The following is a 144,179-nucleotide window of genomic DNA, read 5'->3' on the forward strand; positions in this document are numbered from 1 at the left end:
CTCATCAATATTTTGTGAAGTCTAAATAAGAAAAAGCATTAAATATTTAGGTCAAAGCCTAGAGATAGATACCAAAGCATAAATACTTGCAATTCATTATTATTATTATTATTAATCCTTACTTTTAGTACCTGTATCATTGCGAGGTAGATGACATTATTATATATCATGGTTAAGTCCAAACTCTTCATAAGTATAATATCCAGGAAAAAGGCATTCTATGGCTCTGATATATGATTTCACTAATTTAAAAAACAAATGTTTTCTAGGACAAAAAAAAATAAGAAAAATGCACCACCAGTTTTTTCTGCCTATCTGCATATATTATTAAAACTCATTGTTCCTGTGGATATTTATCACAAGCCCAAAATAATGTAAATATTTCACCACTACAAACACATGATTATTTCTTTACTCTAGAATGTATTTAATGACATGGTGGCTTAGTCTTATTGACTAATAATAAGTTTTCCTTTCAGTGTTTTTCATAGACCTAAACAAAATACAAATGCTTTCCTTCTAATAAATATTTTTGATTAGTAAATTTTAGCAAAGACAAAGAAGTTACTGAACCACTCTACAGAGTAATTGTCTTAATTTTCTTATTTATGCTTTCACAGATTACTTAGTGCTTTCCTTGATTGCTAATTTTATATTACATAAAGTGAAAGATAATGCCTCAAACAAAACATTTCAGTGTAATTGGCACTAACCATGGCAAAAATATAGTCTGTGATGATAGCCAGGATCATGTCAAGAGAGATTGTAATTTTATTTTATTTTTAAGATTTTATTTATTTATTTGACAGAAAGAAGGAGAGCACCTGAGCCTGCACACAAGCAGTGGGGGGAGTGGGGGAGGAAAGGCAGAAGGAATGGGAGAAGCAGGCTCCCTGCTGAGCAGGGAGCCTGGGGTCATGACCTAGCCAAAGGCCATGCTTAACCAACTGATCGTCCAGATGCCCGAGAGATTCTAATTTTAAAGACAAAATTGAATGAGTTCAGAACCAAAAAGCTTGTGAGCTTTTTTGTTTCTTTAAATCTATAAAGTACTTGTGTCCCAAAATACTGAGATGATTAAAACAACTAAAAGTCGTACTAAATTAGTAATTTCTTCTATGAACTACTATTTATAAAATTGAATGTTTGAATTGAAGATAATTTGTTGATTGAGGAAACATTTTTATGTTGAGCAATATAATATGTGTTATACAAACAAGCAAACTGGACTTGAAATTTAACCTGTGTCAAATACCAACAACCTCTCCATGGAGGTGATATCCTGGACCGTCCTATGAGCCGAGCAAAACATTTTTTTTTTTTTTTTTTGAGAGAGGACTTTGGAATACTTGAGTTTTGATGATTAATTATTTGAGACTGAATCATGAAACGTTGAAGAGATAATTTTTGCTCTAGAAATTTTAAGACTATTTGCCTTGTACTATTTGTCATGTACCTTTCTGGAAGGATTATGGCACTTGGAAGGAAAGACTATGGGCAGACATAATGAGCAAATTCCTGTTACATCTGTAACTTCAGCAGAAATAATATTTAAGACTAAAAGGCAATCAAGGAAATGAACAACCAAATGAAACTCAGCATGTTGTGTTAGTTGAGGGGAAAGCATTCTTGCTACTATTTCTGCATAACAAATTACACCAAAGAGGGGCACCTGGGTGACTCAGTGTGTTGAGCTTCTGCCTTTGGCTCAGGTCGTGATCTCAGGGTCCTGGAATCAAGCCCCACCTCGGGCTCTCTGCTCAGGAGGGAGCCTGCTTCCTCCTCTCTCTCTGCCTACTTGTGATCTCTCTCTCTCTGTCAAATAAATAAATAAAATCTTAAAAAAAAACCCAAATTATGCCAAAAAGAAGTGATGTATGGTAGTCATCGTTTATTTGTCCCAGATTCTGTGAATCAGGAATTTGGATAGGGCACAATGGGGATAGTTTGTTTCTTCTCTTTAATGCCTGGGGTCTCAACGTTTAGAGGCTGGGATCACCCAAAGGCTTATTCACTCGCCTGGGCAGTTCCAAGTTTAGGATGATCAGAAGAGTAAGACTGCAAACCTGCAAGTCTACACGTGGCCTTTCCATGTGTCTTGGCTTCCTTATAGTATGGCGCTCTAGGTAGTCACACTTTTTACGTGGTGGCTTGGAGCATCCGGTATGAGTATTCCAGGGAACAAAACAAAAACCACAACACATGTTTTGACACATATTGGAGGTCACACTGTCGTTTCCTCTGTGCTTGTGATTGATCAAAGCAGTCACAAACCTTCCTAGATTCAAGTAGAGGGGGACACAAGCAGCACTTCCAATAAGAGGCATGGCAAAGGTGTATAGAAGAGGATGTGGGCTGGGAGATATTGCTGGGCATCTATATATTCATTCATTCATTTATTTAAGATTTTATTTAATTTCAGGTTTTTTGTGTTTTAAAGATTTTTTTTTTTTAAATTCAAGCTAGTTAGCATATAATGAATGTATTATTAGTGTCCAGGTAGAGTTCAGTGATTCATCAGTTGCATATAACACCTAGTGCTCATTATATCATGTGCCCTCCTTAGTGCCCATCGCCCAGTTACGCAAACCCCTACCCACTTCCCCTCCAGCGACCCTCAATTTGTTCCCTATAGTTAAGATAAAAACAAACCAGCAGAGACTTATTTTTTCTTTCCCTTCCCCTGTGTTCATCAGTTTTGTTTCTTAAATTCCACATACGTTGTGAAATCAAATGGTACTTGTCTTTCTCTGGTTGACCTATTTCACTCAGCATACTATCCTCAGGTTCCATCCACGTTGTTGCAAATGGCAAGATTTCATTTTTTGATGGTCTGAATAGTATTCCACTCTATGTATATACCACATCTTTATCCATTCATCTGTCAGCAGACATCTGGGCTTTCTCCATATTTTGGTTGTTGTGGACATTGCTGCTGTAAACATTAGGGTGCATGTGCCCCTTTAACTCAGCATTTTTGCATCCTTTGGATAAACACCTAGTTGTACAATTGAAGGGTCATAGGGTAGTTCTCCTTTTAACTTTTTGAGGACTCTCCAGGCAGACTATTTTCAGGAGTGGCTACACCAGCTTGCATTCCCACCAATAGTGCCAAAAGATTCCCCTTTCACCACATCCTTGTCCACAACTGTTATTTCCTGAGTTGTTAATTTTAGCCCTTTGGACCAGTGTGAGGTGGTATCTCATTGTGGTTTTGACTTGTATTTCCCTGATGATGTTGAATATTTTTTCATAGGTCTTTTAGCTATCTGTATGTCTTTGGAGAAATGTATATTCATGTCTTCTGCCCTTTTTTTAAATTTTTAAAATATATTTATTTGACAGAGAGAGAGAGAGATCACAAGGCAGAAAGGCAGGCAGAGAGGGGGGAAAAGCAGGCGCCCCACTGAGAAGGGAGCCCCATGTGGGGCTTGATCCCAGGACTCTGAGATCATGACCTGAGCTGAAAGCAGAGGCTTAACCCACTGAGCCACCCAGGTGCCCCCTGTCCCTTTCTTGACTGGATTTTTTGGTTTTTTTTCTCAGTGTTGAGTTTGATAAGTACTTTATAGATTTTGGATACTAGCCCTTTACCTGATACACAATTTGCAAATATCTTCTGCCATTTTGTGGTTGGATTTTAGTTGTGTTGAATGCTTCCTTTGCTGTGCAGAAGCTTTTTATCTTGACGAAGTCCCAATAGTTCATTTTTGCTTTTCTTTCTCTTGCCTTTGGAGACGTGTCTAGCCAGACGTTGCTACAGCCGAGGTCAAAGAGGTTGCTGCCTATGTTTGCCTCTAGGATTTTGATGGATTCCTGTCTCACGTTTAGGTCGTTTATCCATTTTGAGTTTATTTTTGTGTATGGTGTAAGAAAGTGATCCAGTTTCATTCTTCTGCCTGCTGCTGTCCAAGTTTTATTGTTGGGGCATCTTTAAAATACCTTTATGTTTTAGAAAGCTTTATACAATCAAAACTACTGAATTTTTGTTCTTGGTCCTAGAACAAAAGATTTCAGTCACATTTAGCTTAAACAGAACATTATAATAAATTAAATTATCTATATACATACACATATCTTACTATATTACTATATAATTAATATGTATTAATATTAAATATATATTCCTATATATTATATATAAAGTTATATGTTATTATATTAGTATATGTTAAATATTATATACTCAAGTGTAAATAACAGAAAGGACCTATAATGCTTTCACACATAGTTTTGGCAGTGTTCTTAATCTAAATATAAATGAATATACACTGTTGCTCTTTATCTATTAGGAGTGAAGATGTTTAGTTCAGTCAGGATGATGCTGAGTTCATGCTTTGATGCATTCCCTTTGCTACAAATATATAACAATGATAGATAAAATATAAAAAAGATAATAGCCATAAATTGACTCATTTGCAAAAGCAAATCATCTTGGCACATCAGTTTAATATTTCAAATACTTAAAGACTATGGGAAATTTCTCAACTTTCAGGGAGGAAAAAGTAGAAAAAATACTTTTCACTTCATCTTATTAAATTCTTTGTTTGTTTTGGAGGGGGATGAATAGTAGACATTCATATTTTAACCTTTTTTATCTTTTTAGGGGTTTTTAAGATGTTAACTGAATGAGAATTTACCCTCTCACTAGCATGTATTTAGGATCCCAGAAACAAAATGAAAGAATAGGCCATAATATTCTCAGGTATTTTCAGAAAATCTCCTTAGCAAAGTTGTGTGGTTTGTTCTTTTCGACAAAGATAGACCCTGCTGTAAATTTTGTTGCTTTTCCTAAATTGTTTTACTCATAGCACTTAATATAGAGATTAAGACTTTCTTTCTCTATCCCTGAACCCAAGAGACATTTTAATTTTAATTGAAACTCTTAAAGCTCAATATTCTATTACATACTTTTAAATTCATCTTTACCCAGACTTTTGAAAATTGAAAATAATAGGGATGAATTTCAATAGGAGATTAGCAGAGTGGTATTTTTTCTTGTAGTAAGAAAATATTTTGGGCAAATTCAGATTATTAGTATTTAATGCTTTTTGGTCTCATTTGTCCCAGTATAATTTTCTTGGTAAGAATATATCTCAACACCTTGAATGTAAAACTGTTAACTTTATGGTTTTACTTAAGTTTTTGACATTTTAAAATAGTTTATTTCAGTTAGGATGGTGCTGTAAGTTCATGCTTTGATGTATCTTTCTTTGCTACAAAGATATAACAATGATAGATAAAATACAAGAGAGAAACAACTATAAATGGAGTAATTTGCAAAAGCAAATCATCTCGGTCTAAACTATCCAAGGCACAGCGATTTGAAAATTTAAGCACTCCAGACTATGTTTCTCAACTTCCAGGGAGGAAATAAAGTAGACTACATACAGAGGAACATGAATCAGAGTAACTTTGTCCTTCCCAATAGCAACACCAGATCAGATGTGTTCAGGGTGGTGTGGCCTTAGACAAGAAGGTATCTAGGTAGTGTAGGTTTCAAAGTTCTGTGGGAAATTTCTCACTACAATTATATACCTAGTCAAAATGTCAATGAAATCTACAGGCAGAATGAAGCCATGAAGTTTCTAGAAGACATTATTCACCAAAAAAGGGAAAGAGGGATACATACAGTTTAGGAAACAGCATCTACCATGTGGGAAAGAAGTCAGAGACTCCCCAAGATGATCAGAAAGGGTGGGAATAGCATGATCACCATGTGTTCAGATTAGAGGAACTAATTATAATTGAATCAAGTGAAAAAACTTCTGGAATAGACCCCAGCCAGTGAAACTGATAGAATACTTAATAACTTTCAGTCTCTCGACGGGAAGAGACCTTGATGGGAGCCACCTGGGTGGCTTAATTGGTTAAGTGACTGCCTTCGGCTCAGGTCATAATCCTAGAGTCCCAGGACTGAATCCCACTTCGGGCTCCCTCCTCAGCAAGGAGTCTGCTTCTTCCTCTGCCACTCTCCGTTCTCGTGTTCTCTCTCTCTCTGTCTCTCTCAAATAAATAAATAAAATCTTAAAAAAAAAAAAAAGAAGGGAAAGTAAGATAACTAAAAAATATCACAACAAAGAAAAGGGGGGTAGGAGCAGTGATTAATTTTTCTGCAGGGAGGAAAAGTAGCCATAGTTCACTAAGTTACAAAAAGCACTCGCATGTCATAATCATATAAACACTCAAAACTGATGAGACTGAAACTCTATATGGGAAGTTAACAAGGAAAGGAGAACCAATTCTCTATTGCTATAATAAAGTAGCACAAATGTAGTGGCTTCAAACAATACCTCACATTAATTTATTACCTCGCATTTTCGGTGGGTCAGGAGTGCCAGCAGAGGCCGGCTGGATCCTTTGATTGGGGTTTCACAAAGCTCCTTAAAGGTGCTGGCCAGGCTGCATGGTCATGTGAGGAAAGACCCGCTTCCAAGCTCCCTCAAGGACTTGGAAGAGGTCATTGGCTAATACCTGTAGAAGTCATGGCAGCTTCCTTCCAAGTCAGTAAGAGAGCCTCTCTGACCTGCTCAAGTGCCTGCTTCCCTCTTTTAAGGGATTTTATCCGATTAAGTTAAGCCTACCCAGGAGATTCTTTCCTTTGATAACCTCAAAGTCAACTGAGTCACATCAGTACAATTTCTTCACCTTTGCATCTTCTGTGGGTTAGAAGCAAGTCACAGGTTCTGCCTGCACTCGGGAGAGAGATTATATAGGGTTATGACTTATAGGGGATCAGCACAAAAGGGTATGTGTTTGTGTGTGATGAAGGGAAAGGACAAAGGGAAGAATGAAGGCTAAATTCTCACCCTTTGTAGTGACAAGTCAGTACTGGTAATGCTTAAAGCTGGAAAAATCAAGGGACATCTGGCTGGGCTGAGTTCGTAGATCTTATGATTCTTGATCTTAGGGTTGAGTGCAGAGCCTATTTAAAAAAAAAAAGGAGAAATCAGCAACATTAAGAGATGTAGAGGTAAATCCTAAAATATCTGCTAAAAGAGGGGGAAGATTGCTTTCTTTGAAAAGAAGGGTATGCTAGGGCAGTGATGGCAACTGCTACTTTTCACAGGAAACTTTGTATAATCATAAGACTCTTTTAAACTAAGTGACTGCATAAATTTGATAAAAATAAAAACATTAAGGGAAGAGAGTAAGAATCTTTTCAAGAATTCAAGAAAGACTGAAGTTCTTAGGGAAAAGAGCACATTTTAAGTTACAGGCAGAATAAATAAATATAAATGTACAACAAGACAGATTTTAATGGAGTTGTAGAATATTTCTTAAAGTACAGAGGTTTCTTATATGGATTAAGATAAAAAATATGAAAAATGCTTAGAACATGAAAGTAGACAATAATACCAAGAATGAAGAAAAAGAAACCTTTAAAGTTATCACACAGAAAAGGCAGTTATCTACAAAGAAATGACAATTAGGACAGATGTCTTAATGAAATAAATGTGAAAAGAAAATGGGGAATCATAATATACATGATTAAAAATTGTTGATCTCTCATTTTATACTTAAATAAACTTGAATTCAAGAATTAAGTTAAATTGGGTGCCTGGGTGGCTCTTTTAGCTAAGCATCTGCCTTCAGCTCAGGTCATGACCCCGGGGTCCTAGATGAAGTCCTCCATCGTGCTCCCTACTCAGTGGGGAATCTGCTTCTCTCTATCCCTCTGCCCCTCCCTCCAACTCGTCCACATGCTTGCTCTCTCTCTCTCTCTGTAATAAATAAATTTTTTTTTTAAAAGTTAAAATAGAGACATTTCTAGCTATCTGATGATTAAGCACTTAAAGAAAGGACTTTTCACTGGCAGAAATAATGGTCACAGGAGAAGTATGGGAAATGTGTAAACTCAAAAATTCATTTAAAAAATGTCACTTACTGTAGCTGTTAATTACAATAGCCTTGGGAGCCTAAAAATGGTAGAACTAAAATCCAGACCAGAATAAATTATATTGGCATGAAATGCTCAACAAGTAAAGTATGTTAAATCTTGTGTTTTGTTTGAGGAAGGGACAGAAATTAGAAACCTATACTTGGTTAACCTATAGGTAATTATTATTTTTAAAAAATATTTTATTTATTTATTTGACACAGAGAGATCACAAGTAGGCAGAGAGGCAGGCAGAGAGAGAGAGAGAGAGAGAGAGAGGAAGCAGGCTCCCCACTGAGCAGAGAGCCAACTCGGGACTCGATCTCAGGACTCCGAGATCATGACCTGAGCGGAAGGTGGAGGCTTAACCCACTGAGCCGCCCAAGTGCCCCTAGATAATTATTTATATTAAAAATTAATAGTAATTAAATAAAGCTATATACAAGTATATTTTAGATTTTCAGTCCTTGTTCAGCTTGTGACTAAAAGTGGGAACCCTGGTACCAGTCTCTATTTCTCTCTATCCCCACACCTGCCAACTCCCAGACCCTGGCAACCACTTTTCTATTCTGCTTCCATGAATTCTACTTTTTTAAAAAAGATTTATTTATTTATTTATTTGAAAGAGAGAGAAATCACAAGTAGGCAGAGAGGCCGACAGAGAGACAGAGAGAAACAGACTCCCCACTGAGCAGAGGGCCCAATGTGGGGCTCGATCCCACGACCCTGGGATCATGACCTGAGCTGAAGGCAGAGGTTTTAACCCACTGAGTCACCCAGGCATGCCTTCTTTTTTTTTTTTTTTTAATAAAGACTCTACATACAAGTGATACCATGCTGTATCTGTCTTTCTTTATCTGGTTTATTTTACTTAGTCTAATGCCCTCCAGGTTCATCAATGCTATTGCATATGACAGATTTCCTCATCTTTAAAAACGGAATAATATATATATATAAATATATTATGTATATCCTATATATTCTATATTCTATAATATAGAGTATATTATAGATATAATATATAATATCCATAATAATAATAATATACGTGTGTTTGTGTGTGAGTGTGTGTGTAATTTTATCTTCTGTTCCATTCTTCCAGCAGTGGACACTGCTATTGTCCACTGATGTTGTTTCCATCCTTTGGCTATTGTAAATAATGCTGCTATGAACTGGGAGAATGGATATCTTTTTAAGATACTGGTTTCATTTCCTTTGGATATATAAAAATGGGGTCATATAGTAGTTTTATTCTTAATTGCTTAAGTATCCTTAATTACTAACATAGTGTTTTCCATAAACTGACTGTATCAGTTTACAATCCCACCAACAGTGCACCAGGTTTCCTTTCCACCACATCCTTGCCAGCATTTGTTATACTACTATGTCTTTTTGACAAGTGTCATCCTCTAACAAGTATGAAGTTGTATACCATTGTGGTTTTGATTTGCATTTCCCCAATGATTAGTGATGTTGAACGCCTTTTCAGGTACTTGTTGGCCATTTTTATGTCTTCTTTGGAAAAAAAGTACTTTGCCTATTTTTGAATAAGAGTACTTGGTTTTTGCTATGGAGTTGTAGGATTCCGTGAAACAATTTTTTAGACATTTATTTATTTGAGAGAGAGGGAGAGAGCGAGTGGGAAGGGGAGGTGCAGAGAGAGTCTTAAGCAGACTCTGTGCTGAGTGATGTTGGGCTTGATCTCTTGATCTTGAATTCACACCCTGAGCCAAAACCAAGCCAGATGTTTAACTGACTGCATCATCCATGTGCTCCTCCATGAAACATAGATTAAGACTTTCAGGTGATCCAGTAGAATGTTTTTTGTTTTGTTTTTGTTTTTGTTGTTGTTGTTGTTTGTTTAGGATGGTCTTCTTAGGTTAAGGAACACTTTCAGATTGGTGTGGATCAGTTGTCCATCTAGAAAGCCTAAAATAATTGACATGATCAAACATTTTGGAGAGAATTGTCCCAAACTCTGCTGCCAGTCTCAGTATGTAGCCCAAGTTCACGACTGAATGTAAAGAATGGAGTAATGTAAATCCTGGAAGCGTCTGTCTCTGTCAATGATAGTCTTGCTTTCTCAGATATTTCTCTATCACAATATATTTAAAAAGTTATTTGCATTATCATGGCACTTTAGAGTCGATTCTGCATGGAGAAAGAACTGTGATTGTAGTCTAGAGATACAGGAGCTTTGCTTATTTTTAGCGTTCTTCAGAAATTGAAATAAAATCCATGTTTTGAACCACATTTAAGAAGCTTTTGTTTTTTTGTTAATGGGGTTACGTTTAAGATTGCTTTATTAAATTTATGATTTTTTTATTTCCATAGAAAATAGGAGATCTTCCTCTAGATATGGCATCTTGTTAAGCTCAGTAAATTCAAATAGTTTTGTGGTATCTTCTCCCTGTCAGCTACCAAAATCCTTAGAAAATGCAATTATGTAAATAGAGATATATGTCCAGTATGTTCCTCTTCCCACCTATATCTATATATGTGTGTTTATGAGTCAATAACAAAACTGAAAAAATAAGATTGCCTTTGGTTGTTACAAAGCTACGATTAATTTTTGGAATATGAAACACATGTGAAGTCATTTGAAGAAGGAAACAGCTGTCATGATGTAGCAAGAGGAAGGCTGGCTCAAAATGTGGAAGCAAATTGCAATGTGCTCCAAATGTGGAAATGGCAGAAATGCGGCCCAGTTGCCTTTGGGCAACTGACAAGCTAATTGGCTGCTGTAGGACCATCAGGTGGATCAAAGCCTCCTCCAAGCCTCTCTTTGTTGGCTCAAGGGGTAAAGAGCAGAGATAGCTGCTATTAGGCAGGCTACTCAGTGTGGAGATTTAGATAGGAAGAGGAAGTCGGAGAGCCTCAAGTGATTGGTACCAGCAGGGGGAAGTGGGAGCACCAGGCCAGAAGGCCAGGAAGAGGCAAACACCAGGCAGTTGCTCAACCTCACCGGGCTGAGCTGGCTGGAGACTCGAGTTCCCCTGAGTGACAAGCCAACTCTAAAACATAAGAAACTCCCAAGACGAAATGGCTTTCTCGGAGCTGACTTGAGGACACACATATTGCTGAACCGTTACTCTGAAACTGAAAATGTCCCAGTGTTGAAAAAAGGACTTTTGGGAACTTGCAATGGCTAGCTTGAGGTCCTCCAGAGATGCGTGAATGCTGTTTGTCATGCGTTTACTTGGCTACTATTCAGTGAAGCTTGTTGTTGGGTGAGATCTAAGATGTGATTCCTCCTTCACAGCATAGATCTTGAATCACTTGAGCATTGGCTGTGTGTCAGACTCAGTACATGTGTCCTCTCTATGAAATAGGACAAGAGCTCCCTCATGCCCGATGGGGAATTGGGGACATACAGCTAGTAAGGGTAGAGCTGGGACACAAAACAGGCATTCTTAGCCTCAAACTGCTGCATTAAGTGCTTAAAAGAGGGGCAGGGTGAACATCAGATAGCCCCAAAAGGAAGAAAGTTGGGAAGTTTTTTGAGATGATGCTGATTTTTCTGTGCCAGGAGTTAGTGAGATGAGGTGGGAGAAGGCTTAGGCAGTTTGGAATACTGAAAGCCACCCTAGGAAGCAAGAACAGGGGGGTGGTAAGTTGCGTTGAGTACCAATGAACATTTGGACTCTAAATAGATTTTCTTTATTCAGTTGTTCATTTTTTTTATAAGGTATTTTTCCTCAGCATTCCAAGATTCATTGTTTATGCACCACACCCAGTGCTTCATGCAATATGTGCGCTTCTTAATACCCACCACCAGGCTCACCCATCCCCTTACTCCTTCCCCTCCAAAACCCTCAGTTTGTTCCTCAGTCCAGTCTCTCATGGTTCATCTCCCCTCTCAGATTTACCCCAATTCACTTTTCCTTTCCTTCTCTTAATGTCCTCCATGTTATTCCCTATGCTCTACAAGTAAGTAAAACCATATGATAATTGACTTTCTCTGCTTGACTCATTTCATTCAGCATAATCTCTTCCAGTCCCATCCATATTGATACAAAAGTTGGGTATTCATCCTTTCTGATGGAGGCATAATACTCCATTGTGTATATGGACCACATCTTCTTTATCCATTATCAGATTCAAGTTAATACATCTCAAATGTATTCTAGCTAGGAAAACCTTGATTATTTGATCACCTAAACATTTTCATGCATATATTACATAGGAAGATTGTGATTTATCTGGTTCTCATGAGAATCTCAAGTTTTATGTGCTCTAATATATTCACGTGTATGTGTGACCCTGAGTTGACTGACACATTTTTTTTATCTGTGGTGTTTCTCAGTTAATTGATGTATATATTCAAATAGGTAGTCTGATCTTGACTAGAGCTGGATGTTTTCTTTTTTTCACATTGCAGATTCATTTAGGGTTTTATGTTTCCTTTTGGTAATTCAGAAATGTACAGGGTGTTCTGTTTCTCCACTTTCAGGGCCAAAGGAGCTCTACTTAGAGATCAAAAAGCGGACTACACTGATAAATAGGTGGAGAGGAGTTAGGAAATCAAGAACTAATATGGATTTATTGGAAACACAAATAAATATAAACCCAGTTACTTTTAGGAACCAGTGTTTGATTACTTTGATAAGGAGCACTACATTGTATATGTTTTTTCTATAATCAGAAGTCTCCTGGATAGTTTTGTTGTAGTAATTAGCAGGTATATTTAAAACATGAAATTACTCACAGTATCTAATTTAAGCACATTTTATTTTTGAAGGCAGTTATATTTTTAAACAGATAAGTTTTCAACATGAGATATTATACACTGAAATATTTTACTCTTCTATCCCAATGTTATTTGAGGACATCTAATCTCTCTTTGTGTGTTTTTTATTATCGTGCAGATGGGGAAAGCAAAACAGAAGGGATTCTGCTTTAGCTTAAATACCATGTTTAGGTCATCATCACTCTTACTCATGTTTTTAAATTGAAGTAACTTTAATTTATTTAAGCAGCATTTATAATATAACATTTTGAAGGTAAACAAATACCATGATCATCTTCCAAAGGGGAGACTAATCAGTTTGCTAAATAGAGACAGACCAACATGTCAGTCACTGTAACTTGTTTTGTACTTTGCTGCTGATAGAGTGTAAGTCCCCACGGCATATGATAATGTTTGAAGTGTGAGAATACAGTTTTTCCCATTAATTCTCCTCTATATCACCACCCACATCAGATATGCTTTCCTGCAGTTTACTGTTGGCGGTATGCTCAGAATTTAAATTGCTAAGGGCCTGTTCTCCTTCCTGAGGATATTACAAATCTCACCACTACTAATTGAAATTGTATGGTGAGGGCAAGCTTTCCTTCTCCTGCTACTGTGTGTTTCAATATCTGACTCTTAGGGATTAATAGGCTGCAGTGTTTCACGCGTTGCCTGCCTTCCCAGGTCATCACAGATGCGAGGTAGAGGGAAGGATGCATGGTTTGTTTGTTAAAGTGTGGCTATAAAACCAGTTAAAAATGGAACACCCTGCCGCACTCACAGGATTTCAAATATCTTATGATAGGAAAATTCTTAGGAAAAGGAAGGTGAGATCTTTTTTTGGTTTTATTCACTTGAGAAACAAATATTTATTAAGCATCTCTTTGGATCAGCCCTGACCTAGACATGGAGAACAGCAACCCCTATCTTCACGGAGTTCACATTAAACTAAATATATTAGATGTTGAAGTGACATCTCATATAAAATACAAGAGAAGGTAGAAAGAGGATAGAAAATAGAATTTTTCTGTGGAGAAAAGTGAGTCAGGACTTGATGTGAGGGCTGGCGGAGCATTAGCCAGATGGCCAGGAACGATGTTGCCGAGAGGGTGACGTCCGAGTACATCCTGGAGTGAGTCACGTGGAATTACCGGAGGAAGGAAGCTCAAGCCAACAGCAGTAAATTGTAATGGCCCGAAGCAGATGTGTGCCTGGGAGGCTCAAGAAACCATAAGGAGAGTGGTGTCGCTCTAGAAAATTGCATAAAGGAATAAGAGATGAGGTCATTAAAATGGAAGAGCTTTGGATGGGGGGCCTGTAGACTTTTAAGGTGCTATAGAAAATTGCTGAGAGCTTGGAGCAGGCATCCAACAAGGTCTGGCTTGTTTTCACACAACTTTTCTGCCTGGGGGCTGGGGAAAAAAAAAGTCAGGAAGAAGGGAGAATAGTGGTAGACATCACTCTCTAGTCTTCTCTTGCTGCCATGTGCCCCACAGGGCTAACCTGTATGGCTTATATTATCCACTAATCAGCTTCTTTGACTCTAGCTTGCATTGGATTCAATTAATTAGAAACACTCAGGGGGAGAGCGGGAGAAGGACACGATTTCACTATTACCCTCCTCTCCCACTGTTTCAGGTCCCTGTTGGTTGTGTCCACCCACCAGGGCCACAGTTCCTGCCAGTGCCTCTCTCCATGTTGCCGCTTCTCTGATTTCCTGTACCTACTCCTGGGCCTTTGTAGATAGTACCTTGACTAAATCCTCCTTAATAATTCACAGTTGTCTTCAGTTTTCTGCCTTGAATTGCCTCATGTACTGTATGCCATGCTGTATTCCAGGAGATATGACAATGATGTGATCCAGGTTGATGGCAGTGGACATGGTGAGAAGTCTTTGAATTGTGGACATTTTCAAGTTGGAGCCAGTTCCGTTTACTACTGAACGCAATGTGCTGTGAGGTGTAAAAAATTCTAGAAGATGCCTACATTTGTGGCCTGAGAAACTGGAATAATGGAGTTGCTTTCAAGTATACATACTCCCTTGAAGTTCAGGGAAGAGAGCTAACCTAGAGATAGAAAACTGGAAGTTATTTGTGTAGAGCTGGGTTTTGCGCCTTACTGTAGGGTGAGATCACGAAGGGATTAAGTCTAGACAGAGAAGAATTGAGTCTGTTCTCTTTTCTGTCTAGACTCAAAGTCTAAATCCTAGAGCAGCCTGATACTTAGAGATTCAGTAAATGAGGAATCTGAAATGGAAAGTGAGAAGGAATTATGCAAGAGGTGAAAAGTATTCCAAAAGACTGATATTCCCAAATCCAAGCCAAGAATCTCTAGGTTAAGAATGGATATAGACTGCTCTGTAAGGTTCTGATAAACTAATGCTGGCTTCCAGGGTAAATTACTACATTTTAAATAGACACACATATATATACAGAAGTTTTTCACACATGGATTAAAGATATCTCAAAGAGGCATATTAAAACTGTGTCCCACAAATAATAACGAAATTTCAGTAATGTGCATTTCAGCTGTCCTTGGTCACCTGGGACTCACTGTGACCCTCTTACAAGACTGCTTGTATTTATTTATTTATTTTAATGATTTTATTTATTTATTTGACAGAGAGGTAGACAAAGAGAGAGGGAGAAGCAGGCTCCCTGCCAACAGAGAGCCTGATATGGGGCTCGATCCCAGGACCCTGAGATCATGACCTGAGCCGAAGACAGAGGCTTAACCCACTGAGCCACCGAGGCACCCCTAGACTGCTTGTATTTAGACACATACGCATTTCACAGCTTAACATCCTATCCAGTGTCATCTACACTATTTCCCCCAAAGAATTTAAATGTCAGGATAAAAACTTATTTAGAAGAAGTCGAGGTTTCTGCAACAGGGAAATAGTAGTCAAAGGAAATAAACTCAGTGACTCCACCAGGAAAAACTCATGGATTTATAAAACAAACAAACAAACAAAACAAACTCATGGATTTAATGGTGTAAGGGGATAGGGTGCTGCCTATCATCTCATCCCAAATAATTAAAAAGTGAGGAATAAGAAAGGCAGCTTGGAGTCCCACATGGGTTTGGGAAACATATTTATAGCTATTGCAATTAACTTAGAGAAGAATTTCAGGTAAGGATAACAACTGTAAATTGTTGTTCTTGGCTTTAAAATTCTTAACTCTCCATGTCATTAAAAATATTTATTTAAAAATAACTAGTGATTAATTTAGCTCATAAAAATATTCAATAAACTTATTTTCTTGAGTTTTAATTGATACATAAATTTTTCAGCTCATTGGCAATTCACTTTTTATGAAGTGATTCATTAATCATTGCAAACATGCTCATGTGTGTCACATTTCTGTAATTAAATTATTTTGCCAAATGAGCTATTGCTGTGTAAAAGATTGGCTTCAAAACCCAATTCAATGCTAGATTAGTGAAGTCTCTTCCTAAGGGACTTGAGTTAGAAAGCTAAGAGGGATCATGGAATGTATAAAAGGAAATTTATATTTACTGTATGATACTAATTTTAATAATCTACACACAAGTGCCAAAGTGACTAATCAAAAAATTGGTATTCACAGTTATATGTAAAGGTTTTGATTCTGTTCATTTCAAGTGTTAAAGATGCAATTTTCTAGGACAACATTTTGATTGCATTTAATTTTGCTGTGAAATTTGAAAGAAGACCTGAGATTTTCTGATTATCCTCTTCATAATACTATCTCTGTTTATTATGTTCTAGATGGTATCCATTTCTGCATGGGATTATAGTTTCCACAAGCACACTATAGATTTGGAAGATCCTTACCAACCAATTTGCTTTGGTTCTTTTCACATTAATCTTTTGCTAGCTTTTTCTTTTTTAGTCTTTCAAAAACATGTTTAGTATGCTTCCATTTATTTAAAAAAGTACAAGGATAATACAGATCACAGTTACAATGGGTTGAAACACATCAGATATGTTAAAATCCATGAAGTCTTCATGATTTATTTAAGAAGCTCACTGTTTTGAATATAGGCAGATAAAGGAAAGGAATCCAGGATTTACTCTGCCTTGTATATTAGAATTGTACTTCTTAGGACCAAAGAATTGATGAGGGGAAGTTTACTTTTAAAAAGATAAGTGAAGCTAGACAATAAGACAATAGATCACAGATTATAGGCTAAGTGAAGTTACGTATTAAATACATATTATCCTGTAGATTTTTGTCTAGTAGATAAGCAAATTGTTCCTGCCCAGTGGAAAAGGTAACCCCAAAGATAAAATGCTGACCAGTTTGGTATATGATCTAAAAAACCGATTCTAACATTCCTTTATTAAATTGATAATAAATTCCTAGCACCTCAGAATGTTCTTTGAACTACTTTTTTTTTTTTTTTTAAATGTGATGATAGCAGTCTTATATTTGAGGCTCAGGAAACAAACAACTGCATTCCAAAACAGCTAAATATGCAGGTCTAAAAAATGAAGGTACTTTTTAAATTGCTGTATTCACTCTGAAGTCTGTTCATCTCCATCAGCATCCCAAAGATGACACAGGTGACCTGCTCAGGTATAGAATGAAATGACACGCATGCTGTACCACTGACATCACAGGACAGTTGCCTGTAACAACTGGTCTTCTGACCCTGGGCTCCAGCTGCACTTGCTCACAGATTGTCATGCTCAGCCGGGAAAGCAGTGGTCTAAGCAACCTCTAGATCATGCCCACACTGTGCTCCCAAAGCTGGGTCTATGACTGCCTCTGGTGGGGCAAGAGAAGCCATGGTGACAAACTCCAAGTTAGGATCTCCAATTAGTTTTCGAGCAGGTCACAAGAAGGGCTTTTCAAGTTGTATTGACTTTTGGCAGAAATGTCATAGAATTTCTTTTGGTGGAAGGCAATAGATTTTGCCTTACCTTTCCTGTCCTTAATGTCTACTTTGTTGCCCCATTGCACAGTGGGGATGTTTTCACATACTTGTACTAGATCACTATGCCAGCTAGGCACATTCTTGTAAGTAATTCTTCATATTATATCAAACATTATAGTGGCATACCGGGCTTGGATATCCTAACCATCTCTCAGCCCACCAAATTTGTCCTGACCAGCTATAGCCCATACCAGGAACTTCATAAGTTCTTTGTGGGTATGGAACACAAGGGGATGGACCTCAACAATAAGGTGGTTACATCTTTTCAAATTCACCAATCAGATGACACTTCACAAATGTAGTTTTTTCAGGACCATCGCCAACCAATATAAGTTTCAACTGGACTTGGGGTTGCAGCCACTGTGCTCTTGCTTCTAGAAGTGTCTCCGGCCCATCTGACTGAGGCTGGACTGCTTTTTGTATATGACATTTTCTCAGTAATGAATTGAGTAAAATCCTAGATGTGTGTTTATGTTAAATTTGCATGAAAGTCATGATTTTACCTTTTTGAAAAATACATTCAGCGGCAATAAGTAATAAAATTAATAAATGAAGAAATGATACAATCAGTATTCTGAGTTGCTTTGCAACTCCTAATGAATTAATGGGTCTAAGCAGCAATCATCAATTGCTAACAACATCACCTACAAAAAAGAGACAGTTAGGTAATATGTACCTTGTGGTGGAAATATACCATATCTTCTATGAAGCAGTCCTGCCAGAAGTACTGAACCTGAATCTGAAGATACAGGTCAATGAGTGAATTAGGCTTCCAGAAAACTCGCATTGTGTTATTAATGATAATTAAAAAAAAATACAACCCTTTTATTTTATCCTCTCTCTGTTCCTTTCAGTCTGAGCTAGTAGTGATCTGCTGGTGAACATTTTCAAGAACCCTGCCTTTCACTCATGCATATCTAGGAATTCACTTCATTAGCAAGAGGCCCCTCCTTCCGACATGTCCCTGGATATTCCCATCTCAAATGTGGCTTTTGCTCAGCTGGCTGAGGAGATCTGTGTGTGGCATGCGTTATCTGTGGCGTGTCTGAGTACTCTGACCTACTGATTTTTCTCAGTTATTGGGGAAACTCTTCAGTGACACCCTCAGTTGTTTCTCTAGAGCATGATTTCCTGGCAGTGGTCTTGTAATTTCAGCATCTCTTGCAGTCTAAATAGGCTGAGGTTCCCAAAGTGTGAAGTCCTGATTCCTTGTAAACAATTCTTTGCTGAATTTCTCCCTTTCCTCTCCGCTTTTCTAATGAGCAGCAAGGGAAACAAAACAAAACTATTCACACTTTCACCACTTGACTTGGAATCTTCTCCACTAAATACCTACATTTCTCTTTTAAAAGTTTTGCTTTTTATAGAACCACAGGCCACAGTTCGGCTAAGCTGTCTGCCACTCCATTACAAGGATTTTCTTTCCCAGACAATTGAGGAAAGTCTACAGGGAAGGAAAGAACAACACAAACAGAAAAACTGACCTTTGAGGAAGCAGAATTAATCAAACACCCTCTCCTTTCCCCCTTATCCCCTTATAATGACCTATAAAAACTTAGAAATACATTGTATTCTACCCAGAGGATGAAATTCTATACCTGCGGGGGGCGGGGGGAAAGGAGCTGAAAGTTGCCAATAGTATATTCCTCATTTTCTTCTAAGTTCTCACCAGCAGCACCTTTAATGTCTGTCCTGTTTTTATCAGCAGTGTGCTTATGATTTAGGGATACTTCAGAGTGATACATGCCTTCTCTACCATGCTCCTCACCTCTTTCTGTGTCTTTACTAAGAAATCATTATTATCCATATTTCTACTAAAGGTCTGCTGAAGTCACTGTAGACTTTTTCTGTCATGCTCCTCAAAATTGTTCTGGCTTCTGCCACTGCCCCGTTCTAATTAGCAATGTTTATACCAGTCTACAAACTTAATACCCCTTTGCCAAATAACCAAACATATTCTGAAGAATAGGATGTGGACATCCTTGGGAGACCATTCTTTTACTTACTATATATGTTCACCCTAGAAGGGGTTCCCCAGGAAGCTGCCCATTTATTGGCTGCTCAAACTCAAATGAGTCTACTGTTAGCAGATGCTTGTGGATATAGACCCTCTACTTATTTAAAATATGGGGAGACAGTAAACATTCATTACCTATCTGAGGAAAGTCTTCAAAGTATTGAAAAAATAACTTAAACTGATATGGAGGAAAGAAAGTTAAACAAACAACCTTGCCTCCTCTCCCCACACATTTTAAATTAATAGCCTACAAAAATTCAAGAATACATTTATATTCTACCCATATATCAAGAAAATGTAGTAAAAAGGAATAACAGCAAAAAGAACTCTTAGAAATTAAAAATATGCATACAAGCATATATATACATATATACATATGTATATGTATATGTATATATGTATATATACATATGTAATTGTTGAAGATAAGAAATCCCCTTGAAAATAACATGAGATGCAGAGGGGAGGAGGGTGAGGGTTAGGTGAGCCTAGTGGTGGGTATTAAGGAGCGCATGTATTGCATGGAGCACTGGTTATGGTGCATAAACAATGAATCTTGGAACACTGAAAAAAAATAAAATAGAATTAAGATGTTTAAAAAAGAAAATAAAAAAGAAAATACATGAGATGGAAGATCAGTCCAAGAAGTTAGTTTCAACTGATCAGATTTCCAGGAGAGTGCTGACAAAGTGGAGTGAAAAGTATTCCTCCCTAAATGAAATTTTAAACTGAATTTCCAGAACTGAAGGGAAGCACAGGTCTTGAAATAGGAAAATCTTCTGCATGAGAAATGAGACATCTGTGAGATGACCTTAGACATCTGTAAGAAATTTCAGAAAATCAAGTATAGAGGATTCTAAAAGCTTTTTATAAGGGAAAGTAATATATACAATAAGACATAACTAGTTTGGACATGTCAGGATCAGTACCACTAGCAGATTACAGAGTAATTCTTTAAAGTTCAAAGTAAAAGTAACTTTAAACCTAGAATACTTATGCCAGTCAAATTATTAGTCATGAGTGAATATGAAGTTAAAGACCTTCATATATTAAGGGATTCATAAAATTTGTCTTTCATAATACTCCTCAGTCAAGGAATCAAAAACAAATAACTGTAGTAAGAAGACATAGGAGGAGTGAGAGGATTATATAAATCATCTAAATCTTCATATAAATGGCAGAGAAGAAATGGAGAAAATCTATATTTGAAATATAAAGAAAGCTTTAAGTACACCTTATTTTGCAACATGAAGAAAACCATCTTCAGAACTATATGTAGCCACATTTAAAAGTCATTGCTGCTGGTGTGTAGAATTAGGAGTGGAGAAAGACAGCTGCGGAGGTAGATGATGGTTAATTCTCATAATGAAGGCTTCATATCACTCTATGACTTCTGTACTTAGGGTTGAAAAGAAAAAAAAAAGATTGCATCTTCCAGCTGGAGCCATGCATAGGGAGAGTGTGGAGAAGGTGCCTGCCATCCGCCATCCCAGAGAACACCCCTTCGGGCGCCCAGAAGTGTGTCAAATCAGATGTCTTCCCTTCACGTCTACACTTCTAGACCAACCACTTCCTGCTAGGCCCTGCTGAGGTGAGTGTGGGCACTAGTGCCCTTGAAGAGTACTTGTCAGATTGCAGCAGCCTTGTGGGGTTTCCTGGATGCGAGCCCTGTTGTTTTTCAAAGCTAGATGTTTTGGAGGTTCATGTCTCAGGTGCAGATCTTAAAAGTTAGGAATTTTTGATGTGGGGTTCAAACCCTTAGCTCCTTCAGGAGAAGCTCTGGGTTTTCAGTTCCCTCTCAACTGTGGGTGGCTGTGCTGGAAGAGGGGCTTATGGAGAGATTGTGTCCCAGCCTCTCCTATTCCTTTTGATGTGGGCCTTCTCTCATTTTTTCAGACCTGTAGAAATCATGCAGTTGTTAGTTTTTTTTTGTTTTTTTTTTTTTTTTTTTGCAGGGGAAGTTGTTGCGTATGTAGCTGTAGGTTTGGTGTGTTTGTGGGAGAAGGTGGGTTCAGGATCCTCTTTTGGGCCTAGCTTGACCCAGAACTGACTTTTGTGCTTAGGAATTAAATTGAGAAAAATGATAAAGCCGAAGGAGAAGAGTCAATTTCCCTTATTTTTGTTATCAGCCAATGTATGGGTAATTTTTATATTACAGTGCCTGTAGCTTTGAAATCTCTGGAATAAGAAGTATAGAATTAATTAGTGTACTAAGGCTTTTGTCACTTTAGATTTTAAGCTAAAAACTAGCTTAAATAGAAATGCTTCAGTGCTGCCTATAAAATGAGTATCCTAGCAACTAAAACATATCCCAATAATTAAAGTCTCCATGTCAGCAACATTTAGACAGCAAGAGAAGTAACTGAATTACCAGAAGTAAACATCTAGCCATATGTTCACGGTGACCTTATCTGAGTGGCGCACTGTCTAGGTGCACAGGCAGTAAGAGTGGCCCTTCTGAAGTTGTCAAAAAACAATGAATTTGCTGTGCGTCATGAGATCAACTGGTGGAAACTTCCAGAGATTTTGCTTAAATTTCATGCATGTGCGCCACGTGATTTAGGTTCAGAGTCAATATCTATATGCATGAGTCCTGCCCTACTCGATAATTCCCTCAAATACTCCCATTAACAGCAAAGTAGATTTGTTCTCACAATAGTAAATGTCACAAGAAGTAGGGGAAGTTATAAATGGAAAGTCCTCTTACTAATGGACTTGAGGAGCTTCCAAATCTTTTCTAATTCAGAGATTGTCAGTGACTCTATACATATACCCCTCAGCACACCACTTACCAAAGGAGTTAAATATAGACAACTGTGAATAGCCACTGTTTTACTATAAAAAGGGGTATAATTGGGAATTAAACACTGGTAACGAAACACCATCAGCCCAAGATCTATTGATTCCAAATTGACAACATGATTTTGATTTTGTTGTGAAGGTAGGATGGTGACGCCTCTAAAAAACCTGCAGTCCTGAAGGGAAGAAATAACCCTGGTCATCCTTCTCTGCCCATTTTTAGTATTAAAGACAGTGTGGTTCTTACTCAGGCTCTAAGAGATGGGCTTGATTGGAAGTCCCCTCTGCCTCATGGTTAACTGTGTCAACGTAAACTGAATTCAACTGCCAGTTCAGAATGGCAGCCAGGTGACTGGTGACATAGGATTTGGGTATGTTAAGTATATCATTTCTATCAACCAACTCTGAGACAGTATAGTCAAGAAGTTCATGTGTAAATGTGATCTGCTTTTAACAATTTATTTAACACACAATAAGGGAAAATGAAATTTTTATGACTGTGCAATTGAAACTTAAGACCTGTTTGCAAACAGGTTAAATGTGGATACAGCAAATTGTTCAGTGAATGCGTAGATACTGTTTGGAATTAAGGAATGCATAGTGGAATTTGGAGTCACTGTCAAAGAATCAATTATAAGAGGTTATAAAGCTTGCTAAAAAATAAAACACTGTAAAAGAAAAGGATAAAAATTATAATAAAATAGCAACTGAGAGTCTAGAAATCAGTATGGCAGCACATGTAGGAGAAATATTGATAAGAAAAAAAAAGAATTAGGTTGAGGGAACTTTAAAACTATCTGGCTGATTCTGATATAGGTACAGAAAATCTCTAAAAATGTGGTAAGGACAAAAATATTCCTTTCAATTTTCCACTGACTGATGAATGGATAAAGAGATGTAATATATATATTATATATATAATGGAATTTGTAATATGAAATATATATACACACACTATGGAATATTACTGAGACATCAAAAAGAATGAAATCTTGCCATTTGCAAGAATGTGGATGGATCTAGAGGGTATTATGCTAGACAAACTAAGGCAGTCAAAGACAAGTACCATATTATTTCATTCATATGTGGGATTTAAGAAACAACATGAACATAGGGGAAGGGAAAGAACAACAAAATAAGATAAAAACAGAGAGGGAGGCAAACCATAAAGACTTTATTTATTTATTTTTTAAATTAATTTTTTTATTTTTTATAAACATATAAGGTATTATTAGCCCCAGGGGTACAAGTCTCTGAATCACCAGGTTTACACACTTCAACAGCACTCACCATAGCACATACCCTCCCCAATGTCCATAACCCCACCCCCCTCTCCCAACCCCCCTCCTCCCAGCGGCTTAACCCACTGAGCCACCCAGGCGCCCCTTGTGGTTTTTTTTTTTTTAATTTTTTATTTTTTATAAACATATATTTTTATGCCCAGGGGTACAGGTCTGTGAATCACCAGGTTTACACACTTCACAGCACTCACCAAAGCACATACCCTCCCCAATGTCCATAATCCCACCCCCTTCTCCCAAGCCCCCTCCCCCCAGCAACCCTCAGTTTGTTTTGTGAGATTAAGAGTCACTTATGGTTCGTCTCCCTCCCAATCCCATCTTGTTTCATTTATTCTTCTCCTACCCCTTTAATCCCCCCATGTTGCATCTCCACTTCCTCATATCAGGGAGATCATATGATAGTTGTCTTTCTCTGATTGACTTATTTCGCTAAACATATACCCTCTAGTTCCATCCACGTCATCGCAAATGGCAAGATTTCATTTCTTTTGATGGCTGCATAGTATTCCATTGTGTATATATACCACATCTTCTTTATCCATTCAACTTTTGATGGCTATCTAAGTTCTTTTAACTACAAAGAACAAACTGAAGGCCGATGGAGGGGAGGTGTTGATGTGGGCTAAATGAGTGATGGGCATTAAGGAGGGTACTGGTTGGGATAAGCACTGGGTGTTCTATGTAAGTGATGAATCACCAAATTCTACTTCTGAAACCAATACTATCCTATATGATACCTAACTTGAATTTAAATTTTAAAAAATTACCTTCAATTAGACTTTATATTTATACTATTAAATATCTACTTATGGTTTATTTTAGAAACTGGGAGGAACACATGAATGCCAAAAATATTACCAGTATAATTTGAAAAATGAATTTGGTTAATATCATATATCCTTTTCAGAAAGACAGCTACCTTGCTAATTCTACTATGATTTCCCATTTTGATCTGTAATACTTGAAGCATTGTCAGCCTGTGATTTTCTTTTCTTTAATATAATAATCTAGGCTACAAAATGAGGGTTTTTTTTTTTTTTTTTTTTTTTTAGTAGCATCTGAAAAGTACACAGTGCACTGTGGGAAGTGACATTCAGTGTCAGAGTAAAGTCTAATGTACAATGTTTCTTTATGGGTTAATATTTTATGGATTTCCCCCCTGCAGTTAAAACATGGCATGTGAAGTTTTGGCAAAAAGAGAATTATTTAAAATTTTGTGAATCATAAGTTTCTTTTGCAATGAGTGGCTATTACCAGGCATTCCACATAATTAGGCCAGAGGATTCATTTTGTAAGTATAATTCTCTTTGTAAGAAAATTGCCAAGAATTTTTTTTTTTTACATTTTATTTAGAAAAATTTAAACTTAAAGCAAATGGAAGAGTATACCCAGCACCCAGCTTAAACAATTTTCTTTCTTTCTTTTTTTTTAAAGATTTTATTTATTTATTTGACAGACAGAGATCACAAGCCCGCAGAGAGGCAGGCAGAGAGAGAGAGGAGGAAGCAGGCTCCCTGCTGAGCAGAGAGCCCGATGTGGGGCTCGATCCCAGGACCCCAAGATCACGACCCCAGCTGAAGGCAGTGGCCCAACCCACTGAGCCACCCAGGTGCCCCCTTAAACAATTTTCTAATATTCTGATCATTTTAATTTAGTCTCTCTTCCCATTTTTATTGAATTTTTTAAATAGTTTTTTAAAGGTAAAATTCACTACATTGAGATGCACAAATGTAACCCACACCCTATCAAGATGTAAAATATGTCTATCATCTGGAAACTTTCCTTATGTCTATTCCCTGCCAATCAAGGGCCCCCATCCCTGCCATGGATTAATTTTGTCTGTTCTAGAACTTAAGATTAATATAATCATACAATTTGCACTTACTTGCACTGGCTTCTTTTACACAGCATAATGGGTATGAGACTCATCCATGCTGTTGTATATATTAGTGATTCGTTCCTTTTCTCCACTGAGTAGTGCTCCGTGGTAAGAATATACCACCATCTGCTTCTCTACTCTTCTATTGATGGACATTTGCATGACTTCCAGTTTCGGATATTAAGAATAAATCTATTATAACCATTCTTCTATAAATCTTATCATGAGCTTATGTTTTCATTTCTTGTTTTGTATGCCTAGGAGTAGAATTGCAGAGTCAAAAGTAGGAGTATGTTTACCGTAAGAAACTGCCAGGACTTTTCCCAAGGAGATTGTACCATTTTACATTCCCACTAGAAGTGTGTTAGTGTTCTGCTAGCTACACATTCTTGCCAATAATTAGTGCGGTCAGTGTATTTAATTTTAGCCATTCTAGTGGGTATATGGTTGCAGCTTGTTATTTTTTTTTTTTTTAAAGATTTTATTTATTGATTTGTCAGAGAGAGAGGAGCGAGAGCGAGCACAGGCAGACAGAGTGGCAGGCAGAGGCAGAGGGAGAAGCAGGCTCCCTGCCAAGCAAGGAGTCCGATGAGGACTCGATCCCAGGACGCTGGGATCATGACCTGAGCTGAAGGCAGCTGCTCAACCAACTGAGCCACCCAGGTGTCCCGCTTGTTATGGTTTTAATTTGCATTTTCTTCACGACGAATGATGTCCAGCACTTTTGCATTTGCTGATTGGCTATTCATGTAGGTTCACATGTGAACTCTTGGTTTAGTGTTTTGTGTATTTTAAAAAAGGGGGCCATTGGCCTTATTTATTGGTAGTAGTGACGTATACCTTCCCGACGGAAGTCCCTTGTCTGGTTTATGTTTCACAAGAATTTTCTCTGAATCTATGCCTTGCCTTCATTTACAAACATTTTTTTGATGAGATAATTTTAATGAGAATATTGTAATTTTAAGTTTTTGCTTTCTGGGTCCTAGGAAATGTTTTCCTTTCCAGAGTCACAAAGTTATCCTTTTATGATTTCTTCTAAAAACCTCATAGTTTAATCTCTCGGATTCCAATCTATGATCCTGTTTAGAATAATTATTATGTATGATATGAGGTCAAGGTTAAGATTGATTTTTTTATCTACATGGATGTTCAATTGCTCTTCCCCATTTCTGTAAAGACTTTTCTTTCCACATTCAATTGTTGCCTTTGTTAAAAAGCAGTTATTCATATAACTTTGTGCTTGCTTTTGAACTCTACCTGCCCCATTTATCTATCTATCCATATGCCAATACCATATGATCTTGTTTAAGTCTGGTAATACAAATCTTCCAAATTTGATTCTCAATTTCAAGATAGTAGATTATGGTTAAACATGGTTTTGCATGTAGCTAGCTTCCTTTTCATACTTATATATGTTTTTAAAAGAATTTAAATTAATAAGTATTCATTTTAGAAACTTGAAATTCCAGATAAAGACACATAAAGAATTTGTGAAAATCACTCCTAATCCTCATGGAACTTGAACATATCTAAAGCACATGCAAAGACATTGTGAGGGGTGCTTGGGTGGCTCAGTGGGTTAAAGCCTCTGCCTTTGGCTCAGGTCATGATCCCAGCCCAGCCCCGCATCGGGCTCTCTGCCCAGTAGGGAGCCTGCTCTCTCTCTCTGCCTGCCTTTCTGCCTGCTCATGATCTCTGTCTGTCAAATAAATAAATAAAATCTTTAAAAAACCAAAAAACCAAAAAAACATTATGAATAAGGTCAAGTGTATACCTAGAGCTGGCAGATGAATGGTGCTGTCAATTAGTCTGGTCTTTTATCTGCAGGGCTTTGAACAATGCTGCCCTGGGAGATACGTATTTGCCTATGAGGAGATTCAATCAACAAGAGCTAACATTGTCTTGTTATTCAAGAGAGTTTTGAGGGGTACCAGGGTAGCACAGTCAGCTAAGAGTAGGACTCTTGGTTTTAGCTCAGGTCGTGATCTCAGGGTGATGAGATTGAACCCTACATGTGGTTCCTCACTCAGCAGGGAGCCCGCTTGAGATTCTGTCTCCCTCTCTCTCTGTCCCTCCCATTCATGTGCACGCTCTCTCTCTTTATCAAATAAATATAAACGAATGAATGAATGAATGAATAAATAAATAAATCTTTCTAACATTTATGTTTTTAAAAGTCTTGATATATTAAACTGGGTTATCAGTATGCCCTTTCGGTAAGAATTCAGAAAAGAGGAAGACATTACTGGGATTCTGATTGTATTTGTCTTATTAGCTTAAATTCTCAAATTCTACGTGATCGAGAAAATGAGGATCCACTGTTTTAAATGTAATGGCTTCAAATTCATTAAATAAATATTGCCTCTGTTCATGTGAGTGTGAAAAAAAATGAGGGAATACAAGCTAGGCTGTTAGCATGAAAATGTAGTGGCCTATATTAAGTATGTAAGGAACAATCATACCAAATGAGAAAGCATCACTCTACCTAAGACATTTCATTTCTGCATATTTAGGAAAGTCCAGAGTTAGCTGCGGTCCTCCATGTGGCACTTCACTATTGTGAGTTTGTTGTCACTACCTTCTTCTCTTTTTATTAAGCCTAGCAACCCAAGAGTTAGCTGGGGGTAATGAGCAGCTGTGGTGCCTCTTCATTACCCAAAGGCTTGGGATCTGCTCTTTGCTCCTATGTCTTTGAGTTTCTAAGTTTGGGGGGGATTTTTCTTGATTCTTTGGTGGGCATATTTTCTCTTCCCAAAGGCTAGACTGTGGACTTACACCACCTTCTGAGTTTTTAGCAATGGAAGATTTTTTTTTTCACCTGTCTTTGAATATTTCTTTGGTCGTCAATGTAGAAGATTGGGGTTTGGGTATGTTCAAAACATTCGATTCATGCCATCAGTGAAAGTTAATTATCCATGTTTTGTAGTGTGTAGGGAAGACTTTACATATAGAATTAAAGAAATACCTGTGGTAATTCTCAAACTATTATGCATATTCATAATTAGACCAATGGGGACAAATATTATACTTTCAAAATCTTTTTCTGTAATTAAACCTATTCTTATCTTTAATATGGGCAATGGCTTTTTTTTTTTTTTTAAAGAATTGTGCTGTTGAGTATAAGTTTTTGATTTAATATCCTAATACACCTTGTTAGGTAGACAAAACTCATTGTCCTTCATAATGCATGACAGAAATTAAAATAGTAGTTAACAATTAGTTGGCTTCTTTGAATTTCTGAGAACTTATCATAGTTAAGAATTAGAGCCCCAAATCTTAGTTTCTCCTTTATGCAGAAACCAAGTCAAATTTTAAGAAACATTATTCATTTGCTCATAAACAAAGGGGAAAAATTTAACTCATCCCTGGGCTTTAGGGAAACCATCACAGTTGTTATTAATTATAAATGAAGTCAAACTGAATGATATTTTAAAGAAAGTTCACTTTCCCCCTTGAGCATATACTGGTTTTCTATTTTCTTAATTTCTATAGTAATTATTGGCAGTTCCAATGATTGGTATTTAAACAAAAGCTACCTTAATTTTCACTTCAGTTTCAATCTTATGTGAGTGGGGTAATGGAAGAGATGACTTCCCAGAAAAGCCCCTGGTTGAGGCATTGTTACTGTCTTATACATCGCTTACCATGATGTAATGGTAATTACATTATGTAATTATATTCAGGGCATATTTTCTGTGATAACAAAAAATAAATAAAAATGGGGTTATAGAGGGTCTTGGATATTGTGTCAGAGTATTTGCATTTCTTTTTTTTTTTAATATAATTTTTTATTTTTTATAAACATATATTTTTATCCCCAGGGGTACAGGTCTGTGAATCACCAGGTTTACACACTTCACAGCACTCACCAAAACACATACCCTCCCCAATGTCCATAATACCACCCCTTTCTCCCAAACCCCCTCCCCCCAGCAACCCTCAGTTTGTTTTGTGAGATTAAGAGTCACTTATGGTTTGTCTCCCTCCCAATCCCATCTTCTTTCATTTATTCTTCTCGTACCCACTTAAGCCCCCATGTTGCATCACCACTTCCTCATATCAGGGAGATCATATGATAGTTGTCTTTCTCGGCTTGACTTATTTCGCTAAGCATGATACGCTCTAGTTCCATCCATGTTGTCGCAAATGGCAAGATTTCATTTCTTTTGATGGCTGCATAGTATTCCATTGTGTATATATACCACATCTTCTTGATCCATTCATCTGTTGATGGACATCTAGGTTCTTTCCATAGTTTGGCTATTGTGGACATTGCTGCTATAAACATTCGAGTACACGTGCCCCTTTAGATCACTACGTTTGTATCTTTAGGGTAAATACCCAGTAGTGCAATTGCTGGGTCATAGGGCAGTTCTATTTTCAACATTTTGAGGAATCTCCATGCTGTTTTCCAGAGTGGCTGCACCAGCTTGCATTCCCACCAAGAGTGTAGGAGGGTTCCCCTTTCTCTGCATCCTCGCCAGCATCTGTCATTTCCTGACTTGTTGATTTTAGCCATTCTGACTGGTGTGAGGTGATATCGCATTGTGGTTTTGATTTGTATTTCCCTGATGCCGAGTGATATGGAGCACTTTTTCATGTGTCTGTTGGCCATCTGGATGTCTTCTTTGCAGAAATGTCTGTTCATGTCCTCTGCCCATTTCTTGATTGGATTATTTGTTCTTTGGGTGTTGAGTTTGCTAAGTTCTTTATAGATTCTGGACACTAGTCCTTTATCTGATATGTTGTTTGCAAATATCTTCTCCCATTCTGTCAGTTGTCTTTTGATTTTGTTAACTGTTTCCTTTGCTGTGCAAAAGCTTTTGATCTTGATGAAATCCCAATAGTTCATTTTTGCCCTTGCTTCCCTTGCCTTTTGTGTTGTTCCTAGGAAGATGTTGCTGTGGCTGAGGTCGAAGAGGTTGCTGCCTGTGTTCTCCTCAAGGATTTTAATGGATTCCTTTCGCACATTGAGGTCCTTCATCCATTTTGAGTCTATTTTCGTGTGTGGTATAAGGAAATGGTCCAATTTCATTTTTCTGCATGTGGCTGTCCAATTTTCCCAACACCATTTATTGAAGAGGCTGTCTTTTTTCCATTGGACATTCTTTCCTGCTTTGTCGAAGATTAGTTGACCATAGAGTTGAGAGTCTATTTCTGGGCTCTCTATTCTGTTCCATTGATCTATGGGTCTGTTTTTGTGCCAGTACCATGCTGTCTTGATGATGACAGCTTTGTAATAGAGCTTGAAGTCCGGAATTGTGATGCCACCAACGTTGGCTTTCTTTTTCAATATCCCTTTAGCTATTCGAGTATTTGCATTTCATTGCCTAAGTCTTGAAAAGTGAGGATGGTGTTTTGGGAGGACACATAGGGAAGGTTGCATCTGAGATACTTTTTCTCATAGTGGAGCATAGGATGGATTAGAGATGGTAGAACATGGAAGTAACAGCAGCAGTGAGGAGGCTGTTACATAAGCATCACTTTTTATAGGCACGCTATGACCCAGGCTAACCAAAATTCTCATCGCTTCTCTATCATTCTCTGGATTTTGTTTTCACTTTTCCTTTGTTCCTTCAATATCTTGTTCTGGTAACTCCTCTTCTCTACACTCAAGGCCCTGCCAAGTCATGAATGAATGTGATGCCCTGGTGAAGTACCACCTCTTCCACAAAGACTTTTTGGACTCCTTTAGTTGGTAGTTTTTGTTCTTATTTTTGAAACCCTCACACCGTATTTCTAAAGAGAACATGACATATTTCCTGTCTTTGAGCACCAGAGTTGCAAGGAGTTAAGTCATTCACATGCCTGTTACTGTGTGTTCTCCTCGTGATGGTGTGCAAGACCCCTGATACTGCATTTGTTTGGTTTGGTTTGGTTTGGTTTATTTTATTTTATTTTATTTTTTTTTCTCTTTCATTGAGTTCCTCTCTGGATCTTGTTTGTACAATTTGGGGGAAAACTTGTTATCTAGGAACTGATAAACAGTATGATCATGGGATGCTGCTTCCTCCTCCATTTTTTAAAGATTTAGTTATTTATTTGAGAGAGGGAGGGAGAGAGAGAGAAAGAGAGAGAGAGAGAGCGCACACAAGCTGAAGGGCCAGAGGGAGAGAGAGAGAGAGAATCTGAAGCAGACTCCCCACTGAGCACAGAGCCCTCAGGGGGCTGGGTCTCATGACCCTAAGATCAGGACCTGGGCCCAAACCAAGAGTCCAACACTCAACCAACTGTGCCACCCAGGAGCCTCTGGGATGCTCTTAAGGACAACTAGGAGTATCAGGGAAATCCATTCCATTTGTTTATAGATTTCACAAACACCCCCAGATCTAGCAGTGGAGCCTACAGGGCATGCTGGGTCTGTGTAAGGCCTGCCTGTGCTCCTGTATGGGCAGCTTACCAGGGTTCAGACCAGTCTGCACGGTCTCCACCAAAGACTTCTTCACAGAGCACTGACTAGTCCCACATGTCATATAAGGTCATGTGTCAGGGAGAAGAGGAGAAAACTCTTTTAAATGCTGTAGAGCTTCACGTAAGATGAAAACGGAGACCTTACTAATGATCTTGAAAAGTAGTTTTGGGGGATTATGTGGATATTGGACTGATGGCTTGGCTTTCAAGAAAGTATGGAAGAAGGGCGCCTGGGTGGCTCAGTCAGAAGAGTGTGCAACTCTTAATCTCAGTGTTGTGAGTTCAAGTCCTATGTTGGGTATGGAGATTACTAAAAAAAAAAAAATACACTTTAGGGGTGCCTGGGGGGCTCAGTTGGTTAAGCCACTGCCTTCGGCTCAGATCATGATCCTATTAACAAAGGATCACAGAGTTGCCACTACTTTGCTTAGGACAGGGACCAGAGCTGGAGGAAAGGCTTTAGCAGACTGTGCGGAGTCTGCTTCTTCCTCTGACCTTCTCCTCTCTTGTGCTCTCTCTCATTCTCTCTTTCTCTCAAATAAATAAATAAAATATTAAAAAAAAAAGAAAGTATGAAAGAAGAAAAATTGGATAGAGCAAGTATATGGTAAAGAGAAAGAGAATCTTTCCCAAATTGTCTTTCTAAAGTGGAGAGAAGCACAACTGAGAGAAATTTCCAGTCTTACAATTCTGAATGATAAAGAGATGAAGAAATCAGGAAGAAGTCACAAAAAAATTGAAATAATATAGTTGATCATAATGAAGTGCTATAAATGTTGTATTTTTATTATTTGCTCACTCATGTATACTCCCTATTTCTAAGGAGAACAGCTTTAATGGGGAGCTTGCATTATATATGGGCTTTGGGTAGGTAGATATTGTAGTTGGATCATTCAAAAAATAATAAAACTTGTGATTTATTAGTTATAATAAATAATTATTAGTTATCAGTTAGATAAACTGACTGTATTTTCAAGATAATAAAAAGTTTCCACCATCCTTGTGTTATGTGTACCTGTTGATGTTTGGGGGGGTCATGAAAGTAATGCCAGGTATTCTCTTTTTATTTTCATCACTCTGCAGTGAAATGAAGTCACAGGCCAGAATGAGAATGTTAGAATAATCATGTTTTATTTGAATTATGGCTGTATTAATGCATTCTGTTATTATAAAACATCACCCAATGTTGCATTATTCTAGTCATTCAGTAGTAAATGGAAAAGCAATTCATAATTAAATTAGTGAAACCCAGCATCAGGCTGACCTTTCAGTAATTCATTTTATGGCTGAACTGTAAGATAGATATAATATGCTGTATAATCTTTGACATATATTATGGATTTAAATAAATTAAATGGAATTAATGTAATACACATGCAGTTGAAAGAGTGTGGAGATAGGAGTATTTTTATGTGTGACCTTCCTAATTAGGCAGTGAAGTAGGCTATTAACAAAGGATCACAGAGTTGCCACTACTTTGCTTAGGACAGGGACCAGAGCTGGAGGAAAGGCTTTAGCAGAAGGTTCTATTAAAATCTATCATGCTTTACTCCTGACCCATGGTTTAAATTCAAAGTGTAAACAGAAAGGGGAATGTCTAGGTTTTTCTGTTAGTTTAGGTCTTTGAAGAGGTTTCTAAAACTTATATCCTGTTTAGACTAGTTCATTAAGAACCCATTATATTGTATCATAAGAGGCAATTGTCATTAATGACCCACTTTTCTTTCTCTCTACACATTTACTTTCTGTTTATAGGTATGCATACCAGTACTAAATATGAATAAGGCTTGTATATGATAAAAATTTTAAAAGTAATTCCTTTTTTAGGACTTGAGACCGTGTTATTGTGATTTCCTCTTAGTAAATGCTCTGGCTGAGGTTTTCTAAACCTTAGGCTAAATAAAAACTGATTTCATTCCTCCTCCCCCCACACTTTTCAAAATGTCTTTGGAATAGAAAGTTAACTTCTTTAAAATGTGATACAGCATTGTTATTTTAATTAGATTTTTAAAATTATTATTACAAGTTGAACATGTTTCTTAGCTATAAATACTTCCAGTGCTTGCAGTTCATTGTTTCAACAATTTTGCCAATCTGTCTCTTGGGGTTTTAGCATTTTCTATGTTACGTGAATGACCGTTTTTACCCTACAGGTATTTTCCTACTTTCTCCTTAGTCTTCTTGGGGTGTTTTTGATATGCTGAAAGGTGTCATATTCATATTAACCATTTTTCAGAATCCTACCTTTGTTCTTAAACTTATAGCTTAGTTTCCTTCCAGATGTAGAGTCTTCCACTATTCTTATGGTTTATTTTCCCACAAATAACTCTTTGTTGAAGATCTAAATATTTTTTTTTCCTTTTATGGAGGTAACCAATACTATACTTACTGAATAATATTATTTTCTAAATATTTGGCATTATATTCCTGCCTCCATTCTATATAAAATTAATAACAAGAGATTATATAAATTTAAGATACAAATACAAATAGATTCTAGTATGATAGATTGGAGTTCTTTTACTCTCTGCTCAGTTGGCCTGTTGGTTTGTTCTTGTTTCCAGACTAAACTATTATAATTATAGCTTTATAGTGTATTCATTATCTGACAGAGAAATTAAACTTCTTTTCATTTTTTTCAAATTTTTAGCTAATCTCGGATGTTTTAAAATTTTTGTTAATTTAAAAAATATGTTTACAAGTTTAGTGTTACACATTGAACTTTTAAATTATTTTGAGATAAATGGACATCTTTATAGTATTTAATTTTCATGAAGAACAATGTCTGCCTTCTCCATGCATGTACATCTGAATCACACTTAAGAGACTTTTTGTGGTTTTCTTCATCTAAGACCTGTGGGATTTCACATCACTATCAGTCACCCACACATAAATGCATTTGGCTTGTACTCTTAACACGATATATTCCCCCTCTACTGCATCTTTTTAAAGTCCTTCAAACTTCTCTTCACTGTCCTTACTATTTACTGCTTTTTTTCCCTCCACTTTTCCCCCTCCCTAATACAGACATTCAAAATGGTTAGGGGAAGCTTATTATGTCCTAACATCACTTAGCTCTGTCATGTTGAAAGTGACAAATAGATCCATTCCTGAATCAATGAAGGATAATCATGGTTCCTTTACTATGATAGAGAAGTCATAGAAAGTGATTTGCCCACCGTTATTATTCAAATATAGTAAGATTTATTTCACAGTTCTCAATACAATATAAAATCTCATAATAAATCATTTAATATTTTGCTTCACTTACCAAGCAAATTACTAGCTATTTTCCCTCAACTCACTAAGATAGATATTACATTTTACAATTTGCATTGCTTTTTACTGTAGGTGTAAAAATGAAATCCCTGAAGATTTATAATGACAAGATAACTACAGTATAAAAACAGGAAGGGTTCAAGCTTTATGACACACAATTTAATTCAAGGTTATGAAAATAGAAATATTGAAGCTAAATAAACATCTTTCATAATATATTATAACACAAATAGTTTGGTGAAGAGAGTTTATTTTTACAAACTTAAATCTGAAGTATTTTCCATTTAAATAATATACTTGAACTAGTATAAAATCTGGCTAAAAAAACATTTTTACAGGGTACATACATACAGTTTTATGTTAGAAACATTATGGGTTTTCTCTCACTGGAGCAGCAATACATCTTTTATATTCTCAAGTCTACTTTTCAAATAATATAATTTGATCCAACTTTTTATATATTTAAAATTTTTAGTGGAAAATCTCAAACATATAAATGCACTAAGATTTGGGGGCAACCCATGAGTGGAGAACAGGAAAACCAGATTAGCATGGATTACAGAGAATTCCCTTAAAGGAGAAGTGAGATTATATTTTGTGGAGAGATATTAGGCATTATCCCAGAACCACTTAGTTGCAATCTGAATTTATGGTAAGTGGAAAAATTCATGTATTAACATCTCTTTGTGTGAAGAAGCTCATAAGTCAAGTTTATAACAAAGTTATGGCCTGTTTTTAGTTTTAAGAATTCCCAGCACCAGGGGCACCTGGGTGGCTCAGTGGGTTAAGCCTCTGCCTTCGGCTCAGGTCATGATCCCAGGGTCCTGGGATCGAGCCCCACATCGGGCTCTCTGCTCTGCAGGGAGCCTGCTTCCTCCTTTCTCTCTGCCTGCCTCTCTGCCTACTTGTGATCTCTGTCAGATAAATAAAGAAAAAATCTTAAAAAAAAAAAAAAAGAATTCCCAGCACCATTATGTGTTAGATGGGAAACTTCTCTTTGGTAGTTCATAACTCAGAGATGAGAGACATGTCCTACAGTGGGTAAATAAAAATGTTTCATTTTAGTAACGATAATTACAATTCTATTATTTTAGCCACAGAAGGGCCACGGAAGCCAGAGAACCATCTATCAGTTCTTGTAATTGCAGGAATTCCTGGAGAATTAACAGACCTATTCTGATTTGTAAGTTGGAGAATACACTCATTAATAGTAGTTGGGGTATTGTCTGTATCCGAAGGAGTGACTGTTTGCTGTTAGTAGTGGTTTAATAATTGCAATTCATTTAGATTTAGTCATTTTCCCATAAAAAGTTCAAGTCCCTTCAACACAGTTTGTCACTTATTACTAGAACTTTTTGGTAAGGTCAGAAAGTAGCTGAGCCCTAAGCACGTATTTATAATTCCCTAAAATTAACACCAAGGCCTTGAGCAGACACAAGTGGAAGGTGGAGTAATATGTGGAACAACTGCCCTTGGAGGCTTTTATCTCCCCCTTTTTCATTTTTATATAGTCTAAAGCAGATATATTGGTAGAATTGGTTCTGTTTGTCTTATTAGAGGAGAAATGGGTAAACTCTTCAAACTTGTTCATTTATCCCACCAAATACGTGCTAATTCAACCAGGCAGTCGCCAGCCTCCACTTTCTGTGGGAACCTTCCTCTGCTTTAGGAAATGCCTAAGTTCATAGGTGATACATGGTAGTAATATGGGGTTAATCAACTAGGTACTAGTCTGGAAATATAGATTCCAAGGGGCTTAATACCCACTTGGTCTTCTAGATAAACTGTATCTTCAGATGTCACTGGTTTCACACAATAAATTCTGTCCCTTGCAGGTCAAATAAGACAAATTTAAATGTCATCCATGATCGTTAACTCTCCTTGCCATTTCCTGCTAGTTTTAGGTTTTATCTGGCAAAAGGCCCTAGTGTTTTTAAGAGTTTCAAGCCTACATTCCATCTTGGAAGTGACAATAAAGTCTTCAGAGTTCTAGGGATTTTCCTTAGAGCAGAAAGCAGTTGGCCCCTTACTGGGTTTATGACTCTTAACATAGTTCCGGTATCCTGGACTTAGGGAGCAGTTCCTTTAATTCAGTCCCAAGTTAGGAATTTTTCAGGATGAGGACATCTGGAAGGGGGCCGTCCATCCCTCAAAGTCCTTCAAGTTTATCCATAAGATTGTCAAGAAGAAAATGTTCACTTTGTGTTTCATCACAAATTTTACCATCTTAATCTCTGCTATGAGAATTGGTTATAGCAAGGGAAGTATAAATAAATAGCACCTCCTTTTGTGTTTACTCATTCACCAAGCCTTTATTGACACTTGCTATAATCAAACCATTATCCTCTGTACTCTGGGAAAGTAGATCACTAACACTTATTTTCACATCAAGGAGCTATAGTCTCCTGGAGGAAGAGAGAAAGAGAGAGAGTGAGAGACAGAAAGAAGAAGATAGGTAAATAGACATCTTACAATTGAGAAAGAAGCAGCAAAAAAATATAAAGAGGATTAATTCCAGTTTGGGAAATCAGAGAAAACATATGAAATAGGTAATTCTGAGTTCAACCTTGGTGGAGAAGAGGTGGAGAGGATCTATAAAATTGAAAGGGAAAACTTATGAGCAAATGCATGGAAAGGTGTAAGACCGCAGAATGGTTCGGATCCAGAAAATTATTGGTTAACCTGAAAAGGGAAGAACATGTAGCAGATACTGATGTTGGAGAAAGCAGATGGAACTTGTGCTATCACATGCCATCATATAGATCTGGCACTTGACCTTAGGGCATAAAGATCTATGGAAATGTTTTGGAGAAAGGAATGACATGTTCTGACTTGTCTAATGAGAATGACTGTCCTAAATATTGGTGTAGCAGGGACTGAGAAATTAGTCTGAGGCTATCAGAGTGTAACAAGAGAGGCTGAGATTGAAAAGGGGTGTAAATAAGTCACCTCCTTCCCCTAAGTTATAAAAAAATTGAATGGTGGAAGACCAGTCTAGGTAAGGAGAAATATGGAGGATATAGGAAGGACTCACTTTAGGTTCCTTCAGCCTTCCTAATAAAGTAGCTGGCGAGGAAATTGGATAGGAGGTTAAGTTTGAAGGTTTTCAGGAGCAGTTTGGGAAAAAAAAAAAAAAACCCTAAAACCCAAAACAACTAGTCAAAATGTGGCTTGACCCAAGATTGTGCTAAAGAATATAGTACTATCACAATTTGTTGTAGAAATGGGTCAGCTAATCTTCTGAAACTCAGAATAGAGGCTGATGGGTGGGAAGAAGCAAGGGAACATTGTTGTGCTCTGTCAGAGAGTGGCCCCACAGAAAACATAAACCATAGCCATACATTTCAGCGATAACTTTTTGAGAAGAGACTCCGTTTGTCCATGAGTGGAAATAGCAGGATTTACTCATGGTGAGTAGCAAGACTTCTGTTGAGGAGCAGCTTTGGCTTTGAGATCTCTGAACTTTCAGGCTGTCTGGTACACCCCCTCTGTGCTTTTCCTTCCTACTTCTTCCCCTTGCACCCAGTTCAGTGCATTCTAGCCTTTATTATTTTTAATTGAGAAGTAGACAAGGTACAGATAAAACAAATGACCATCTGGTGGTAGAAAACACTCATGTTTTTATTTGTATTAAGATCTTATGATGAGAAGCAGCAAGTGGACAATGGGAGAATCAGAAGGAAGGTGCTGCCATAGAATGGCATGTTTGTCCCTGTTTAAGCGAGAGGGAACTGACAGAATATGGACCTACTATGACTAGTCACTGTGTGTAGCACTTCACATACATGATCTCTTCTAATTCTCAAAACAATTTCACAAGGCAGGCATGAATATTCCCATTTTAAAAATAATAAAATTAGAAACTGAACTTGTCAGAAGGCTTCCCCAAGTATATCTGACTGGTTATACCTGGCTCGGTAATACTACTGTGGTTTGGCCAAAGTCCATTTGATTCAAAAGACTATGTTATTTCCATTATACCACACTGACATCCATGAGAAGTGTTAGTGTATTTTTAAAAATCTAGCATTCCAAGCTTATCCTAAATTTTGGAGTATTTTTAGTAAAATTATTTATTTATATGTTTTGATACACTAAAAATCTAGCATTCCAAGCTTATCCTAAATTTTGGAGTATTTTTAGTAAAATTATTTATTTATATGTTTTGATACACTCATTTTTTAGGGTCCTAGTACTGTAAAACTTTGAAAATGCTTCCAAGAAGATCCAAAATGGTGATTATTGTTATTGCCAAGACTCATGCAATGGGAGTTCACTGAGATTTCATTAGTACCCTGTCTACAACCCTTTTGCCCCTAAAGAGAAAAAAATCCATGAAGTAATGCTCTCATTGACTCCTAACTGCTTAGGACCATATTAAGTCAAGTGTGATTTTAAAAACTTCTGCTAGGAAAATAAACCAGCTAAGCTGCCCAGTGCCTATATATAAGACTTCTCTCCCCTCTGAAGTGCCAATATTGCAGATTTCTTGAAGAAACCTAACAAATTATCAGGCTGTAGCAAGACTATTCAACTTCCTATAAAAATGTCTTTGTAGCCTCTCTATAGTGATTCTTACTGCTTTGTTTTCAATCAAACATTTGCAGGCAGAAATCGCATTCAGATTGAATCATGACACCTTAGTGCCATTTCTGTACAGGTTTCTGGGTCATTTGATGTCTATTAATTGTTTACCAATCAGGGCCTTTGTCTACTAATCCTTCCAGCTGTCTTCCTTGTACCTCAGTATAATCATGGCGAGAAAGCCATGCTTCAAAATGAGGTGTGAAGCTTCCTAGCCAAAACCACTAGATGTCTAGAAAGCCTTAGGTATTTCCACATATGAGGAAAAACTACATTGTTCACCAAGGGTTCTGTGTACCCTTGGCAATATTGATATTTTATGAAGGAGCAAGATGTGCCCGAAGGAAAGAGGCTAGATTCACATGAGGCCAACACCCATCAACCTTGACTAGCATGAAGGAAATATTCGGTGATATTTTTGAGTCACCTTATGAACTTTAACATCCTTGCAGATGAAACTGCCATGACTGTCTCAGGAATGCTGCTGAGAATATGAGCATGAAATTGCTCAGTACCTGTCTCACAGTTCTGATTTCCAACTGTTCATTCTCTGGCTTTTATTGTCTTCTAGACCAGCCTGCTTTTTAGCCAAGAGGGATGGCATCAGAATACTCTGATCCTTGGTTTTCCAGTGATTTATGGTAACTTCCAGGTCTACAGTTCTTTTGTTCATTCACTTAGCTCCGTGTAGGGCCTAGGAACTGGGGTAGTTACTGTACAAACAGAGATAAATAAAACAAATTGATTGTAGCCTCATAAGACCCATTGTAGCTTTCTGAACTCCAAAACAGTGTGATGATAATTTTGTGTTGTTTTAAGCCACTAAATTTGTGGAGATGATTTACAGCAGAAATAGGAAACAAATACAGGTTCCTTTTCCCTTAAACTTGACTTTCTGAATATTTCAGAACACTCAGTACCTTAAGCCAATCAGTCATTTTTGCTGGGAATTGACACTTTTAATCAGTTTTGTCCTAAATTTGATTTGAACATGTGGCAGTTTAATTACCCTCTTGAATATATGAATCATATCGTTGTCATATCTATTAAGATATGAAGAAAAAACCATCTAGTAATATTAATTATGTGAGAGGATGACTTCTTTTCATATTTGAATTATGTCCCATTATTTGAATTATCTTCCTTGGGTGATTATTAAAGATGAAAAAACATGGTGTAGTGTGATATATGTTAATAAAGATGTGGATCTTTATGGGATACCTCACATTTTATTGAACAACATTTATTATAAGTTAAAGAGAAATATTATTTTAAATATATGTTGTAACCTTAAAAATCTTTGTATTTTTCTATTTATAGAATGGCAGTATTTCATTTTTCATCATGGACGAAAATAATTGGATCTATATCCAAGGATGATGATTTTTCTGATTGACTTTGAGACAAAATGAAATATAGGGAGTAGTAAAAGAATATACATGGATCATATATATATTTGATGTATATATCAATATATCTATATATCATATTAATATATTTACATATCTCAAGATGCATATGTTTCTCATGTCAATTGAACATTAATAGATCTACTACTGGATAACAAGCATTAGGGCAACTTAACATAAGAGAATCCATCCATTTATAATGGCTCCCTACCTTATTTTTAATGCTGAGAACTAAGTTCATCGTTGGTATTTCTTTCAAAGGTATTTGGTAAATGTTGAAAATGTTGAGGTTCAGTAGTTTGTTTGCTTGTTTTTTAAAGATTTTATTTATTTATTTATCAGAGAGAGAGCGTGCAAGCAGGGAGAGCTGCAGGCAGAGGGCGAGGGAGAAGCAGGTTCCCCATAGAGCAGAGAGCCCAATGGGGGACTCAATCCCAGGGCCCTGGGATCATGACCTGAAGCTGAAGGCAGACACTTAACTGACTGAGCCACCTAGATGTCCTGAGGTTCAGTAGTTAAAAATAGAGTTGTTATTATACAACTAATAACATCTAATATGGAAGAATACAAGTTTTCTGAGTTTCTAAGTTTTTATTTTTATTTTACTTTTTAATTTTTTTATTAACATATAATGTATTATTTGCCCCAGGGTGAGTTTCTAAGTTTTTAAAGTATAATTACAAATAATTATATAGTTTATGAGTAATAATATCATTGATTGGATTCTGAGTAACTTTTCGTACAAGAAATGATTGCAGTCTTCATTTTTGTGATGATCCATACTTTTGTGAATAATTCTGCTCTGCTTGGAGAATTAGAAAAGAAAGTATAGATAAAGATATACCATCCAAAATGCATGAATTTAAAATATCTATCACCCTGCAACCATATTAATTTATCTCCATGTTATTGTTCCTTGCGACTGAACTTTTCAAGATCTTAAGTTTCTATAATATTCTTATTTTAAAATTCTAAAAATACTTAAAATTGTTAAAAATTAGTTTTTTATAGAGAAATGTTTTTGGGAGACAGCATGTGAATAGTTTTATTTAACTAACTGGAGGGAAATGTGAAAAATGTAATTTGCTTAAGGCAGCCCCTGTTTTGATTAATGAGAACTCTAGTAGTTATATGTGGTGATTATGATAAAATAAGATACACATAGAATCAGGACCCTAAGGATGAAATCCCAAGGGGGAAGAAATCCCACAAAGAAACAAAATAGCATGTCCTCTTCAACATTTTTTCTGGAAGAAGGGAAAAATAATTTCTTCTTATTCTTCATAATCTCAAGCCAGCTGTTACCTAGGAAGGAACCAAATTCATAAGATTATGTTAGCTCAAAGATAACCTGATGAAAGTCTGAAAATTTAGTTTAAATTAAAATCTCATTGGTAGTAATGGAGACTTCTGATAGAAACAGATGTTTATCTTCTCTGGAGAGGAAAGCCTTAAATAAATGCAAGCATCAAAGAATTTCCATGGATATAAGTTTTCCAAAGGAAAATGAGCTCACAATCAAACATATCACAAAGAGAGAGAGAGAGAGAGAGAGAGAATAAGAACTATGAATAAGAGTCATTAGAAAAAACAAATAACCACTTCATCCACAGAGGGTTTAGTTACTAGGTTTATCACAGACAGGATGTCAAATTAGTATATGTAATACATTTAGATAAATAAAAAACAGAAAGAAGAATATATGTAAGGAAAGAAGAATATATGTAAGGAACAAGTGACAATTAAAAGTAACCAAGAAGATTTTGGTGAACACAAGTCCATGAGGCTTTTAGAAATAAAAAAATAATATCTGAGTTTAGAAACTCAAAGCAGGGGCTAAGCATCATAGCAAAGTGGAAAAGGGAATTAGTGAATTAAAATATGAAAAATGTACTCAAAATGCAGCCCAAAGAAACTTAGAGGAAACATCACTATGAATGATGAAACAATTAAGACTTTCCTGTAGAAAGTGATAATCAAGAGTGCCTACCAATGTTACTTCTCTTCAGTGAACTGGACATTCTAACTAGTGCTGTACACTGAAAAGGAAGGAAGAAGGAGGGGAGGGAGGAAGAATAGATTAAATATGTTACAGATTTAAAGATTGGAAAGAAGAATTTAAATTTATCACTGTGTTGTAGAAAATACAAAATAATATCAAATTCTTTATTTGAATTAGTAAGGGACTTTGACAAAGTTAATAGATACAAACTAAGTATAAAAAGTCAATTGTGTTTCTGCCTACCAGCAATAAGCAGGTATCTTTTAAAAAGACATATTTATCTATAGAATAAATAGCATTTAAAACATATATGTATGTATGTAGACACACACACACACACATACACACACAATGAGAAAAAGCCAGTCTGATAGAAAAAGATTCACAAAATCCAGCTAGATGATAAGTATATCACAAAGTCAACTTTGTTAACAATTACAAAAATGCAAATCAGAATTATAATGAGAAACCACAATACTCACCAAATTAGTAAAATTTAAAAGTCTGAAAGTACAATAATTGGGTAAGAATATAAAACTTTTTATAAAACAAAAACAGTTTGGTTCTATTGAGTGAAGTTGAAGATATTCATTGTCTCCTACCCAGTTTGTGTAAACCATATAAGAAATAGTTGAACAACTTAAAAGAGAATTATGTCAAATCATACAAATAATAAAAAAATGAAATATCAGTGGCCTAGAAACACATATATAAACAAATGCTCAGTCTCACTAGTAATTAAATATAAATTGAGATGAGTTTTTATTTTTACCTCTAAAATTAGTAAAGATTTAAAATAAAAATAATATTAAGTTTTATCTTGTCATCTCTGTTAATCTCTGTAAAATGGATGTTGCCACAAACTGCATATGAGAACATTAATGGGTACCTTTCTAAACTATAATTTGGCAATTAATACAAAAGCATCCCTAGCTTTGGGCTTAGTAATTTGAACTTTTACTCTAGGAAATAATAAGCAAGCACAGAGATTGACCTGCAGGGATGATTACTGAAGTGCATTTTTGAAGAGCAAAAATAAATAAATAGAACTTTAAAAATGTATAATAACTGGGAGAGACCTAAAATTTTTCTGCATGTCCACACTATGAAGCATGGTTTACAATTCAGTGATATGGAGAAATTCTCACTATGGATCGTCACACGACACAAACTAGTTAGAGGAAAATGTGTGTATAACAGGATTCCAATGCTATTTAAATATTATATACATGATAGAAATGATAGGATGTATAATGTGTGGCTTGGTATGTGGTGATTTATCAGGCAATTAGACAATATATTCTTCTCTTTAATATTTCCTGTATTTTCCAGATTTTCTACAATGCTATGTGTTGATTTTGTTCACATGAAATGATTATTAAAAATATGTAGGAAGTTATTGCATGGAGCACTGGGTGTGGTGCATAAACAGTGAATTTTGGAACACTGAAAAGAAATAAAAGAAAATGGAAAAAAATATATGTAGGAAAGTCTATGTCGGAACAGAATCTCCAATTCCATACCTCTGCTTTCTCAAAAGTTCAGTGTTGCAAATGTTTTCTTTGAGCCTTGGTTCTAGACTGCATGTATAATTCCTTATTTCTTTGCATCAGGAGAACAATTTTTTTTTTAAAGATTTTGTTTATTTTAGAGAGAGAGTGAGTGTAAGAGAGAGGGAGAGAGAATCTGAAGCAGACTCGAAGATGAGCTCACAGCAATATAGGCGGCTCAATCCCATGACCTTGAGTTCATGTCCTGAGCTGAAACCAAGAGTCGGACACCCAACAAGCTGAGCCACCCAGGCATTCCCAGGATGGGAATTGGCTTCCAAACATATTTTTATGTAAATCCCACCTCATTTATAAATTCCTGTGTATTGAGGAGGATCAACATTTTGGTGAAATATTTTGTGATTCAAGATGCTCATAACTTCCTAAATTTTAGGAGTTCTTTGTGCAACAAGACTAGCTTTATATGTAGCCCCAAATAATATGGGCCTTTTCTACATTTGTTCAAGTTGTTCAGTAGTTTAGAAAGTAGCCAGAGTAGCAAGTGATGTGGAAATTAAAATCAAGGCACAAGTCTCTTGGTCGATATTTGATGTGAAGGAAATGGTAGCATAATGTAAAACCTAACTTTGTGTTGTTACAAGCAAATACCTCTTTTATTTCTGCTAACAAAACAAATAAAGCTCAATTCTTTAATGCGTGCACTAGAATATGAAATTCTGAAGAAACAGCTACTCATAGATCCTTGTCATTGGGGTAAAGTTGGTTTTTTATTAGATATTTGTAATATATCCCAGGAAATATATCAGCCTAAATCAATTCATTTGATTACTATTTGTAGTGGGCTGAATGGTGGTCCCAAAGATACCAAGTTCTCATTCTGGAACCTGTAAACCTTATTTGGAAAAAAAGATTTTGTTTGTTTGTTTGTTTTTGTTTGTCTTTTTGGTAAGATGTGACTGAATTAAGGATCTTGAGATGGTGATGTCATACTGTATTATCTGCATGGGCCCTGGGGCCCCAGATACCTGGTGCATAAATTCTCACAGGAGGAAGGCAGGGAGAGATTTGGCACACCCCCAGAGAGAAGGCAAAAGGACTATAGACAGATTGAGGGGGCACAAACAAACACAAACCAAGGAATGAACACTCTGGCCACCAGAAGCTGGAAGGGGCAAGTACCAACAGATTTTTCCCCTGGGACCTCTGGAGTAACGTGACCCTGCTGACACCTTGATTTTAGATCGTAGGCCTATGGAACGGGGAGAAAATACATTTTTGTTGTTTTAAGACATTTTTATTGTTTTAAGCTGCTTAGTTTATAGTAATTTGTTACTGCTCCTGAGGAAACTGGTACATGGTTCATAATGAAAATATGGGGCTGTCAATGACCATAAGTGGATTTGAATCTTGTTATTAAACCATATATTTGCAAAGAAAAAACAAAACAGAACAAAACTGAAACAACAAGAAACCCCACCATATAGTTGCAAGAAGATAAGAGTAGTGAAAACACTACAATGTTTTTCCCTAATAGCAATCATGTTTAGTGTCATTTTTCATAGTTATTCTTTCTCTTCTTAATGTTTCTTTTGCCCCTACATTAACAATTTTTTTTTCTTCTTGGCAGTCTCTAAGCATTGATACTTCTCTATTCCAACACCCATTTATCTTCTTGTTTTAACTCTGCTGTAAGTAAGTCCATAAGTCTGAGAAGAAAATAGAAAAGTGTCTTATAAGCTTTTCAAAACATGAAATCCTGAGAGGTTACTAATGCTAGAATTCTTATTATGTTCATAATTTTTTTCTATTTTCTCAGTATGTTAACAAGTGGTCTTCACCTTCTTGAGTAAAATTGGTGAATTTCTCCTGGTTCCTAGGAAACAAAGTTTGGGAACTGAGCTACAAGTCCTCAGATGTTTGTAAGTTACATTTTTGTTCTTATTTTTATGAAAGTAAAATAAATACATGATAAAAACATTTTAAAGCGGTTATAATAAAAAGGGACATGTAAGGTTGTAATAGAAAGGTTACATTCATCTTCTCTATTCCTGGTCTCCTTAGAAATGTATTTTAATGAGCTTAGTTTGTACATTTCCAGTTGTCTCCATTTATGAAATAATACAACCATACTATTTCTTTTCTTTTCTTCCTTCCTTTCTTTCCCCTCCCTCCCACCCCCCCTCCCTTTTTTTCTTTCTTCCTTTCTATTGAATTCCTGCTGTAAAAAGCAAGGATTTAACTTAATAGATGTGTCCTACAGTTCCTTTCTCCTCTTCACCTTCCTCAGTTTTGATTGTATATTGTTATTTCTATCTAATTGGATATTTTTGTTACTTTTAATAAAATACTAGTCTTTGTTTCACTAACTTGAGACATCTCTTGACTTCCCGTTATGTGAGAAGAGAAATAGGAACCCATCTACTCTTCCTTCTGTGTTTCCTCCATCTTTCCTCTCCCCAGTTTCTGTCAGAGTGATACCATAAATTCTCTATGTTTTAATTACACATATTGCTCTACTATGAGGTATGGATTCTGCTTAAGGATTTAAAATGTGCAGGAATATTGGATGCTGGGCTGTCCACAGGTGATGGGCTGTGGAGTGGAAAAAAACTCTTCTCTGAGGACAGCATGGTCCTGGGTCCCTTGTCTCGCTTCTCAACTGCTTCCTTTGTCAGCTTTTGCTTCCATTGGTCACTCTATTACTGTCCTTCTCTTCTGCCAGTCCATCTTCTCCGAGGCTCAGCCAATACATCTCTGGAAACGTTTAGTTTCTTTATGCAGAGATCTGCTTTCTCAGCAGTTGGTTTTCTCCTCTCTTGGGAAGATAAAAGCTATTTCCAGTCGGGGCCGTGTGCTGTCTCCTCCCTGTATCTGAAATGGCAACTCTTGCATTTATACTTTGCTCCTCACTTTTCCACTCACTGTCCTTTATTTTATGTTCTTTTGGTTTCCCTGGAGCTCCCTCCAGGGTATTGAATGTGGAGAGAAGCTAGAAACTGAAAGATTTGGTATCCATTAAAAAAAGGTAAGAAGCAGAGAAAAATTAAAGAGTTGCCAAATCACCTGTACAGGCACCATAAACAAATTATCCTAAATGGCAAACAGCTCTACCTTAGATGGCAGGGCAAATTGCCCTAAATAGATAGTGGCTGCCTTTGGTGCTATGCTAAAAACAAACAAACAACAACAAAAAACACAAATAAAACAGACAAGCAAAGGAAAAAACTAAAACAGTTCAACTCTGTACACGGGGTAAGGTATACTATGGCTTTTGGCAGATTGATTTCTCTGTTAAGGCTATGTGGCTGTTTTATCCAATTAGAAGTTTTTATGGAGCCAAAACCTTAATTGCTTCCTCCCTCTTTGACAGCTTAATCCATTTAGAGATTTTAACAACAGATATGCTGGCCATATTGTTCATTTGATTCTTGCTTTAAGGCTGAATAGTAATCTGCCTTTGTTACCCGAGTGCCTACTCACTTTTATCTCTTTAGCCTCTTGGGATGAGAAAGTTTCTGAACTTTTCCCCATTTCTTCATTTTTGCTTGTAAAGCCTCAAATTCTTTAATAAGGCTTATCTATCTTTTAAATGTCCTTGTCAAAGGCACCCAGTATTAACCAACATACCCTACTCTTACTCTGTTTTCCAGTCTTCTTTTTTTTCTGGAGCTGCAAGTTCATTAAATGTATTATCTTCATTCTAAGTGATAGCAGGTGAAATTTTACCATGTAGAATATGTTTTCTGACCAAAATGGAATAAAAATATGTCAATAATAGAAAGACAACAGGAATATTTACAAACATAAATTAAACAACACACTTTAAACAATCCATGAATCAAAGGAATTAAATACATATAAATGAAAATAATATATAACCTATCAAAATTTGTGGTATGTAGCTGAAGCTGTGCTGAGAGGGAAATTTATAGCACTAAAATATTTGCATTAGAAAAGAGGAAAAACATCAAATCAGTAATTAAATTTCTACTTTAAAGAAACTAGGGAAAAAATTAACCTAAAGCAGGTAATAGGAAAAAAAGAATAAAATAGTGGAAATCAATGAACTTGGAATAGGAAGACAACAGAGAAAATAACTGAAACTAAAAACTAAATTTTCTTAAATTCTTTTAAGAAAATCTGATAAATGTGATATACCTCTTACAAGAGTGACGGAGCTAGGGGCACCTGGGTAGCTCAGTTGGTTAGGCATCTGACTCTTGATTTTGGCTCAGGTCATGATCTCAGGGTTGTGAGATTGAGCCTCAAGTTGGGCTCCACATTGGGCCTGTAGCATGCTTAAGACTCCCTCCCCACCTCCCCACCAAATAGTGAGTGAGAATATGATAACCAGTTAGGAGTGAATCAAAAGATATTAGTACAAATCTTGTAGCCATTAAAGGGATAATGAAGAAAAACTACAAACAAATTTATATTCCTAAATGCAATAACTTAAATGACTAATTCCTTAAAATCTACAAACTATTGCAACTCAATCAAGATGAAATCAATAATAAAAAAAACCAAATAAAAAGAGGTGATTCACAGACCTGGGGATAAAAATATATGTATATAAAAAATATATGTTTATAAAAAATAAAAAAAAAAAAAAAAAAAAAAAAAAGATGAAATCAATAACTGGGATAATCCTCTAACCATTAATGAAACTGAATTTGTAATTTAAAAACTCCTGAAAAAAAAAATCTTCACGTCCACATGATTTCATTGGTGAATCTTACCAAATTTTTAAAGAAGAGTTAACAATAGAGTTCTTTCCTCCATCTTGGAACCTGTGGAGGCCTACTGGGAACTCCCATAATGACAACTATGTCTAGAAGGGAACATACAACTCTTCTTACTCTGTGATGAGATGAAACTGAATTCTATCTAGGCAAGAGATGAACTTCTGTGTACAAAGCAAAGAACAATACAGTGACTTTTGGTGGCAAACCCAACAAAACCAGAGTAATCTGGGGAAAAGTAACTCATGCTCTTGAAAACAGTGGCATGGTTTGTGCCAAGTTCTGAAGCAATCTTCCCGCTAAAGCCGTTGGCCCACAGAATCTATGTGTTGCTGCAATCGTCAAAGATTTAAACTTACTGAAAAGCAAATAAATGAAGGTGTAGATTTGTTTCCTAGTTAAAAAAAAAAAAAAGACAAGATAACAATAGATAATAGAAGAGAAAGGAATACTTCCCACTCATTTTATGAGGGCAATAATACTCTCATTTGACTCAATGCAAATATTTACATTGACTATTTAATTGGGTCTCTGACACTCACTGTAAGTGAATCCAGTACCTTGTAGACATTTAGGGCCCTGTCCTGGAAGACAGATTGCTTGGGTCCAAATTTTAGCTCAGCTATCTTAGCTATTTCCTTGGGGAGTTCTGTAACTGGTCAATAGTTTGTTAACCTTAGCTGGTCAGTAGGGATTGAAAGGAGTAGCTTCTATACAAACTTTCTAAAGATTAGTGGGATAAACATGTAAACTCTTACAAGTCTTTCCCATATAATATAGACAGGTAGTATTATCTTTTTCTTTCCTTTTTTTTTTTTTTTCCAAATTATTCTCTTCATTGTTCTCAGTTGATATTCATTATGGTAGAGTTTCATTCTCCTATTATAATTTCTCTTGCTAATTGCTGTGAACTCCCAACATTTTATTAACATTTTTTTCTATGGTGTCTCAGAGTTCCACATATGCTTTGGCAATTTATACTTTTTAAAATCTTTATGCTCTCACTGTGTAAACAGTCTAAAAAATAGATGACTCATGTTAAATATGACCTATCTTTTATAGCCAACATGTATAAATTAGCAGGAATGAAATTTATAAGATTAATGAATGCTGGTGATTTTGCTGCCCGGAATGAAAACATGAAAGCTATGCCTAGTAGCATGTTGGGAAAATATATCAAAGCATTTTATATTTTTAGATTATGAATGGTAACTTTTATTCAAAAATTTAGGAGAGCTTCCTCTCTTATGTTTGAATTTTTAATGTAATTCTACTTCACTGATATTAATACACTCCTCCTTGCTTCCTTGTTCATTGCAATCACATTGTATATCTTTGCTCTACTTACTTTTTACCTCTATAAACTATTTTATTTTGATTGAGTCTTTTAGTCTTATCTTTAACCTCAGTTAGATACTTGAAGCTAGTCAGCAATCTTTCTGGTTTTATGTGATTAGAACCTCTTCGATTCTGACTGTGTAAACATCTAAAAAATATGTGATTCATATATATGTATGTTTACATGAATTCCAAGCCTCCGACCCCTCTCCCTCCATTACCCAAACATGACTGTAATCAAGAAACCCTTCATATTCTTGTAGCAAAACTTCAAAATAACTGCCTCTACTTGGGTGGCTCATTTGGCTACGCATCTGACACTTCATCTCGGGATCATGAGTTCAAGTCCTCTGTTGGGCCCCACACTGGGTGTGGAACATGCTTCAAGACAAAACAAAACAAAACAAAACAGCTGCCCCCATGGGTAGTTTTTACTACTTCTTCCTGCTTTGATGGAGGAAGTGCCTTTCCTCCCACATAACTTTGTTCCTTTTTTTTTTTTTTTTTAAAGATTTTATTTATTTGAGAGAGAAAGCGAGAGCACATGAGTGGGGAGAGGGAGAAGCAGACTCCCAGTTGAGCAGGGACCCAAGTGCAGGGCTTGATCCCAGGTCTCTGAAATCATTACCTGAGCCGAAGGCAAACACTTAACCGACTGAGACCCCTAGGTGCCCTAAGCTTATTCCCTTTAACTCTATCTTTGGCTCTTCTCAATGAATCTACACATTTAATCAACCAGCACATCCACTGGATTCTACTTCGCCATTTTGTCCAATTACATTTACTGTCACACTTGTCCTAGCTGGTATCACATGGCTGTAGACATGTGGTCACTTACCTGGTCTGCTATGCTATTCTATTCTTGTTCCCCTCCAGTCCCCCATGAAGCAGCTGAGGTGATTTTTTTGTAAACGTAAATCTGATTGTATCACTCCCTTGCTCAGTTTTTTCTTTTCTTTTCTCTTTAAGTTTTATTTATTTGAGAGAGAGAGAGAGAGAGAGAGCATGTGTATTCATGTGCAAGTGGAGGTGAGAAGCAGGGGAAGGGGCAGAGGGAGAAGCAGACTCCCCGCTGAGCAGGAAGCCTGATGCAGGGCATGATCCCAGGACCCTGAGATCATGACCTGAGCCAAAATCAAGTTGGCTGCTTACCCAACTGAGTCACCGGGTGCCGCTCCTTAGTATTTTTTTAATGGCCTCCCAGCATCCTCAGGATAAAGTCTAACCAACTTGGAATATTTTACAAATCTTACTTTTGCTTACTTTTTCATTCTTCCTCCTTGTCAATCATTCATTGCATCTATGCTCTAAGTATAATGATCTGATGATGGATGAAAATTATTTATATGGGCATCCAAATACTCAAAGTTGTATAAGGGGTAATAAATGGATAGATGGGTGAATCATGGCAGTGGAGCTGTGGAATAGTGTTTAAGCGTACATAGTTTATGAAATGATTTACCTGTAGAAATGTTTACATCTCTATAATTAAGTTAACTCAGAAGGATTAACTGAGTCAGGAAAAAAAATATACTTCTAGCAACATGTTAAAATGTCTTTGCTTACCACATTTAGTGAGCCAAATGCCATCAGCTTCAGGACTTTTGCTGATAAGCCAAATATTAAAATGACTTATTTCACAAGTACTTTTGAAGTTATTTGCAAATATTCCACAAAAAGCTTTTCTTTCTCTCCTTTTAGCTGGTTAAAAGCCATAAACAACGGCTTTTTGTTTGTCATAATTAATATATCTTAGAAATATGTGTGTATCTCATTTCCAATGCAGTTTACATAAATCTCTGAGTCAGACATGCCAGTTTTAATGAAATACCATTCATTTTTCTGTCTGTAAAGAAATTTTCATCTGGGGAGATGTTATGTCAAAAGGGCATTTTCATCCAGAAAGCTTGCAATATTAGACTGATAAAACTTATTTTCTTTATCTTAAATTCTTTATCTCCTGCTATTCTCAGACACGGATTCTCGGGGCACATATTCTCATGGTTCCACATTAGAAAATTATTAAGTTAAATTCTTGAGAGACATTAACCCTCTGATCCTCTTTTTAATTCATCAATAGCATGATAAAATTACATTGTTCTTGACCTAAAACCCCTGAAAGAAAGTAAAAACAATTTGTTTTGAACTGGTTATATGTAGATACTATAATTATTGTCATGAAAGTGATCCCTAAGGATTAGATGATGTAAGTTAAAGTCACTATTTGTGGCTATTTGTGGTATAACAAATTTTACCTGTAAACCCACAAATTGCCTTAAGAATACTTCCATGTAATCATGAGTCTATGCAACATACAGAGATCCTCTTTAAGAGTAGATGGTTCATTTGTGATGATGTGGATGGGACTAGAGGGCATTATGCTTAGCGAAATAAGTCATATCATATCATATGATCTCCCTGATATGAGGAAGTGGAGATGCAACGGTGGGGGGGTGGGGAGTAGGAAAAGAGTAAATGAAACAAGATGGGATAGGGAGGGAGATAAACCATAAGAGACTCTTAATGTCACAAAACAAACTGAGGGGGGCCGGGGGGAGGGGTGTAGGGTGAGAGTGGTGGGGTTATGGACACTGGGGATGGTATGTGCTATGGTGAGTGCTGTGTGTAAACCTGGCGATTCACAGACCTGTACCCCTGGGGCTAATAATACATTATACGTTTACAAAAATTAAAAAAAAAAAAAAGAGTAGATGGTTCATCAAAGTTGTGTTATCTAGGCATTTTAGGGTACACCTCTTTCTAGTTCCAAAAAGGAATCTTGATCATTAAGACAGAGAGAGACCAAGCTGAAATGTATTTGTTGAGCACTGGGACTTTATTGACTTCTCTGCTATGGCTGATAACAATGGTGATTTCACACCATAGCACAGCAAAACAATTTGTACGTACACATGAATGTGTGTAATGGACTGAATTTTGTCCCCTCAATATTCCTATGTTGAACCCCTAACCATGCCCACCTCCCCACTGTGACTTTAAGGAGGTAATTAAGTTTAATTAAATCATAAAGGGGAGGCCCTAATCTTATAGTACTTACAAGAAGCAGAAGAGACACTAGAGACCCGGGTGCACACAGAGAAAAGGCCAGGTGAAGACAGTGAGAAGGCACCACCTACAAGCTGAAACAGAGGTCTCTGCAGAAACCAACATTGTTGGCACCTTGATCTTGGACTTCTAGCCTTCAGAAAACTGAGAAACTTTGAGAAGACTAATTTCTGTTGTTTAAGCCAGCCAGTCTGTGTTATCTTGTTACAGCACCCTGAGTTAACACAATGTGTATGTGTGTGTGTGTGTGTGTGTGCACGCACGCATGTGTGTGTGTATAAGGGAGAGGGAGCAAGTGTGAATGCATGGGACACTGAGTAGGCAGGTGTATAGAACTGTGATTTGATTGACAGAAAGATGCCGGTTGATATGGTTAAGAAGTGTAAAGTTTCTATAAAAACGTTAGGATGTGGAAACTGAGAAAGAATTCTATAAAGTAGGAAACAATTTACTTCCAGAATTCTCAGGGCCCATCATTGTTCTCCACCTCCTCATGGCTGAGCCATTCCCTGCACAAGTCAGGATTCCACCAGATGGGGGAAGCTGGCTTTTGCCATTCGGAGAGGTTACCCATATTTACTCCTAACCATTCTAGAGATACTTGATAGATGCCTATCTATGCATCGGGTACATTCAACATTCATGAATGTGCATGAAGCAAAGATCAATTAACAAATCATTAAATATGTGGAGGGAAAAGCACACATATATTAAGAATAAAAATTAATACATATGAAAAGTCAGTTAAAAAGGCAGCATGTCTTTCCCAATTTCAAGTTTTGTTTCATAAATTTGAAAGCCTAAATAACACAAGTAATATTAGCTATCACACTGACTCAAGAAGTAGAAAAATCTCAGTAGATTTGTAATTTGGGAGAAGAATAAAAGTATTCTATAAAGTCTAATGCCCTTTCCCCAAATACCTAAAATATGGAGATTGGTAATTTCTCTTAAGCTTGGCAAAGAACCCAGTTAATCTTCTGTTCTGTATGCTTTTCCAGAAAATATGATTCTGAGAATGCCAGGAGAGTCCAATACAAAGAAATCTAGCACTGTGGGATATCTTGATAGATTAAATAAGACATTTTGTAATATCTTAGAAAAATTTGTTGAATGATAGATTGGATGCATACTTCTGCTAAACAGGGAAGAGAGTATTAAAAAAAAATGTAATGAACACTCAGGTCTCCTAGATGGGAAGATAGGGACATCAAATGTTAAAAAATGACAGTATGGTTCAAAACAGTACGTTATTAGACATCAACAAGATTCCTATAAAGCATACATAAAATAGGAACTCAGAAACAGAGGAGACTGATACAATTCTAAAGGTGATTTGGACCCCACCATTTGACATTTCTCTGTGAGAGTAAAAAAAGATCTATATTGCCTACCCTAATAATCCACAGTTGGGGAAGGGTATAGCACTTTATGATCATAAAGGTATTGCTGTGAATACGTATCTGAAGACTTGTAGCGTAATTTAGATAATGTGAAAAAAAATAGAGCAGAACTTTAAGAGGGTGCTCTGGTAAGCACTAACAGTATTGTAAATTAAACAATAAGTTCATTTTTGCTAACTCCAGCCCCCGTTACTTGTTCCTTTGCCAATACCAGCTATTTAGTGTCCAGAGGAAGCCTCTCAGACATCCAATTCTCCCCTGGTTGTTGACATGTTAGTTTAAATTTAGTCACTATGTAAATGCCCCCTGAGGGTTTAGCTCTACTAGGAAATCAAAGATTTTGTTCCTTACTAAAGCAGCATTAATGTCAGAAATTAGATAAGAGATACGTTTTTAGAAGCATTTAGAGGAGATTTGAGGATAGATATTTCTATTCTAATGTACACAGCACACGGACCTCTTGCTCTCCTGCCTGGGAGCAACAAGGCAGGGATTAGTAGCAGTAGTAACAGCTCCGTCTGTGAGGCCAGATGGCCCCGGTTCAAATTCTGATTCCACTGTTCATTAGCTGCGTGAACTTGGGCATTCTTAACATCTTTAGGTCTTAGTTTCCTCATCTGAAAAAATGTGGTAAGTAAGAGTACTGCAGTATTGTTAGTATTTCAGTCATATGATTAACCTTCAAGGAGGTAATCCAGGTGAAATGCTTAGAACCAGTCCTGTTCTGCTCTGAACCCTTGCAAGAACGGAATCATCGGTCCTAGTGGCAGCACCAGAAATGCTAATAAAACTGCTGCGCGCACAGCGCCCTAAGAGCCGCAGTACCCCTCTTCCTCGCACCTTCTCTGCCTCCCTGCCTGCCATCCTGCAAGTGGTTCTGATATGACGAGGTCAAACTCTGACGAAGCTTTCATGCTTTTCACCCCCACCGCGGCAACCTAGTTGCTCTGCCATCATGGATCCTCCTTAACATGCCTCTATGAGAAGCATCTTAATCCTCAGGGGCCCCCTGAGGATTTCGTTAACCCACGCGGAGGGTGGTAACAGCTTCATTACTTCACCTGTTGCCAGGAAACGCCTGGATGTCCTTGTCCAGCCTCACCAGACCAGCTGCCCCGGGGGGCACCGGAAAAGCATTGCTCCTCTTTGAAAGAGCCATATTTCTTTCCACGTTGTGATTTGGCCTCAGCCCAGAGCGCCCCCAAGTCTGCCGCTTCTGATTTCATGTTACCACGTGGCAGGGAAGACGGATCACAAAGGCAGCATAAAATGCCTGAGTTGAGGGCAGCCAGCTGTTTATTGCTACATTATCTGCTTCCGAAAGAGACTACAGAGCTGCTGCTCCCCCTTTTCCCTGCAGATAAAACTTGATGAGATATTAACATTTAAATTACAGCACTCTTTATTTTTATTCCATTCTAGAGGCTTTGAAATGCACTGGACTGTTTCAAACTGCTTTCTGGGGAAGCTTAATAACACCTCCAGCTTTTCTGTGGGTCTTTTTCAACCAGGCAACCTGCTGTCACTCCGTCAGCCCTCCAAAGGGCATTTCAGTGATTGCTGCAGCCCTGGGCTCTTGTTTGTCTAAATATCCCCACGAGACTAACATTCCAGGTACCTTAGTCTGACAACTTAAACCAAATAAAAGGTAAAATCTTAGCTCCTCTCTACTGATGAATTCCCTGGAGCTTTAAGCCTTTGCCTGCCTGTTTCCGCCCTGTCCATGTATCTGCAGTATGAACACAAGATGGGCTTTTAATTAGCAAGTTGGTGGGAATGGAGCTGCCCTGTCATAGGGCCTGTTGAGGCCTGTTTTCTGTTAACAGTGAGTGGAGAATCGTGTTTTCCTCCCGCCCTTGCTTACCAGCACCGTAACCACACCCTGCCCTATGTGCGCAGCCTCCTTTAACTCTTCTTTTAGAATCCAGTTCAAATAGTGTCTCTTTTCTGTAGCTTTTCCTAATGCTTCTTCCCCTCGACCACCCTCTGAACAATCAGAGGATTGAACTGCCCCTCTCTTCTTTCTCATGGAATTGCAGGATAAGATTTATTAGTTTATATCCATGTCTGTCCTCTCTGCTAGACATTTACTTTATGCACGTTTGTACCATCTGCTGCCACAGGGCAGACATGGAAGAGATGACCAGTTGAATTGCTTGCTGAATTAAAGTGAACTAAAGTGATAGATTTCATATGGAAAAATAGGTAGAGTTTTAAAATACTGAAAATATCCTTCTGGTTTAAACCACTTGGCTTAAAAAAACTCAAATAGATCACCAAAGCACTGATGTAGTGACATCATAACAGTAACAGCTATTGTTACTTGTGTTAGGGACTACCATAGGTACCTATCATAACCGTATGTAAACTATGTGTAATTCTGTCTGTCTTATAAAATAAGGAAACTGAGGCTCAGAAAAGTTAAATACCATCTGTGGGATCATGAAATTTAATCAGTGTATCAGTCAGTGTTCTCTAGAGAAACAGGACCAATAGGATCTCTCTCCCTATTTATTTATCTATTGAGACAGAGAAAGAAAAAGACTGATTTAAGGAACTGGCTCATGTGATTATGGGGGACAGTAAGTGTGAAATCTGTATGCCTACAGATCTGTATGCAATCTGACAGGTTTGGAAATTCAGGATAAAAGGAGATGTTGAAGTCTTGAATCTGAATTCCACAAGGCTGGAAACTCAGGCAGGGTTTCTGTGTGGCAGTCTTGAGGCAAATTCCTTCTGTAAAGCTCCCACCTATGTTCTTGAGTCTTCAACTGATCAAATGAGGCCCACCTACACTATGGAGGGTAATTTGCTTTACTCAAAATCTACTGATCTAAATTTTATTCACATCTAAAAAATACCTTTACAGCGACATCTGGACTGGTATTTGACTGAACAAGTAGAAGTCTGAAGAATTCTCTTTCCACAGTGTCTTGACCTGCCAGATGTTTGTCTAGTTCTCCATGGACTCTGTTCAGCTCTTTTTCTCTCTGCTAATCCATGTGCCATGAGAGCTTGTCTTTTACATCGTGAAATCTCCCACTTTTTAACCTCCTGGACATGTTTTCTTTCTACTTTGGTTCTCCTCTCAGTGATTCTATTTACTTGAGTCTTGTAAAGCTTACCATCCCTCACTCCCCACACGTGGGCTAGTCATCCCCAGTTCCAGACTATGGGTCACAAAGTGAGTAGATGACAATATGTAGACAGAGTGCTCGGAATTCTGAGAACTGAAATGCAAGCTACTGTAAAATTCTTTTGTGTCATTTTCAGTAGTGTTGTTCTCATCTTCCCAGAGAACATGATGTTAAGATGAAGATGCTGATTATGTTATTTAGTGTTGCAGAAGTAAACTATTTTGTGGCAGTGAATAAATCTCAAGTCCTTTAGGAACTTGTAGAACAGATGTTTTAAAAAAAAAGCAAGTAAGTTTCTATATTTGAAAGCCCTTTGAAGAGGATAAAATGGCTTTTAAAATACTGGTTATTTATACTCTTAGTTTGGCTCTTCTTTGAGTTCTTCTCTGCTCTCCTATTAGATAGATTATCTAAACTAAGAGGAATTATTTGTGGACAGAAACTGCTTCTTATGTTAAGAGACATGTAGTATAATGATTGTGTGCTCAGATTTTGAGGGCCAAATTTCCGTGAACTTGAAGACTAGACTACATCTATCAGTTGCCCAATGTGTGACCTTGGATGGGCTGCTTAACTTCTCTTTGCTTCAGTATCCTCCTTTTTAAAATGGTTATAAAATAATAATATAATATATACTTATGTAATATGTATATTAATAAATATCTATGTTATAGGACTGCTGCAAAGAATAAATTAATTACTCTAAGGAAAAGACTTAGAAGATCACCTGGCATGCTCCGAGTACCATTATTATTCTAGTGGTCCCATTCACAAGGACTTGCTCTTTCAATATGAGCACCTGAGTCCACATTTTACATTGCTTCCATCTGCAGGTTTTTATTTGATATGGAAGATTAGTTGCATATGAGATAAGACAAACACAAGAGCGGGTATGAAGGAAGTAGAATGTGCGTTAAGTACCCAGCCTAGCTGACCTCCTTTTTTATTTGGTATCACCTTGTTTGACTCATGGCCAAACACTTTTATCCTTGAGCTAGTGAGCTAGTGACTAAATCATAACAGACAGGATTAGGTATTTTGGCCAGCAATCGCAATCCAAGTAGATGTAGCTCTAGTCACATATTTACACATAGCAGCTTATAAGAGATTCATTTTATATGCCAAATTCTGTGTACTTGGAAACATTGATGTCTTAGAACTCTAGGATAGCTTCAACAGAAGTGATAAGTATGTGCAGTATAGTAAACATGTTGCTTTGAACTAACCCATGTATTTTGATGAGTTACCATTTACAATAACCTTGGCAACTCAAGTCACAGACAAACTTTGTACTATAGAATGTATACTGTAGAATACACAAGCTTCATGTAAAGTCATTCAGTCTAGATATGTCCATACAATAGTTAATTGGCCCATGTTTAGCTTCGCAATAAACCTTCATATTTAACTCATAAATGCAAGGTACTGATTCTATTGTCCTGCAAATCAAAATGGAGCTATTGTCCAAGGACATCACGTAGTTTATTGGTCGAGTATTGTACTTCTCAGGCATCTCCATCCTCTATGGCAAAAATAACAGGAAAGTTCAAAGCACCTGTGCATATATCCTAACAAAGAGGGGTACCTGAGTGGCTCAGTATGTTAAGCATCTGATTCTCGATTTTGGCTCAGGTCATGATCCTCTGATTGTGGGATCAAGCCTCGCATTGGGCTTTGTGCTCAGTGTAGAGTCTGCTTCAGATTCTCTCCCTCTTGCTTACTCTCTCTCTCAAATAAATAAATAAAATCTTTAAAAAGTACATCAAAAAACCAATCAAACAAAAGAAAGGTATTTTAGTGGATGACTTAGAAAGTGAATTCTATTTTTGTCAGAGAGAAATAGACAATGGTGTCTTGCTATAGTACAAGAGTATTTTAATAGTCATCAGTTTAATTCACTTCACAAGGAGGACACAATCAGTTTCACTTAGTTGAAATTCGTTACTTACTTAGTTACTTAGTTGAAATTACTTATTTGAAATTCGTTACTTAGTTGAAATTCGTTATCTGCCTAGAGAGCACTCTTTACAGTGGTCAATTTTTTTTATATTGTAAAGTTTGCCAACTACATGAGCTTGTGACTCTATCTTACGAAAGCCCTGATATGCCCACATACTCTTTGGTTGACACACAAGAGTTCAATCTGAAAGGATACAACCAGAGTTTACTCTTCACAGAACCAGACTTCTGCCAGTGTGGCACTGCACGTTTCATCAGGTGCTTTGAGTAACACGGTCTTTGGGGTGTCTTTTCTCCCAAACACTAGCAGAAAAAGAATTCAAGACATAGTTGTGCACTCCTGACTTGGCAGACTGTTTATGTGGCTGGAGAAGCTTTGGTTTCTGCTATAGGCCATAGGGGTGTGCTAGCCAATTATTGGGTAAAGAGATAGGGTTTTCTTTTCACAGAGGAAAGGAGCTATAACAGGAAGACTGTAGCTTCTGGTTTATTAGCTCTGTGTTTATAAAAGGAACATGAATTAATTAGCCCAGACTGTCCGAGATTTCTGATAGTGGCTGGGTATAAATAAGCAAGGAAATAAGAGAAAACAAGATGGAACAAAGGCATGGGATAGGAGGAAGAGAAAGCTCTGTGTGTTTTCTGAAATGGAAAAAAGGTGGGGCATGTGATGGTATTATCACAGTTACCTGCAGCTCTCAGGTCCAAGTGCTATTCCTTGTGCAGGTGATACTACAGCAAGTCAACAAGGGATGATGTAATGTGGCTGATGTGAAGGCCACAGGTACAAGAGAATAGCATTAGGAAGAAGATGGAGAAGGGAGGAAAACCCAAGTTGTTAATTCATGACCTATGACCTATAACGCAGCATAAACATCTGAAGTCCTATTAAGGACTTTATATTACTAAACAGGTATTGTTATATTCATGCATATGTAGTCCAGGGCTCTTAGAGATAGCCGGATATCCTGCACACACTCGGCTATCATTTCCATGCTGGCCCTTCACCTACTGGAGCAGCCAAAGAAAAAGGGTATTTGGAGAGCTCTAGAATCAACACCACAGCAGTGATGATGATTGTGGTGAGCTTATTTATTTATTTATTTTTAATTTAAATTTTAACTTTATTAGTTCAGATAGTGTTATATTTCAGGTGTACAATATAGTGACTCAACAATTCTGTACATTACTGATGAGGGTGATGGTAAGGGTACTCTTGACCCCCTGCCCCTATCTCCCCCTTCCCCCCACCCTGCTCCCTTCTAGTAAACATCAGTTTGTTCTCTATAGTTAAGAGTCTGTTTCTTGTTTTTTTGTTCTCTTTTTTCCCCATTTGCTTGTTTCCTTTGTTTTGTTTTTCAAATTCCAGATATGAGTGAAAGCGTATGGTATTTGTCTTTTTCTGACTATTTCACTTAGCATATACTCTTTAGAGTCACCCATGTCATTGCATATAGCAAGATTTTTTTCTTTTTCATGGATAAATAATACTCCATTGTATATATGTACCACTTCCTCTTTATATATTCATCTATCAATAGACGTTTGGGTTGCTTTCATAATTTGGCTATTGTTAAATAATGCTGCTATAAATATAGTGGTGCATATATCCCTTTGAATTAGTGTTTTTGTATCTTTTGGGTAAATACTCCATAATGTGATTACTGAATGGTGGAATAGTTCTATTTTTAGTTTTTTTCAGGAATCTCCATACTGTTTTCCACAGTGGTTGCACCAGTTTGCATTCCCATCAATAGTGCAAAAGGGTTAATTTTTCTCCATATCTTTGCCAGCACCTGTTGGTTCTTGTGTTTTTTTTTTATTTTAACCATACAGACAGGCATGATATGGGATCTCAGTGTAGCTTTGATTTGCATTTCCCTGATGATGAGTGATGTTGAACATTTTTCATGTATCTCTTGGCCATCTGAATGTCTTCTTTGGAAAATGTGTATTCATACCTTCTGGTCATTTTTAAATTAGATTGTTTGTTTTTTGGGTGTTGAGTTGTATCAGTTCTTTATATATTTTGGATACTAACCTTTTACTGGCATGTGATTTGCAAGTATCCTCTCCCATTCAGTAGGTTGCCTTCAGTTGTTTCCTTTGCTGTACAGAAGCTCTTTATTTTAATGTAGTCCCTGTAGTTTATTTTTACTTTTAGTTACCTTGTCTTGGGATCATATCTAGAAAATGTTGCTACAGCTGATATCTAAAATATTAGTGCCTCTTCTGTCTTCTAGGATTTTTATGGTTTCAGGTCTCACATTTAGGTGTTTAATCCATTTTGAGTCTATTTTTGTGTATGATATAAGAAAGTGGTCTAGTTTCATTCTTTTACATGTAGCTATCTGTCCAGTTCTCCCAATATCATTTGTTTAAAAGACTATTTCTTTCTTTCTTTCTTTTTTTTTTTTAAAGATTTTATTTATTTATTTGACAGAGAGAGATCACAAGTAGTCAGAGAGGCAGGCAGAGAGAGAGGAGGAAGCAGGCTCCCTGCTGAGCAGAGAGCCCGATGCGGGACTCGATCCCAGGACCCTGAGATCATGACCTGAGCCGAAGGCAGCGGCTTAACCCACTGAGCCACCCAGGCACCCCAAGACTATTTCTTTCTAATTATATATTCTTTCTGCCTTTGTTGAAGATTACTTGACCATATAATTGTGATTTTTTTATTCTGTTCATCTATATGCCTGTTTTTGTGCTAGTACCGTACTGTTTTGATTACTACAGCTTTATAATATAACTTGAAGTCTGGGATTGTCATACCTCCAGTTTTGTTTTTCTTTCTCAAAGTTGCTTTGACTATTTGGGGTCTTTTGTGATCTTATAAAACTTCTAGGAGGTTTTTTTTTTTTTTGTTGTTGTTATTCTTGTTCCATGAAAAGTGCCATTGGCATTTTGATAGGGATTATATAAATGTGCAGTTTGCTTTGAGCGGTATGGATGTTTTCACTATATTTGTTCTTCCAAGCCATGAGCATGGAATGTCTTTCCATTTCTTTGTGTTGTCTTCAATTTCTTTCATCAGTGTTTTATAGTTTTCAGAGTACAGGTCTTTCACTTGTTTGGTTAAGTTTATTCTTAGGTATTTTATTATTCTTGATGCCATTGTAAATGGGATTGTTTTCTTAATTTCTCTCTCTGTTGCTTCATTATTAATGTATAGAAATGCAATGGAATACTATGCACTGATTTTGTATCCTGCTTTACTGAATTTACTTATTAGTTCAAAAAACACTGTTTTTTTGGTGGAATCTTTACAATTCTTTTAAAAAAAATTTTTTTTTTTTACAATTCTTTTTAAAAGATTTTATTTATTTATTTGACAAACAGAGATCACAATTAGGCAGAGAGGCAGGCAGAGAGAGAGGGGGAAGCAGGCTTCCCTCTGAGCAGAGAGCCCGATGCGGGGCTGGATCCCAGGACCCTGGGATCATGACCTGAGCAGAAGGCAGAGGCTTTAACCCACCGAGCCCACCCAGGCGCCCCCAATATTCTATATATATTATCATGTCATTTGCAATAGTGAAAGTTTTACTTTTCTTCACCAATTTGGATGCCTTTTATTTCTTTTTGTTGTCTGATTGCTGTGGCTAAGACTTCTAGTACGATGTTGAATAAAAGTGGTGAGAGGGAACATCCTTGTCTTGTTCCTGACCTTAGGGGAAAAGCTCTTAGCTTTTTCCCATTGAGTGTGATGTTCACTGTGTGTTTTTTTTCATATAAGGCCTTTATTATACTGAGGTGTGTTTCCTCTAGACTATTTTATTGATGGGTTTTTTAAAAATCATGAATGGATGTTGTACTTTTTCAAATGCTTTTTCTGCATCTATTAAAATTATCATATGATTTGATGAGAACAGAGAATCAGGCAAGTCCTGTGTCTTGCACCTCTGGCAGTACAGCATTAGGAATGGTGAGTTCTGCTTCTGCAGAGAGATTGGCAGGTGGAGATGATCAGGAGCAGCCTCCAACCGCAGAGGGAGGTGAGGGTTGAGGAACAGGCAGGTGCTTAGGGATATTTGTGTCCCCATTATATCACTGATATTCAGGACAACCATGCAGAACCTCAATTTTCTTATCTATAAAATAAGGATAATAATACCGATTCCTTCACGTTTTTTTTTGGTGAAGACTAAATGACATAGTGTTTAAGTGTAAAGTACTTAGCACGGTGTGTGGAAAACTGGGGCTCTAGACAAGCACCTCATTTCTTTCCACCCTCAGCACCTTGGACAATGCAAGTACCTAATCAGGATGGAGCAATCTGTACAGTGTTTACACAGAGTCTCGTGTACTTCCATAGGTGAATGCATTACGGCGGTTATGACAGTTATTTGACCTAAAGAATATGAGTGACAGTGAATGTAAACTCCCTATACTGTCAGCCTGAATCAATACATATCAGGAGTAATGATCCATTGACTTCTGGGTAATGAGAGAAAGTTATGATGTTGTGACTATATTATGGCTTCTCAGAATTTTTATTGCTCTCCCTATGCATTAATATAATAACAAGAAGTATGAATCATTTGCTTCTGGACTGCACGAAGCTGCAGGCTGAGGTGTTGATCATTTTATGCCAGAAAGTCGTTTCTGAAAGAAAAACAACCAGGACAGTGCTATGGCATTTACTGACAAGTACTTTAAATTTGCAGCTGTCTACATTGGGTGATTTGTCTCTGGAATCATTTAGTTCCTGTTTGTGAAAAACACTTGTCATTTTAGGAGGGCAGTGTGCAGATTTAACCAAATGTGAGTGCTGAAAACAAATTTTAAAATGGGAAAAATGTGCATTGTTTTCACAAATTTTTTTGTGCCTAGTATGTGCCAAATTCTGTTCTAGGCACTAGAGTGTATTATATTCAAATCACACATTCCCTGTCATCAAGGCATTCATGTTTTAGTGGCAGAGAAAACCAGATAAATGACTAATTGGAAGGCAGTAGGCTAAATAGTAAGTTTAATGGCAGATGGCTGTTGAGATATGATGGAGGAGAGTAAATCTTTTTTTTTTTTTAAGATTTTATTTATATATTTGACAGAGAGAGATCACAAGTAGGCAGAGAGGCAGGTGGGGGGTGGGGAAGCAGGCTCCCCGCTGAGCAGAGAGCCCAATGTGGGGCTCAATCCCAAGATCCTGGGATCATGACCTGAGGCTTTAACCCACTGAGCCACTCAGGCGCCCAAGGAGAGCAAATCTTAACAGAGACTTGAAAAACCATGGCAGATGGTGTCCTTTAATGTTAAAGGTTGATTACCTCTGCATAAAGGGGAGATGGTATGAGCAAATTTGTAGGTGAGAGATAGATGGTGTTGGGACGGGAAGAAGAGACAGCCAGGAGGAGTTTGCTATTGCGTGTGTTGGAAGGCTGTAGTATTAGGGGACACATATGGAAAAGGAGGCAGGATTTAGGTAACAGTTGGACTTGCATGATATGTTGGGATGTTTGGAAATGTGTCCTTTATCTTCTCAGTGAACGCTGTTGAAGCCATGGCTAGTCCTTTGAGAGTTTTCAGCAATAAATACCATTGAGTAACATTCTGAATTCTCTTTCATTTTAGAGATCTCTAATAGTATCTTTTACTGGGGGATAACTGATGTTCATATAATTTACATATCCATACTCACTTATTACAGTTTTATGTAGTTTTAAAGATATACAAAGTTACCTGAAAAGGCTGTTGAAATATTCCTCCCATTTTTGTATATTTTTTGAAGCTAGATTTTTTATCATCTATTTTAACATAAATAATACATCATGACAGATTTAATGTAGAGCGGATATGACAATTCAGCTATCTTCTCTCAATTCAGACATTAAAGAGACTTGTAAATAATGTAAAATAATGTCATTCTACTTGAGATTTTTGTTTCAAGTGATAGATTTTTAATAAAAATTTATTATTTATGTTAGCATGTATTGGGTCTGTTTTTCAAACAAATGAGTAAATAAGTATTTTCTAAAAATTCCATCTTAATTTCTAATACAGAAAATACCAATAGATACAGCTTCTATAAAAACTGTTCTTGGAGGTTATGGACATTAGGGAGGGTATGTGCTTTGGTGAGTGCTGTGAAGTGTGTAAACCTGGTGATTCACATACCTGTACCCTTGGGGATAAAAATACATGTTTATAAAAAAATAAAAAATTAAAAAAAAAACTGTTCTTGGAGGTTCTCAATATTTTTCAAAAGTGAGAAGGGTTTCCGAGAACAACAACAAAACAATTGAGAACCATGGTGCTAGAACCATCACATGATTAAAATCTTAAATTTCATTCAGATTTCACTTCTGATAGAACTTTTTATTTATGTTGTTCTCCAGTTACCCTAAGGCAGAAGGAACTACTTCTCCGTTGTTAAGTCTCATCATACTTCATTTGTACAATATCACTCACCACAATTTATTATGATATTCATTAACAATTTTTAAACTTCCTCTTGCAATGTAAGTTTATGAGGGTGGAATCTATGTCTGATTTATCTTTTGTGTCTCCCAATATATCTATCACAATTGTAAAGTTAGATAAATCCTTGTTCAGTGAGCACAACACATGAAAATGAGCACATGAACATTTGCATCGCCAGGACCACTCATATTTGGTATTTGAGTCATGCTTCTTCACTATATTTCATCACTAGATTTGGATTCAGGATGGTGGGTATATCATGCTTTTTCTTGTCCCATGTTTCTGTTCTGAAAAACAAAAAACCCAAACCAAAAACAAACCTCAATCCAAAACATTCTGAGCAGTTTTAGTATCAGATGCTATTTCTCAAATTAATCAGAGGAAAAAGTATCAGGGCCCAAGAATCTCTGGGAAATCAGCCAGATCTAAGGGATCTATACTTTTTAGTTACTGCAGACCATATATGAGAGAGAAATGCAGAGAGAAAAGGGGAAACAATTTTTTTCATTTATTGCAATTACATACAATTTTCCCCTTCCATATCCACATTCTTAATGATAACTTACTAAGTTTTCATTAGCCAGGAGTCATTAATGATTTCTTAATAAGGGGTCATGAACATGATTAAATATAAAATTAGGGGCACCAATGAACACCAAGAGACAATTTAAAGGTGTTAATTTAAGTGTCATCTTACTAAAGAAACTTCTTTTCTCCTCTCTTTATTTAAAGCAGTTTTGACATTCCGTATATGGATCTGAATCTGGTTTTTAGATTGAAAGCAAAGAACTGAAAGGAATTCCAGTTAAAAATCCTAAGGTAATGAGGTTTATGTTTTCCCTCCAGTAAAAACACAAGCATTCTCATTAATTTGCTCAATCCTATGCAAGCAGTTGGGTAGACCTTAGGATCATGGGGACCAGGAGTAAAAGAATGTAGATGGAAGGTAGTCCATCACTGTTGGAAATTGTTTCTTGGACTCTAACTCGTTGCTGTGTTTTTTTTTTTCAACAGAAAAAGAAAGTTATTTTCTTGGTACAAATTCAGTCTATGAATGTGTGATTATGTGCTTGCTGCAGTGTTTTATCATAAGAAAGAACACAGAACATCATCACTAGGTCTTTGCTTCCTCAGAGAAGCAAATACACCTTTCTTCCAGGAGATACCTCTTCACATCAAAGTGGTGCTTATGGAATTGCCAAGACCTAGGTGTAGCTGGCTATAGTTGAATAGTTCTTCCAGATCCTTTCTTGCTAGAAAGAACCATGTACCACACCTAGAGAAAAACCATATGTTAAAATATGAGGAAAAGTGAAATACTGGCACCAAAAAACATCTGAGGAAAAGGCTGTTATGATCTCCTGAGGCCTGAGGTGACTATTAAATTGAAAACTTAGATTTGCCTTTTCTCTATTTTATTTTTCCCAGTTGGCAGCAGCCAACATGACTTTTTAGGCCAGTTAACTTGGTCATGTCATTTTCTCCCTTAAAATAGTGGATCATGTTTCACTGCCCTGAGGATAAAATACTCCGTGTTAACACGACTCCCAATCCTCCTTGATCTAGCCTGGCCCATGGCTCCATTTCCATTTCTCATCTCATTCACTGGACTTTATAAAAAAATATTCTCAAAACTGCCTCAAAGCGTTCACACAGCTTTTTTCTTCTTTAAACATCTCTTATCTTCCACATCTGGGACAATTCCTGTTTCTTCTTCAAGTCTCAACTTAAGTGTAATTTCTTGAGTGAAGGATTCCCTAAACCCTCAATCTAAATTAAGTTCCCCACGTTACATCACACTCTTGCATGTTCCTTTATAATTATTTATCAGAATTTCTAATTATATTTCACTAATGCATTTAGTTCCCCATTGAGTGAGAGGAGCATACAGCCCAGTGATTCTTACCTAATAAGTATTTAACATGTCTTTTGTGATTGAATAAAATTTTAGTTCATAGACTTCCGAATGATCATGTTACATATTAGCAGTGTTTAACTCACCATTCTCATGAAGGTCCCTAAAAAGTTAAAGCCTGGCAAACTTTTAGACTTAAGAGAAGAAAACATTCCAAATTTCAGTGAAATGCTACTAACCACACTGACAAAGGGGATGAACTAAACACCCTTTTCTTATTAGTTTTCCTGGGCTAACCTTAACCCTTGAGGAAGGCAGGAAGACTCTTTGCCTCAACCATTATTCTTTTTTTTTTTTTTTAATTTTTTAAAAAAGATTTTATTTATTTATTTGACATAGAGAGAGAGAGATCACAGGTAGGCAGAGAGGCAGGCAGAGAGAGAGAGAGGAGGAAGCAGGCTTCCTACTGAGCAGAGAGCCCGATGCGGGGCTCGATCCCAGGACCCTGGGATCATGACCTGAGCCAAAGGCAGAGGCTTAACCCACTGAGCCACCCAGGTGCCCCTCAACCATTATTCTATTCACGTAACACTATCTGGAAGTATAGGAAGCTACTGTGTCCCACCAGACCACCTTTTTTGTACCCACAAAAATAACGTCTCTCCAGCTACAAACAGGTTCTTTCTTTTCAAATCCTGGCTGAGACCACATTTCTAATACCAATATGGCCAGGGGTAGAGATTGCTGACCAGTGCAATTGTACCATGAATCCTCTATTGACCACGAAGAAGGCTGAGATCAGGAAGACCTCTGTGAACACACTGTGCAGGGTGGCCTTTTGTAGACAACCCTTGCACAGGAAGAACTATTTTTCTTAAAGACGATTCCTGATTCTGGATTTCTAATTCCACTTCTGAGCAGCTCCTCTGCACTGTTATGTGTTTTTGGGAAGAGAGAAAGCCCTTCTGAAAATGATGTAACTGTCCCTCTTCACTAAATAAATTTTTTGATCTTGCCTCTTTGTCTTGATTTGGACTTTCATGTTGAATCATCTATTTTCCCATGCTTTTTCTAATTAATTTGTTAGGCTAAATTAGTGCCAAATAAATAATGAGATTCCAAATTAGCTGACACCATAATGGAACAGAGATTTAATTAATTTACTGTCAGGGGCCTTCTACAGACAATTCTTAGTTTATAGCATAAAATGATGTATTTATTAATGTGGAAAGTTTTCTTATTTTAATGGGTTATTTTAATAATCAGACTTTAATATGGGGAATTTCTTGTTCTCATCTATGTAAACAACAAGATTCAGGTTAGGCAAAGACCACACTGATATTTAGTACATTTAATTTTTCACGAAGTGCCTTGATTTTACTTCATGTGGGCATTAAGATTAGTAGGTAACTCTCTCAACAATAATAAGTTAAATATTCATGATAATCTTAGTAATTATTACTCACATATTAGAGGCATAAACCTACACAGAAATCTCTGGTATCTGCCTTTCACTGGATCACAGATTGAAAGCTTTCTTTCAAAACTGCCTTCAGTGCAGGTACCATGCCCAGATAGGACCACGGGTTGTGGTAGAGACTATATAATATTGGGAACGTCTACTTGTAAACATATGGTTTGGGAAGCTAAAATACACTGAGAACCCTGATTTCTTGCATAAATGTAGATATTTTAGATACCTTCCCTATTAAATCCACTGGACTGTTTGGATATTCTGTATCTACATTAGTAGAAATGGCAGTAATAATTTCCACTATTTTATTATCATTGAGAAGATTCCACCTTTTAAATCTCAGTTTTCTCAGGGCACCTGGGTGGTTCAGGTGAGTCAAGTGACCCCCTCATGATTTTGGCTCAGGTCATGATCTCAGGGTTGTGGGAGCAAGCCCAGCACTGGGGGCTCAACACTGAATCTGCTTGAGATTCCCTCTGACCCTCCGCCTCTGGCTTGCACGTGCTCTGTCTCTCTCAATAAATAAAATAAAATAAAATCTCAGTTTTCTCTTTGGGCCAGCGTTCATGAAACCATTCAGCAATAAGGACTGTGAAATACAGTTCTTAGTGTAACTAGGCAGACTCAGCGCACCCACCACAACTAACCTATAAGCTAGATAGAATGAGGTTTATGGACAAGTAGAAGAATGCATACATCTTAGTCAAGTGGGTAAGTGAGGAGGGAAGATAGAATGTCTTGTATTTTAAGTGTGTGGAGCAGAAATAGGTGAGGCTATAAGTAACATTTCAGATCAAGCCCTGGAAAATGTAGGTCGCTCTTGTCAGAGAGAGAAGGGGGCATGAAGTTGTATACTGTAAATGAAGGCAAGGCTCTGTCATGGGATGGCGAGAGTCTGCTAAAATGGTAAATAATAGTCCAAAATCTTTATAAAATACCTGTATTTAAGAAAAACTATTCAATTTAGGTTGAGTGTGAAAATCTGTGTAAATTTTATTTGATATTTCTCTGTACATGAAACAATAATGAGCAAGTAAACTGGGGTGTAAAATCCATCACAGAATTTCCTGGTGCTTGAGAGAAGAAAGATAGATTTCCATGGATCTCTAAAAAGGGAAGAATGATCTGATATTCTAAAGTGGAAATGTGAAGAGTTAATATGCATTAGTTAAGAGAAACTTTGTGTCTCTGAGTAGATAAACTCCGTAAGAAAATTCTTAAAAAGAAAGATTAACTGCTTACCCACAAGATAGACCTTAAAAATATCATCAGTGGGGCACCTGTGTGGCCCATTGGGTTAAGAGTCTGACTTCAGCTCAGGTCTTGATCTCAGGGTCCTGGGATTGAGCCTTGCATGGGGCTCTGGGCTCAGTGGGGAGTCTGCTTGAGATCTCTCTTCCCCTTCTCCTGCTTATTCTCTCTTTCTCTCTCAAATAAATAAATAAAAATTTTAAAAACAAAGTAAATATCACCAGCAACTTCTGAGGATCTATTTTTTTCTCTCTCTTTCTCCATCTCTCTGTCTCTGTCTCTCTCCTTCCCTCCTTTCCTCTCTCTCTAAATAGATGACTAGGTAGCTATGGTCCATCACAGATCATCCTGCATGTATTTATGTCTATATATATATTTAAAAAAAAAACCTACTGATTTAACCTTGATTTTTAACAATCTGTTGTGGTAGACATTATTATCCTAATTTTAGAAATGTAGGAACTCATATTCAGAGAGCTTAAAGACTAGGAACAAGGTCATTCAACTTGTAAGCTGCAGAACTGAGAATGGAACATAGGCTTGATGCTTTCATGTTCCTTGTATTTCAGCGACAACATAAACCTGGCCTCATGAGCATATGTACCTATTTGCATTTATGTCTCATCATCAGGTCTGGTTTTAACATTTGTGGGTCTTAGGGGACATAAATAGATGGAGGTCCATGTACCATAAGTCTAAGTGTTTCAAAGTTATAAATGAGACTAACAAACTAATAAAACATATTCTATTCTTGTATCCTGAGACATCTGTTTTCGCAAGGCCAGTTTTGAATTGAGAACTCTTGGACTCCTTGGATTTGCAGCACCAAGATGTGACTCAGCTCCTGTCCCCCTTCTCTTTCCACTCTTGACTCTGTCCCACACCTTGAAGAGTCTTATGCGTAACCATTAGGCACTCTGGTCCCCATAGCCGTACTCCATCCAACCTTTATCTCCCTACCAACAATTGCCCCTTGGATTCCCTTTGGCCTGGAGGTATATACCTGACCATGACACTCTACGTCAAAAAAGAGGACTGTACAGACAATGGAAGTGGGCTCAGAACAGTCTGGGTGGGAATTCTAGTTTCCCAGGTATCCAAAATCTGGTCTGGAAGAAGGGGACTTGCGGATATGCACTCTCTATGGACCACATCTATTTGTTCCTGTGGATTCCTAATTCTGTGAGGAATGGGCACAATCAGAGGAGGGCCAAGGAGGGGAAGAGACCCTTGTTATTTGGGTATATGTGTGATACTGTTTATACTTATACTTTCTAGTAGTAGAGAGAAGAATGGCTTCCATACTTTTGAAATAACTAATCATTACCTGCTCATCACTTAATACCCTCTTCATCTCTATCAGAAAGCAGTAATTAAGGGTCTTTCTGACCCTCTCTAACCCTTTGCCTACCACAGTGATCTATATTTGAGGTAAAGAGAGAAACAGTAGGTCCAAACAAGTACCAGTTCTACGCACTAGACATGTTACCAAATTTTCAAAAAAAATTCTGGGCTATGTTAGCTACATGGCAGGTCTGAAATCCTCTCAGCAGATGCTTCAGAATGAGCCAGGGAAGAACAAAACCATTCTGTTGTAAGCCAGTCTGCCAATGTACTCCCCGGAATCCAAGCCAATAATTCATGCAGGGTGATGCTACTTTTCCCAACTGTTTCATGCTCTTCCCCTCACATTCATCATGAGAAATACCTCTGGCTCCAGGAAGCTTCACAATTAAGGAAGGAAGACTCTAAGACCTCACCAGCGGGACACTCATCATCTCAGGTCTCGTATCTCTGTAACCTACAAAAAAGGGTTCTATTCTTTAAATCGTATAAGCATAACTTATACGAAAGAAAAAATTTCTTCCTGATATTTTTCATGTTGAAGCGTACCTAATGTTGGCTCTGCCAGGAAGCATGTGGAGAGTAACATTCCTATAGTCAGTACTCACAGTCTGAAGAGACTCTGAGTATAAAATGCAAATACAAAAAAATTGGTCAGAGACTTAGCTCTAGTTTCCATGGAAATTAGCATATTTACCTAAAGGGTGATACCAGATAAAATTTCAGGATCAGTTTCATCCAATGCAACTACTTTGCTTTTAGAAACGTAAGATAGATGTTGAAGTTAAAAGACTGAGGGGCAACTAATGTTTGAAGTTTCAAAAAAGATGTCATAAAATCGTCATAGTAATAATTATTTTAATAAATGAATTTACTTTAAGCAAACTGCTAGGCATAAATGGCAGAGACTGGTTGGTGAAAATATTAAGGTAAGATCCCTTCCTCTTTTTCCTAAACACAATGGACAATTAAATCAATTATTTTGAGCAGGCAGTCACTAAGGACTGTCATGAAAACAGAATGTAACCATTTAAGCAAACAAACATTTAGGATTTAAAACAAATCAAAGCAAGCTCCTCCTTAATGAATTTACCTGATTCCCTAGCATGGGCATTAATGGTTGTTAGAGTTTAGTTTCACATAAAATTATAATGCTGATAGCTGAAAGAGGCCTTAGACAAACTCTACATTGATGGTCCCTATACCTGGCTGATCATGCATCATCAACACCAATGCCTCCTAAACGTTAATGTGTATTCAAATCACACAGAGGGTCTTTTTAAAAGTGAATATTCTGATTTAGTAGGTCTGGGGTGAGTCCTGATATTCTGCATCTCTAACACACTCCTAAGGGAGACTAATACTGCTGGTCTGTGCACCAGACTTTGGATAGCAAATGATACAGATTCTGAGATCTCCAAGAGATTCCATCTTAGTGCAATGGAACTGGAAGAGGTTCTTCTTGTATAGATGAGGAAATTGAAATTCAAAGAACTATAGTGACATGACAGGTAATAAGAGAGTGATTAAGCCAACAGCATGCCAGAGGCCCCCTAACCCCTGTGCCTTGCAATTTCACTTACACAATAATATCTCCCATATAATGGGAACATTTCACATTTTACAGTCAGGATGTGCCACCTGTGTAGTTGCATAGGGCTCTATGCTAAGAAGGGCCCCATGTTTAGGGTTTAATGCTCTATGCTTGAAATCTCTAAATTCATAATAATTTAATCTTTGAATTTGTTTATAATTGAAGTTCAGTGGGACCCAGGAGCACACATAGAGGGAGGGCTTGGAATCATGACTCACATGTGGTCTTGCCTCCTTCAGTTTCCCTACCTCTCTAAAATAGATTATTGGCCACCTGCTCCCCATCCCTGGCACCTCAGGATCTACTTGGCTTTCTTCTCCATACCTCTGGCTTGACTGCTGTAGTGTTCTTCAGGAGCAGTGACCAGGTTGAATGGGTGAAGGGAGGTTCATGTCCCTCCAGCATCCGGATCTCCCCTCTGGAGACCTGAGTGTGTATGAGGGGAGAATTAGGGTTGAAAGTCTCCTGCGGTGTCCCAGGGAAGGGCATGACCGCAGTGTCCTCACACCAGGCTAACAGTGCAATGATGTGTTTGGCAGGTGGCTTGACAAGGGCCTCTCAATTACCTCCACCCAAGTACCACACACATCTTAGAGCAGAGGTTTTGATTCCTTGGGGTTGCCTACTTGTTGTGAATTGGGAATGTGGTAGGTGAGAAGGGGAGATTGATTTCCCCACCTTTGGCTTGGGCCCTGAATTTTCTTTTTGCATTGGGTTTCACCAGTTATATGGTGAAGCTGGTTCCATTTACAAGGTTGTATGGTGGACCAGTTCTCTAAAAGGACTGCAGCCAGAGGATATCCTGGGAAAATCCTTGAGGGTCTGATTTTTCTTCACTTTTTATAGACTATTCTCAGATGGCTACCAGATTATTGACTTAAACTGTAGAAGCCTTTAAACTTATTACTGTACTTAGTCTTTTTATAGTAGTGTAACTGTTGGTTTACGTTTTGAATTTGTGCTTAATTGTTTGGAATGAGGTACAGAGTGAGTTAGTTGGGTACATGAGGAAAGGAAGCAGTGCTCTTTCTATTAGGAATGTCTTGTCAGGGCTCTGTCCTGTGGCAGGAGTTGCAACCTCTTCCCTTGTTCGAAATGATGAGATGGACTTTAGGGGACCCACCAGCTGCCATGACAGATTTCGCCCATCTTGCACCCTTGTCAGATAGGAAGAAATTTTTCCTTTGTGCAAGGTTCTTCTAGCTGGACTGAGAATTAAATTTACATAAGACAGATTAACAGGAAAAAATCAAATTTAATGTAGTATTTACAGGGAATCCACACAGACGTAAAATCTCAAAGTCAGGTGAAATGAGGCTTACATAACATCCCGAGCTAAGGAGAAGGCTGGGGCCTGAGGTTACAAAGAGGAGGAAGGTCATTAGCAGGAAGGCAGGAAAAACCAAATTTGTCTTGTTATACAGATACGTTTCTTTGGTAAAAAAGAGTCTGTTAAATGATCTCTTCCTTGTACCCTCTGCAATATAAATTTAGTCATTGGGGGTGGGGGTAGTAAAGAACAAGGTAGAATGCCAGAAACAGCTTTACAATCTGAGCCACAATCAGAAGGAATACAAGGGTCTAACTACTAGGCTGTTTAATGGAATACATCCTCAGAGGTGAGGTGAGTCCCCCCACCCCCACACTAAAATGTGTAATGGTATCCATATTTCTGCCTAAGGAGAAATTGTCAGTGAATTTCTGAATATAGTCAGATAATGTCCCATCACTTCAATACACATAGAACAGAGAGAAAAATGAATTAAACAGAAAACAGGAGCTGTCCAGCAACAAAGGAGAAACTTCTAGAGTAAATAATGATTAGAAAGTGGCATTTAAAGAGCATTTTTGGTGGTGGGGAGAGTCTTCTGAAGTATTTTTTTGGGAGCACATGGGTGATTCAGTTGTTTAAGGCTCTGACTCTTGATTTTGACTTGGTTGTGATCTCAGGGTTGTAAGATCAAGCCCTGTGTTCAGCTCTGTGCTGGGGGTGGGGGTGGGGGTGGGGGGAGAATGCTTGAGATTCTTTTCCTCTGCCCTTCCTCCCCCCCCCAACCCCCCCCACTGCTCCCACACTGGCTTGCACACACACACACTCTCTCTCTCTCTCAAATAAATAAATAAAAGAAAAAGAATATTATTAGTAGGGGTGCCTGGCTAACTCAGCCAGAAGAGCGTGTGACTACTCCTAATCTCAGCGTTGTAAATTTGACCCCCACATTGGGTGTAGAGATTACCAAAAATAAATAAATAAACTTAAAAAAATTTTGTTAGTAAAGTCTTTGTATCTAAGGCAAAATTAGAGTAATTACAAATTAGGGAGACTCAGAAAGTTCAAACAGTGATAAAGGACCTGACACAAAAAATGCCCTTCAGGCGCAGAACAGTGTGCAACAGGAACAGTGAGGGGCCTGTGAGAGGGTCAGCGGCACTGGGGGACGCCAACCAGGAGTTCAGGTTAAAGCCAAAGGTGACCATTCTCAAAGCCACCCGTGACTCCCAAGTCCTAGATAATCACTTCAAGGGAGATAATTTGTATTTCATGTGAGAAATGCTATAAGTCATTTGCAATTTGTTTTTAATTATCTTATTAACTACATAATTAGCACTATGTGATTCACATTACACGTTGAGTGTTTATCATTAAAAAAAAAATCCCTCCACATAGTCTTGTCCAAGACAAATGAACCGGAAGGATCACAACTACGGTCAGCAACAATTTTGTGCCCCGGGAGGTAAGCAGATTCTCATGGAATGTACTCATTCTGTGGTATCGTGTTAACATTGTACAATACCTCTCTCTCAGATGGTCTTTTATTTATTGAAATAAATAAATAAATAAATAAATGCTGTTGGTCTGTGCGAGCCCAGTTACAGAACCAAGTTTTTGAAAATTCTACCTTTGGGTCAATTGGCCTCTGAAAGTACAATAAAAATGGGTGGAGCAGTTGCTGCAAAGGGTTTAGTGGGAGAAAGGAGGGACCCCAGGATCCCCTTGCAAATCTGTGTGCTTCCATAGTTTCCCATCACCTTTCAAAGCTCAGTGAGGAAGAAGTTTCATTTACATAGCAGTACAGCAGGTTCCAGAAGTGTGGTGAGAAAGTGTAATCTTTAATAAAGATGAGCTAAAGACCCTCACAGTCAGTTGATAATGACAAAGGAAAAGAATGCATGAAATTCTGGAATGTATTCTTGACTCCCTCCACGTTAGTATTTTGCCATTTGTTTGGGTGAAAAGAATCTATATGGCATTTAAATAACTTTCTTGCAGGACTATTTTTCTTCTAAGTTTTTTTTTTTTTTTTTAATTGGAAATGCTTGCTAAAAAGATGGCAGCCTATGTAGATGTGCTAATAAACTTTTTCTTATTTGACCTATTTACTTGATTCATTATATGAAAATGAACCATCCTTCTTTTCCTTTTTCTTTTGTTTTTAAAGATTTATTTATTTATTTTAGAGATAGTGGGGAGGGGCAGAGGGAGAGAGAATCACAAGCAGAGTGTGGAAACTGATGTAGGGTTTGAGCTCATGACCCTGAGATCATGACATGAGCTGAAATCAAGAGTCAGTAAGTAGGTGTAATTAATCATTTGAACAAGTCCTGGCATTAGAATTATGCTTGCTTCATGGATAAAGTAAGGTCTTTTATTCTCTCTAGCCAGGAATAATTTAAACATTATGAAATTAACAGTTCTGTATTTGTAAACTCATTGACTATTGGTACTTTTTAAAGGGTGTTCTAAAGGTTCTAAAAATCTCATGTCTCATATTTTTGACCCATCTCTTTAAATTTTCCATCTTTTTCATAGGTCAATTTAATTTATTGTGGTATAATTGACATATAACATTATATTAATTTCAGGTGTACAACCTCATGATTTGATATTTGTATATCTTACAAAATGATCACCACAGTAAGTCTAGTTAGTGTTTCTCACCAGGGCTACAGGGCTACAGTTTTTTTCCTTTTCCTTTTTTTTTTTTTTTGTGATGAGGACATTTCAGAGATCAAATTAGTAAATGATTTTTCCCTACATTTTCAAATTTGTTATATAATACTATAGGTGATGTCCTTATTGTCCCATTATTTTCTTACCACCCTAGTTTGTTTCCTTTCTCCTTCTTAATCTTGTATATTTTTTCTCTTTCTTAATTAGGTACACAGTAGTTTTTCTGTTTTGTTTGTCTTTTCTTTCTTTCTTTTTTTTTTTTTTTAAAGATTTTATTTATCTATTTGACAGGCAGGGGGGATAAGGGGGGATAAGCAGGCTCCGCCTGAGCAGAGAGCCTGATGCGGGGCTTGATTCCAGGATCCTGAGATCTTGACCTGAGCCGAAGGTAGAGGCCTAACCCACTGAGCCACCCAGGCACCCCTTGTTTGTCTTTTCAAAAAGTTTTATAATCTATTATTTCTACTATTTCTATTATGTTTTTGTTTTTCTTTCCATTAATTTTGTGTCTTATCATTATCTCTCTTCTAGGCTTCTTTTGGTTTATCTTACTGTATTTTTATTAATTTCTTGATTAATTTCCTTACACTTTTAACATTTATTTGTTAGTATTTTAAAGCATTACATTTTCTCTGAATGTAGCTTTTGCTGTATTTGTTATTATACATTTTATAATTTTCTCTTTGATACACAAACATAGAAAAGTGTTAATCTTTTTGGTAATACAGTTATAATGTACTTGTGGTTGTTACCAGGGAATATGCCCTAATAGGATCTCCACTTTAAAGATATAAACCTTCTTTTTAATCAAATGCATTATATTCTTTCATAAATATATATGAGAAAAATGGATGGTGTATGTGCATGTATAATAAACATATATATGTGAATAAGGGTACATATCTTATCACTGTTATGTATTTTATCAGTTTCCTTTCCTGATTTTTGACCTTTGACCTTCAAATAAAAAAATTTTATTAACTTTACACTATAATTTTATTTTTATCGCTATCTCCTTCCATAATATAATATAAGGGTGTATATACACCTTTGTTGCTACTAAGGACTACATTGTGGGTTATGATTGATAGAATAACTTGAATGATGCCTATTATAATTTTAAAACATGGCTCTTTATACTACTGTTTAAATTTTATATCTGAACTTTTCTAAGAACACATTGACATTCTTACCTTTTCTTATGTTTGCACTTGCCTATATCTCTTGATTTATCCCACTATTTTCAACTATTCTCTATCATTTGGTCTGAAGCAAATTTCTTGTGAACAACATGTTGCTCGATTTTGTTTTTTAACCTAATTTGACAGCCTTTGTCTTCTTATGCAAGAATTCAGTCAGAGAATCTGGTTTTTAAAATGAACCAGAGCATAGAGGAGACACTGCCTCTGAATATTTAAGTAGATTGTGTTTCAAAGATGAAGAAATTGTTGAGGCTGGAGACTTAGCTAGTTTCTTATAGAGAAAGGGGTTTCTATAGGGAATGCCCTAAGAACTCCAGTGAATTGTTTCATGATTAAGAGAATCACCGAGATTTTCCTGTTAACATTGCTCAACAGAGTGTTCTGTGGGGAAGAAATGAAAAGCTAAACAGGCCAGGAAGCTGAGACAGGGATAAAAATTAAAAAAAAAAAAAAAAAAAAAAAGAGAGAGAGAGAGAGAGAGAGCCACCAGAAAATGTTGTCACCCCTGAGCCAATTAAGGATCAGGAGCTGCAGCAGGCTGTCCCAGACAAAACCTGTTGGAGGTCAAGTACAGACAACGAGGGCGAATTCTTGCACAGATAATGTATCCCTGGTTGCCAGCCGGGTAACACACGGGGAGGCATCCTCCTACTACTCACCCTCCCTGTTAACAGGCAGGAACATTGCAGGCTGCAAAATAATAAGCAAAGCCAAAAGCAGGCTTGGATCCAGGTTTTGTGAGGACTGAAGCTTAGGCTATATTGCGGTGGGGGGCACTCTTCAAGAAAAAAGAATACAAAATTAGAAAAAAAAAAAGAGAGAATACAGAATTAGGTACAAATTTGAATATTTATAGAGATAAGAAAAGGCATCACAAGAAACAATCCGTGTCCTTAGAGATTCAGGTCTTCTTAGATCTTTTTTGGATAAGCGACCAGAAGCCCTCACATCATAATGTTGCCTGATTGTATCTGAGTGTTCCTTCTCCATGCAGAACACTCCACAACCCTCAGCTCTGGCAGGGACTATGTGGGTGAAAAGCCCCAAAGATTAAGGTCAGTTGGCTTCAAGGTAAATCCACCTCTGGCCCAGAAGCTGGCTTCTCTAGGAGTAGGAAGTATAGGATATACATGCTCAGCTCAGCCCAACACTGGCAACCAGGCCCAGGAACATAGAAGTGGTTCTAGAACATAAGACTGCTAGCAGGATGCTGCCCAGAATCAGTAAACTCAGATTGGCCTGTACAGAAGGTTCAGGTGCTTTGAGGACTCGGGTGTCAATGCCTAATTTCTTCATCTTTACAGTTGGTGAAGGGAAGCCCTATTGACGACAGAGAAACAGAGAGGGAGAAGCATAACCCTTGGAAAAATATACACTGGGTAGCAAGATAATATGAATGCCGGGCATTTGGCAACATCACTCACTTTTCCAAAAATGGTGGGACTAAATATCATAAAGAGAGAGGAGTTGAACTGAAGGACAGCTTTTTGACCAACACTAGGATCAACCTAAGCTTAAGCAGCTATATAATTTTTTTATTTTGAAACTGACTGATTATAAATCATTCATCAAAGTTCTGATAGAGCATGCCGTGCGAGATTGCTAACCCTGGCAGAATGGACTAGACGGCAAGCTGCCGACTGCCAATGAGGCTGCTTTAAGAATGCTGGGCCATATGGGAAATCAGGTCCTGTTTTCTGAAGTTCAGTGTCCCAGCTCAAGATAATGTGATGTCATTTTGAGGAAGTTGATTGATTGAAATCCCTCACTTCAGAAGAAGTAGGGAGGTAAAAAATGTTTGGTGGCTTTATCCTGGATGTAAAGCCACAGAATCAAACTCAGAAAATTCTGGTGAGGCACCTTCCCAGGTATTCAGGCTCTGTCAGGCCTTGTTTCTGAGAGTCTACTACTGGCTATAACTTCTCTGGCCCGCTGGAGAGATTAGAGACCCTTCACCTATAGGTGTGGCGTGAATGTGCTGAGAAATTGAGTGAGTTTGAATCTGGTAATATATGGAGAGCTGAAACTTGTCTGGTGTAAAATGATGTCAGGTGCATTGACAACACCCAGAATTAGACTCACTGACCTAAGTCTAAACCTTGTGTATCTGGCATGAATCCTTGGGGAGCTTATGTTTATGCATAGTATCTTCTAGGCATGCTTAGTCTGTCTAAATAAGGTTCTCCCTCCGTTTCTGATTTGTCTCTGCTTCTCTGCTAGAGACCTGAATTGTACTTGGGCCAGGTGTTGACAACCCTCTACACCTGCCAGAACCCTCTTCCTGGAGAATGAACCTCATGTCTCAAGCTTTATCTGTGTCCTGCTTCATATTTAATGGACCCCATTCCTCCAAGAGACCTCTAGAGCTAGAGCCACTTGCAGGAAGAGTTCTGAAATTTGCAAATGTCTGCTGACCCCTGTTATTGTGTCAGCTATATTGTCTCTCATTGACAGCCACAAATCAAAACTCCTTGTAATTGAGATCACATAGTTTTTGGCTCTACGTGTGTAGAACCATGGACTTGCTATTACTTTTCTAAAGGAAGGCACCAGGTGTAGGTAAATTAAGACATTTGAAAGAAATCTTGTTGTGTTTCAGGCCTAATATAATATTCCTGGATAAAATTCTCAACACAGCCTTTTGTTTCCCACAGAAATGAGAAGGCCAGTGAGAAATGGCCTAATGTTTAAGAGAATCTGAAATAATGGAGCTCACAATGCCCTTGTTTTATTGTATCCCAAATTCAGTCTGACCTTGGTTTTAGGGATTTAGTCTCCACTGATCTCATTACTTTGGACACATGTAAGAACTAAGTCTGAGGAGTATGAACTGTAGAGATTGAGCGCAGGCTGCCTCAAGATGGGCCTCTTTGGAATGAAGTATTACGCTGAGCTGAAGGCATTCCAGACCTGTGGCCTTAAGAAAAACATTAGCTCCTCCCTTGACTACATAGAAGAATCAAAATTGGGTTATTAGCTGAGATAATTTTTTCTTGTTTTAAAATTTTTTAAAGTTTATTTATTTGACACAGAGAGACACAGTGAAAGAGGGAACACAAGCAGGGGGAGTGGGAGAGGGAAAAGCAGGCTTCCCACCAAGCAGGGAGCCTGATGCGGTACTCGGTCCCAGGATCCTGGGATCATGATCCGAGCTAAAGGCAGATGCCTAATGACTGAGCCACCCAGGCACCCCTAGCTGAGATAAATTTGACTGACCCATCTGTATGGCAGGGCAACATCTAATTACCAGTTTCTGTTCTTCTGCTTATCACCTGGTGGACTGCATTCCTTTCCTCTGAGTCCCAGACCCCTGCCCTCTTCTGCGTAGTTCAGAATGACATATATTCCTCATTTTGCCTGAATGTCTTTGGACTTTCCGTGTCTATGGAGATTCCCCATAAGTATGAAATTAAATTTGATTTTCTACTGTTAATCGGCCTCATATCAATTTGGTTCTTAGTCCAGCAAGAAGAACTTTTGAGGGGGCAGGAATCTTGTTACTTTTGTATTTGTGGGGTTGGGGGGACATAAAGCATCTAATCTTTGAATTACTTTTTGTGTTAGTTGATATTTATCATAAACTTTCTATATGATAACTTTGCATTAACAAAATTTGCCTTGGATTTAATGGGTAGTGGAAAATATGAAAAGAAAATGCTAAGGCAAAATTGTAGTATAAAAGATTGTTTGCCATATACATTTTCTTGAAATCATGTATCTAGTCTTCTGTCATAGTTGTGGTATTTTGGTGATTTTTATGTAGGTTTTGATTTATATTTATGGGGCCCAATTACTACATTGTAGTTATAGAGAATATTTGGGATTGAGAAGATATTCACTACATTTGTAAAGTTGGGGGAAGTATTTACTGGGATGAAAGATGTTATCCCAGATTTTTATTTAATTTAGTTTTATTATTTTTTTAAAAAATTTATTCATTTATTTTAGAGAGTGTGTGTGTGAGCAGGGAGGGGGAGGGGCAGAGAGAGAGGAGAGGGGAAGCAGACTCCTTGCTACGTGAGGCCCCACAGGGGCTTGATCTCGGCACCCTGAGATGATGACCTGAGCCAAAATCAAGAGTTTGAGACACTCAGGCATCCCATACTTTTAAATGAAGGTTAAAAGCTTAATTTAAGTATAGGAGAGTTGACCGAGTGCCCAAAAGATTCAAGGGTCAAGTGTTCAGGTATTCAACTTTACCGTAACTGTCAGGCTAACTGTAAATCCTATTATTAATAATATAATGAGTACAGTTTATTGAGTGTGCTATGCTTTAGGCACTGTTTTAAGCATTTTGTATGAACTAACTCATTAAAATGTTGTAACAACCCTATGTAAAGTAGGTACTATCATTAATGACATTTAAAAAAATAATTTATTTATTTATTTGACAGGCAGGATCACAAGTTTAGGCAGAGAGGCAGGCAGAGAGAGAGGGGGGAAGCAGGCTCCCTGCTGAGCGAGAGCCCAATGTGGGGCTCCATCCCAGGACCCTGAGATCATGACCTGAGCCCGAGGCAGAGGCTTTAACCCACTGAGCCACCCAGGAGCCCAATGCCTTTTTTTTTTTTTTTTAAGGATTTTACTTATTTATTTGACAGAGAGACACAGCAAGAAAGGGAACACAAGCAGGGAAAGTGTGAGAGGGACAAGCAGTTTTCCCGCAGAGCAGGGAGCCTGATGCAGGGCTTGATCCCAGGACATGACCTGAGCAGAAGGCAGACGCTTAACGACTGAGCCACCCAGGCGCCCCACTAATGACATTTTTTACTATAATGTATTAAATATAAAATTGATAGACATATTAGGAAGGCAGATTAGCTTCAATTATATTTTGAATCACAATTAGAAATATTATTTTTTGAGCATTTAATCTGTCAACATTATTTAGGATAAAATAAATCATCAATTTAATCTGATTATTTTTTTATAGTCATTGCTATAAAATGGCACCAGACTACAGAAGTAACATACAGAATTTGAAATATTTTTCTGTGCTTATTTATGTTATAATCACCATAAACTATAAAATTAGATGAAGGGTATGGACACTTGCAAAATAAATCGACGACTATTAATTTGCCATCATGTTTTAAATTGTGTCACTTTTGCCTAGGAATTTATTTTAACAATATTAAGTAATGTCTGGAATATGATGTACATACAAATGTGATAATCAAAATTCATAAATGTTCAGGTACCACTGATGTCACACATGCAGCATTATTCTAAAATAACAAGGTAGGTATGGAGTCTAATACTCATTTATGCCCAATGAATGCACAAGGGAAAAAAAATACCTCCAAGTCAAACTTGAAAATCAATATTCATACATTTCAAAGAACGCTATATCCAAGCTCTGATTGTAGAAACATTTTTTTAAAGAGCATTTTCTCCTCCATTAATTATGTCAATTGCTTCCCCAGCAATTTACATTCATGAACCTTGGTTTCTAAGGCATTTTATAACGTCAACATAAATGAATGAACAGAGCCTTTTCAGCCTTCCCTTTATATGAAAATGGTTAAGGGCACCTTTTAAGTGTTCCCATTGTTCTATCACTGTATACTTCCTCTGAGAATAATTGCATTACCTTTGCCTTCTCTAGGATATCCTTGAAAATAAAAACCAAGGTTTTATCTCAGAGGTAAATGTTCTGCAAAACTGAGACAGTCATCACTGTACTTCCTAATTCTCTTGCTGAAGCCCATGACCTTCATTGTCATCAATCTTGGAGACTAGCTTTCAAGCAGTTCCATTTTAGTGACTGAAAGTGTAATATTTTGTTCAAGTCACTACAAACAAGTCACACAACAACTCTATTTACGTGTTAATGGAATAGCAGAACAGAGATGCTTAAGGCAACCAGAGGTTACCAAGATCCCTCATGGGTTTTGCTTTACTTTGGTTGGTATGTTACAGATGGCTCCTAAAATAACCAAATGCATTAGTGATGCTCTATTTTAACCTTACCTAATTCACTACAGAATATTAAACTGCAGCCCTGCTTCCTGGTATTAAGCCAGCATTCTCTTATGGTCAGGGCATTCTCCCCTTGGAGTGAAGTAGACGGTGATAGATGTGATATAAATTACTACTCTCAGACCGTAAATTATTTGTGCTGGGTCACTGCCAAGGCTCTTATCCAAGAAACTCCAATGGGTCAGGTTGAGTACCAAGATACCCTTCAAACAGAAAGGATATGCAAATTTTAGTAATCTTATCTGTAACCATAATTCATTCCTTTCATGGACTCATTCTCACATAATTTTTCAATTAGAACAGAGCCACTTCCCCACAGGACCATCTCACCCAAAATAATGCATCAGATCTAGGGATTTGTCCCCTGTTGACTGAATCATTCTTTGCACCTCCTCAGAGAACTGGAAGAGGGTGGTTTCATCATTATTTTCTCATTTGTGTTATCTAGCCAGAAAGATAAAGTTTAGTACTAAGGAACAAGGCATTTGGGGTTTTTTATCAGTTCTAAGTTATTTATTTAAATAAAAGAATACATTAAACTTCTAGTTAAACATAGCACTTCTCTACTCAGAGCACACTAATTGATATTACCAGAATGAAAACAAGGCTTTAAGTCCATATACACAAATATAGAAGGAAATAAGACAGTAGCATAAAAGACTTTCATTTAGGGAGATCCCAACCTATATGACTTCAGACAGAACTGCTAATGATAAGTAAATATATTCATTCCTGGACAATGTACCTGGGACTTGGAGACACAACGTCCCCTAGTGTCTGGGGGACGTATCAAACAAGGGAATTAGTTGAAAATAATAGAGGAGTTAGAACCCCTAGTCCTCTCTTAGTTCTGAAAGCCAGGTGATTGATTACTCTTCTCCTTTAATACCCACTCATTGACAGGGGGTCAAAGCTTTATTCTTTGGCAACATTAGCGTAGATAAGTTGTGGACAACCAACAACAAAAAGACAGGAATAAAGGCCCACATCTAAAAAATAGAGGGGAATATGTGAAAATTTGCAAGGCTACACTGCATAGTACAAGGTGGAAATCCTTACAGGAATATCCTCACTGAGTGGTAGTATCTTCATTTCTTTTTCATACACCCAGTTTCCAGAAAACTAGCATTTTTTACCACCACTCCACTTTCATACCTGAAAATAAGATGGGATGGCTTAAAAGATTTTCACATATTTATATCTGAAAGTTCTCCCCAGGGACAGCAAACTTCCTCCCTATGTACCCTATAATAAAACAGTGTGAAGTAGGGTTGTGCTTCATTTCCTTGCATTTGAATATCCAGTTGCCCAGCCCCATTTACTAAAAAGACACTTACTGCTTTTTGTTTCTCTTTATCCTCCCACTGCTTGTTTCTGGAGGCATATTCAGCTGTGGAAGTGCATGGCAAAAGGGAAACTAAAGCCCCAGGTTTCTAGCCATCAGACTTAGATGAAGGGCCCACAGGAAATGGAGAATCATTGATACTGAGAAGAGAGTTCATTCTCAAGCTGCATGGATCTGACCATAAACAAATACCAAAATTTTGATAACAGAAATACAAAGTGGAATACTATATAGGTCCCAAATTTGGACAGTCAGAACAGGTCTGAATAATACTGCAAAGACTGTAAAAACTGAACTGGCATTGGAAACACAGATCATAAGACATAGGTTAGAACTTGTGGTCTGAAGTTACCTTAATTGATGGCCTGTTAAATGAAAATATTATCATTTTCTGTAGGATTTAGATAAGATGCAAGAATCTAATCATGCAATACTAAAAATATCCAAGATAAAATGCAAAATAACTTGACATGGAGAATGGAGAAAAATCTCAGCAATTCACAAGGGAAAAGACAATTGGACACCAATCCCATGATGATACAAATGTTGGAATTGTGACACAAAGACCATTCTCCAAGAGCTAAGGGCCAACCCTTTGGAAACAAATGGAAAGGTAGGCCATCTCAACAGGAAAATAAAAGGTACAAATCAGAAGGAAATAAAAACTTTAGAACTGGAAAACACAAATACCAAAATTTAAAATATACCTGATGGACTCAATAGCAGGATGGAGATGACTGAAGGAAGAGTCAGTGAACCTGAACTTAGATCAATAAAAACTATCCAGTTTGAACAACAGAGGAAAAATACTGGAAAAAAAAAATAACTGCTCTCCTCACAGAATTGCATAAGATGCCAAAGGTCTAACTTTCATGCCATCAGAATTCAGAAGGAGAAAACAAAGAGGGTAGTTTAGAAAAAAAAAAAAAAACATTTAAAAAGTAATGTCTGAAAATTTTGCATAATACATAAACATAAAGGTTTATAAAACTCAGTAAAACCCTAACAGGATAAACTCAAAGAAATTCATGCCCAGATATATCATAACCAAAGTGTCAAAAACCACATTTACCACCCTTTTCCCATTCACCAAAGCAGTCAAAGAAAAACAGCATATTGTATGTAGGGAATCCATAATTTGAAACCAAGGAGGCCAGAAAGTAGTAAGACTGTAGTTTTAAGAGCTTAAAGAAAGGAACTGTTGACCCAAGATTTTGTACCCAGTGAAAATGGTTTTTAGGAATGAAGGTGAAATAAATGTTTAGATAAAGAAAAATAGACTTCATCATCGGCATATCTCTAAAACGAATACAAAAGGACGTTGTTAATAAAGAGAGAAATCATATTAGAGGGAAACAACTTCAGAAAGGAAGAAAGAGCAACAGAATTGGTAAATGTATGACTAAATATATTTTTTACTGCTAAGTTCTTCAAAATTTAGATAGTAGTTGAAGCTAACTTAAAACATTGCTTGATGGATTATTTAATGTTAATGAATTGTAATACACATGACAACAGAAAGGGAAGAATTTCAGACACCTATATTGCTGTACATTTTGACATTCAGTTTGAAGCAGTCAGTATTTTAAATTGACTGAAAATATAAATAAATATATTGTAATGCTGGGCGCCTGGGTGGCTCAGTGGGTTAAGCCGCTGCCTTCGGCTCAGGTCATGATCTCAGGGTCCTGGGATCGAGTCCCGCATCGGGCTCTCTGCTCCGCAGGGAGCCTGCTTCCCTCTCTCTCTCTCTGTCTGCCTCTCCATCTACTTGTGATTTCTCTGTCAAATAAATAAATAAAATCTTAAAAAAAAAATATTGTAATGCTTTAGAAAAATTGCTAAAAATATATTGTTACAAAGAAAAAAGAAAAATTAAAAAAAAAGAAAATACTTGAAATCTTCAAATAATCTAAAACCATCATCAAGGAGAAGTAGATTTTAAAACAGGAGAGCCAATCCAATAACAAATAGTCAAATGGTTAGACATATTAAAATATGTCAACAATTACATTAAATGCAAGACATCTAAGCATATCAATGAAAGGAGACTGTTACAAATGATTAAAAATATAATATGAGTCAATTATGTGCTATCCCTAAGAAATCACTTCAAATATAATACATAAGTATATTAAAAACAAAAAACGTGGAAAAACATATCATGCAACTAGTGATGAAAAGAATGCTAAAGCAACAATAGTAATATCAGAAAAAGGCAGATTTCAGAGCAACAAAAATTAATGAGGAAGAAAGAAAAATTACATGAGGATAAGAGGCTTATCAGCCTCTTAGGTAACAGCCCTAAATGTGTACACATGTAACAAGAGAGCTTTAAACTGCATGAAGTCAAAGCTGATGAAAATAAAAAGAGAAATAAATTTACAATTATAGTGTGAGGAGTTCTGCTTCAAGATGACAACATATAGGAAGATCCTGAACTCACATGCCAAATCTCCACATATTTCTAAAGCAGTTCCTCCCAAAGAACTAAGGGCTAACTGAACGTCAACTCTGTACAAGAAGATAGACCACATAGACAGCAGCAAGACAGACGTGTTCAATTAAAAAACCTGTTTACATATAAAAAATTATAGTTTGATATGTCAACATTCCTCTTTCAGAAACAGTTGAAACTAGTAGACAGAAAATCAGTAAGAATGTGAAAAAACAAGCACCATCTGTCAACTGACTCTAAAAGAGTGAGACAAAGAGGCAGTTTCAGAGAAATTAGAAAGTATTTTGAACTGAACAAAAATGAAAATACAACATATCAAAATTTGTGGGATCAGCTAAAGACATTCTTAGAGTGAAATATATAGCATTAATTGCCATCTTAGAAAATAAGAAAGATCTCAAATCAATAATCCAAGCTTTCACTTAAATAAATTGAGAAAAAGAAGAGCAAAATAATCCTAAAGCAAGCAGAAGGAAGGAGAGAATAAAATAGCAGTGTATCAATGATATGGGACACAGAAAAAAAAAAATAAGAAAATATCAAAGAACACAAGAGCACTTTTTTAAAAAAGATCAATTATATTGATAAATGTCGAGTAAAACTGACAGGAAAAAAGAAATACAAATTATCAATATGAGAAAAAAAACAGAAGCCATCACTACAAACCACATTAAAAAGTCAGGAAAGGAATAGTACAAACAGCTCTGTATACAGCCTCTATGAAATAGATGGACCTGGAGGGTATTTATCCTGCGAAGTGAAGTCAGAGAAAGATAAATACCATATGATTTATCATATCATAAGTTAGAGAAAGATAAATACCATATGATTTCACTTACATGTGGAATTTAAGAAATAAAAGAAATGAGCAAAGAAAAAGGCAAAAAAACCCCAAAAAACCCAGACACTTACATTTAAATATAGAAAACAGATTGGTACTTGCTAGAAAGGCTGGGGGAATGGGTGAAGTAGATAAAGGGGATTAAAAATACATTTGATAAGCACTGAGAAATGTAAAGAATTGTTGAATCATTATAGTGTATGCCTGAAACTAATATAACACAGTATGGTAAATTTACATGAATAAAGAAAAATAAAGAGAGTAAGGGGAACATCTTTTTTCAGCATGGTTTTAAAGGAACCCGAATTCTCAAATGTTATTCTTTGGTTTCATTTTATTTAGCTCTGGCAACTTCATAGCTGGAGATTTTCACTCAACTCTTGCTCTTCACTGATACTGAGATATAAAAAATGAAGTCCTAACAACTCATATTCAAGTTTTTCATAGTACTTGGGTTTGCAAGTGAAAGGTGAAGCCTGAATGACGTGGAGTGCCACTGGCTGAATAGTAATTGGTCTCAAGTCAAGAGATGAAAATGTAACCAATTATGTTGAGTTAAGGTTGATTAACTTTCCTGTCAATCGTGTCATAATTCTGAGATTGTTATGATTCTACACACTGAGTAAATAGACTCATCTGTTCAAGCATTTTCAACCATTAAGCATAGGGAAGATATGCATGCATATATATATATATATATATATATATATATATATATATATACACACTTTGTTTATATGTGTTCTGTAAATAAATATGTAAGGAAATGATATTTAATTCAAGAGAGGTACTCATTCTTAAGTAACCACTATAGGAAGTGGAATAATATTCTTTGAGTAAAATGGGGTTTGTAGTAATGCAAATATGCATTTGAAAATTAACTCTGCCATCTTACAAACTGTGAGAACTGAGATAACTAACATCTCGCATCTTCGCAATCTCAAGGGTTGTTGGGAAGATGAACAGCTTCAACTGAAAAAGTAATGTAAAGCACATGTTGATGTCATTCTCTCAGGCTCCTCTGAGTGGTGGGAAAGATGACTACCAGTGCTTCTGACCTCCCACATTCTGGGCTCCTTGGGCAGATCTGGAAGAGTCTTACCCACTTTGTGGGCTTCTCACAGTTACTTGGGAGCATTTTAATTTGATCTCCTGATTTAGTGGGCAAGTGGGGTCCAGATCACCATGCCTAATTCCATGAAGTTTTATGTCTGACCCTTTTTTTTTTTAAAGATTTTATTTGTTTATTTGACAGAGATCACAAGTAGGCAGAGAGTCAGCCAGAGAGAGAGGAAGAAGGGGCTCCCCTCTGAGCAGAGAGCCAGATGCGGAGCTCGATCCCAGGACCCTGAGATCATGACCTGAGCCAAAGGCAGAGGCTTTAACCCACTGAGCCACCCAGATGCCCCCTATCTGACACTTTCATTGATCCTTTAACCAATCTCAAAACTCTCCTTACTTGAGCATGAATCTCATCTCTGAGTAGCAATAATCAGGGTGCAGTTTATAGGGAACATCTATGTTGTTTTGTGTTGTATTTCTTGAATTTTACTTTTTTCTCATGTAGACCACGCTCCTGCGATCATTAGCTCTCAGCTCAAGAGTGTAGATTTTTTCAGTGATTCTGGTGTTACTCTGTGAATACCCCTTATTGAATTGGCAGATTCATCAGGTGACCCCACAGCCTGGAGTTCTGGAATGCCAGCTCAAATTTCTCAGATCTTGCAGGGACCATGTGGACAGTGGGTATTTTCGTGGATATTAAGATGGAAAATCAGCACAAGGCTCTGCTCTTCTTGGAAATAGCGGGGGAGGACAAAGAAACAAATGTTTATCGAGGATGTAGTAGGCAGAATTCTAAAATATTCTTCCGAGATTTCTTAATTTAATACCTGGGACTGTGAATGTGATGTGAAATCACAGTTGTTATTATGTTACCTTACATGTCAAAGGGATTTTGCAAAGGTAATTAAAGTTACAAATCAGCTGACTTTGAGTTAATCAAAAGATAGATTATCAGAGCAGGCGTCCACGAATCACACAAACTGTTTCACAGCACATTTCCCCTAGACTTAGACCTGGAAAGGAAAGTCAGAACCAAAGTACTGAGAAGGGGGCCTGTGCAAGGACTTTTGAGAACAGAGAGTGACCTCCAGCCAAAGGTAAGTAGGACAATGGTGAGGAGCTGCATTTCAGTTGTTAACAGGAATGAGCTCAAAAGAGGACTCAGCCCCACATGGACATACAGCTGGCTTACACTTTGGTTTTAGTCTTGGGAGACCCTAAGCAGAGAACCCATCTAAGCCCACCTGGACTTCTGATCTAAAGAACTGTGTGCTAATTAATGAGTGTTGTTTATCCACCTAAGTTGTCCCATACCAATAGAAAAATAATACAGATGCCTCTCTGAAGCCAGATACCATTTTTTTAATGTGGCACTTAATTTAATTATTACAGTCATCTATAAAAGACAGTCCTGTAACTATTTTACAGATAGAAAACAGGCTCAGGGAATTTATATGGCATGTCTGAGGTTTTTGTAAGTTTTAAGTGGCAGAGCCCAGATTGGGAGTCATGGATGTCTCTAAGGACAAGCAGCTTTCATTACACTAGTCTCAGAAGTCTCAGGGACTAACTCACAGGGATACCATCCATCCAGTGAAAATAACTCCAGAGAAGTGCTCCAAGGAAACACATTTTCTCCTTGAACTGCCCTGTAGTTGTATACCTAAGGCAGAGCCCCAAAGGCTAAGATCATTCATTGTCTGCAATTCCTGTCTGTCTCCTTTAGTGTAACATGACCTCTTCTTAATCACAGTATTCCATTTCTGAACCGTGAGTGGAGTGCTGCCTTTTCATGTAGGGTTCTGTTTTTGTTTTCTGCAAGAAGTGTTTAGATTTTGCTTTACCTATATGGAATAATACGATTTCAGCTGACAGCTTAACTATTTATAGTTAAATGCACCTCCTCCCACCCATCACTAACCAAAGGGAAATAAGTTCCACCTTTTTATACTATGTAAAATTCACATCATTTTAAAAATGTGATTTGTCAGAAGAAAGCTTAGTCTAGTTTACTTAAGGCTAAATCTTCCATTTGCTTACCTGGGCCATAGGCATAATCTCCCAAAGTCATTATCTAAGTCCAGTGAATGTTCAACATTTTTATAGATTTTCACGTAGTAATACTGTTTTGTTTTCTAGTATTTAATTTGTTATAAAATATAGTTGTTTTGTAACTCCTACTTTGATTTCAAATATAGATAGAGTGAATTCCTATGCTATTCTTTTAAGAATATAAGAATGCAGGTATTTAAAGAATTGAACATTTAGTATAAATTGAGACAACTCACACGGCCCGAGTTAATCTTTCTTTGTAAATGGAGTATTTTCTGAGTTTAATTATTTTTTTCACACCAAAAGAGGTCTAGTTGAGGTGCTGGAAAGAAGTATTTAATTGAATTCCATGGTATAAGATGTTTCCCACTGTATCAGACAGAGTACTGAAAATTCATTCTGAATTATTGACTATAAAGAATAAATCATATAGTATGTACTTCTTAAAAATATATGATATAAATGATTAAAGGAAAGATATTCTTAGTCCGGAGTGAAAGAAAATAAGTAAATATATTAAAAAATTTCTTTTTATTTCTTGGATATGTATTGTCTATTTATAGGATTATAATCAGATCATTTATAGAATTAATTATCATTTTTCCTTAATATTTAAACACAAATACTTTCTCATGTTATCTCGGTCTCTGTAATCATCACTCTATGGCTAATTTCCAAGATGAGCATTTAATGGAATTCATTAATCATGTCATTATTTTTTAGATATTTAGATATTGTCAGTTTTACTGTAGTACTTTAAGGAGTTTTTATCTTTGTATAAATCTTTTTTGCATTTCCTCTGTTTGGAGAAAAGGCCACTTTACGTCAGTGGTGACCAATACTTTTCAGCTTAAATTCTCTACTTATGCAAATGAACGCGTTCATTATATATTTCATCCTCTAGGATCTGATGCATGTAGCCCCTTAATTTTCACTTTCTCCTAAGCCAAATTTCTCATCCGCTGATATAGATACCTCAGCATCCAGTGATTAAACCCTGGCCTTCCCTTCACTGTCCCTCTCCATCACAATGTTTCCTGCTCTGCAGTATAACTAGTGATTAACTTTAATTACAGTCATGACCACCTCATATAGCAGAGGCCAAAGGATGATTACAAATCATGTTTCATAATATTATTCAGAAAGATGAAGCTTCAACACAGCTACCAGGCTCAAATAACTAATTTGCATATTATTACATAGAATTTAAATGGACTTATTTCATCCACTCTCACCCTGTAGTCATCTTATTACCGTTTAGAAAATTTATTGAGTCTGTACCATGAGTGTGCAGGTGAAGGTAAAGGATGGTGTTCCATCACTAACACAGTTAGAACGTGAAGAAGAAATTTCCCCAGGTTCTTTTGTATTCTGCCTGATTTAATTGATTATATCTCTCATAGGTCATCGATACACCATTAGAAAGTTTTATAATATTTAATTAGGTGGAGACAGTAACAATTATTATAATTTACTGATGGTTTGCTATAAAACTGTTCCTGTGCCAAGTTTCACACATGATCGCATTTAATCCTACAAAAACACACAGGTTTTTATTTTAAATATAGTGGGCATTGAGTCTTAGAGAAGATAGGCAACTAAGATCATTTTGTCTGTAAGTAACAGGGCCCAGATTCTTTACCCCAGTGGATTTTTTTTCCCCCCCTGCTTCCTATGCAGAGGTACTGGCTTTTAAAAGCCTTGCCCATCCAGGAAACTGGAGAGAAAGTAGACGTGCTCATAGAGATCCTCCCACGCCCTTTCAGCAGGAGGCACATCTCTATAAGCTCTACGTTTCTGTGAAAAAGGCCTAGTCCAATAACTCTTCCCCAGACAATTCTGTTCCAGACTGAAGGACCTCATTAACTCATACAGGGAAGTGTGGCCACATTTCTCACACAAACCTTCACCCTGTTCAGGTTACACTAGAAAACATGTTTAACAGTGATAAGCATTTACAAAGAGACTACAGAATTACAGATGTTCGCATCAATGATCAATAACACTTATTAACATACTTTTCTCCTGTTACATAAAAGTATAATGATTTATATCTCAATAAAGTAAGACGATTCAATTCCCAAAGATATTTCAAAAATCTCTCCTGCTTAACCCTCTTGGTTCTGTTCACCAGTCTTTCAGACTTGTTTTTGTTTCCAACTTACTCACAGTTTATATTCAAAGAAACTTTCATCTAGAAGAACCTGTTTGTGTTTCTCTAACTCACCAAGGTGTTACTTTGTGGTTTGCTTATATGAATCCTGTGGGGTCAGAATGACTGCTGTGCTAAAAACTACGGCATTTAAACTGATCTGTGAGGCAACAATTCACAAATAAACAGAAGGTGGCCTGTTATATGTCAGTAAGGTCACTAGGTCAGCCATCCCACCTTCCTGAATGCATGTGATTACAGATAATTGTGTATATTCTACTCATTCTTACTTCCTATTCTAACATTTCTTTCCTGCAGGCGCTCTGCTTTAGATGTTTCATCTTTTCTACTCTGGGATCTTAAATAGCAAATGCCTTTCTTTTTGGTGTCTGCATAGTGTTCTAATAGTCTGCATAACTAAGAATTCAAAAATTCTCACCCTCCAGAAGGTTAAGTAAAATTCAAATAAAGTAAAATTCACAGTCTGGAACTTAAAATAAAATGGCGTATCTCTCGGCTTTTCACAGCCCAGTTCATTGGGACAGAATCTCTTCACTTGATGTTGCAAAATTTGTATTTGCTAAAAATGAAGCAGTTCCCAGGACTGTTACAAGGACTCAGTTTGTGCTTATTAGCATGTGCATTGGTTGGAATCGGGGTGGCTGGACTTGAAGAGACAGGGTTAAGCCAAGTTGAATACAGGGGTACCTGGGTGGCTCAGTGGGTTAAACCTCTGCCTTGGGCTCAGGTCATGATCTTAGGGTCCTGGGACAGAGCCCACATTGAGCTCTCTGCTCAGCAGGGTGCTGTGATCTTTCTTGTGATCTTTCTCTCTCTGTCAAATGAATAAATAAAATCTTAAAAAACAAACAAACAAACAAACCAAGTTGAATACAAATAATATTACAAGACTCATTACATTTTGCTCTTTAGGTGAGGAAAAATTTCTAAGTTGGGTATCTAGGCAGCCAAAGAAACTACACTGATTATAACTATCATGCTGGGTTTGTATTAGCACTGGAGACTTCAGGTCTAGTTTCAGAAATTTGGAGGCCTGGGATCTTTTTAGAGAAGCCTGTTAACATAACAATAGTTATTTGACAGCGAGTCAGCAGAGGTCTACTGGTCATTTAAGAACAAAGTTATTTTTTGTTTCCACAGCTGTCTGGGTGTGCTGCTCCAATGACAAGCAGCTGGCTGATTGCATTTACAGACGTGTTAGAGTGTTGAGGTAATGTGTGAGAAAAAGGGCCCAGGCTGGTTTTTTGTTTTTGTTTTTTTTAGGTGGGGGAAGGGCAGGGAAGAGAGAGTCTCCTAAGCAGGTACCAGGCCCAGCATGGAGCTGATGCAGGGCTTGATCTCAGAACACTGAGATCATGACCTGAGCCGAAATCAGGAATTGGATGCCTAATCAGATGAGCCACTGAGGCGTCCCAAGCCCCGGCTGTTTTTAAATGTAATACACTTGGGAAGCTGAAATATATTTTGAAGCTCAAACTCCTAGGGATGGGAGTTCTGCTACGGCCACTTGCAGAAAATTTCCTACAACGGAAATCTTTTGCAAGAATAGCTGCAGCCCACATATTGGCTTGTTGAAAATTCAAAGACTTTGTCAAGAACTGATTTCAAGGCCAGCAAAGTACAAAGGTTAAGGGTGAGGTTTGGAATCAGGACACAGTGGATTTTCTTCTCTTTCTTTTTTTCTTTTTTCCAATTTTAAAATTTTTTACTTTTAAAAAGATTTTGTTTATTTATTGGAGAGAGAGAGCACAAGCTGGGGTGTAGGGGGCAGAGGCAGAGGGAAAGGGAGAGAGGGAGGAGCAGATGCCTCACTGAGCAGGGAGCCTAATGCAGGGCTGGATCCCAGTGCCCTGAGATCATGACCTGAGCCAAAGACAGAGGTTTAACAGACTGAGCTGCCCACGTGCCTGTAGAATTGATTTTCAATCTTAGATCTATTGCTTATCAGCTGGGCACATTTTTAACCTTGCTGAGTCTTGGTGTTCTTATACATAAAATGGGAATGATAGTACCAATTTCATGATATTGTTTGGGAAATCAAAGAAACTAATAGAAGTATAGCACGGAGTATTGTGCTCAGTAAATGTTTCTGCAGCCATCGGTTATTGCTGTGGTTGAAATAACCTTGGTTCTCTTCAAGGTTACACATCAAAAAGCTATCTCCTGAGGTCTCTGAGGGGAATTTTTCTCTGTGCTGAAAATCTACCTGTGTGGTAGAGTTTTACCTACCAGAAGGAAGCACTGTCCCTAAGGTCAGGGTCATATCAAAGCCACAGATTAGGTACTGAGCTCCTGTCTTTCCCTTCCACAAGGACTAATGCATATTCCTGTTCTGACACAGCAGCTCTTAGAGAGAGAACAGTCTGTTCCTCAGTGGAGAAAATTCCATGCTAAGATGGCTGGCTCTCTGGAGTGAAAGCTAAAGTCATTCATACAGCCACTTCTTCAAAGTGCGAGTCTATCCCAGGAAAGCTGGATTTCCCCTTTTCTCTCTCCTTCCCGTACCTCACCCCCTCTCACATTTAGTGCCAGAATGAGTCTGCAGCCTTGCTCTCTTCATGCCAGTGTCACTTTCGTTCAGGGCGTCCAGTCCCCTCACCTGCCACTGAGTACCGATCAGCATCATCCTGGCCTGTGCCAACACACTTCCCTAATACTGAATCAGAGTTTCTTCCCTTCCACGAAGCCCTCTGGCTCCAAGAGCTCAGCAGGTCAGGAGTAATGGGAGAGCTGTTTTACTCAGCATAGAAAATTGACTCCAAGTTGACATTCTGATTTGACCTCTATACACAGAAACTTCCAGAAACTTCCTTTGCATGCTCCAGTTCATCTATCACCCTTTTACGTAATTTACCTAATTTCCAAATAAATATTATGTGAATGAAATATGATTATCTCTGTTTTATAGTTGAGGGAGTTGGAGCTCAGTTCAGTCACATGCCCAAGGTCATCCAGCTAATAACTGAGGGAGCTGGGATTTAACTCTGTTGTAATAAATCCAGCAATTATGCTTCAGAAATACAGAAGCCCATTTTTCTCTAAGTCATATTTAAACTCATATTTTATATGTAAGAAATATAGTTGCCCGCTTTTCTATTTTTATCACATCAATTTTAAGATAATTAAAAAAAAAAAAAAAGCAGACTCCCTGGCTGAAACAGCTAAGTATCAACATTAATTGAGTATAATGTATAGTGATTTGTATTAACAGAGACAAATTGAAGAAATATCGGAATACTCTGGTTAAGCACCATTTTGCGTAAGTCTGGTGTTCTTTCCCCTGCTTGGGTAAAAATTACTTGCTGTACATCCTTTCCTGGAGCTTCTTAGTCCAGAGTGTGGGACTTGCTTTACTTAGATGTTGGACAGTCTTCTAAATGCTTGCTCTGTCTGGCCTCAGATTTTTCCATCTCAGTCATAAACTTGTAAATGGCAGATTTACGGCTTTAGAACTAATAAGAAAATGTTATTTATAGCTTTCCTATTTTTCTGGATAGTATAACATATGGGAGAGAGTATGGATATAAAACCTATTAGGTATGGATTCATAATTTACTCTTTGCAAACTTTGGCAAAATCACTTACATTTTCTGAGTCTAGTTTTCTCTGAATTCTTGTCTATTTGACATCTGTGCCGATGCCTGGTTTATGAGACCATGCTGCCTCTTGGGATCTCTCTGTGGCCCTTGTGAGCTAATTGTCACCCCTCAGGTTAGAAGATGGCAACTCAAAGTCTGCCACAGCATTGTCCTAGGAATCATGCCCCTTTTAATATCATTGATGAGGAATTCATTGATATATAGTATGCATTTTTAATATTATGCTATTTATAATATTTATAATTATAATAATATTTATAATAGCAATAAATCATAAATCATAAATATTAATTATAATATTAATATATATTATTAAATTATAAATATTAAATATTTATAATTATAATATTTATGATATTTTTAATATATACTAACTTTATTAAAGGAGTCCTAAATGTCCTCAGATTATCAGAGGAGTCCTTCCTTGTCTAAAAATGTTAAAAATGAATTCCTTGTAATCTAAAATGTCTTCCTATCTCAGATGGGAATGACTGATGGCTGAACAAGATAGGCAGATCCAATAATTCTTTTTGTAGTGCTTGGTTTTGGGGCCAGTACCTGAGGATTCTGAAATTCCAAGAACCTGGCCTGAATCAACAGATAACGCAGGGATCTGGAGACTTTCTCAGATCCTCAGCCCAACGCTCTGGCCTGATCAGTGTCATTCTAGCCACATCCTTTTTTCAAAGGCACATATATATGAATGAACTGTTAAGGATTTATTTATTTATTTACTTACTTACTAACTTATTTTTAAAGATTTTATTTATTTATTTGACAGAGATCACAAGTAGGCAGAGAGAGGGGGGAAGCAGGCTTCCTGCTGAGCGAGAGCCCAATGTGGGGCTCGATCCCAGGACCTTGAGATCATGACCTGAGGGAAAGGCAGAGGTTTAACCCACCCTGAGCTATTAAGGATTTAAAAAGAATGGAGAGGAAGGATGTACGGCATACAGAGAAAGCTCTGCAGGGGTTAGGAATATAATAGAGGTGTCCACAGGGTAGGACAGATCCTCTCCTGTTTCATTTTTGTGATATAGAGTGATTGCCTTTGGAGCAGAAAGAGGGACAAGGAGGGGACGGGTGAAGTAGTGTTTGTGCCTATTGCCAAAGGAAGGTAACCGCGGGTGGTGTTCCTGTCCTGCCCAGAGATTGGAGATAGCTGTATCTACCTCAAGGTGAGGAGATGTCTACCTAACTGCTTGTTATGTTTGGCTCTGACAAAAATCTCATATCTGGAAATTGTTTGTTTTTGTGGAAATTTGCCTTTTTTTCTTGGGCAGAGGGAACAGTTTATTCCTTTTACAGGGTGAAGGGATGAGTCTGTCAATGCTGGCAACATCACAGAATTTCTAGAACAAATAAGCATATGGTCTATATCACGGAAGACGTAAAGCAGGCTGAAGTTCTGTAAATGGAGTAAGTATATTTTTGGGTACTTAAAGGACTGATTAATACATGGTTTTCTATAATAATTTTTTTTAGATGTAAGTAGTCCATTGCTGTTTACTTTTATAGAGCATTACCTTTTACATAGCCTAACATTAATTTACTCAATCTGCATTAAGAAAAGTAAAGTCTAAAAGTTTTCTTCACTTGCACTGAAAAGGGAACTTATGTCATATGACTGCCTGTGATATACTCTAGAAGAACTCATTCTCACCAGTGTGAATTCTCACCACAGTCCTGTTGTTTGATAATGTGTAGGGGAGAAATGACAATGCAGGCACAGAGAGGTAAGTCAGGTTCTCCAATGACACACAGCCTGATGAGGATAGAGTTGAGAATCAAACCAATCTCCTAACCTCTGTCCAGTGAACCATCCATCATGTGACACTTGATTAAGAAAAAATTCCAAGTGGGAGGGAGATCTCCCCTGTGGAACTGAATATAGGCATTGATGCTACATGAAGAAATGATCAGCATTTTAATATGGAACAAAGTTTTCACAGGAAGCACTTGCTCAGTGTATTAGATTGAATTTTGAAGGCATTCCTATTTTGATAGTGTACCCAACTAGAAAGCTGTAAAAGTGAGACTACGTTGTTGTAAAATTGTTATCATTACAAAATTAATTAATGAGTACTTTCTGGGCAGAGTAACCTAACATACTGTAGGCTATTAAGATTTGTCTCTTCACTCAAAACCTGTTTATTGACAGACTGTATCAGCTCTATAGTAGGTGGTGGGGAAGCCACTGTGAGAAAAACAGATTTAGTCAAATGTGTGTTATTTAATGGGAAAACACATATTCATGTGAATATCTCAAGTTTCTGATAATATAAATCATTGCTGATGATTTCAGTGTTTTGAAGATGTGGTCCTCATCTCATGTAGGCACCAAAAATAGCAATGTGATGCTGTAAGTCCCTCCCGATGTGAGCTCAAAGGCCAGAGTAAATGTTAAGATAGTAATATCATTATCCATCCACTGTTTGGCCTTATTTCTCACAGCACCAACCAGAGCTGTAGGGATGTGAGTGTGGCAGACCTCAAAACAGCAAATCGACTAAACAGAATGAGTTCAGGACTCAATACCCCATACAAAAAGAAGTGCCCTATATAAAAAGATGATAGGTTAATCTTTAATGACTTGAACCCATGTTACTAAAAAGTGTTAAGGGGAAGGGATTATGACTTCTTTTTCCAATAATCACACACCACAACTATTGAAGTTGGATAGAATATTTTATATAATTGGTATGTTTAAAAATACTTAAAGTATGCATTAAATTAAAACGGATACTCACCTATGTTTTTCCTTTTGCAGTATCTGGCAATTTATAAGTGGCAAATCTAGACACCAAGATGCTGAGCAGAGCTTTGGAAAGTCTCACAGAACAGGGGAGGCAAAAGTTGGAATTTGGGGAAGGCCAAGTAGAAGAGACCATGGAAAACAGTATAGTCTATCAGCTGGGCAGAAAAAGGACTATGTATAAGAGTGCAGTTAAACTAGAAATAGACTAGCCCTCACCAAGAATGAAGCCAACTACTTTGAACCAGCTAAATCTCAGACTAAATCAAGATTATCTGCAATTTGCCTGCTTGAAACAAAATAGATTCTCTATAGGCAAAAATGATAACATTTAGAGCCTTAAATTATCTTTATAGTTTCTTTTTAATGTATAAAGTCCAGCATTTACTGGAAAATTACCAGGCATGCCAGAAGAAAAGAACAATTGACCAAAACAATGAGAGAACAAAAGACAATAAAATATATACACAGAAGATCCTAATTTTTAAATAGCTTTGATTCATATCTCTAAGAAATTATATAACAGTTTAGAATTTCAGCAGAGAACCAAATCATATGAAAAAGAATCTAACGGATGTTCTAAAAGTGAAAAGTACAATAATAACTTGAGTTCAGTATATTTCTTTTGAGATGGAATGGCCCAAACCTCAGGGCACCATGCTCTTTTCATGTCCAACTTTTCCATAGGATTAAGAAAAGCTGATCATAAAGAAGAGTCTCAGAATTCTGAGGTAAGACCTTGCAGATCTGTCTGCCCTACATGTCCTTCCCCACACTCTTACCTCACTCAGCTTGGCTACCCTCAACTCATCACTTCGGAAGTTCTCTGTGAAATTGCTTCTGTCATCACAGATCAGAGTCCATGTCCCTCTCCTACACTCCCATGGCCCTGGAAAGTTCCTCCACCTTCCCACTTACCACATAGACTTCATTTATTAGTTGTTTATGTTTCCCTCAAGACTCTTGTGCTCAATGAGAACACAGAGCTACCATACTGAAGGTTTTATTTTTAGAATCTACTGCAATGTCTGTCATAGATGCTCCCCTTGGGTCAAGTAAAGCATTTCTGCCCATAGGCTGATACTTCATGATTTAGTCTTGTGGTCCACATAATTATGAAGAAATACACATCATTTTTTTTCCAAGATTTTATCTATATATTTGAGACAGGGATAGAGAGACAGAGTGAGAGAGAGCATGAGAGGGGGGTCAGAGCTGAGCAGGGAGCCCGATGTGGCACTCGATCTCAGGATGGCAGGATCACAACCTGAGCCGAAGGCAGTCGCTTAACCAACTGAGCCATCCAGGTGCCCAATACACATCCATTTCTAAAGGAAATCCTGGGACAGTGTGTTCACTGTTTCCAAATCATTTCTTTGTTAAATATAAGGTTGTTGTAATGACTTGAGGAGGTTTATTTTCTAAGAATGTGTGTTGGATAATGACATAGATTTATGAGGAGGAAATCTAGCAAAATCACTTTAACATTCTCTAATCGGCTGAGGGCTAAAGAGCAAGATGATTCCCGAGTCATGTGAGCCTCTGGAATACTACTGAGGAGTTCTTTCACTGTTCCAAGGCATCTCTGTTTGCTCTCCCGTGGCAGGAATTATCTCATCAAGAAAATGCATGTAGGCCTCTGAAGTCCAACCTGACACAGAAGATTAGTGGCAGGAAGGAGGGCGAACAAAGCCCCAACTTGTCTCTTTAGCTGCAATTGGACTGTGGAAAACAGGTGGTAAAACCCTCTCTTGGACTGTGGCTTCATCACAACCAGAGCAGAATGGTTAAAATAGCCAAGTTCTGTTACTGACCCATCCATATGCACCCCCAGCCTCCTGCAGGGCACTTGACCCATCCTGTGGTTAGTTTACCTGATAGGAGCAAACTCTTACACGTCAGATCCAAGAAAATCCTGGCAGTATCTGGGAGGAAAGTGAGCATGGCTGAGGGGAATCCTCCTCGCATGGTTTTCCCATCAGTACAAAGCCTGGACAGACTTCTTGTGCAAGAATGAGTGAAAGAAGTATATATAGATGCGGTTTATTGCCTCTTGAAAATTGCTGTAATAGAAAAGAGAGAGCTGCATTTTGCATAAATGTTCTTCTGGAAAAGTTTTATAGTAAACAAAACACAACACACCTAAATGAATAGATTCTGCTCTGTGCAATCAGTAAAATAGTAAAACTACATGTGTATTATTAACCCAGAGAAGGTTGAAAAAGAATTCACAGCAATGGCAATGGAGTAAAGAGGAAGTTGAGGTTCAGAAGGAAGAGAAATTAATCACTAACTTAAAAATAAAATAGTACATGACATAGAAAATAGCAAAGAAAAAGCTACACCAAACTTCAAAAGTGATGTGGAATATAAATTTAAGACCTTGCCCAAAATACGGCAGAATAGGCCAAGGAGGCAAAAGTAATCAGTGGGAAGATACCACAAGAAAGCAGCAAGATGTCTGACATTAGGAATCATGAAGAAGAAATAAGAACAAAAGGGAAAAATGATCAAGCTGTATTAGATAAATTTTCTGACATAATGATAAAATTCACAGAATCACAGTGACTTATAGTGGGCCCAGCACAATTAAAGAAGCAAGGCCAACACCTACATATATGCTGGGGAAAATTAAAATAATTGTTTTATTTTAAAAACCCAGTTTATGAGTACCTGGGAGCATTCACCCCCCTGTTCTACCCCCACACCTAGTAGTTTTATTTCAAAGAAATACTAGGCTTTCTTCGGTCAGTTTATTACGTTTACTTCATAAAAACATATTTCCTTGGTAAAATGAAAATACTGATTTACAAGTAAATATTAAAAGGCATACAAAACTGGAAAAATAATGGCAGGCTATATGATGAACTAAAAGTTGGATCTCTATAAGGAATCTTCATAAAGTATTAAGGAAATAACAAATGTCTTACTAAAAAAACTTACAAGTAAAATGTGGGAAATCACAACAGGAAAACACAAATTGTAATTATTTAGCAAGCCCTCAATAAATGCTGTTAAATAAATGGACAAATAAACAAAATATTGGCAATAAACTTGGCACAAAATAGGCACTCAATATATACTTTAAGTACAAAACGCATGAATGAAATACACACTAGCAGTAGATCTAAAACTGCAAAATAAAGCAGCAAACAAAGTTCTGCCTTTTTAAATGTTGAGACAAAAAATGTTTATATGTTAATATCCAATGCTCGTAAAAGTGAGAAAAAATGACATCTTCATACTTTACTGTTGACAATATAATCTACTAAAATTTAAATAGAAACAAATACATATAGAGATAAATTTATGTTTATGAAAATTTTGTACTTCCTTAAAAATTATTAATTCCATTTATTTTATAGAGATGTGTAGGAAAGCACATTCAGTTGAAAGATAATTTATAACAAAATTAGGAAGAATTTAAATGTCAAACAATGGAAAATTGTTTAAACAAACTCTTGTGTAGTCAGTTTGAGAAGGATTCTTAAAGATACTGAAAAATCTTGGGATGCCTGGGTGGTACAGTTGGTTAAGCTTCCAACTCTTGGTTTTGGCTCACGTTATGATCTTAGGTCCGAAGATCAAGCCCTGCTTTGGGCTCCGCACTCAGCCTGGGCTCTGAAAGACTCTCTTTGCTCTGCACTACCCCTGCCGGCGACCCCATGCTCTCTTTCTCAAAAAATTAAATCTTTAAAAAAAGAGATATTGAAAAATCTTCACAAAATCTTCACAAAGTAATATGAAATGAAAAAGAAAGGTAGAAGGGTAAGTACCTTCATGTTACCTGTATTTACGTCTGGATCCTGGGATTACTGTTGGTTATGTGCACACTTAAGGTTCTTTGTGTCTTCCGGTAACGAGCATAGGTTACTCAGATAATAGAACAAGATACCTCTATATATGTTATAAACATATAGTAAAACTGAGAATGGTGAGGTGAACAGAATTTGGATGCACATTTGTATTCTCCCCGGATTGCCTGGGGCTCTGCTGGGATGTAGACACATGGTGTTTTGTGCCTAAATGGTGATGGCTTTGCCTGTGAAAAAACTTCTTCAAATGACCGTTGAGGTTCTTATTTCTAGTTGCCACAAGGTGAAGAAGTCTTTTTTGGAATAGTCAGAGCTGACATTATTGAGCCTGCCCTGGGACCAGGCAACATGCTAGGAACTTTGCATGGGTTTTCTCATTTCGTCGACAGCACAGATCTAAGAGGTAGATACTATTCTTATGCCCATTTTTCACATGAAGACTCTTGGACTGAAAGAACTGAAGTGCATGGTTTAAATTCAGTAACTCGTTCCTAGAAAAAGTTGGATTTGGATTCAGGTAACCTGATGATCCCATGAAGAATGCTTATGAAAATATCCCCTCTTTTCTTTCTTTTTTTTTTTTTAAGATTTTATTTATTTATTTGACAGAGAGAGATCACAAGTAGGCAGAGAGGCAGGCAGAGAGAGAGAGAGGAGGAAGCAGACTCCCTGCCGAGCAGAGAGCCGGATGCGGGACTCAATCCCAGGACCCTGAGATCATGATCTGAGCTGAAGGCAGCAGCTTAACCCACTGAGCCACCCAGGCGCCCTCCCCCCTTTTCTTAAAAAAAAAAAAAAAAAATTAATAATGTAAATTCACTTCCTCTGCTTTGTAACATTTGAGGCTAATCGGACAGCATGTCTGCAGAGAGCTGACAGAGAACCCGTGTTGTCTCCGGAGGCTGAGGGAGAGTAATCTAAACTGACATGGCTGCCTCAAATCGCTCTGACTTGGAATTCCATTAAGGGAGATTCTGAAGCCAATTTACTCAGGAACTGCACGAATGAGACGCTGTCCTGTCAAAATGCTGTCAAATCATGCCAGGCCTCTCGACTGTTCATTCCAAGAGACACCTGCCAAAATAATGGACCAGCAATCTGGCATTCTCACGACCACATGAGGAAGAAAATTGTTTATCTCACATACACAGCTACTGTCGTTTTATTTTTAACCTTCTATGTGATGATTGATTTTCCCTCTAAGTCAGAGGGGCTAGGGATGTGTGTTTTAATCCCGTATACATTTCTTATAAATGGGTGCTTGTTTGGGGAAAACATCATCTTGCTTGAGTATAAATTTTAGTTTCCCCATTCAAGTGCATGTAACATCTTTGATTCTCCTTTCTGACTGTTTGGGTTAGACAATTAGCAGTTGTTCACTTACTAATAGCTCTGATAGTACTACAGTACTGAGGGCATCTGACTTTAGAACCTTGAAACTACCTAATTATTTTCCTTCTTTTGAAATTAATATGCTCAGGTCTATTAAAATTTCCAAAAATGTCAAAAGAAAGGGAAAAGAAAAAAAATGACATAATAGCTGAATACAAACAAACAAAAGCAGTCATTTATTTCCTCCTGAATTCATTTAACAAGAATTTACTGAAAATTGACAGTGTTCGGTGCTGGAGATACAAAGATAAACAACCCAGAGACCTTGCCAGGCGGGAACTCAGTCCAGATGAAGATGCAAAAATGCAAATTAATAATTAAACACACCATGTGGCTTCAAACCTTGCTCAGAATGGGGGGGGGATTAGAAACACAGGGAGAAAAAAGGTCAGGATGCAGAAGAGCAGAAGCAGGGTCACCTAAGCATTTGGGGAATATAATGAAAGCTTCTAGGAGGAGGCAAGGCTAAAGCCATGTGGCAATGGGATGAAAAGGGGAAGAAGAAGGAAAGGAAGGAGGGAGAGGAAGACTGGGAGGATAAGACATGGCTTTTCTGTAGTACACTTAGTCCTCAAGCAGGCAGAGCCTTTATAAGGACATGCACAACCTTTGAGCTAGAAACCCTGCCTTCAGAACTTGACATTAAATATTCACAAAGATTTAGCTATATAGCACTGCTTATTTGAAGTAGCAAAGAATTATAAACAATTAATATGACCAAATAATGTTTCTAATGTAGCAGAGCCATCAAATGAATATTACTCTATTATTAAGAATGAAAGGAACTGAAGTGTGTAAACCTGTTGATTCACAGACCTGTACCCCTGGGGATAAAAATATATGTTTATAAAAAAAAAATTCAAAAAAAAAAAAAAAAGAATGAAAGGAACAGATAATAGTACTGAAAAACAGTCCCAATAAGTAGTCTTAAAACGTGAAAGCACATCCTACCATATCACTTTTGTAAAAAAAAAAAAAAAACTGAAGTGCTCATATATGCTTTTTCGGAATATTCTCCATTCAAAGATGCATGTTTTATCCAGTTTTCTGAAATCATGCTGTGTCTTACAATTGACATCAAAAGATCTTTGGCAGCCACCAAGCAAGGGAGTGAGCTGAGACATGGTTATTTTCTGCCCATGTGGTAACCTCATGGGGTACAGGGGTGTCTTTCTGATCATCACGTCAGTTATGCTCATTGGTAGCATCTTAAGGATTTAAAAGTTAAAAATGGATTCTTAATTGTTGCTAAAAATATCTTCCAGAATAGTGGATGACACATTGAAATTCAAAGTTATTAATCACATGGCAGACCTCGCATTGCACAGGCAGTAATATAATTCAAGACAGTAGGAACTATCACCTCATAAAGTACCCTTGAAATTTGCTGAGAGTAGATCTTGTGTTCTCCCCGCAAGTGAGCATGGGACACCCTCCCCAGATAGGAAACTCTGTGAAGTGATGGATATGCTAATTAACCTGACTGAGGTAATCATCTCACAAAGTATATGTATATCCAATTGTCACTTTGTAGACTTTAAATATATACAATTATATTTGTCAGTTATACCTCAATAAAGCTAGGGGGAAAGAAGGGATCCTGGAATTTTCAAAGATGTCACTCAGGTGCCAAACATAATCCGTCAAAATTTTCCATCAAACTTGCAAGGAAAGCTTTTGAATATTCTACACTGTTATTCAATTAAAATAATAAAAAAAGTAGGCCTTTACCGAATTTGGGAATGGAATTTTGAACTCCAGTATTCTTTGATTTTCCTTGAAATTAAGTTAGTAATCATAAAGGGCCTCAAATTTCAAGTAACTGCTCAGGAACTAGAAAAAACTGTACTTTTGTGAAACTTTCTCTGCAGTTTGTGGCCAAAGTGATACACAGGATTTTTAGTTTCTTAGTGTGAAAGGAGGTTTCAATTCAGACTTGGTGACACAAAAGAAGAAAAATACCACAGAAGCATATTAATGTATTCAATATTTTGTCAGCAGGTTTATTTTGTGCATTGAATATTTGCTTTTTCCCCAAAAGCTGTTATTGAATCATTAAGTGGTTTTATGTAAAATGGAATATTAGAATACATATGTGAGAATTAAGAAAATAAGTTTTTATATAAATTATATATATAGTCTAACCTTCAGACCTACATAGCAAAAATATTATAATATCATATATAAGAAATGTGTTTACCTCTCATAAAGGAAATTTAAATTAATTCTTCATTTTCTTTTTCTTCAGTGGTCTAAATTATTACTACTATTATTTTTTAAGATTCTATTTATTTATTTATTTATTTGACAGAGCACAAGCAGAGGGAGAAGCAGGCTCCTCACAAAGCAGGGAAGCCAATGTGGGGCTTGATCCCAGGACCCTGAGATCATGACCCCAGCAAAAGGCAGGAGCTTAACTGACTCAGCCACCCAGGTGCCCCAATGTTCTAAATTATTTTTGCAACTTAAAGTTATTTACATTAATTGTTACTAATGTAATCTTTTAAAAGATTTCTCCTATAAGCCAGTCTTCATTTCTATCCCACACTTTTTTACCTTTTAACATCACTTTTGATCCCTATTTCCTAGAGTTCATATTTTTTTAAATTATAAATTTACTATTTTCTTCCCTCACTTGGTGCTTCATTTGTCTCCTCCACCTCACAGAGATTAATGTTTTGCATTTTCTGTTTACTCATTCTTAAATAAAAAGAGATAAGTTAGATATGGTATTTACCTTAAACTATTCTCCTTGGGTTCCCTCTCTGTTCTAACTGATTTATAAATGTCAATCTTAACAGTTCTGGAACCCAGCACTTGCCGAGGAAGTGGAAAGGATACTGGGCCAACGGCACTCTAGCACGGAATTTGGTCTTGGTGAGCTCCTGACTGTTTCTTGACCCCTCTGGGAGGGCTGGCTTCATTCTGCAGTCCTGGTGTAGACTCCAAATTTGGCAGATCTGGCCTCCTTTCTCAGTTTCATTATTTACCCATTTGACTCAATGGTGTCACGAAATACATTTAGAAATGTCCTAATTGTAAGCCATCCTCACATCCCTGAGATGGACTCTCCTTGAGCATGGTAGATCGTCCTTCCAATATGCTGTTTATTTATTTATTTACTTTTGAAAGCTTTATTTATTTATTTGAGAGAAAGAATGCACACATGCACGCACAAGCGGAGGGAGGGACAGAGGCAGGAGAAGTAGACTCCCTGCTGAGCTGTGAGTGTGTGTGGTGGGGGGGAGGGGAATTGATCCCAGGAGCCTGTGATCTTGACCAAAGTCAAGATCTTGAAGCCAAAGTCAGGCGCTTGAACTGAATGAGCCATGCAGGGGTCCCCCAATATGCCGTTTAAATCTGTTTTCTGATGTTTCATTTACAGATTTTCCTTTTACATTCCTAAATGAGTTTTGCTTGTTTACTTCTGCCCATTGTCATATTTTGATATTTGGATTTTGCAAGTTTCGGAAAGTGAATTGAATAGTCTTACATCTTTTCCTGTGCTCCAAAGAAAATGATACAGAAACTGAAACTGCCTGTTCTTTGACAATATGAAACTGTCCTTAAAATTATCAAAAGATCTTTGGTGCCAGTTATTGGAATGGTTATTCTTATATGGTTTTGAGATCTATAAACATATCAGTATGTGGTTGAATGTAAAACCAAGAAAGAAGTGTGTTCATAGTAACATTAACAGATGTTAATTTTGTTGAAGTCGTTTTGGTTAAGTTTTAATTTGTTATTTCTCTATGCTTTCCAAATTAAATGTTATGGGCATGTTACAGTTATAACAAAAGTTAAAGTATATTAATGAAGGTTATCGATTTCTAATTACTTAAAATTGAAGTCTGATGTGCTTTCTGCGCCTTCAAAATAACTGTTGCCATCAATTCTCAATTTCATGTAATATTGAAATATACATACATACGTCAGCGGACTTTATTCTGCAGAGCTTGTCTCATAAACAGTTTCTCTTCACAGAATCAGCAATGAGGAAAGCTTTACTAAAAGCCTTATTACATAAAAATAATTAATTCTAAACATGTTAAAGTGCCAACATTAGAAGAGCTGTGTAAAATACCACCTGTTTGTTTTATGGGTCAAAATTCTAAGAAACACAGACTTGCAATATATCAAGAAAATTGGAATACGTTTTTGATGGAGAGTCTTTAAAGTATAAGATGAAATAGCAATTTTTTTCCATGCAATAATTCCTGAGAAGAGTTACGCTTTAGATGGAAATTAATTGTCTCATTTTACAAATTGATTTATAAACTTATTGCCATCTTTATCACAATCTCAACTTCTACGGAAGTGTAAAGCTTCAAAAAAACCCAGACAGGTAGGAGAACTCTTCTTATCAATTTTCAAGATATGTTATACTGTTACACTAATTAAGACAGTGTGGTATTACTACAGAGCTAGACACATCAAAATAAAGGAAAAAGAAATAGATTGATGGTGGTGCCTGGGTGGTTCAGTAGGTTAAGCCTCTGCCTTCAGCTCAGGTCATGAGCTCAGGGTTTTGGGATCGAGCCCCACATCAGGCTCTCTGCTTAGCGGGGAGCCTGTCCCCCCCCCCCCTGCCTGCCTCTCTGCCTACTTGTGATCTCCCTCTCTCTGTCAAATAAATAAATAAAATCTTAAAAAAAAAGAAATATCCATTTTGAGTTTATCTTTGTGTACGGTGTAAGAGAATGGTCGAGTTTCATTCTCCATATAATGGCCCAGTTTTCCCAGCACCATTTATTGAAGAGACTGTCTTTTTTCCACTGTATATTTTTTCCTGTTTTGTTGAAGATTATTTGACCATAGAGTTGAGGGTCCATATCGGGGCTCTCTACTCTGTTCCACTGGTCTATGTGTCTGTTTTTATGGATAAAAGACCTCAATGTGAGACAGGAATCCATCAGAATTCATAGGCAGTAATCTCTTCGATATTAGCCACAGCAACTTCTTTCAAGATATGTCTCCAAAGGTAAAGGAAACAAAAGCGAAAATGAACTTTTGGGACTTCATCAAAATCAAAAGCTTCTGTACAGCAAAGGTAACAGTCAAGAAAACAAAGAGGCAACCCACGGAATGGGAGGAGATATTTGCAAATGACATTACAGACAAAAGGTTGATATCCAGGATCTATAAAGAACTCCTCAAACTCAACACACACGAAACAGACAATCATATCAAAAAATGGGCAGAAGAGATGAACAGACACTTCTCCAATGAAGACATACAAATGGCTATCAGACACATGAAAAAATGTTCATCATCACTAGCCATCAGGGAGATTCAAATTAAAACCACATTGAGATATCACCTTATACCAGTTAGAATGGCCAAAATTAACAAGACAGGAAACAACATGTGTTGGAGGGGGTGTGGAGAAAGGGGAGCCCTCTTACACTGTTGGTGGGAATGCAAGTTGGTGCAGCCACTTTGGAGAACAGTGTGGAGATTCCTCAAGAAATTAGAAATAGAGCTTCCCTATGGCCCTGCCATTGCACTCCTGAGTATTTACCCCAAAGATACAGATGTAGTGAAAAGAAGGGCCATCTGTACCCCAATGTTTATAGCAGCAATGGCCATGGTCGCCAAACTGTGGAAAGAACCAAGATGCCCTTCAATGGACGAATGGATAAGGAAGATGTGGTCCATATACACTATGGAGTATTATGCCTCCATCAGAAAGGACGAATACCCAACTTTTGTAGCAACATGGATGGGACTGGAAGAGATTATTTTGAGTGAAATAAGTCAAGCAGAGAGAGTCAATTATCATATGGTTTCACTTATTTGTGGAGCATAACAAATAGCATGGAGGACATGGGGAGATAGAGAGGAGAAGGGAGTTGGGAGAAATTGGAAGGGGAGGTAAACCATGAGAGACTATGGACTCTGAAAAACAATCTGAGGGTTTTGAAGGGGCGGGGGTGGGAGGTCGGGGTACCAGGTGGTGGGTATTATAGAGGACACGGATTGCATGGAGCACTGGGTGTGGTGCAAAAATAATGAATACTGTTATGCTTAAAATAAAAAATAAATTAAAAAAAAGATAAAACTTCAAAAAAAAAGAAATAGATTGATGCATAATATGCATATATGCACCGATGCATATTTAGCAAATACAAGACTCTTTCAATAAGTGATGTTAGAGCAATGAGATATGTATATGGAAAAAATGAGATTCGACATCATGCCTACATAGGATCAGTGGCTGCATGAGGACCTATAAGGAAAATACAGATTATAGGTTTTGGAAGAATATACAAGAAGATAATGTGGCAGATAATATCTTTATTAACTTGGAGATATAGAAAGATAGACAATACAAAAATATCCATATATTAAGGAAGAATGGTAAACCCAACTACAGTAAAATTCAGTGTTTTTGGCCATCAAAAGATACCATAAAGAGGTATGAGCCAATGAGTGGAAGAGAATATTTACAATACATATGACCAGTAAAAGACTCATATACAGAACATTTATGAATCAACATTCTTTTTAAAAAAATTTTACAAATTTTTTTTTATGAATCAATATTCTTTAAAAAGAAATACCGATAAAAATATGGACCAAATATTTGAATGGATACTTCATAGAAGAGTAAATCTAAATGATCAATAAACATAGGTGAAAGTATTCAACTTCAACAGTAAATCAAATTTAAAGCCATGGCCACCAGATTGTCAGATTAAAAAATGTAAAATGAGTATGTACAGCGATAGGAATTTTCATGCCCTGTGAGGTAACATGCAAATTGGTGTAGCAACTTTGGGAAGCAGTTTAGCATTTTCTAGGATTTAATGACATACATACTTCATAACTTAGCAAGTTTATTCCTGGGAGTGCATGCTAGAGAAATCGATGTCTATATGTCAGGAAACATGCAAAAATGTTCCTAGCAGCATTGTGTGCAATAGATTAAAAACTCAAAACAACTCAAATCCATCAATAGCAAACTGGATAACTGACTTGCAGACTTTTCATGCAATGACCTTAATACAATGGAGTAATCAATAAAAGTTAATGCACTAGCGCCAACACGCAACAACAAAAATGAATTTTACAAACAAGTATGGAATAAAAGAATCTAGACTCAAAAGAAGACATGCAGTTTAGAAACATGAAAAGTTCAGACATAGCCTTTGGGGATACGCCTATAGGCTAAACCCAAAAAGAAAAGCAAGGACATTATTTTTTTTAATTTTTAATTTTTAATTTTTTATAAACATATAATATATTTTTATCCCCAGGTTTACACACTTCACAGCAAGGACATTATTAAGGAGACTTGTGAGACTGGTTACCTGGCTGGGAGAGTAAAGAGCTCAGAATGGGAAGGTAAATGCAGAGGGCAGCGGGCGGGTGGGAGATGTTCTTTCTGTGAGTGCATGGTGGCTACACAGGCCCTCACTTAGGGTCACCATTCAGGCTTCATGTACTATTCTGAATGTGTGTATTTTTCCCAAAAAACAAGTCAAAGGAAAAAATGAGAGAAATCTTATTGTGTACTAATTCCTGGAACAATTTCAATCTCAGGGGAAGTCCCTATTCCATGAAGATTTGATAAATTCATCCTGTGGATCTCTGGATGTGGAGTTTTTTTTCTTGAAAGTGACTGTTTGATATTGTCATTTTTTCTTTTTTCTCCTTATTTATTGATCTGCTCAGGTAGCTACTTCCTGAGATGATTATTTTCATTTTTCCAGGAAAGTTATCTTTTGGGGCAAACTTTGAATTGTATTGCCATAAAGTTGTTCAGCAACAGTCATATAGTTTAGAATTTGTAAGTGTGTGTGTCATTGCTATCTTTTGGCTGCTCCTCAGAGTTACTACTTACATATCTGATATTCCCTCTGTTGATAGGAATTGCCAGTGTTTGTTACTAAAACATTGTTGTGAACAGTTTCCTTGTACATACTTCTTCACTTGTGTCTTAATCTATGTTTTGATAGATATTCCAGTTCACACTGACTGGAAATGTATATTATCTATTTCCCTCCATTCGCACTAAGTCTTAGGATCACCACACATTTTAATTTTGGCAATGTGATGTTCAATGAGTTTATCAGCTAGATTATATTTTTGTTTTTGTCATCTGCATCCTCCATAGCCTTTTTGTTTATTATGTTTTATCCCTCAAAATGTTAAGAAGGTATTTTAAATGATCTGACTACTATTGTTAAAAGTAAATATATATATATTTGTGTATATATATAAATTTATACAGTCCTTGTCATTATAGCATATAGATATGTTATAGCCAAGAGAATATTTCTTTCTGGTTATAAGAATTCTAAACCCTGGGTTTCCAAATGTTCTTTTATGCCATGGTAGAGCAACAATAAAATGGTAAAACTTTTAAACAATTTTGATCTTTGGCCCTATAAAGAAGTCAACTATTACAAATTGCAAACTGTACAAGGCTGCCCTTCCAAGAAAGGCATCAGTCCATGAAATTAAATTATGCATTTAGAAGGTGGTCTGTCTAATACTGACAGATATTAATTAAAGAAATAATTGTCTGGTTTTAAAAGAGACTCTTTATCTCTTTTGTTCAACAGACTGGTTCAAATTTCCTAAAAGTGTTTCTACAATGATCAAAAATACCTTTATTTTCTCTCTCAAATGAAGACTAGCATGCAGACCACTAAAACCATGTCCATTTCTATTATACTTTGAATTCCATAAAGATTCAATTATATATTTCAATAAAATGGGCTTGAATTAGGGAACATCATATTGAAATTAAATTAGAGCTGTGTTTCTCAAATTATGATTTTCATTCCCTAGGCAATTATGATATTATACAATGGAGTAGGTTAATCCACAGTATAATTGTAGAATATCTTCTTGAAGCATCATCTTATTCAGAAACATAGTGGAAATGAGTGGAGTGTGGTAGGCAATAGTAGAAATTAAGTAATTCATCTAGCTAATAATATAAAATATTTTTATGTTAAATATGTGTGTGTGAATAGGAAACAAAAGTTGAATGAAAATGTTCTGTCTTTTTATATACTATACATTCAAATAATAGAAAGGTGTATGTGAAATGTAAATAAGTATCCTTCCTGCCCTAAATACTTGTTATCTGGCTCTTTTCTCCAGTGCAATGGGTTTTTAATTCTACTGCTCACTCCTTCCTAAGAGTTTGCTGTAATTCCCTGTGTGGGGCTTCTGGCAAAGCTGGCATGGAAAAAGTGCATATCTCTGTATGTAACAGAGCTATTTTTGTATTTGTTTTGGACTGGTATGTATGAAAGATTCTATTTCGTTCCAATAGTTTTTTTGTTCTTAGTGATTTCTTTCGGGTTTTCTAGAAAATCATATCTGTAAATAAATATAATAACTCATTTTCATACCAAATTTTTTTTTAATTTTTTATTTTTTATAAACATATATTTTTATCCCCAGGGGTACAGGTCTGTGAATCACCAGGTTTACACACTTCACAGCACTCACCAAAGCACATACCCTCCCCAATGTCCATAATCCTACCCTCTTCTCCCAAATCCCCTCCCACCAGCAACCCTCAGTTTGTTTTTTGAGATTAAGAGTCACTTATGGTTTGTCTCCCTCCCAATCCCATCTTGTTTCATTGATTCTTCTCCTACCCACTTAAGCCCCCATGTTGCATCACCGTTCCTCATATCAGGGAGATCATATGATAGTTGTCTTTCTCCGCTTGACTTATTTCGCTAAGCATGATACGCTCTAGTTCCATCCATGGCAAGATTTCATTTCTTTTGATGGCTGCATAGTATTCCATTGTGTATATATACCACATCTTCTTGATCCATTCATCTGTTGATGGACATCTAGGTTCTTTCCATAGTTTGGCTATTGTGGACATTGCTGCTATAAACATTCGGGTGCACGTGCCCCTTTGGATCACTACGTTTGTATCTTTAGGGTAAATACCCAATAGTGCAATTGCTGGGTGATAGGGCAGTTCTATTTTCAACATTTTGAGGAATCTCCATGCTGTTTTCCAGAGTGGCTGCACCAGCTTGCATTCCCACCAACAGTGTAGGAGGGTTCCCCTTTCTCCGCATCCTCGCCAGCATCTGTCATTTCCTGACTTGTTGATTTTAGCCATTCTGACTGGTGTGAGGTGATATCTCATTGTGGTTTTGATTTGTATTTCCCTGATGCCGAGTGATATGGAGCACTTTTTCATGTGTCTCTTGGCCATCTGGATGTCTTCTTTGCAGAAATGTTTGTTCATGTCCTCTGCCCATTTCTTGATTGGATTATTTGTTCTTTGGGTGTTGAGTTTGCTAAGTTCTTTATAGATTCTGGACACTAGTCCTTTACCTGATATGTCGTTTGCAAATATCTTCTCCCATTCTGTCAGTTGTCTTTTGGTTTTGTTAACTGTTTCCTTTGCTGTGCAAAAGCTTTTGATCTTGATGAAATCCCAATAGTTCATTTTTGCCCTTGCTTCCCTTGCCTTTGGCGTTGTTCCTAGGAAGATGTTGCTGTGGCAGAGGTCGAAGAGGTTGCTGCCCGTGTTCTCCTCAAGGATTTTGATGGATTCCTTTCGCACATTGAGGTCCTTCATCCATTTTGAGTCTATTTTTGTGTGTGGTGTAAGGAAATGGTCCAATTTCATTTTTCTGCATGTGGCTGTCCAATTCTCCCAGCATCATTTATTGAAGAGGCTGTCTTTTTTCCATTGGACATTCTTTCCTGCTTTGTCGAAGATTAGTTGACTGTAGAGTTGAGGGTCTATTTCTGGGCTCTCTATTCTGTTCCATTGATCTATGTGTCTGTTTTTGTGCCAGTACCATGCTGTCTTGATGATGACAGCTTTGTAATAGAGCTTGAAGTCCGGGATTGTGATGTCACCAACGTTGGCTTTCTTTTTTAATATCCATTTGGCTATTCGAGGTCTTTTCTGGTTCCATATAAGTTTTAGAATTATTTGTTCCATTTCTTTGAAAAAGATGGATGGTACTTTGATAGGAATTGCATTAAATGTGTAGATTGCTTTAGGTAGCATAGACATTTTCAAATATTTATTCTTCCTATCCAGGAGCATGGAACATTTTTCCATTTCTTTGTGTCTTACTCAATTTCTTTCATGAGTACTTTATAGTTTTCTGAGTATAGATTCTGTGCCTCCTTGGTTAGGTTTATTCCTAGGTATCTTATGGTTTGGGGTGCAATTGTAAATGGGATTGACTTCTTAATTTTGCTTTCTTCTGTCTTGTTGTTGGTGTAGAGAAATGAAACTGATTTCTGTGCATTGATTTTATATCCTGACACTTTACTGAATTCCTGTATAAGTTCTAGCAGTTTTGGAGTGGAGTCTTTGGGTTTTCCACATATAGTATCATATCATCTGCGAAGAGTGATAGTTTGACTTCTTCTTTGCCGATTTGGATGCCTTTAATTTCCTTTTGTTGTCTGATTGCTGAGGCTAGGACCTCTAGTACTATGTTGAATAGCAGTGGTGATAATGGACATCCCTGCCTTGTTCCTGACCTTAGCGGAAAAGCTTTCAGTTTTTTTCCATTGAGAATGATATTTGCGGTGGGTTTTTCATAGATGGCTTTGATGATATTGAGGTATGTGCCCTCTATCCCTACACTTTGAAGAGTTTTGATCAGGAAGGGATGCTGTACTTTGTCAAATGCTTTTTCAGCATCTATTGAGAGTATCATATGGTTCTTGTTCTTTCTTTTATTGATGTGTTGTATCACATTGACTGATTTGCGGATGTTGAACCAACCTTGCAGCCCTGGAATAAATCCCACTTGGTCGTGGTGAATAATCCTTTTAATGTACTGTTGAATCCTATTGGCTAGTATTTTGTTGAGTATTTTCACATCTGTGTTCATCAAGGATATTGGTCTATAGCTCTCTTTTTTGATGGGATCCTTGTCTGGTTTTGGGATCAAGGTGATGCTGGCCTCATAAAATGCGTTTGGAAGTTTTCCTTCCATTTCTATTTTTTTGGAACAGTTTCAGGAGAATAGGAATTAGTTCTTCTTTAAATGTTTGGTAGAATTCCCCCGGGAAGCCGTCTGGCCCTGGGCTTTTGTTTGTTTGGAGATTTTTAATGACTGTTTCAATCTCCTTACTGGTTATGGGTCTGTTCAGGCTTTCTATTTCTTCCTGGTTCAGTTGTGGTAGTTTATATGTTTCTAGAAATGCATCCATTTCTTCCAGATTGTCAAATTTATTGGTGTAGAGATGCTCATAGTATGTTCTTATAATAGTTTGTATTTCTTTGGTGTTAGTTGTGATCTCTCCTCTTTCGTTCATGATTTTATTAATTTGGGTCCTTTATCTTTTCTATTTGATAAGTCTGGCCAGGGGTTTATCAATTTTATTAATTCTTTCAAAGAACCAGCTCCTAGTTTCGTTGATTTGTTCTATTGTTTTTTTGGTTTCTATTTCATTGATTTCTGCTCTGATCTTTATGATTTCTCTTCTCCTGCTGGGCTTAGGGTTACTTTCTTGTTCTTTCTCCAGCTCCTTTAGGTGTAGGGTTAGGTTGTGTACCTGAGACCTTTCTTGTTTCTTGAGAAAGGCTTGAACCGCTATATATTTTCCTCTCAGGACTGCCTTTGTTGTGTCCCACAGATTTTGAACCGTTGTTATTTCATTATCATTTGTTTCCATGATGTTTTTCAATTCTTCTTTAATTTCCTGGTTGACCCATTCATTCTTTAGAAGGATGCTGTTTAGTCTCCATGTATTTGGGTTCTTTCCAAACTTCCTTTTGTGGTTGAGTTCTAGCTTTAGAGCATTGTGGTCTGAAAATATGCAGGGAATGATCCCAATCTTTTGATACCGGTTGAGTCCTGACTTAGGCCCGAGGATGTGATCTATTCTGGAGAATGTTCCATGTGCACTGGAGAAGAATGTGTATTCTCTTGCTTTGGGATGAAATGTTCTGAATATATCTGTGATGTCCATCTGGTCCAGTGTGTTGTTTAAGGCCTTTATTTCCTTGCTTATCTTTTACTTGGATGATCTGTCCATTTCAGTGAGGGGAGTGTTAAAGTCCCCTACTATTATTGTATTATTGTTGATGTGTTTCTTTGATTTTGTTATTAATTGGTTTATATAGTTGGCTGCTCCCACGTTGGGGGCATAGATATTTAAAATTGTTAGATCTTCTTGTTGGACAGACCCTTTGAGTATGATATAGTGTCCTTCCTCATCTCTTATTATAGTCTTTGGCTTAAAATCTAATTGATCTGATATAAGGATTGCCACTCCTGCTTTCTTCTGATGTCCATTAGCATGGTAAATTCTTTTCCACCCCCTCACTTTGAATGGAGGTGTCTTCGGGCTTAAAATGAGTTTCTTGGAGGCAACATATAGATGGGTTTAGCTTTTTTATCCATTCTGATACCCTGTGTCTTTTGACAGGGGCATTTAGCCCATTCACATTCAGGGTAACTATTGAGAGATATGAATTTAGTGCCATTGTATTGCCTGTAAGGTGACTGTTACTGTATATGGTCTCTGTTCCTTTTTGATCTACCACTTGTAGGCTCTCTCTTTGCTTAGAGGACCCCTTTCAATATTTCCTGTAGAGCTGGTTTGGTGTTTGCAAATTCTTTCAGTTTTTGTTTGTCCTGGAAGCTTTTAATCTCTCCTTCTATTTTCAATGATAGCCTAGCTGGATATAGTATTCTTGGCTGCATGTTTTTCTCGTTTAGTGCTCTGAAAATATCATGCCAGCTCTTTCTGGCCTGCCAGGTCTCTGTGGATAAGTCAGCTGCCAATCTAATATTTTTACCATTGTATGTTACAGACTTCTTTTCCCGGGCAGCTTTCAGAATTTTCTCTTTGTCACTGAGACTTGTAAATTTTACTATTAGGTGATGGGGTGTGGGCCTATTCTTATTGATTTTGAGGGGCATTCTCTGAACCTCCTGAATTTTGATGCTCGTACCCTTTGCCACATTGGGGATATTCTCCCCAATAATTCTCCCCAGTATACCTTCTGCTCCCCTCTCTCTTTCTTCTTCTTCTGGAATCCCAATTATTCTAATGTTGTTTCATCTTATGGTGTCACTTATCTCTCGAATTCTCCCTTCGTGGTCCAGTAGCTGTTTGTCCCTCTTTTGCTTAGCTTCTTTATTCTCTGTCATTTGGTCTTCTATATCACTAATTCTTTTTTCTGCCTTATTTATCCTAGCAGTGAGAGCCTCCATTTTTGATTGCACCTCATTAATAGCTTTTTTGATTTCACCTTGGTTAGATTTTAGTTCTTTTATTTCTCCAGAAAGGGCTTTTATATCTCTCGAGAGGGTTTCTCTCATATCTTCCATGCCTTTTTCGAGCCCGGCTAGAACCTTGAGAATTGTCATTCTGAACTCTAGATCTGACATATTACCGATGTCTGTATTGATTAGGTCCCTAGCCTTCGGTACTGCCTCTTGTTCTTTTTTTTGTGTTGAATTTTTCCTTCTTGTCATTTTGTCCAGATAAGAGTATATGAAGGAGCAAGTAAAATACTAAAAGGGTGGCAACAACCCCAGGAAAATATGCTTTAACCAAATTAGAAGAGATCCCAAATCGTGAGGGGGGAGAAAGGGGATAAAAAGAGGTTCAACAAAGGAAGAAAAAAAAATAAAAAACAAAAAAGAAAAAGAAAAGAATTTAAAAAAAAAGAAAACAAATAAGAAAAATATAAAAAAGAAGAAATATATATATTAGATAAACTGGTTAAAAAACGTTAAAAAAGAAAAAGGTAAAAGTTAAAAAAAATTTTACCAGAAGGCGAGAAAAAAAACAAAAAATGAAAAAGAAAAAATTAAATTAACTGCAAGACTAAAAAAAATCACAGGGAAAAAGCCATGAGTTCCATGCTTTGCTTTCTCCTCCTCTGGAATTCTGCTACTCTCCTTGGTATTGAAACCGCAGTCCTTGGTAGGTGAACTTGGTCTTGGCTGGATTTCTTGTTGATCTTCTGGGGGAGGGGCCTGTTGTAGTGATTCTCAAGTGTCTTTGCCCCAGGTGGAATTGCACCGCCCTTAGCAGGGGCTGGGGTGAGTAATCCGCTCGGGTGTGCTTTCAGGAGCTTTTGTTCCCTGAGCACTTTCTGTAGAGTTCCGGAGGGCGGGAATACAAATGGCGGCCTCCTGGTCTCTGGTGCAGAGGAGCCGAGAGCCCAGGGCCCCACTCCTCAGTGCACGCTCAGAGAACAGCGCCAGTTACTCCCGTCTGCCAGACCTCCGGCCCCGCTCCGAGCTCACCGAGTCTGCAACCGGTTCAAGGTCACCCCGAGCTGCGAGCTTACTGTCGGCTCTGTCTCTGTAGCCGGCTTTCCCATTCCAATACCCGCAAGCTCTGCGACACTCAGACACCCCCGATCCTTCTGTACCTGAGGGCACACTGACCCCGCGTGGGCTTCGCTCCGGTTTAGCCTCTGGAGCGACATCCCTCAGCGGAACAGACTTTTAAAAGTCCTGATTTTGTGTGCGGTTCCTCCGCCACTTGCCGGGAGCCGGCAACCTCCCCCCGGGGTCTATCTTCCCATCGCTTTGGATTCACTTCTCCGCCGGTCCTACCTTTCAGAAAGTGGTTGTTTTTCTGTTTCCAGAATTGCTGTTCTTCTTCTCTTTGATCTGCCGATGGATTTTCAGGTGTTTGCAATCTTTAGATAAGCTATCTAGCTGATCTCCTGCTAGCTGAAGTAGTCTAGCCTGCTACTTCTCCGCCATCTTGACTCCTCCCCCCTCATTCCAAATTTTTATGTTTCTTTTTTTCTTTTCTTTTCTTTTTAAATTCTTTTTTGGTTCATTTAGGCTAATATTATCAGATCTAATATCTATTAATAATTTTGATTATGTTTTTTGCTTTGTTTTCCTAAATTTAGTTAAAATGCCTTAAAAATTTCTTCATTCCATATAATGATAGATAACATTTATGGTATTAATAAAATAATATTTTATTTCCATTCCAGAGTGGGAATTATATTTTACAGAATAATTTTGGCATTGCCTTAGATAAAATAATTTTCTTTTTTGACTTATTTAAACTGATTAGTTCTGTTTTGTGTTACATTTACCCCTCAACTTTTTTTTTTTAAGATTTATTTATTTTTAGAGAGAAAGAGAGAGTGCAAGCAGTTGGGGAGGGCCAGGAGGAGAGGGAGAGAATCCTCAAGCAGGCTCCCCACTGAGTGTGGAGCCTGATGCTGATGCCAATGTCGGGGTCAATGCCAGGACCCCGAGATAGTGACCTGAGTCAAAATCAAGAGTCAGATGTTCATACTGAGCCACACAGACACCCTCCACCCCTCAACCATTTGATATAACTATCACAGAATGTGACCATTATGAACAAGGGGATACTTTTCCTCATTTTACTATTCCTTTGTCCATTTCTACCATTTGTAGGGGTTACAGTCTTGTTCTTCTAATGCCATTTTCCACAAATTAACATATATGTATTTAATAATATAAGAAAAGCTCAGTGAACAGTATGTGTTCCAGTAGTTTTTATAATTAGGATATAGATGCAGAAGGGTTTTTTTTTTTCCCTCATACATTCTTCCAGGACCTCACAAAGCTCACTAAAATGCAGGACTTTTTGGTGGAACATTCAAGTATCAGTGTTAAATATTTGTTTATGCAAATGGAATTCATGAGACAAACAACATTTCCATCCCTAGAGACAAGGGCTCTGTCTTCTAAGGTTGTAACAAAACTTTTTTTCCCCAGTTTTAAACATTTTATTACTTTTGCTATTAGCAACATGGTAAAATGTTACCCTCATTTCTTATGCATTTTTAAAGGAAAAAATAGCAATCTTAAAGTCCATTTTCCTTCTTTGAGCTTCACTTCAACATCAACAACGCTATAATCTGTTGTGGACTTTAAGTTGCTGTCTGGAACTCCATTGAGTTCCATTCTCTTGCAAAGTCAATAAAACTAGCTTTCAAGCTATTTTCCCCCCTATTCCCATTTAGGTTTTACATGGTATTCTTCCGAAGAGATTCTTATCTCCTTTTGAGACCAAGTGTGTCTTTTCTTAAGAGAGGTGTTTTGGGGGGATCTATTTATTAATGAATTAATTAATATTAATTATCAACAAATTAATTAATATTAATTATTAATATATGTTTAAGTATAAATGTGCAACAAGGATTAGGCTTTACTGCTCTTGAATCTACTGGTAATACTTTTAAAAAATTATTTTTATTAACATATAATGTATTATTTTCCCCAGAGGTACAGGTCTGTGAATCATCAGGCTTACACATTTCATAGCACTCACCATAGCACATACCCTCCCCAATGTCCATAACTCAACCACCCTCTCCCTAGCCCCCACCCCTCAGCAACCCTCAGTTTGTTTTGTGAGATTAAGAGTTTTATGGCTTATCTCCCTCCCAATCCCATCTTGTTTCATTTTTTTCCTTCCCTACCTTCCGCCACCCTCCACTGCCTCTCAAAGTCCTCATATCAGAGAGACTGTATGATAATTGTCTTTCTCTGATTGACTTATTTTGCTCAGCATAATACCCTCTAGTTCCACCCACGTCATTGCAAATGGCAATATTTCATTTCTTTTGATGGCTGCATAGTATTCCATTGTATATATATATACACCACATCTTCTCTATCCATATATCTGTTGTTGGACATCTAGTTTGGCTATCATGGACATTGCTACTATAAATATTTGGGTGCACATGTCCCTTCAGATCACTACATTTGTGTCTTTAGGGTAAATACCCAGTGGTGCAATTGCTGGGTCATAGGGTAGCTCAATTTTCAACTTTTTGAGGAACCTCTATGCTGTTTTCCAGAGTGGCTGCACCAGCTTGCTTCCCACCAACAGTGTAGGAGGGTTCCCCTTTCTCCACATTCTAGCCAACATCTGTTGTTTCCTGACTTGTTAATGAATCTCCTAGTAATATTTTAAAATGAAATTACCTTATTCAGAGGATGTTCAGGATCCACAGTGGTCTTGAGTATGCTACAATAAACCTCTCTTGAGGCCCTCCTTGCTAGGACAAGCCATCTATGGTTAAACCTCTAAAGGAAGTAAATGAACCAGCAGTGTATTTGGCAAGAGTTCCTAAAATAAAGTGGCCCCTTTCCACTGCTAAGTGAGGGGACTGTCACTGAAGAAGAAACTCTTGGTTTGCCACACTCAATCTGAAAAAAACAACTCAGCCCTGAGGAAAAGAGACAAGTATTATTTGAATGAATTTTTATGATAACCATACACTTTAAAGCAAAGTGAGAAAAAATTCTTGGCTAAGCTAAGCATTTTTATGTGGAAAAGAACTACCAATGAACCCAGGAGAGACTAAAAAATGAAATTTTAGAAGTAAAGAATTGACCCTTTAAAAAGAAGTTGGGCAGGAACAGCACTGTTCCCTCTGTGGCACCATGCAATTAACATACAACACTCACCTCACAAAATTAACGCATTGTACTCCTTACCACTTAGCCAGAGGGTCACCCTGAGATTTCTGGTAAACCAACTGAGCTCTTCCATACAATGAAGAGTCAGTAATTATATCTCATACAGGGGTTTTTCACCTTAATTTTAAAAGAAACTCATTCTCTCCACATTGAAAAAGAAACCATTACTGTGAAGAAACTATAATTACTCTGAATGGATAAGCTCCAGAGTGTGATGTAGTGATTTTAATTCTTGAAGTGTACATAGCTTGGTGAAATGGAAAGAAATAGTTCACCACAAATATTCACGAGTGCCACTCAGCTCTTGATCCACCCCCCAACATTTGTTGGACTACTCATTATAACATCTGGTTTCAAGTCAGAGTTTTGCTATGTGTTTGTGTGATTTTTACCAGGTTGCTTCTCTCCTGTCCCATCCATTTTATTTATTTATTTATTTATTTATTTTTTACATTTTATTTATTTATTTGACAGAGAGAGATACAAGTAGGCAGAGAGGCAGTCAGAGAGAGGAGGAAGCAGGCTCTCCACGGAGCAGAGAGCCTGATGTGGGGCTCAACCCCAAGACCCTGGGATCATGACCTGAGCCGAAGGCAGAAGCTTTAACCCACTGAGCCACCCAGGTGCCCCCCATCCATTTTCTTTATAACTAAAAAAAGGGCGCTCAAATTGCACAGAGATTAAAAATACAAAGTGTCTGACAGAAATGATTTCATTCACTGCCACCAAAAAAAAAAAAAAAAAAAAGAAAGAAAAAAAGAAATAGTTTTACTCACTCTTGCCATGTTCATGGCAAAAAATAATGTTCAAATAGGACATCTCATGCTAAGTCCAGATGAAGCTTCTCAGAATCCTTCATGCTTCCATAACCTTTGTCAATATGTTGAAGTGTGAAAGCCAGATTGACCCCTTGGCAGATCTCCATTATAGGTAAAATTTACATCACATCCCACAATTAGGAAAAAAATAAAAAGCAACAAAACATTGCACCCTGACACAAACCAAAATGAGCCTAGTTTTAGTCTCAAAATAAACGAAATTGTGAGTGTTCATGTAAGTTACTGACTAACAAAAGCATCTTTTTTAAAAAAAGATTTTTATTTATTTGTTTTAGAGAGAAATAGCATGAGCTGGAGGGGCAGGAGAGGGAGAGAGAATATCAAGCAGACTCCATGCTGGGTGCAAAGCCTGACGCAGGGCTCCATCCCAGGACTCAGAGACCATGACCTGAGCTGAAACTGAGTCAGATGCTCAACTGACTGCACCACCCAGGTGCCCCCCTAACAAAAGCATCTTTATCCCTGATTTTTATAATGCTGATACCTGAGATTTTGTCAGAATTTTCTTGGATATGATAACTGTAAGAATGTTTCTCTTTTCTCTACCGTGAACAGATAACTGTAAATTTGATAAACTGTTAATATTGCAGATTTATTTTCTTTAAATATTTGTTGTACATTTATTTGATGAGCTAGTTTTTCTGAAATCTATCTCTCTTGCAAACCATCTTTGTGAGCAAATGACTTTTCTTCCCTAAATGTTTTTGCCTCTGCATCTTCCTTTCATAGGAGTTAAAACATAGAATGATTTCTAGCTGTTAATATTTTGACTAGAAATTTCTGTTCAAAAAAAGCTAGGGTCAGTGCTCTTATCCAGTAGGAAAATAAGATGATTCAGATTTCCCTCCCTTGGTTTCATCCATCTCATTAGTACTATAGGCACAGGGTCAAGGATAGACCAAGTTTTATTGATGGAATCTTGAATATTTGGGTTTCATAAATTATACAGTTTTATAAAATCAATACTTATAATAGGAACCTGTTCTTCAAAGTCTGAATACAAGCAAGATAATGATAGCTATAGCTAATGGCTAAAATACTATAAAACAAGATACCCTGTATTCAGAACCAGTATCTTCTCCTGTATTCAAAAGAGATATCCTCTGATATACTCATAGAAACAAAACCCAATTATATGGTATCTCTCCCCTCTTTTTTATAACAGAAATTTATAATTGGCAAAACTATTTCTTGAAACAAAACAGAACAGTGTCTCTTCCTCAAAGCTCTAACTCAAATTAAATATTATGTTCATGAGCGCTTACTTGAATCATTAATTGCATGCCCATATGAGAAATCCCTTAAAATACATAAATGTTTCCTTGATGAATATGGGAATAAAGTATTTACACTTTTGTTTGCTTGAGATACTTACAAAGAATGATGGTCCCTGGCATAGCAAAGGAACAGATAAGGAATCCCAGGGTGGGAGTTCTATCAGGAGTCAAGATTTAAATTCATTTTAAGGTTTTTAGTCTGTCAGAGCCAATCCAAAGAGGAAGAGCTAGAGGAACCTATTTCAAATTGGAAGAGAAAAACTCAGGGTATCATGGTATGGATGTATTTAATGCACAAATCCCGAGTCAGAGTAAGTGAGGATGCCAAGCAAGAATGGCTGAAGTTTAATGGAATTTCTGGGAATTAATGGAATGAGGGAATTCTAGAAGAGAGAAACCAACAGTAATGTGTTATCCATGCCTGTTGTTCTTAATATTTAAATTGAGAATGGAAGTTTGTCCCCAGTTGCTATAGACACAAAATAGTTTGGACAGTGAGGGTTGGAGTACATATGGGTCTCAATTATTACTCAGTGATGAACCTCAGGATAGAAGGCCCATGAACCTCTCCAATGAGAATATGTGGGTCAAAAAGGGAAAGAACATCTGATGGAAGTGGGCATCATCATAGGAAGCCAGACTTGGAATTCAGCCTCAGATTAAGGAACTACAATTCCCCATGGAATCTGGCTGAGGTCATGGAAGTACTAAGTGCCAGCTCTGATACATCAAAGGTTTTTCCCAAATCAAGTTGCTGGTTTCCTCCACACAGAGCATGCCATGCCATAGTGTTCCAGGATTCTAGCTTCTTCGGAGAAGCTTCACAGGGAGTTTAACAGAATGTAGGGTGGAAGTGCGGTGAGTAAAGCAGAGGTGAGTGAAGCCCAAAATATTGCTGGGCTCAGCACTTAGGGTCTGTACAGGGTGGGTATATTTCAAGGCCTCAGTTACCTTACTCATGTAATATGTATTGGTGGGATTCAGATTAGTCTCAGATAAGAGAGTTATAAAAATGGAAGCAAATGCTATTTTAATGCATTCTTCAGAGTTTGATACCTCTACTCATTCACCAAAGTCACAAACTCAAATCTTTTTGATATAAGCTTGTCAGTGACCCCTTTGTGCCCTTTGAAAGTCTAGGAGGGCAGGTCAGCTATCTAAGTTGGACATGTACATGGAAGGCTGCCCTGCCAGGTTATCACCAGATTCTGTGGGTGTGGAAGGCACTTCAAGATTCAGTTAGCTTGTGCTTTGGGCTGAGAGGTGAGAGGGTGATGGTTTGGACTTAAGTCGTGTTTCTACTGTGCAGGATGAGTGTGAGAACTTGTGGTTTGACTGAGGCCCTATGCACAATTGGCTTTAACACATTTTGGAAGCTGGCTGGTCCTTCATTACTCTTCTGTTCTGATCTGGTTTATCATCTTGCTGCCACTACTAAACTGAAAACAAATACGGCTTTAAATACATAATGAGGTACAAATATGGCTTACGGTGCACATCTTTACAGAAATGTCTGTGAGGTATGCTTGGCAATTCCTCTGAGATTTCCAGAATGAAAGAAGTGAGTATTGAAAGTGAATGACCCAACCACAATGGACGCCCTGGAGAATTGTCTGTACCCAGTTCTCCCGGCCCACCTACTCACTCCTATTGGCTCCCCAAACTTGTGACTGATCAACAGGAGTCATGACTCAGTTGTGATTATCTAGCTGTCAGTCAAATCTTTCCCTAATTCCCTCAGGCGACCCCTTCTTCTTGGGAACATGTAGTCTGGCTGTGTGCTTTTCCTGTTATGCTAATGGAGAATTCTCAGAGAACTGAGAAACCAACAGTGATGTGTTACTTTTGAAAATAATAGCTTTGGGAGCAAGTTTTTAAAATAACTGCTTTGCATATGTGATGAGAGAAAATCCATAAACGGAAAAAGTTTTCTGAAAGGTTTATACTTAGCTTAAAACTCTGGGAAAGAAAGTTAGAAATGGTCACATAATCCCAGATCTCCTTGAAGTCATCAGGCTTTCTGCTCAGATCTAAGTATCCACAGAGCTGCTGATTCCCTGATTCCTAGAGGAGGCATCTAGCATCTCATCCTCCCAAAGGAACCAATAATGTGGGGCTCCTTCCTGGCTGAGCGCACGAAGAGGTAGATAATGTCCACAGTGACCATATCATTACTCACAGTCCACACTGGGAGACTCTTGAAAGCAAAAGTGAGTGCTAGTCCTCATTCTGGAATAGCAGGAGTCAATCAAGACTATGGCCATAAAATTTAAACATATGATCTCCCTAGCACTGCTCCTGGTGCAAGTGGGCAGCCTGATTTTTAGTGCTTCCTGGGTCTGTGGCCTTTAGCAGGGGATGGGACTCCCCAAAGGGCAGTGCATAGGAAATGGCTTGTCCCACTGCAAAGAGGGTCTGGGGGAATCATCCCCCTGCTATCATATATTCTGAGCCTACTTGCGGTGAAATAGGCTGGAACAATTTATGAGTGTATCCAAAGGGAGGGGTGGTCCGGGTAATGAGTAGATGTGGAGCTTGGCTTTGAGTCTTTCAGAATTCATGGATTTTCTCAGAAGTCTTCTAAAGTTCATCTGGGGAAGCAACTCATCTTTTTGTTGCCTCCCACCAGCTCCTAACAAGTACCTATGATAGCAGTTGGGAAATTTGCTATTGGCAAGCAATTTATACAGCATTTGCTGCTAGCATGTAGGTGGGGACATCTTGCCTTAGCAATTTGGGACAAGTGTCCTAAGAGTTCCAAGCATGACCTTTGGAGTCAGACTACCTGCATGTTGATCCCAGCTCTATTCCTTGCTGTCTCTGAGGGCAAGGCACTAAATTGCCCTGTGCTTCCGTTTTCTCAACTGTGAGATAACTATAGTAATACTTACAGCATAGCCTTGTTTAAAAGATTTTAGATTTATAAGAGAGCCTGGGAATAGATGTTAGCGATCACTGACAAATGATGCCCATGGTACTGAAACCCTCAGATCATTATAAGAAGCAGAGCTGGAACATCTGCAGCCCATTAGAAAGCCTCATCTTTTAATATTTGTGTTTTTACCATCTCCTGGTACAATTTATCTCAACCACTTTTCTGCCCCATTACCAGAAGTTTTGTAAGGCTTCGGTACCTGCCTGGGAATTGGGGATAGGGGACACATACCCTTAGTAGACTCATTAGGAGTTTGCTGAAATCATGGGTAAATCCCTTGTGTTGACTAGGCTTAGGATTAGTTCTTCTGAGATATGCAATGGGGCAGACATTTTAAGACATCAAGAAGTCTCGGAGATATTCAAAGAATTATTCTGCTGCCTTTTCATTCTCTATTCAAAACAGAATTACCCAATACTTAGACTCAACCCAAACTCACAAGTGTTTGAGCCTACTGTGTGTGGAGCGAATTCTTCCAAAAGCGCTGGCAGGTTTTCCTCCCCACATTTGTGGGGATATACCCAAGACGAACTTGTCTGTCTTAAGGATAGTTCTAAGTACACTGCTCTCTAGCTCCTTGTATTATCCCTGAGGATGGAAATAAGTTGAGTTCAATAAGAAGCTCCACTTCTTGACACTGACATTAAGAAAGAAGCTGGCAGGATTTTGAGCTAAGATTCTCAGAGGAACCTAGCAAACATATATTCCATATGCTACAATGGCAGATTTATTTTTCTGAGAACAGGTATCTACAAATCTTGGTGTGATTTTCTTAAGGAAAAAAAGCTGTCACAATTGATTGTTTCCTTAAAAGAAGAAAAATAAGTCTATGGTAAGAGTTAAGAGGGCATTGAAGCCTCTAAAATGGAATTTAACTATGATTTTAGTGAAACTTTGCTGTCCAGAATGTCTGTGGATATGCATGAGACGGAGGCAATTTAAAGTTGATTTTTTCCCTTCTCCTTTCTCATAATATTGATACCCCAGGGATCAGCAGAAGGGACCCCATTTGATAAATGCCTGAAGCAGAATACATTCTAGCACCAGCCCAAGGTACCCTACACCAAGATGCTCTGATCTCAGAATGATGGTCTCAGTGAGATCCAGGTTAACCCAGGGGCTGCCTTGGAGATGAGGGATCCTGGGAAGGCTGACCAAAGAAGATGACATGACCATAGCTATCATCTGGAAAGTCCCTCCCCTAACCGCACCATGTACCATGATACTACTCTGGCTATTTCCTGATTTCAACTTAAAGAGAAGGTGGAGCTGCAGATCAGCCCCCATATTTCTGGAGGCTGAGTCTTAGCCCTGTCCTTTGCCAATGCTCTGCCTTCAAGTCCCTATATTGGATGTTCATGTCTTCATACTTAGGTTCATCCTTCCTTCCTTGCCATAGTCTTTGATACTGGCTTCTCATTAGCATTCCTACTTTATTCTGTGTCTCTCTAGTATTGCAAAGCCTAAACCCTGGAAACTACTCTTCTTATACGTCTTTGCTAGGAGGGCTGTGGTTTACATTCTAGTCCATGAGAAAGTCCCACAGGGTGTTTGCAAGATGGAAGAAGAAAAGCCATCACTTCTTCAGCAGTGGTGAGAAACACAGGGACTACAGCAGACAGCAGCTGTGTGTGTGTGTGTGTGTGTGTTTAAAATTTTATTTATTTGACAGAGAGAGAGATACAGTGAGAGAGGGAACACAAGCCGGGGGAGTGGGCGAGGGAGAAGCAGGCCTCCCACCGACCAGGGAACCTGATGCGGGGGCTTGATCCCAGGACCCCAGGGATCATGACCTGAGCCAAAGGCAGATGCTTAATGAGTGCACCATAGTAATTTTGGGGTGTCCATCTGTGATTCAGTGCTGGTGGTTCCTTGGAACTCTTATACATTCATCTGGGTGAAAGCAAGCAGAAGCTGTCATGACATTTCATCTCCTGATTCCATCAGCCTTGCCAATTGTGTAAGTCTCTGATACGTGGCATTAAATTATCTTTGCATAAAATACTTAGAGTGGCTTCTGTTTTCCAAACCAAACTCTGATTGATAAAGTAGCCAAGTATTAGAAAACCTATGTCAAGATTAATTAGGGAACCTCTTTGGAGATTCACTTGAGCAGTTATCCCCACATGCTATATTTAATGCTGACAAGAGAACTCCTCTCAGTCTCCAGCCCTGGGACCCAAAATTCCACCAGGCCTCTTCTGCCTCTTCTCTTCATGGAGATGAAGGAAACTATTTTTTCCACTTTTCCTAATGGCTTCCCTCCGAGAAGTATTATTTTCCCCTCATTCAACAGAAAAGGAAACTGAGGGTCAAGGGGTTTATTAGCAGAAATGTTGTTGAGAAGTCTGATTTAAGCTAGGTTTTTGAGCTATTTCTGTTCCACCTCTGAATTTTCATCTAGAATAGACCTCCTAGGAATTCCTTCAATGTAATTCCAATCCTCTGTTTCCCTTTGGTATTTTGACTGTGTTTATTGTAGTCAGATTTAAAAATATGCCTTCTAGAAGACTTTCTAACTATGAAAGGAAAAACAAACCCTGGGATGGCAGTAGTAATAGTAAAAAGCATCACTCATTAAGGCAGTTAAAAATGTCAGATACTGTGCTGAGATTTTTAGGTGCTCATTTAATCATTAGAAGAATCCAGGTAGTCATTCATTTTTATTATCTATGTTTTAAAAGAATAAAAACTAAGACTCACAAAGAGGTTAAGTCCAAGGTCATAGAGTTGGTTTAGAGTAAGGCCAGATGGAAATTCAGCGTTCTCCAACCCCAATGGTTCTGTTGATTCATTTAATAAATATTTTCTAAGCATGCACTTTTAGGTACGTGAGAGGAAAAAACAAAAACAAAAACAAAAAAGCAAAAAAACTGGTACCACCCAAAAATCAACGAGGAGGTAAGCGATGGAGTCCAATTTGGATAATTTGTGCTGAATAACAGGTATACACATCCCATCAATAAGGTGTTATGGTTATTTGAGAACAAAATAAAAATATTTTTCTTTGAATCTACATGTATCAGCTTTTCAAAAAGCTACAAATTTGCCAGGATATACAAATATACTAAGTAGTTTAAAGCTAATTAATAAATAGAATTGTTTGCCCTAGGGATGCTATGAAAAAAATGACTGGACACAAAGGATGCCATGAACTTAGAAGGTTTGGGAACCTCTGGGCCAGAAAATAGAAGTGAGGCAAATTTCAACTTTAAATTTACTGATGTTGTCTTAAAACTTAATCAGTTGCTCTAAGTTTTAGGCTTTTCTCCTTTCCTTAAAGCGTGTCTCAGTCCTCATTAAATGTATGTGCCCTGTGCTTTGCTTAAAATTTTCCTAGAAGCAAAGAGATACAGAGAAACACAGGAAACACAGGCAGTTTTCTTTTCTTTTCTTTTTTTTAAAGATTTTATTTATTTATGAGAGAGAGAGGAAGAGGGGTGCTGGACTTGATCTCAGAACCCCAGGATCATGACCTGAGCAAAGACAGATGCTTAACCATCTGAGCCACCCAGGCACCCAGGGTTTTCTTGTTAATAAAATAATGTATCTTCCAATTGCTATTTCTAGTCTTACACAGCTTTTTCATTTTTCAGACCTGTATTAAAATACCACTTTTGTAGGGAAATTAATTATGGAAAAGGGAATTGGATGTTCAGAGCCATAATTTGGAAACAGACAAGTAATTGCTTCCTTAGAGAAGTCTCTGGTGAATCTTAATCCATCATTTTGTGCTGATGAGCCCCACCCCCACTGCCCCCCGGGGCTGCCCAGTAGAGTTACTGTCAATCATCCAGAGCTGCTTCTCCACCCTTTATCCACAAAGAACCACGTTGAATGAATACCTCTCAACTCCATGTGCCACCAGTGATTTTCTGAAATTGGTTCCCTAAAAATTCAGAGTCCATTTATTTCTATAAGGAACTTGTATGGTATAGTATTTGATGATATATTTTTTTCTAAAAGGTAAGTTAACTTGTGTTTACCTGAATTTATTCTCTTGCTGGTCAATTATGTCTGTGTTCAGGTCCATTGTGAGTTTTCTGATATTACTCTCACAGAGACTCCTCAGAGTTCATGAACCAATGAAATCTCCTTATAACAACTTCTGGATACTCAGTTTAAACTAAATATATATTTGCTTAAAAAACAAAAAAACAAAAAACATTGTTAGTGGTATCCCTCCCAAACCCTGGAATCTGCCCTTAGCCTTAAAGTATTCTAAAAAGCACATGAGATGATAAAGGGTATAGGCTTTTTTTTTTTTTTTTTTTTCCCCAAAAGACAGAAATGGAGGTGCCAAGAGGCTTACTAAAGTAATACAGGAAAAGTGTTAGCCTTGACTCAAATCATGTATAAATAGGTCACATTTATCTTTCAGGTCTCAGTTTAAATGTCTTTTCTTTAAGAAAGGCTCTCATTTATCCACAGACATATTTAGCGACCTCTACTTTACACTCTGATCTACTTAACCTTTTGAGACACTCAATTTTTTTTTAAAGATTTTTTTTTTTTTTTTGTCTCAGAGAGAGAGAGAGAGCACACAAGCAGGGAAAGCAACAGGCAGAGGAAGAAGCAGGCTCCCTGTTGAGCAAGAGGCTCAATGTAGGACTTTCCCAAGACCCTTGGACCATGACCTGAGCTGAAGGCAGACACTTAATCCACTGAGCCACCCAGGTGTCCTGAGACACTCAACTTAGCAGGGAATCACAAGTGTAATGGTTTCTTCCCCAGCTGACTTTGAATCCCTTAAGTCTGTGTGACAAAGCTTTCTCAATATCTCTGTATTTCCAGCGTTTAGTACTCTAAACACACAATGCTCGATAAACATCTGTGGAAGAACGAGAGGAAGGAAAAGGGTAAGGAAAGAAAGAAGGGTGGAATGAATAAAAGAAAGTCTGGGGAAGAATGGGTCCAAAATCCTGAGATCTGTGATGACTCCAGCAACTAGAAACAACGAGGACCCTGCTTTTATTTTTCATTTTCTTATCTTTAATTGAACTATAGTTGGCATACACTATTTATTAGTTTCAGGTGTACAACATCATGATTTAACATTTATGTACATTGCGGAATAGTCACCATGCTAACTATAGCCATCTGTTACCCCACAGTTATCACAATACCAGTGACTATATTCACTCTGCTGTACTTTTCATATTCTTGACTTATTTATTTTATAACTGGAAGTTTGTACATCTTTTTTTTTTTTAAGATTTTATTTATTTAGAGAGAGTGAGCAAATGAGGAGAGGGGCAGAGGGACAGGAAGAGAGAGAATCTCAAGCAGACTCCATCCTGAGCGCGGAACCCATCAGGGGTGTGATCTCAGGACCCCAAGATCATGACCTGAGCTGAAATCAAGAGTCCGAGGCTCAACCAACTGAGGCATTCAGGTGCCCCTGGAAGTGTGTACTTCTTAATCCCCTTTGCTTATTTCACCCATCCCCCCACCCCTGCCCTCTGGCAACCACCAGTTTGTTCTCTTTATTTATTCAGGACTCCGCTTTGAAAGTGTTTTCTGGTGATGGGAACAAGAGACCTGGAATGGCAGAGGAATAATGGATAATGCTGCCTGTGCGCTTGCCAGGCTTTCCGGATTAAAAAATATAAATAAGGGAAATAGCATCATCAACAATTAAGGAAATCCACAGCCTTTATATAAAACCTACCACTATTCTGTCACAATAAAACAAGTATAGAAGGAAAGGAATGAGTGCAAGGGCCAGTATCAAAGAAACAGCAGTCAGATGGCCCAGATAACCCAAGGAATCACTCGGGAAAGCCCTGAAAAGGAAGAGCGAGGCACAGACATCATGATTCACACTGAATCATTCCCACCATTGCTGTCAAATGACCAGGATTAGCCTCACCGACCTCTCTTCCTTAGGATGCAAGCCCTGAGAAACCAGGAAGCTTGGTTTTAACCTTGCATGCCTTTCCTTCCCCCCAGTTAAACACTCTCCACATTTCTTTTCAACCATAGCTGCTTTAATCAGAGGAGCAGTAAATAATGTTTCTCTTCCATGTGAGTTGCAACAGTACTTTGGGCTTAAACAACATCCACGGGGGTCTCCTGAATAAATATCTCCCTGAGTGTGGATGTCCAATAGGCCAGTGGCATCCCTTTGATTCACTGACACAAGTTTAGTGATCACCTTATCATCCCTGAAATGCCAATCATTGATTGTAGGAGTCCCTGGGGGAGGAGTGGAATTGGCCTCCTGTGACATCTCTGCTACCTCTCAGAAAAGCAGAGGAGTCTCATGTCAGACTGTCACATCACATCACATGAATTGGCTGGGTCATTAAATTCCCTTTCACTGCAGTGTAAATAATTCACACCAGAGAGGCTGGCTTTTTTTTTTTTTTTTAAAAGAAAGAAACCATAGATTTATAGCCTTTGCTTGTTAATTTAAGGTGTCATAGCAACCCAGGATGTCCAAAACACTGGACTCTTCCTTTTGCTTGGCCCAAGCCACAGGAATTTGTAAAAGAGCAGGGACAGAAATTCTGTAAATGTAACAGTGAAGTTAGATGACCACTAGAGAATCTTGAGGAGGATTTCGTAAGTGTATTCCATATGGAGGGGAAATTGGAGGTCCTTAAGATATGACACTAAGGAGGTCCCTGAGTAATGAATAGTGCCTCCTGAGGCCAGTTTCTGAGAAATTTAGCAGAGTATAAACTCCCTAGGGACAAGAGATGGATTTCATTTACCTTTGTTTTTCACTAGCCTCTCCCCACTCAGAACAGATTCTCCCTAAATGATTGTTGGTCACATTCTTCACTGTCTGATCTCCCTTACTCTCGGCCACTCACCAACTTACACCGTATCCCTTGTGAAATTCACCTCAATGAAACTGTTCTGAAAACTGACAGTCTTAACAAAGTTTTGAGTTACTATTTTTTTTAATAACTAAATTTAATAATCTGAATTGAGTCTTCATCCTTCTTGTCCTACTGCAGGGCTTAACATCTGACCACTATGATTTCTTAAACTTTCTCCTCCATTGACTTCCCATGAATTGCATTCTCTGAGGTCCTCTGTCCTACCCTCTCCTTGGTTCCTCTTCCCTCTTGTGCATCGCAGAGCTGTACATTAACTTCTGTATTTTACCTTTTCCTTACAGTCTCTTAGAGAGAGGGACCTTAAATCTTCACCCATATATCTGACTGTTTCTTAGGAAGGATTCATAGAAAGCAAGTTACTAGGTCCAAGAGTATGCTGTTTTAAAATCTCTCCATTCATGCTACAGATTGCTTTCTAGGAAGGTTATAACAAGTTCACCTTCCCACTTGGCAATCCATTAGCATGCCTACCTTGCTGTACCCACATCACTGTAGAATGCCAGCTTTAAAATATATGATCATTTCTTAGGTGAAATTAATAATACAAGCTTTTATAAAATGTAGTTAAGTATCTCAAAATGCTACATGTTCTAGGCCCTTTTTATGTGGGGCATCTCTGAGTGAATGTGAGGAAAGAAAAGGTGTCAGGGGACCAAGAGGTCAGGGAGCCAAAAAAGGACAATTAGCAGATTTGGTTTAGTTCAGATGACAGTTTTATGCTGCTGGGGATTACCAGCCCCTGTTATGATCCATATAGACCTATGAATCCTGAAATTGGGTGCAGAGAGTGGGAGTGCCAGTGTGCCCCCCACCTTCTGTAGTGGCTTCTGACACACTCTAGTCCTGAGAGAGTTTAGGAAGGTATTCTCATTATGTCCTCACTCATAATGCAGTGGGTAGACGTTCTGCTGGGCTTCCCTACATTTAGTGCACATGGCTACTATCATTATCAGTGATTTTATACAACCTCATAAAACCTGGTATGAGGCATACCATGCACATCTAGTCTCCTGCCGTGCAAATCTGGAAAGAATTCTTAAAGCCCTTCAATTTACTTCAGAAATATCACTAGCATAAATATTTTTAGGAAAGATACCATCTTCTTGCAGAAGGATTTACAAAGATAGATAAGACCCATATTTTGCTTTCAAGGAGCCCGTTTAACCAAGGAAAGAGGTAAAACAGATGTTAAAGTGATTAAAGCATACATGTCACTATAAACCATGTGCCATTAGGTTAGGTACAAATGAAGAGCATGAATGAAAGCATAAGAATCATCAGGAAAGAAAATTTATAATCGACAGAAATGGGTGAAGTTTCACAAATAATGTGGCATTTGCTACCAGTATAGAAGGACGGATAAGATTTTCAGAAGTGGAACAAAGGTTTTATTTGGGGGGAGGAAGCAACGTTTCAAATTGAAGAAATTGCACAGGGGCCAAGGTTCTGTATGGAGGAGAGCGGCTTCTCCAAGTCTGACAGGTTCATCTTCAAGTTATGGATGTTAAATATTAAGATGGCGAGATTGTGGGGCGCCTGGGTGGCTCAGTGGGTTAAGCCGCTGCCTTCGGCTCAGGTCATGATCTCAGGGTCCTGGGATTGAGTCCCGCATCGGGCTCTCTGCTCGGCAGGGAGCCTGCTTCCCTCTCTCTCTCTCTGCCTGCCTCTCCATCTACTTGTGATTTCTCTCTGTCAAATAAATAAATAAAATCTTTAAAAAAAAAAAAGGAAGATGGCGAGATTGTTTTACATTCAGTAGTGACTGGGATCCATTGAGATACTGGATATGAAAAAGATTGGGTCATGAGTTTTTTGAGAAGTGGTGTTGTGATAGCAGTGTGACGTCTAGATTAGAATAAAGAATGGGAATATGATGCTCAATTAGAAGGCCATTATTCCATGAGTCCAGGCAGAAGGTAAAGTACTTGAATTAGGGAGGCAGGCATGAGAAGAAAAATGAGGGAGGAGATACAGAAAGGCCTGGTGGAAACAAAAGCTAATGACTTAGCACCTAATTAAATGTGAGACAAGGGGACAGATTTCAAGTCCAGGTGCCCAGGAGACTATTAAAGTTATGGTGTTATTAACAGATAATGAATGCAGAAGGAGGAGATAATGTAGAAAGAGAAATGGGTTTGAATTTGAACATACTGCTTTTAATCTATTCGTTTTTATTCACTTACTTGCTAAGTAGGCAGTTGAAAATGAAGTCTGGAAATGAGGAGAGAAAAAACAATTAGAAATATTTAGGGCCAATTAGCATGATTAGTCTTGAGATGAGCCACATGACCCAAAATGGGTGAAAGAGATTCCTTTCTTAGGGACAAAAGAAAGGGGAGGATGGCAAGCCTGCTTTGCTGACAGGCAGCTGCTCAGCAATCTGAAGCAAGCTAGTCTGAGACGTGAGGCCAACAAAGAGGGAGAAATGGGGATGAGAGAGGGAGAGTCTTGGTGGAACCTGATCCCTAAGAAATGACTGCATGCCTTTCCAGGTTATTTTAGACTTATAATAAATTTATCCCTTTGCCTAAACTAATTTGAAGAATTTGTAACCAAAGGACTCCTGACTATTAATATTATTAAAAAGTCAGACCTGGTCTTAAGATACTTCATTTTAATTTTAAATGTGCTATAGGATTTATCGTCTCATTCGTTGAACATTTATTTTTTTTTTTTTTATTTTTTTTTATTTTAAAATTTTTTATTTTTTATAAACATATATTTTTTATAAACATATATTTTTATCCCCAGGTCTGTGAATCACCAGGTTTACACACTTCACAGCACTCACCAAATCACATACCCTCCCCAATGTCCATAATCCCACCCCCTTCTCCCCAACCCCCTCCCCCCGGCAACCCTCAGTTTGTTTTGTGAGATTAAGAGTCACTTATGGTTTGTCTCCCTCCCAATCCCATCTTGTTTCATTTATTCTTCTACCCATTTAAGCCTCCATGTTGCATCACCACTTCCTCATATCAGGGAGATCATATGATAGTTGTCTTTCTCTGCTTGACTTATTTCGCTAAGCATGATACGCTCTAGTTCCATCCACGTTGTTGCAAATGGCAAGATTTCATTTCTTTTGATGGCTGCATAGTATTCCATTGTGTATATATACCACATCTTCTTGATCCATTCATCTGTTGATGGACATCTAGGTTCTTTCCATAGTTTGGCTATTGTGGACATTGCTGCTATAAACATTCGGGTGCATGTGTCCCTTTGGATCACTACATTTGTATCTTTAGGGTAAATACCCAATAGTGCAATTGCTGGGTCATAGGGCAGTTCTATTTTCAACATTTTGAGGAACCTCCATGCTGTTTTCCAGAGTGGCTGCACCAGCTTGCATTCCCACCAACAGTGTAGGAGGGTTCCCCTTTCTCCGCATCCTCGCCAGCATCTGTCATTTCCTGACTTGTTGATTTTAGCCATTCTGACTGGTGTGAGGTGATATCTCATTGTGGTTTTGATTTGTATTTCCTTGATGCCGAGTGATATGGAGCACTTTTTCATGTGTCTGTTCGCCATCTGGATGTCTTCTTTGCAGAAATGTCTGTTCATGTCTTCTGCCCATTTCTTGATTGGATTATTTGTTCTTTGGGTGTTGAGTTTGCTAAGTTCTTTATAGATTCTGGACACTAGTGCTTTATCTGATATGTCGTTTGCAAATATCTTCTCCCATTCTGTCAGTTGTTTTTTGATTTTGTTAACTGTTTCCTTTGCTGTGCAAAAGCTTTTGATCTTGATGAAATCCCAGTAGTTCATTTTTTCCCTTGCTTCCCTTGCCTTTTGCGTTGTTCCTAGGAAGATGTTGCTGCGGCAGAGGTCGAAGAGGTTGCTGCCCGTGTTCTCCTCAAGGATTTTGATGGATTCCTTTCGTACATTGAGGTCCTTCATCCATTTTGAGTCTATTTTTGTGTGTGGTGTAAGGAAATGGTCCAATTTCATTTTTCTGCATGTGGCTGTCCAATTTTCCCAGCACCATTTATTGAAAAGGCTGTCTTTTTTCCATTGGACATTCTTTCCTGCTTTGTCGAAGATTAGTTGACCATAGAGTTGAGGGTCTATTTCTACAAGAAATCCAGCCGAGACCAAGTTCACCTACCAAGGAGTGCGGTTTCAATACCAAGGAGAGCAGCAGAATTCCAGAGGAGGAGAAAGCCAAGCACGGAACTCATGGCTTTTTTCCTGTGATTTTTTTTTAGTCTTGCAGTTAATTTAATTTTTTCTTTTTCCTTTTTCCTTTTTTTTTTTTTTTTTCTCGCCTTCGGGTAAAATTTTTTTTTTTTTTTTAACTGTTACCTTTTTCTTTTTTAACGATTTTTTACTAGTTTATCTAATATATATATATTTTTTTACAGAAATAGACCCTCGTTGAACATTTATTAAGGGTTTGCTCTGTTCTGGGCATCGTGATGGTCTCTGAAGATAAATTGAATATTGAATTGCAGAGAGCACTAATGCAGCAGGAAGGGTTTGTAGTAAGTCTGGTCTCATAGTTAAGACAAACCCCAATTTATGAATGGGCAGAATTCCAAATACTCTTTAATAAATTGGCTTTTTGACAGTTGGAAGTGATTACTTCACAGAGAGCTCATTGTGAATGGGGGTGATGTGCTTAGAAGAGCTTGGGAAAGCCCGTTCCATACTAAATCCTGAAAAATTAGACCTAAAAAACAAGAGTGTAACCACATGTAGCATGTTTTTCTAAAAAGCTCATCCTAGCATCTTAGGACCAGGCATGGATTGGACTTGGGTGGATTCTCCTGGGTTGAATGAGCTCCTTATTCCCACCTCTTGAAATGACTGTGAAAACTATAGCGTTGAAATGGGATTTAAAAAATTCTTCATGTGTAAGAAAGGTCAACGGCATCATAGTGGTGGCAGAGAGCTCCCTGGGTATCACAGTTATGGTGAGGAAGGGGGATCTCTCAGCCTTGATAGGCAGGCAAGTTCCCAGTTACAGTTCTGTATAGGGTATTTGCAAGTTAGGCATTTCAGAGGGAGGTGTATACATCAAATAGGTGAATTTAAATTTCTACTGTCTATGCAATGATAGTGTAATTGCAAGGTTTTATATTCTGACAAAGTTAAAAGTGATACATTTGCTGAGATATTTATATGATGCATGCAGGCATCTACATATTTTACAAATCTTTACTAAGTACCCCCGTATCTTTCATGTGTTCAGCAAAATGGCATGCCCTGGGACAGGGAAATAAGTAAATGTGGGAACTCATTGTCCAAAAATAGGACAAAATAATTCATCAGAAAAACCAAAGAACATAGTATAATTGGAGCACCGAAGCCCTTAACAGAGTTGTGATTCTTCCAAGAAGACCTTATTTTTCTCCATAGTACTTGTTATCCCCACACATAAAGTATGTATTTTATTCTTGTTTATTTATCTTTTCTCACTTGTATATGAATCCTGTTGGGGCAGGGAAAAAAATGAATTCAGGCCTTCCCAGGCATTTATAGGAAAAAGTAGGAAGAATGAGTGTTGTGTACCAGTCTGTCAAGAAGAGCAGCCTGGCAAAGGCAGGGCTAAAATAAGGCCATTTCAAGAAGTCTGACACACAGAGTCCTGTGGAAGGTCATAATAAAATAGTGATAAAGGCAAATAATAACAGAAAATATCACTATAGGGCCAGTGATGTTCAAGGCACTGCTATGAGCTATTTGGATATACAGACACAGGCAACATTCACAAGTCTGTGGATTGGTTCTATTATGGTTTCTATGTTACAGGGAAGGATGCTGAAACATAGAGGGACCCTACACAACTTGCCAAAGACCACATGGCCAGTAGGGACAGAAGCCGCGACGTGAAGTCGGTAGTCTGGTAGGAGATGGTGGAAAGGTCAGACAGTGACCAGATCAGAAAGTCCTTGAAGGTCATGTTAAGGAAACTGGGTTTTGCTTGGAGACATTGGGGGACCTCTGAACAGGTGTCTGCAGGGAATCTACGTGACCAGATTTGGGTTTTAGAAAGAGTACTCTGGGGTAACGTACAGCATAAACTTGAGGGAGGAGAGGGCTGGTAGAGAGGACATGATGGCAGCCATTCAGGGGAGAAGTTGTGCCTGAATTAGAAGGCTGGCAACGGGAGCCGAAAGGAAAGGGAAGAGTCAAAATTACTGAGAAGATATACGCCACAAAGAAGAGGAACTGTTTTCCCAATTTACAGCTGTCCATTTCACTGCAACAAATAATTTTAAATTATTTTACAATTTAAAATTATTTCTAGTTCAGTAGACAAATACAGCAGTGTTGTTTCTATTTACATTTCATCACTTGTTGAAGAAATTATTTTTTCATGTTTAGAGACCATTTCTATCTCTCCCTATGTGCAATGTTCTTTGCTTACTTTTCCCAGTATAACGTATTTTCTTCTTGATCCCTAAAATTCCTGGTATTCTTTGATATGAGTCTCCACATGAGTCAAGTAGAGGCATTCTGCCCCACTCTCTTGTGACTAAGCCCTGTGAGGACAATGAATCTGATTAGCACGAAATCGGATTAGAACCCATCCTAATTGTAGACCCTTCATAACGGAGGCAGGAGGTTGAATCTGCCCATATAATAACTTCTACGGTTACCACATTTGATTAAATCCATGTGAATTCTGACGGTGGTTTGAACAACAACCATGTATTTTGATTTGGTGATTAGTTAAATCCTATTTAGCTACCAGATTTCTAACATAAAATTAAGGAAATAAAGAGGCTCCTTGGAACATTTTACCTGATAATCCTTGTTTTGATTTAAAAGGCATCCTGGGGTACCTGGGTGGCTGAGTTGTTAAGCATCTGCCTTGAGCTCAGGTCATAATCCTAGGTTCGTAGGATTGAGCCCCCCATCAGGCTCCCTGCTCAGCGGGAACCCTGCTTCTCCCTCTCCCACTCCCTC

General features: G+C 37.6%; 1 pseudogene; it reads right to left on the reverse strand.

Annotated features, from left to right (window-relative positions):
- Positions 1-17,270: 17,270 nt before the first annotated feature.
- LOC131812124 (GTP-binding nuclear protein Ran-like) lies at positions 17,271-98,005 on the reverse strand (annotated as a pseudogene).
- Between the last annotated feature and the right edge of the window lie 46,174 nt (positions 98,006-144,179).

Source organism: Mustela lutreola, chromosome 12 (genome assembly GCF_030435805.1).
Source record: "Mustela lutreola isolate mMusLut2 chromosome 12, mMusLut2.pri, whole genome shotgun sequence".
In the NCBI taxonomy this organism is placed as follows: domain Eukaryota; kingdom Metazoa; phylum Chordata; class Mammalia; order Carnivora; family Mustelidae; genus Mustela; species Mustela lutreola.